At 45.6% G+C, this 144,179-nt stretch overlaps 1 long non-coding RNA gene across 1 annotated transcript; it reads left to right on the forward strand.

Annotated features, from left to right (window-relative positions):
* Window positions 1–1,397: 1,397 nt before the first annotated feature.
* Window positions 1,398–106,733, forward strand: LOC142308023 (uncharacterized). The gene is made up of 3 exons (XR_012753984.1): window positions 1,398–1,484; window positions 98,782–98,915; window positions 106,679–106,733. It is a non-coding gene; the product is annotated as an uncharacterized LOC142308023 (long non-coding RNA).
* Window positions 106,734–144,179: the final 37,446 nt, after the last annotated feature.

The following is a 144,179-nucleotide window of genomic DNA, read 5'->3' on the forward strand; positions in this document are numbered from 1 at the left end:
CCCATTCTTACCCGGGATGGGATACCACACCTCTGGCTTAGGTTCAATATCTCTGTGGCGACGGAAGCCTCAGGGGCGCCACAGTATCACTCCCTTTAAAGGCAGATTCTCAGTGAGATCTATGTCCAGCCCATAGATCTTAACAGGACAGCATGCTGCAGGAGTTAAGAAACAAAAAAACGTGTGTTTCTCATCTGTGTGCATTGTTTACTCCTACTAAAGGGTTTATTGCTCTGTGATTAACATTGGTGTGACTCCTCTGCACACCCCTTGCTGTGATTGACACCTCACAGCTAGTGCACAATCTCTGAGAGCCTGGTGTGGGTGGGGACAGCTCCCAGCTCTGCTACACTCAATTCTGGGATAGTGAGAAGAGCTACACCCTCTAATCTAAGTAAAACATGGTTAGTTTCATAATCTCTCTGCCTACATTATGCTGCTCTGAGATGAAGTAGCAAAAAACCTGGTGACTGATTCCCTTTAATTGATTGGATCATGTCTAGCATATGTGGAATCAGAATAGATGGAGAACGGCTTGTGCAACCTAAATTCCAAAAAAGTTGGGATCCTGTGTAAAATGTAAAGAAAGCAAGAATGCAATGATTGGAAATCTTAGTCATATTTTAGATCTAGCAGTTATACAGAGCTCATGAATATGCTGGACTACATGGCAGCACACCAAGTAGTCCTGTAATGATAATCTACTGCTGATTAAACATATGTTTTATCAAAACTACACTAAGCAGCCCAATAAGCGACATATCGCTGGAATCAGGATCTCTGTCTACATTATGCTGCGCTCAGATTAGGTGGCAAAAATCTGGTGACAAATTCCCTTTAATTGTGCTGCTTCGGCTGGTGTACAAACTGATTAGCTTGGTGCCTATAGTCTAAGCATAGCCTGCCTGGGAGGGTCCAATGTTTTTCTTAGTGGCAGCAGCCTACATCCAACATCCATGGTTTCATGTGTTCTCCAATGAAACTACAAGGTGATACGGTATGTACAAATACGGGTGACACTAATCTAATACAGGGGGCCACGGTCAATTGTAAAGCGCACTTTATTACATGGCTACATAAAGCTACAGATATGGCTACGGATATACAGTATATCGCTACTTTTATTGTTTGTACTTTATTGTATATCAGTTTTGTAGCACACTGCACAGTGCCATGGAAGATGATGGTGCGGTATAAATAAATGATAAGCTCTTAGTTGGATATGACGGACACATAAAATGTATGAGAGTAGGACAGCGCACATTACCTCCCTCTCCCCCAGGAGACACATAAGAGGACAGTGATGCTGGTCCCTGGGTAGGCTGGCTGTGTGTGCCGGCTGGAGCATGTGACTGCTCTTCTTACATTGCCATGGTGTGGCAGCAAGCATCAGCTGTAAGGAGAGCAGCCATGGAGGCTGCCTGACAGACACAGCCAGGGACTATCGCTGACAGGAGCAGACATCTCCCGCACATCTCCACAAGGTAGGCTTGCTTTGTTCTCTATTATGTCCCCATGGCTATTAATACAGAGACCTGCATTGTCTGCCCATGTATATAGCCCCTTGCTGTATATGACTGGGCGACGCTTTGCTATAATCAGGTGGAAATGAAGCAATTGATTTTGCAGTATTCCTCTGAAGCTGATTCATTGATACATCGCTTCTCCATTAATAATGCACCCTTTTCTAATCACCCTTCTATTCTTTGTATTGTGCATTAGATATAGCCATGCACATACCACAAGGGTCTGTAATATTTCATGTGATTGAATGGGTTACGGGTTTTTGTGTGTATTCCAGGCCAGGGCCCTCCTTCCCTGGGGTGAGCATTGTAGTAGATCCAGCTGTGGTCCTGGGGCAGTGACAGCTGCAGATGACAGCAGTGGTTTGTGTCCCTTATATATGGGTGGTCTGGTCATTGCCCGGCTAACCTTGGATCCTGACACACTCCTTTGTGTCTATAGCTTTGTTGTAGTACCCCGGCTCTATTATCCCCCAGCAGCTTTGCTATGTTTGTTCTTTGCATCTTTGGTATACTCAGCAGTATTCCTGCATTGTCAAGGCTAGATCCTTATGCCTTTGTCCTCAGACTAGGGAAACACTACCCGGCACTTGTCCTCTAAATGTACCTACAGCAGCCATTTCTCATCCTATGCAAATCGCACAATTTTCAATTTTGTAGCTAGCTATTGCCTGTAAATGTTCCTTTATATTTCCATTTTCTGTCCCCTCTTCTTACCCATACCGGTCTCAGTAGGTGTCACATCTAGTATTTGGTGTTTGTCATTAGGCCAGATGTTAGGTGCCATCCACTATAAACAAAGATACATTCCATTACATAAGGTTTCTTTCTCGTTACTACTGACTTGTGAAGGATATAACCCATTGGCAACAAACGGTGTAGGGTCTCCTCTACATTGCCATTGCTATGCTGTTTTTTTCATTTTTGCTATTTTGTAAAATATTAATCGCTTCTTAAAGGGGTCTTCCTCACTAAAACATAGAGGTGAATGAGTAATTAATAGGTGTCAAAACTTTTCTATGTAAGCCATACAATGGTTTGCTACTTGATCTTGGGTACCACAAAAGATAGGGCATGGTTTTGGCGGCACAGTGGCTCTCTGGTTTTGGCAGCACAGTGGCTCTCTGGTTTTGGCGGCACAGTGGCTCTCTGGTTTTGGCGGCACAGTGGCTCTCTGGTTTTGGCGGCACAGTGGCTCTCTGGTTTTGGCGGCACAATGGCTCTCTGGTTTTGGCGACACAGTGGCTCTCTGGTTTTGGCAGCACAGTGGCACTCTGGTTTTGGCAGCACTGTGGCTCTCTGGTTTTGGCAGCACAGTGGCTCTCTTGCTTTGGCAGCACAGTGGCTCTCTGGCTTTGGCAGCACAGTGGCTCTCTTGTTTTGGCAGCACAGTGGCTCTCTTGCTTTGGCAGCACAGTGGCTCTCTTGCTTTGGCAGCACAGTGGCTCTCTTGCTTTGGCAGCACAGTGGCTCTCTGGCTTTGGCAGCACAGTGGCTCTCTGGTTTTGGCAGCACAGTGGCTCTCTGGCTTTGGCAGCACAGTGGCTCTCTGGTTTTGGCAGCACAGTGGCTCTCTGGTTTTGGCAGCACAGTGGCTCTCTGGTTTTGGCAGCACAGTGGCTCTCTGGTTTTGGCAGAAGAGTGGCTCCCTGGTTCTGTGCCTTGTGGCTCTGATCAAAGAAATCACCTGCATGGAGACTATAGCCTTCCCGTGTTCGCATGGGCTCCTCCGGTTACTGCAATGATCCAAAACGTGCTGATAGATCCATTTGGATTTGTATTGTGCAACCAATGGGGGCAGGGATTCATGTGCACGATCCCTGTACTGCGCTGGAGAACAGGTTGGCACAATATAAAAGAATAAAGTAAATACATATTTACATATGAATCGCCCATAGTGGGTCTTTTTAGCTCTGTATGGACAAATGGTGCATTTCGATGAGTGGATAAATGGCAAATGACTATCCGTAGGAAAGCTCGTACCCGGTTATCGGCTAGTGAAACCATGACTCTGATCAACCGACAAATGAGTAAAACGGTGATTGGGTGATTAATGCCGGCAAATAAGCAAAGAAGGTGCCGCCAATAATAATTTTATTTGTATAGTGCCATCATATTCTCCAGCACTTTACAATACCAGTGCCATGTACCGGCGTCACAATTAGCGACCTCACTCTCCCCATCATTGCTTGTCAGCCTGTGGACGACTATACTGGCGATCGTTGCTCGTTATGACGCATTTAATTAGCACGTATATCTGCACCGTAGCTATGTATGCACTTGCTGCATGTAAACAAAGTACACCCCTTCTACACCGTCCGTTACCGGAGATCAGTAGTCGGGGACCACATTTAGGAAATGACTCTTCTATTGTAAACCTTTCTGTATTCTCTATAGAACAGAATATATTTTACTATTTTGGTTAAAGAGGCCTCCATTAAAGAAAAGCAAGATATTCAGTCCACCCCTGAGCTGTCTTGTACCTTGAAGATGTGTTGTATACCTATGTCCATACAAAGAGTTAAAAGAAACCCAGTATCAGCCTCCTTGCTTTGTGAAAATTTAATGCCTCCTCAATAATGGTTAGGAAACTGATCTGCAAGTGGGAGTGCTGACGGGGGAAGGGCAGATTATAGAAAGGGTAAGTGCTGTTTATGGCTGCAAGGCGCCTAGTAAATATTCCTCAGCTAATTTTCAATTCATTAACCTGTCAGCCTGATCTGTGTCCCCATAAATGCCGATAAATAGGGGTTACTGTGCGCCAAATATGTGGCTGGTGTTTTGTGCTCATAATCTGCTTCACATTGCCATACGTTGGATAGTATCATCACTATGGCATATTCTGCAGATAGTTAATAAGTATGTATTATATGTATTAAACACTCTTATTCTATTAGAAGCTGCAGAAATCTGCTATAATCCCAGTTATATGTGGATCTGATCGCCTAACATACAGCAGCACAATCATGCCATCTGTCAGCAGTGAAAATACATTGTGTAGGCTCTTTTCTCTTCATGGATCCCTTTGTACGTGTGAGTATATAGGTTATTTGAAATAATGTACCATATGATAAGAGCAGGGATAAGACTGTCAGAGGTCAGGCATCAAAGACACAATGTAAACTCACCCCTCCTCTACCATGTGTAATAATTCTGCCCTCTTATAAAGCAAAGGATCATTTAGTCCCCCTCAGTACCCTGTGCCTGCATCCGACTACCCCCTCTATACTTTATAGCCACGCCCCCCTTCCAAGCCTACCTGTTTTCACTGGTGTTCCAGGGACTTGCTGGATGTTCCAGTGTCTGGTGCCTTCATCACACAACGCCTGGGACTACTAGACACATCAACACCATCAAACTCAACACCTAAATCTGTTGGGGAACGTTCATACACAGTTTATGTGGATTTTGAGGCAGCTCTACTTCATAATCCCGCTCAAAAACCCCCTTAGATCTACTTCATAACTGCGCTCAAAAAAACACTTAAAAATTTCTTTTTAATTTTCCTTGACTTGGATTTTAAAGTGAGTCCGCCGTAAAAATCCAAGTCAAAAACTCTGTGAACCTAGCCTTACAGGAGCAGAAAGTAAGTTGTTCAATTTTCAGTTGACGGTGAAGTCCATTTCTTTTTAGGACTTGCAAAAAGTCGAAGATGGCAGTATCTTGACGTTTCTGGGCCCATAGCCATTAGTGAGGCTGCTATAGAAGCATTTCATCTTTGTTTTGCCCATACTGTCTGGACTTTAAAGAATTGCTTGATTGAAAAATGGATATGTTAGGCGGGAAATTGGCAGTTATGTAAACTGTACAAGACATTCTACTATAGTCCTGTGTTTTGTGGGTTTCTCTTGGCTGCTCTAGTCTAAAATGTTCTTATAATGTTGTCTAATATAGTAATATGACTATTAATTTAGGGCTCTACACACAATTCTGGGTATTTCAGTTGATATCATTCACGGTATAACACTGCACTGCACACTTCATTGGAAGTCTTAGGCGGGCTTTGCACGTTGCAACATCGCACGTGCGATGTCGGTGGGGTCAAATCGAAAGTGATGCACATCCGGCGTCACTTTCGACATCGTAGTGTGTAAATCCTAGATGATACGATGAACGAGCGCAAAAGCGTCGTTATCGTATCATCGGTGTATTCTCCGACATTTCCATAATTTCGCTGCCGCGACAGTTATGATGTTGTTCCTCATTCCTGCGGCAGCACACATCGCTGTGTGTGAAGCCGCAGGAGCGAGGAACATCACCTTACCTGCCGCCGGCGGCTATACGGAAGGAAGGAGGTGGGCGGGATGTTTACATCCTGCTCATCTCCGCCCCTCCACCGCCATTGGCCGCCTGCCGTGTGACGTCGCTATGACGCCGCACGACCTGCCCCCTTAGGAAGGAGGCGGGTCACCGGCCAGAGCGACGGTCGTAGGGCAGGTGAGTGTATGTTAAGCTGGCGTAGCGATAATTTTCGCTACGCCAGCTATCACAAGATATCGTACCTGCGACGGGGGCGAGGACTATCGCACTCGACATCGCAGCATTGGCTTGCGATGTCGTAATGTGCAAAGCCCGCCTTAGAATGAGTAGCTGGAGATAGCTACCCATAAGGAGAGGTAAGGAAAGAAGAAAGGTGCACGCTAGGTATGAATGGGAAAGCAAGTGGCAAAGCAGCACTGCCCACCCTTTCTGGTTGTGCTAATGATGGGTACAATGCTACTATACGTTTGTGTGGGGTATAGGAGTCTGTTTTCATCCTACTGTGTCCTTCCTAGTGGAACCTGGGAAAAGTAGAGGATGGCCTGAAGAATGGTAGTTTTTTTTTGCCAAAACGTGTAGCCTTTGTTGTTTCTATAAAATCCAGCCTGTACTCATTACATTCAGGGTAATACACTTCTTCAGATACCGACGATAAGCATGGGGTATAGCTGCAGCAGCAAGGTGTTCTCTTCACAGTTGATTTTTACACAATTCTTTGTGAATGGCACCCTTAAAATATATTGCATCTTACTTGGGATCCATGCGATACAGATTTCTTAGTCATGGACTGTGTGTGATGTATGGACTATGTAAGAGTAGATCTCAGGGGTTACTTTTGTGAGAGGGAGGGTGGATTAGTCATAATCGTTTTATTTCTTGACTATTCTGGTATACATTGAAATACATTTAAACCTGTTATACCAAATTCTTTGCTGCTACAGAGGTGACTGTTGTATAATCACATGGGATTAAGGTTTGAGATCAAGTTGGTACTTTATGGGTGCTTTAAAGAGAACCTGTCAGGTGCAATATGCACCCAGAACCACAAGCAGTTCTGGGTGCATATTGTTAATCTCTGCGTAGCAGTCCTAGCATCTAGTAGCATAGATAAAGAGATATTTAGAAAAAGTATTTCTAAAGATTCTTCATTATATGCTAATAAGGCCAGCGACTAGTCTCAAGGGCATTAGCTCACTTGGCTAGTCGGCCCCCTTAAGCATGTAAGCACGCCCCTGTGGACGTGATAACATGCTAATGAATGCGCAGCCTCAGAGGAATGGTTGCGCTTACCTTTGCTGCCACCGCACCAAACGCTGCAGACTTCCGGTAACACTATGAAGCCAGGTGTACACGTATCGGCTTCAAACTGGTGTAGTGCCGGGGACATCTGAACATGCGCACTGACCATATGCTCAGCGTTCTGAGGCGGTGCAGTGGACACAGATACGCGCCTCACTGCCGATGATGACGCTGAGCAGTGGGCATTGAAAAGCATGTTAGCACACCCTTGTGGGTGTGCTAACATGCTAAGAGGTTGGAATTAGCACAGGAACGAACGCCCTTGCGACTAGTCCATGCGCTCAGTAACATATTATAAAGGATCTCTAGAAATACTTTTTCTAAAGATACCTTTATCTATGCTACTAAATGCAGGAACTGTTAGGCAGAGATTAGCCATATGCACCCAGAACTCTTGGTTCTGGCTCCATATTTGACCTGACAGGTTCCCTTTAATCTCCGTTACAGAAAGGTTTGCTAGGATACGAGTAGCCAGCAGTAAACTGCAATCGGATTGTAATTCTTCATTGCTAATAGTGGTTAACAATCATGCTTCCACGTATCATTGGCATTGCTGCCAGCATTTCGTTATCTAATCCCTACTCTGAAGGTGCAGATGATCTGCCACAATCTAAGACCTTAGGAGATGACCGTGTGGAGACGAGCAGCATGACCAGCAAAAATACTGTTCTTTGTTCAATTAATTCAGTTATTCCTCCAATGAAATATCACTCCTGACACCTTACTGGAGTAAAGGGTACTTTACACGCTGCGATATCGGTACCGATATCGGTACCGATATCGCTAGCGAGCGTACCCGCCCCCGTTGGTTTTGTGTCATGAGCAAATCGCTGCCCGTGGCGCACAACATCGCTCGGACCCGTCACACTACTTACCTGCCTAGCAACGTCGCTGTGACCGGCGAACCGCCTTCTTTCTAAGGGGGCGGTTCGTTCAGCGTCACAGCGACGTCACTAAGCGGCCGCCCAATAGAAGCGGAGGGGCGGAGATGAGCGGGACGAACATCCCGCCCACCTCCTTCCTTCCTCATTGCGGGCGGCCGCAGGTACGTTGAGGTTCCTCGTTCCTGCAGTGTCACACATAGCGATGTGGCGATGTGTGCTGCCGCAAGAACGACGAACAACCTGCGTCCTGCAACAGCAACGATATTTGGGAAATGGACAGCGTGTCAACGATCAATGATAACGTGAGTATTTTTGATCAATAGCGGTCGCTCGTATGTGTTACACGCAACAACATCGCTCACGAGAACGGATGTGTGTCACGAATTCCGTGACCCCAACAACATCTCCTTAGCGATGTCGTTGCGTGTAAAGCGACCTTAAGTCTAAGAAAATATGGTGGACTTATATTGGCATGTTTGTGAACATATTATTATATTGACTTGAAATACACACGTTGTAATGTGCAGTGCCTTGAAAAGTATTCATACTGTTCTTTTTCACATTTTTTTCATGTTACACTTACAAACTTTAATGTATTTTATTGGGATTTTATTTGAAATACAAACACTAGATAACAAGTATTTGTGAACTATAAATGAAATGATTCATGGTTTTCTAACTATTGTAACAATATAAATCTGAAAATTGTGACAAACACTTATGTTCAGCTCCCCAGAATCAATACTTTTGTAGGACCACCTTCCGCTGCAATTACTGCAGCAAGTCTTTTGGGGAATGTCTCCACCAGCTTTGCACATCTAGAGGCTGACATTTTTGCCCATTCTTACTTGCAAAATATCTTATCTCTAGCTCAGTGAGATTGGATGGAGGCCTCTGAGCAACAATTTTCAAGTCTTGCCACAGGTTCTGAATGGGATTTTGGTCTGCACTGACTGGGTCATTCCCACACATGAATATGCTTTGATCTAAACCATTCCATTGTAGCTCTGGAAGTATATTTAGGGGTATTGACCTGCTGGAAGGTTAACTTTGCCACTGTCTCAAGTCTTTTGCAGCCTCTAACAGGTTTTCTCCAGGATTGCCTTGTATTTAGCTCCATTTATCTTCAACTTTGACCAGATTCGCTGTCCCTGCTAAAGAAAAATCCCCACAGGATGATACAGCCACCACCATGTGTGATGGTGGAGATGGTGTTTTCAGGATGATGCGCAGTGTTAGATTTCTACCACACATAATGTTTTGCATTTTGCCAAAAAGTTCTACTTTGAGCACTTTTTTCCACATGTTCCCCCTATATGACATGTGGAAAAAAGTTCTCTTATCATATGAGACCAAAGTAGAACTTTTTGGGCAAAATACTATTATGTGGCAGAAATATACTTGCTACTTAGTATTGGTATATCTTATAAAATCCCAATCAAATAAAATTGACTTTGTGGATGTAGCATGAAAAATGTGGAAAATTTCCCAGGGTATGAATAATTTTTCAAATCACTGTATATTGGATATATCCTATTTAATGATCACAAGTACAAATTGCAGATTCAAGAATGATACAAATTAAGCATGAGTGCAGTTGATACATCACGTTTGATACAAGAGTGTGTCCAGTTGCCAACAAGTGTACTAGGTTAAATCATGATGTGACAATTATGAGCTGATACATGCTTGTGACTTAATTACCTGTATTACTTATTGGTCCTGATCACAGTAGTATCATGACTTCTGTTATAAAAGGAAGCCATAATGCTATGTAGGATCCAACAATTATGTCGAACCCCAAAAACTTTTTCAAGAACATCTGGTTTTCCAACAGTTTAGAATAGTCACTGTACAAAACATGGCTATGGGAGAACCCACAAATTTTACCTGTCATTGCAGTACGTTTCCCATATTTAAATGTCATATTATCACAAACTTTGAGAAAAGTTTCTAAGGGAAGAGAAGCAGTTGCCTTGTGGATTGTTAAAGTGAACCTGCCAGGTGCAATATGCACCCAGAGCCACGAGCAGTTCTGGGTGCATATTACTAATCCCTAACAGTCCCTGCATACACTAGCATAGTTAAAGAGATCTTTAGAAAAAGTATTTCTAAAGATCATTTATCATATGCTAATGAGCGAGGGCACTAACCCACTGGGCGTTAGTTCCCCTGGCTAGTTGGCTCCATTAGTATGTTAGTACGCCCTTGTCGGTGTGCTAACATGCTAATGAATGTGCAGCGTCAGAGGATGATCTCACTCATCTCTCCGCTGCCACCGCATCTGACGGGGGATTTCGGCTCAGTGCGAATGACCCCGGAGTTTGGGTCATGCGCACTATAAAGCCAGGTGTATGCGTCCCGGCTTCAAACTAAAGTAGTGCGCATGACCCAAACTCCGAAATCTTGCCCACTGAGCCGAAATCCCCAGTCGGACGCGGTGGCAGCGGAAAGGTGAGATCATCCTGTGACGCTGCGTATTTATTAGCATGATGGCACGCCCACAGGGGCGTACTAACATGCTAATTGGGGCGAGTGGCCGGAGAACTAACGCCCAGGGGAGTAGTGCCCTTGCTTATTAGCATACGGTAAAAGATCTTTAGAAATACTTTTTCTAAAGATCTCTTTATCTATGCTAGTGTATACAGGTACGGTTAGGCAGGGATTCGCAATATGCACCCAGAACTGTTCATGGTACTGGGTACATATTGGACCTGACTGGTTCCCTTTAATCCTTAAACGGAACCTTCATCTGGGTCTTGGTGCTTGAGCCACAAACATCATGAATCGGACCCCGGTTGCATTGTTGCAGCCCTGTATGTTTTAAGCCCACTTTACACACTACAATACATCTTACAATGTGTCGGCGGGGTCACGTCGTAAGTGACGCACATCCGGCATCGTAAGGTACATTGTAGTGTGTAACAGCTACATGCGATTGCGGATGAACGGTAAAACGTTCATCGCACGCACGTCGTTCATTCCTCATGAATTGAACGTCAGGTTGTTCATCGTACCCGGGGTAGCATACATCGCAGTGCTTGACACCACGGGAACGATGAACAGATCTTACCTGCGTCCTGCGGCTCCCGGCCAGCAATGCGGAAGGAAGGAGGTGGGCGGGATGTCTCCGCTTCTATTGGCCGGCTGCCGTGTGACGTCGCTGTGACGCCGAACGTCTCTCCCACTCCAGGAAGTGAACGTTCGCCGCCAGATCCTGGGAAGGTGGCGTGCAGAAGGAAAATATCCACCCCACCAATGTCTAAAACCTCCTCCTCCACATGAGAGAAGTCGGCAGGAGCCTTTATCAGATGGTGTTTATATACATGTTCTCTTACAACCACCCAAACGTCTATGTGATCCACATGAATATATAAAGATAAAAGCTGGAAATCTCTTCCATTGGAATACATGTACACTAATTCCTTCCAGCCAAAGGAAATCTAACCTGCTTCTAGACTTCATACTCTGGAAAATCTTGTATCATAAACTATTCTTGGTGGTACTCCTTCCATCCTGCTCCATTATTTTCTCCTCTCCTGAAACAGCCCTCTTGTGGAGCGACTATACATGATAAAGGCCGTTGGGCCGAAACGTCCACCATCTTTTGTCGCCATCAAATAATCACTTTTTTGCAAAGAAAAAAACTTTTTGTCTTCATTTTATCAACAAGAGAGTGCAGCGTCTATTATATAATACCATGTTGATATGACATAAATGTCCCAGATAAGACAGCTCCTTCAATCATAGTCAAGCAAAGATTTGCATGCCCCTGGTTCTGTGTCCACAGGGATACGTCCTGGCAGCTGTAGCAGGGCACTGCAAACGTCCTCAGCTGGCACTTAGGTGCCATCCCATCTACAGGGTTCAGCAATCCCTATAAGTATTTTTTCTATAGAGGAAAGTCACTGAATATCATGGTGAGTAATGAATAATGGGAAATGTAGATTATGAGCAATCTGTTATTTTATGGCTATGGACGCAACTGCAGAAATATAACGGAAGACCATTCATAAAGTGCAAATGATAATCCTGACTGATCTATAGTGGGTTAACAGTTTTCTATAAGATTACCAAATTCTGCAAATACACTGCTGTGTAAAGCGAAGTCATGCTGACTCTGTAACTGGTGTAACCTTTCCATCAGGATATGATCAATACTTCCTGGCCTGCACCTGAACTAATGAAAGCCACGTGAGACTGTTGGACATAAAGTGGCAGCTTCTAATGTGGCACGTACATCACCAAGCTTCCGTAGTCCGATCAGAGGGACAACAACCCATCAGATATGTCACTTGTCTGTTATCCGCTAATGTGTTAATACAAAAGGAAATGTGTTTTATTCTACACAAATCTATCACTCACTGATTTGCATTGTGTAGTCTCCTTGTCCTGGAGCCGGTGAATGACAGGGGTGGGAAATATCCATCACGGCTTTTTTAGATGGGCTGATAATTAAAAAACAAGAATTGATGAAATCATCAGATCCTGAGGAGTCACAGAGAAATGGGTCAGGAAGACCTGAAGACATTAGTTGTCCACTGTATTAAAGTTTGCACTTATTTGTTGTGGATGTGAAAGGTTTTTCAAATCCTTGGACTTTTCTACAAGATCCAGGTGAAACTTTTATGATACCCAGGACAACCCCTTAGGTTAAGTTACTACCATGAGTTTTTACTGCAGCTTTTTACAGTTCCACAAAGTGGATGGGATTTATATAAGTAAGCTGAACTAGCCAACATCAGTGGGATCGGGCAACAGTCTAATCCTATCCTACTGTATCCTCACCTATCCTTTGTAGACTGTGAGCTCTCGCGGGCAGGGTCCTCTCTCCTCCTGTACCTGTCTGTGTCTTGTATTGTTTGATTATTGTACTTGTCCCTATTATGTATAGCCCTTTCACATGTAAAGCGCCATGGAATTGATGGCGCTATAATAATAAATAATAATAATGTGTATGGCGACCTCCTGACTCTTCCATGACAGATCATGTCTTTGGATAGAAGGATCCAGCCTGCTGGATTTCTGGGGTTTTTTTAACCAAAATTTTTTTATTGTAAATTTCAAAATATAATTAACACACAAATATGGAGTTAACAAACCCCAAAACTTGTATCCCACCCACCCAGCAAACATTCAATAAGTACTTAAAGAAGTGGTTCACCCATATTTAATATTTGCTAGATCGATATTATGTTGAGAAACTATGTTTCTCTCAAATACCTTATGTTGGCAATAGTGCCTGTGAGCGGCGCTATTGCAGTCCGCTGTCCCCAATCATTTGACCCCTGGGCTCCATGACATCGAGGATCCGGTGATGTCACGTCAACTTCAATTTGAGAGAAACATTGTTTCTAAACATAATATCGATCTTAAATCTGGGTGAACCACCCCTTTAAGACATGTATTGAAGAGTCACAGCTCTTTTGAAAGAGAAGAGATATATTAAGTATACAAGCAAATGGAGGTTATTATAATTCCTAGTAACGATGGATCTTCAAGCAAATCATTCACTGTAAAATTTTGTGAGTACATTCAACAGGGTTCAATTCCCAGCTTCCGTTTAGAACAGGCCAAGGCAAAATCTGAACAGGTCCTAGACGCTGAACCTGAATCATCAATCCACGGGGCTATATTTTGTCAAATTTAAAATACAATTCCTTTTCAAGTATATCTCGTTTTCTAAGTTTATCAAACCGGTTTATTTTGTTAATAAATTCTGAAATAGTTGGAGTTTGGTCTGAGATCCAGTGTTGAGCGTTCAGTTTTCTAGCCATGAATAACATACGGGATACAGCTCGCTTTCCTTCCTCATCTACAGTCAGATGTTCAATATATCCCAATATACACACGAAGGGTGTGAGATGTAGGTCAGTCAGATATACTCTGTTAATAATTCCAACTACCCCTCTCCAGAAAACATCCAGGTTAGGGCATGACCACAACATATGGAGCATGGCAGCATAGTCTGCCTTAGGCCCCCTTCACACGCACGTGCCTCTGGTATGTGCTAGGTCCGTGCCCGCATGTACCGGAGACACGGGCACACTTATACCCATTAACCCCTTCACCCCCGGCCACTAAAACACCCTAATGACTGGGCCATTTTTTGCAATTCTGACCAGTGTCACTTTGACAGGTTATAACTCTGGAACGCTTCAACGGATCCTGGCGATTCTGAGATTGTTTTTTCGTGACATATTGTACTTCATGTCAGTGGTAAATTTAGGCCGATATTTTTTGCGTTTATTTGTGAAAATTTAGGAAATTTTGCAAAAATTTTGAAAATTTCGCAATTTTCAAATTTTGAAAATTTATGCCTATAAATCTGAGAAATATGTCACACAAAATAGTTACTAAATAACATTTCCCACATGTCTACTTTACATCAGCGCAATTTTTGAAACAAAATTTTTTTTTCGTTAGAAGGGGTCAAAGTTCATCAGCAATTTCTCATTTTTCCAACAAAATTTACAAACGAATTTTTTTTAGGGACCACATCACATTTGAGGTGACTTTGAGAGGCCGAGGTGACAGAAAATACCCAAAAGTGACCCCATTCTAAAATCTGCACCCCTCACTCTGCTCAAAACCACATCCAAGAAGTTTATTAACCCTTTAGGTGCTTCACAGCAACCAAAGCAATGTGGAAGGAAAAAATGAAAATTTTACTTTTTAACACAAAAATGTTACTTTAGCCATAAAATTTTAAATTTTCACAAGGGAGAAAAGAGAAAGTGCACCCTACAATTTATTGTGCATTTTCTCCTGAGTACGCTGATACCCCATATGTGGTAAAAATCAATTGTTTGGGCGTACGGCAGAGTTCGAAAGGGAAGGAGCGCCATTTGAATTTTTGAACACAAAATTAGCTGCACTCTTTAGCAGACGCCATCTCTGGTTTGAAGACCCCCTGAGGTGCCTAAACAATTGAGCTACCCCACAAGTGACCCCATTTTGGAAACTAGAGCCCTCAATTAATTTTTCTAGATGTTTGGTGACTACTTTGAACCTCTGGGGGCTTCACAGAAGTTTATAACGTTGAGCCGTGAAAAGGAAAAAAAAATTTTTTACCACAAAACTGTTGCTTCAACTAGGTAGCTTTTTTTTTCACACGGGTATCAGGAAAAAATGCACCATAAAATGTATTGTGCATTTTCTCCTGAGTACGCAGATACCTCATATGTGGTGGAAATCAAATGTTTGGGCACATGGCAGGACTCAGAAGGCAAAGAGCGCTATTTGAATTTTTGAGTGCAAAATTAGCTGCACTCATTAGCGGACGCCATGTCGGGTTTGAAGACCCCATGAGGTACCTAAACAATGGAGCTCCCCCAAAAGTGACAGCATTTTGGAAACTAGAGCCCTCAAATAATTTTTCTAGATGTTTGGTGTGCACTTTGAACACCTGGGGGCTTCACAGAAGTTTATAACGTTGAGCCGTGAAAAGAAAAAAATAAAATTATCACTAAACTGTTGCTTCAACTAGGTAGCTTTTTTTTCACAAGGGTATCAGTAAAAAATGCACCATGAAATTTATAGTGCATTTTTTCCTGAGTACGACGATACCTCATGTGGTGGAAAGTAATTGTTTGGGCGCATGGCGGGGCTCAGAAGAGAAAGAGCACCATTTGACAGCAAAATTGGTTGGAATCATTAGCTGACGTAATGTTGCATTTGGAGACCCCCCTGAGGTGCCTAAACAATGGAGCTCCCCCACAAGTGACCCCATTTTGGAAACTAGACCCCTCAAGGAATTTATCTAGATGTTTAGCGAGCCCCAAGGGGCTCCACACAAGTTGATAATGTTGAGCCATGAATACAATTTATTTTTTTTTCACCACAAAACTGTTACTTGAACCACGTAGCTTTTTTTTTCACAAGGGTATCAGGAAAAAATGTACCATAAAACGTATTGTGCAATTTCTCCTGAGTACGACGATACCTCATATGTGGTGGAAAGTAATTGTTTGGGCGCATGGCAGGGCTCAGAAGAGAAAGCGTACCATTTGACAGCAAAATTGGTTGGAATCATTAGCGGACGCCATGTCATGTTTGGAGACCCCCTATGGTGCCTAAACAGTGGAGCTCCCTCACAAGTGACCCCATCCCCTCAAGGAAATTATCTAGATGTTTGGTGAGCCCCTTGCACCCCCAGGGGCTCCACAGAAGTTGATAACGTTGAACCGTGAAAATTTTTTTTTTTTTTTTTTTTTACCACAAAATTTTTGCATCAACCAGGTAGCTTTTTTTTTTTAAACAACGGTATCAGGAAAAACTGCACCATAAAACGTATTGTGCAATTTTTCCTGAGTACGCAGATACATCATATGTGGTGGAAATAAATTGTTTGGGCGTATGGTGGGGCTCAGAAGAGAAGGAACACCATTTGACTTTTTAAACGCACAGACGCGGTGCGCTGATCGACCGCTGCAGGACGCACATTCGGATGGGATACAAAAAGCGTCGGTGATACGGAAAAAAAAGAAAAAGGCACGCCAAAAATTGAGCAGGGATGCCGATCCGTTATGTGCATCCCTGATCAGCGCTCGGCGGGACGCACGGACAGATGCGATACAAAAAGCTTCGGGGATACGGAAAAGAGTCACGCCAAAAATTGAACAGGGATGCAGATCCGCTATCTGCATCCCTGATCAGCGCTCGGCGAGACGCACGGATGGATGCGATACAAAAAGCGTCGCGGATACGGAAAAAGTCACGCCAAAAATTGAGCAGGGATGCAGATCCGCTATCTGCATCCCTGATCAGCGCTCGGCGGGACGCACGGACAGATGCGATACAAAAAGCGTCGGGGATACGGAAAAGAGTCACGCCAAAAATTGAGCAGGGATGCAGATCCGTTATCTGCATCCCTGATCAGCGCTCGGCGGGACGCACGGACAGATGCGATACAAAACGCGTTGGGGATACGGAAAAAAAAAAAAGTCACGCCAAAAATTGACCACGGATGCAGATCCGTTATCTGCATCCGTGATCAGTGCTCGGCGGGACGCACGGACAGATGAGGTGTAAAAATGGACAGGATACAGGGAAAAAAAAAAAAAAAAAAGTTATACTCACAGTACCCAGAGGAGTAGCAGGAGGAACAGAAGGCAAGCGAGATAGACAGCTGTACAGGAGCAGCAGGCAGGACGTTGGACAGATCAGCATAAGACCCAGAGATGGAGGCAGATGTGATCGGGCCAGTGAAGAAATCGGACGACCCGGTGAAGGCAGGTAAGAGGACGTCAAGAGGGGAGGGGGAGAGCAGAGGGGAGGGGGAGAGCAGAGGGGGTGGAGAGCAGAGGGGGAGGGAGAGCAGAGGGGGGGGAGAGCAGAGGGGGGGGCGGGAGAGCAGAGGGGGATACCGGAGAAGCAAGGAAAGAAGGAAGGAAGCAGAATAGAGATGACAGAGGAGGCAGGCAGATCGCAGGGGGAGCAGATCGGGATGTCGGGGGGCAGATCGGGGCGTGGGGGGGCAGATCGGGGGGGGCACGGGCAGGGGCCATAACGGGAGCGTGCAGGGGCCATAACGGGAGCGCGCAGGGACCATAATGAGAGCGCGCACGGGCTGGAAGAAGAGTGCAATACTCACGTGGAGCAGGCAAGAAGACGGTGACATTAGCGGCGGCAGCGGTGGCGTGGTACCACAAGTACCAGCCACTCCACGCTGCAGACATGTTGGGGGAGGCTCCCCAGACCAGCACAGGCCTGGGGAGGGCGGCCACCTGCAGATCAGACCGCCCCACTGCACACTGATTGGAGCGATTGCGCGTCATAGCACGATCGCTCCAATCAGTGCTGCAGGGGCTGGGGGCGGCATGTTTGAGATCCACCTATGATCTGCTGTAGCTGTTACAATAGATCATAGCAGGATCTCATAGTATCTCACTAATTCGGGCATTATTTTTGCCGAAATCAGTGCGAATGTTGTGGTTGGCGGTTCAGATTTGAACAGCCAATCACAACGATCGTCGATGGGGGGTTGCGATGCCACCCCCCCTGGGGTCAAGCAAAGGTCCCCTGCTGTAAGAAACAGCAGGGGACATCATTTGAAAGCCGTTGCTATGGCCACGGCAATCAAATGAAGTTTAGGCAGTAAAATTACGTCCCTGGTCGTTAAGTCACGTTAAAATAGGACGGAATTTTTCTGTCCGCGGTCGTGAAGGGGTTAAAATCTATGGGTATATGTGCACGCACGTGTTCAGCCATTGGCCCGTGTCTCTGTGTGGCGCAGACGGGTGCCTGTGTGCTCCATACGGAGGCATGTCCGTTTTTCTCTGGCAGCACAGGTGTCACGCGGCCCGCACCCGTACCACACGGATGTAGTGTGGATGCGGTCCCACGTGACATGCGCCGGAGAAACACACGTGTTATTGTAAAAATAAAAAAAACACATACTCATCTCCACCAGCCCTGCAGTCTCTGACACGGCTGTCACCTGCATCTGTTCCCCCGTTGAATTTGAACAACGCATATTCTTCACTGGGGGCCGGAAGCAGCGTCAGCGGGGTGTGGCCTGTGCCGGACACTGTCATTCAGCACCACAGACAGCTCCGGAAGAATCAGGTAAGGCGGGATTTTCCATGGCACATGGGGAGCAAACCACCCCTTTAATACGTCCGTGAAAAACGGTTCATTTTTTCACATGCGTGTGAAGGGAGCCTTACAGGGAGGGCAGGAGGTCTGGTCTGGCTCCAATCATAAAAATGTAGGTGTTCAATATACTTGATGTATTACAGACAGCTGTGGTAGTCTGTGAGCTTCTCCCAAGGATAGGCCAGGGACTCCTAGTATTTCGGCCCATTGATTATCTTCAACTTTAGCTTGAGTGCATTGTGTGTTTCACTAGTATTCTATCTAATATATCACTATACAGTGCTGATATTAATCCAGATGAGCCACTTGAAAGTGCTATTCTCTGTACTATCCTGTTATGTTGTATCCTCTGACCCGCAACAGTACTTTCCGCTAGGTATGCATACCTTAATTGTAAGTATTTATAGAATTCTTTATTATGTAACCCAAATTCAGTTTGTTGTTGAGAGAATGTTTTAATCCATTCTCCATCTAGCATTTGTATAAGTCCCGTCAGCCCCCTCATGATAAATGTATCAAACCCCTCCAATTTGTTTAGACTAGGAAGCCAGGGGGTCTTCCAAACAGAGGTGAACTGGGAAGCCTGCTGAATGTTCTGTGCCTTTTTAATCTTTTCCCATGGCTTATGAGTCTGTTGGATTTCTAATGAGTGATCCTTTTGTTCTCCAAGAAATAAGTCACGACCAGAGGAGTCTCACAACACTTCTTATGTAGAGAACACAGAAGCGCTTGGCCAAGCTCAGTCATCCTGTATATAAGGGAGTTGGTCAAGATAGCTGTCGGCCAATGATAGTCCTATCTAATGTGTATGGGGGCCTCAACTTGTGAATCCACGTTTCACTTGCATGGAATTCCCATTGATAACCTTTAAGGGTACTTCTCACATAGCAAGATCGCTAGCGAGATTGCTGCTGAGTCACGGTTTTTGTGACGTACCAGTGACCTCATCAGCGATCTCGCTATGTGTGACACTAAGCAGCGACCTGGCCCCTGCTGTGAAATCGCTGATCGTTACACACAGTTCTGGTTCATTTTTTCCTCGTTGCTCTCCCGCTGTGAAGCACCCATTGCTGTGTTTGACAGCAAGAGAGCAACGATCTGAATGTGCAGGGAGCCGGCGTCTGGAAGTTGCGGACGCTGGTAACCAAGGTACACATTGGGTAACCAAGCGAAGCGCTTTGCTTGGTTACCCGATATTTACCTTGGTTACTAGCGTACGCAGCTCTCAGGCTGCCAGTGCTGGCTCCCTGCACTCGTAGCCAGAGTACACATCGGATAACTAAGTGAAGTGCTTTGCTTAGTAACCCGATGTGTACCCTGGCTACGAGTGCAGGGAGCCAGCGCTAAGCGGTGTGCGCTGGTAACCAGGGTAAATATCGGGTAACCAAGCAAAGCATTTTGCTTAGTTACCCGATATTTATCTGGAGGAATTCTGGACTTACACCTCCTGAATATGTACCAGAATACCAAAACCTTGCAATAAATGTCCAGTACTCGGCTTCTTATGGTTTTAATTAAATTTATTTTCCGCTTTTTGGCAATAACTTTATAAATACTCAATTGAATTTTTTTCTATAGTACTGGGGATTCTTAGCTCTCACTACCTCCCTTTCTGCAAAGGTTGCTTGATTAGAGAAGCTTTCATCCCAGGAGGGCTAAAATGGAGTAGCGATTGTAAGTAAAGGCCACGTCTCACTAAACAACATCGCTAGCAACATCGCTGCTGAGGCATGACTTTTGTGACGTTGCTAGCGATGTTGCTGTGTGTGACATCCAGCAACAACCTGGCCCCTGCTGTGAGGTCGCTGGTTGTTGCTGAATGTCCTGGACCATTTTTTAGTTGTTGCTCTCCCGCTGTGAAGCGCACATCGCTGTGTGTGACAGCGAGAGAGCAACAACTGAATGTGCAGTGAGCAGGGAGCCGGCTTCTGCGGACGCTGGTAACCAATGTAAATATCGGGTAACCAAGGAGCCCTTTCCTTGGTTACCCGATATTTACCTTCGTTACCAGCGTCCGCTGCTCTCACGCTGCCAGTGCCGGCTCCCTGCACACATAGCCAGACTACACATCGGGTAATTAACCCTATGTATACTTTGGCTAGGAGTGCAGGGAGCCAGCGCTAAGCGGTGTGCGCTGGTAACCAAGGTAAATATCGGGTTGGTTACCCGATATTTACCTTAGTTACCAAGCGCAGCATCGCTTCCACGCGTCGCTGCTGGCTGGGGGCTGGTCACTGGTTGCTGGTGAGATCTGCCTGTTTGACAGTTCACCAGCAACCCGTGTAGTGACGCTCCAGCGATCCCTGCCAGGTCAGGTTGCTGGTGGGATCGCTGGAGCGTCGCTTAGTGTGACGGTATTTTAAGAAGTGTCAAGGACGTCTAGGTTACAATGGTCATCTGTTGTGTTTCTCTACAAGGTGTGATGTGTCAACCGGCTGTAGTACAAAGGGCCGGTATGTTTTGCAGAAGCGTGGGTGCTCTGCAATGTGAAATTGGCTGGGACCTGTGGTTCCACAGGATTGCATTACATGCAGAGCCATGGAAGGGTGTGTGATGCTGATTACACACTCCTTACCACCTGTGGGTGTGGCTCCAGGGGTTAAAATAATCTTGTCTCTGAACCTGGGTGGAGTGTGTCTAGGGCAGTCTAGAGAGAGACTGGCTCTAGACTTCCAGTCTGTGTGCTGGAGATGAGAGAGAGTCAGCTTTTGTAAGCTGCAGAACAGGAAGCTGAGAGGAGTTCAGACCTGTGTGGAGCGATAACACAGGTCTGTGGCCCACCTGAAATAGCAGGGCGAGGTATAGTAAGACCGTCTTCTACGGCAACCGGTACCTGTGTGACGTGGTATCCTATGGACTGTGTATAGCCTGGCTGTGTCCCGGAGGACGTTTACCTGTTCAGCGATGACAATAAACCTGTGTTGATCAGACTTTTTGGGTCACTGCCTCTTTGTCGCTCTGGGGGACCCCCACCCCGCTACATTATGGTGGAGAATGTGGGCATGCGGTCTGGTTGATAGGGGCAACGCAGCCTTGTTGTTAAGGGCAACGGCCTAGGAAGTATTGCTGTGGATCGGTGGGTCCACGAAAATTTTGTCTGCGCACTCAAGCAGCTGGCGGTGGATCGGCGGGTCCACGAACAGGGACAGCGTGCTCCAGCTGCTGGCGGTGAATCAGCGGGTCTGCGGGGTTCTGTGCTGCAGTGGTGAGAGACCAGTAACTGGAGGTTCCAGGTCAGCCGGAATTGCGAGGCCCTGCTTGGTGAGCAGTGATACACCACAGGCTGGAGATCCTGGTTGTACGGGCGGTACAACCCAGAAAGGTTAGTGGTTCTCCAACCCCCCCCCCTGTCTTTGACCACCGGGTATTACCCATTGGAGCGCCCCTCCTGTTCCTCTTCTCGTTACAGCATGGAGGGGCTCCTGAACCAGCTGCTGCAGAGCCAGCAGCACCAACAGCATGTGCCAGGAGGTCCAGTGACAGCAGTGGGGGCTGAAAGCCAAAAAGAGGGAATGGTCCCTGCGGACGTTGTGGAGGAGCTGTACCAGTTCCTGGTCCGGGGACAGCAGGAGCTGTCGGTGTGTAGCGATGTCGCAGCCATGGACCAGTTTGAGCGTTCCCTTTGGGGGCCAGTATGGACACTGGGTGCCCAGGGAGATAAGGGCGAACGGTGTGAACTGGGGGCTAAGGACATTGCATGGAAACCGCAAAATGGGGCGGAGTCCCAGAAGGGAATGGTTACTCAAAATGGGGCGGAGTCCCGAAAGGGAATGGTTACCCAAAAGGGGGCGGAGTCCCAGAAGGGGGTGGTTACCCAACAGGGGGCGGCGCCTCAGAAAGCGCTGATAACCCACAAGGGGGTGGAGCTTTCACAAGCCGAACAGGTGGACTATAGCAAGGGGCAATGGGGTTCGCCTTACCTATGTCCTACCTGCGGTATAGGCTATCCATCAGATGTGAGGCCACAGAAGTGCTCCGTGGACTTGAATGGGCTACGTGTGTCTGGTCTGTTAGACCCGGGGAGCCGGCTGACCTTAGTGAGACCCATGCCCAATCTCCATTTTATGGATGGTAGGACAATAGAAGGAAGCTGTGTGCATGGGACCACTAAAGAATATCCTCTGGCCAGAGTGATGATTCAGACGCCCGACCGTATGGGGCGCCCAGATGTGGGTGTGGTTCGGGATTTGATCTATCCAGTTATTATAGGACAGGACTTTGAGTTGTTTACGGACTTATGGAAGACAGAGGCCAGGACCGATTGCACAGGAATGAGTCGGCCCCCGCCTAAGACTGCCTGTTTACCGTATGAGGGTATACCGATCCCCTGTGGTATATTGAGGTGCAAAGAGGAGATGGCACCTCCAAATAAGGACTGTCCAGAGTTAGGGGTGACCAAGGGACATGGAGGGTCTCCCCAAGTTAGTGACGTGACGTCTCCAAAGGGAAGTGACAGTCTGACCATTAAAACCCAAGTAGTTCCAGGGGAGGAGATTGACACCTGGTTAAGCGGGGACATGTTAGTCCAGGACACTAGGGGGAGTGACGATGACTCCAGTAAAGACACTGACTCTAGAAAGGGGACAAACGAGTACAGTGTGGTACAGATGGGCGAGAAGGGTAAAACATCCTCTCGAAGACGTAATAAGCGCCGAGAGGGGGCACAGTGTATTCCGTCTGAGGGTGCAGAGAAAGTGACATGCCTGGGTAATGAAGACATGGTGCCAGTAACAACTGCTACGGTAGAGTCAGACGGTGATATCCTACAAAAGAAAGAGGAATCAGAGACGGAACTGATACATTGTAACGACAGAAATCAGCAGGGTGAAAATGCAGAAAAGGAGCCAACCAAGGACGTAATGGGGGTGGGCCCTATGATTTCCCAGTGTGAAGCTGATAGTCTGTCAAGCGAGAGTGGTATTGGAAATGTAATCCTGGAGAGTGAGGGGGAAGGAATAATCCCCAACAGTCATGGTGAGCAGACTGGTGAACTACCTGGTGCTGGGGTGGATGACAGTGAATTCAGCCCCAAATCTCTAAAATGAACAGCGTACCATGTTGAAGGGTGTGACACCCGGGCTGAGGGTGACACTGCAGAGACCCCAGAGGAGGTTGAAGGTAATGCAGTGAAAACCCAAGAAACAGCTGGCGCTGAAGGGAAGAGAGCCTCTGAGGAGGTGAAAGCTGGACCAGAGGTCTCATCCAGGACTGAGAGGCTGCCTGACCTGCTTGGTAAAACCAAGATGGAGGATATAGAGAAGGTCGTGAGTAAGAAGAGTAAGAAACCCAAAGGTTCTGAAGCTGAGGCGGGTACACTGGCGAGCGGTGACGTGCTGCCAGAGAAACTGATAAATCGGGACAACAGTGGTTCGTGCGATGAAGCCATGGAGAAGGAGCCGACCCTAGTGTTGAAAGCTGAATCCTCTCACGCTTCTGAGCGAGCCGACGAGCCACCTATCTGTGAGGCGGCTGAAGGTGAAGCAGCTGAGACCCAAGAGAGGGGTGACTATGACAAATTTGCACCCCATGGAAAGGCCGGAGGGGTAAAGGTGGAAGAAGCCTCGGAAAAAGTGTGTCGTAGACCAGAGAGGTCCGCAAGTGAAGACTCATTCAAGAGCATGAGCAAAGACCATCTGCAACAAGAGATACTTCTTAGGCAGGCTACTAAGAGTCGAGTAAGGGAGCTGGAGAAAGAAGTGGCAGAGCTCTGAAGTCGCTTGGCAGAGTACCAGTCCAGGTCCCAGGTAGCCTTGGAGCAGATGGAGCAGCGAGTGTCGATCCTGACCAAACTTCTTGAAGCAGGGGAGGCCCAAAGAGAGCTGACTCTGGAAGCTAAACTGGACAAGCATGTGGAAGCAGCAGGGAGGAATGAGACTTCTGTCGTCAAGTGCATGATAGATATACCTGAGGACTTAAGAGAAGCGTGTGCCACCGAATGCATGCATGACGAATTTAAGAGAGCTGTGGAAGCGTGTGAGGTCTACTGTACCCCAGAGGCTGAACAGTTAGTGATATTGTCCAGCACTGAAATTACTGGGCAGCGGGTGGCTATTCTAAAGGACATGCACTTCAGATGTGTTCGTATGAAGTGGCAGGTCCAACTGCAAAATGAAGAAGCCACTAGACAGCTAGAGTATAAAAGGAAAGTGCAGAGTCTGGCGGAAGATATCGTCCAAGTACCCTGGGCTCTGGTGGGGAGAGTCCTTGGAAAAACTGGACGAGTCATGCAAGACATGGTGAATAAGTCGGGATTGGTGAGATTAAGAATCCCTGCTGCTAACGAGAGCAAGATACCCAGGGAAGCTGGTATGGTTCCGTTCATCTGTGTCGGGACTGTAGAGAGTCTTGGAAACATTCGAAGCCTTCTTGAATATCGGGTACACCATGTACGTGACATGGAGCGGTTGAGGCAAGAAAACCTGAAAATTGAGGAGCAGCTTCGCCAACTGTGTGGGGGACGGCAGCCGTCTTCCACCCGTTGTTCAGGGGAAAGAAGTGGAAGATGGCGTGTCGGTCCAGTAGTTAAGGCACGCGATAAAAGGAATCGCCGACAGTGAAGTAACCTACGATGTACTGTAGATAGTGGCCGCTATGAGCTTAGAGTTCCCGACAGTAGCCCTGGGGGTGCACGAGTAAGCCTAGGTTCGGACAAGACTGTAGGTTTGACTGGGGATGTGTCTCTCCCTGACCCCCTCCCAGGGTCACCGTAGTAGAGAGAATGGTCCGGAAATGGGACGTCCTTTAACCCTTGGTTGACAAGACAGGGTTTGGTGACAGTGTCGGGCGATGTCTCAGGGACTAATGCTCTTGGGCACCTTGGACGGCCCTCTCGACTGGTGGGGCATGGCAGCAGAGATGCCCTGTCTCGCGGCCCCAGGTCGTTGGCAAGTGTTCTCCCCTACGGGTTTGAACAGAGGGGGAGGGTATGTGATGTGTCAACCGGCTGTAGTACAAAGGGCCGGTATGTTTTGCAGAAGCGTGGGTGCTCTGCAATGTGAAGTTGGCTGGGACCTGTGGTTCCACAGGATTGCATTACATGCAGAGCCATGGAAGAGTGTGTGATGCTGATTACACACTCCTTACCACCTGTGGGTGTGGCTCCAGGGGTTAAAGCAATCTTGTCTCTGAACCTGGGTGGAGTGTGTCTAGGGCAGTCTAGAGAGAGACTGGCTCTAGACTTCCAGTCTGTGTGCTGGAGACGAGAGAGAGTCGGCTTTTGTAAGCTGCAGAGCAGGAAGCTGAGAGGAGTTCAGACCTGTGTGGAGCGATAACACAGGTCTGTGGGCCCACCTGAAATAGCAGGGCGAGGTATAGTAAGACCGTCTTCTACGGCAACCGGTACCTGTGTGACGTGGTATCCTATGGACTGTGTATAGCCTGGCTGTATCACGGAGGACGTTTACCTGTTCAGCGATGGCAATAAACCTATGTTGATCAGACTTTTTGGGTCACTGCCTCTTTGTCGCCCTGGGGGACCCCCACTCCGCTACAAAGGGTACAAGGAAAACTGCAAACAGTAGATATGGAGGAGCTCAACCCTCTGGAGTCAATATGTCTCTTGACATTTACGGCATTTCCTCAACCGATGCTACAAATGTCTGATTGATGTGGATTCAAGGACCTGCATCAATCTGCAGAATGGGGCTCAATCTTCCATCTCCACCAGGAATGACTTCGGGGAGTCGAGTCGAGTTTCAAGAAATGTTTGAGCAAACGCACAATGTCCGATGCTCTATGTCTAGAAATTTGTGCGGAAAGTCAATTCTGCAAATGTTAAAACCACATTTCTAGAACTGTTTGCTCACAAGTGAGGTCTCATGTATTCACCACAAACATCTTTTCTCAGCAGGAGTTCTTTTATTTTAACTTGCTAATTGGATTAGATGTATTTAACAGGTAAATTGTAGTTAGGAGTATAGCCCCCATCACATTTAAAGACTTAAGGTCCAGTCACACTAAGCAACTTACCAGCGATCCCAACAACGATAGGGATCGCTGGTAAGTTGCTAGGAGGTTGCTGGTGAGATGTCACTCTGCGACGCTCCAGCGATCCCACCAGGAACCTGACCTGGCAGGGATCGCTGGAGCGTGGCTACACGAGTTGCTGGTGAGCTCACCAGCAACCAGTGACCAGCCCCCAGCGCCGCGTGGAAGATGCTGCGCTTGGTAACTAAGGTAAATATCGGGTAACCAACCCGATATTTACCTTGGTTACCAGCGCACGGAGCTACACGTGCAGAGAGCAGGGAGCAGCGCACACTGAGCGCTGGCTCCCTGCTCTCCTAGTTACAGCACACATCGGGTTAATTACCCGATGTGTGCTGCAGCTAAATGTGCACACAGCAGGGAGCAGCGCACACTGCTTAGCTCTGGCTCCTTGCTCTCCTAGCTACAGCACACATCGGGTTAATTAACCCGATGTGTCCTGCAGCTACATGTGCACAGAGCAGGAGCCGGCAGCACAGGCAGTGAGAGCGGCGGAGGCTGGTAACAAAGGTAAATATCGGGTAACCAAGGACAGGGCTTCTTGGTTACCCGATGTTTACTGTGGTTACCAGCCTCCGCAGAAGCCGGCTCCTGCTGCCTGCACATTTAGTTGTTGCTGTCTCGCTGTCACACACAGCGATCTGTGCTTCACAGCGGGAGAGCAACAACTAAAAAATGGCCCAGGACATTCAGCAACAACCAACGACCTCCCAGCAGGGGCCAGGTTGTTGCTGGATGTCACACACAGCAACATCGCTAGCAACGTCACAAAAGTTGTTCGTTAGCAGCGATGTTGCTAGCGATGTTCCTTAGTGTGACGGGGCCTTTACCAGCAATCCCGAAAACGATGCGACCTGATAAGGGTCGCTGGGAGATCTCTGCTGAGATGTCACACAGTCAGACATTACCAACGACTCAGTAATGATACAGGTCGCAGTAGCGACCTGTATAACGATCTCTGCTGTCAGTGGGACCCTGTCACACAGTGTCAAACACAGCGATGCGTCCTGCCCAGCAGGACATCACCTTTGAAGAAAATGGTCCAGGACATTCAGCAATGACCGGCGACCTCACAGCAGAGGCTAGGCCGTTGCTGGATGTTACACACAGCGACATCGCTAGCAAGATCGCTGTTGCGTCACGAAAAACCGTGACTCAGCAGCGATGTCGCTTAGTGAGATGTGGTCTTATGTTCAGACCTTTACTTACTAACAGGATTCGTAGATAGTTGGTAACAGCCCTGAATCTTCGCACTTTTTGAAAGACTTAATGTCCTTCTTCATTGGACAGATGAGATGATGCCACTTCCTTTTCATACAGGTCAAAACAATTGAATTGTAGTAAATTTGTGTATTCAATGTGATAAAGGGATCTCAGCTCTTCCATTTATTTTCAGAGACATATCAGTTGTATCTACTGTATCAGTGTGGCTGCTGAAGTAGCATATTTATGCCTTGTTGTCCTTCATTGCTGAGGTCGAAAAGTAAAGAAGACTCTGCTATATGGAAAACCAGTCCGGGGTGTGGGCTGTATCCATGTATTCTATGGCAGGTAGTATCAAGGCTTAAGTGTTGCCATCTCCAGGAGGAATGGTAGGGACTGTTTGATGTTTTCAAGGTGCTGAGCGCTACACTTAGTATGTCTGATAGACATGGAAACAATATGTCATGTTCAGTTTGTAGGCCAACAGTCAAGGAGGTTCTCTAAAGGCCCCGTCACACTAAGCAACATCGCTAGCAACATCGCTGCTAACGAACAACTTTTGTGACGTTGCTAGCGATGTTGCTGTGTGTGACATCCAGCAACAACCTGGCCCCTGCTGTGAGGTCGTTGGTTGTTGCTGAATGTCCTGGACCATTTTTTAGTTGTTGCTGTCCTGCTGTGAAGCACAGATCGCTGTGTGTGACAGCGAGACAGCAACAACTAAATGTGCAGGCAGCAGGAGCCGGCTTCTGCGGAGGCTGGTAACCAATGTAAACATCGGGTAACCAAGAAGCCCTGTCCTTGGTTACCCGATATTTACCTTTGTTACCAGCCTCCTCCGCTCTCACTGTCAGTGCCGGCTCCTGCTCTGTGCACATGTAGCTGCAGCACACATCGGGTTAATTAACCCGATGTGTGCTGTAACTAGGAGAGCAGGGAGCCAGCGCTAAGCATTGTGCGCTGCTCCCTGCTCTGTGCACATGTCGCGGGCGGGGAGGAGGGTGTCGGCACACTACGCTCACCCCTTCTACTCGGGTCCGGCAGCTGCTCAGTGGTGGCTCGAGCTGTAGGCCGGATCCCGGGGTTCCTCGAGCGACACTCCTCGCCCGTGAGTGAAAGGGGGGTTTGTTGGGTGCGGGGATTGGTATAGTTCGTGACGCCACCCACGGTTGTGGTGATTTCACCACCGCTGCTCACTTCGGGGGTCCCGGGGATGGTGATGCGGAGCAGCCAGGTGTTGTGTTGCCCCTCCGTGGGTAGGGGTTGGTGATCCCGGTGATGGGTTGTGAGGTGCGGGGCCTGGTGGGCGCAGGGACGCGGGGGCAGCGCTGTGCCTTGCGGCACTGTGGTACTCACTCAGCCTGAGACTTGGACACAGTTTGTACGGTAAACCAAACGGCTGGTAGGACGGTCCCACAGACGGCTGCACCTGCACTCCCGGTAGGTGACGGTGATGTCCCTCTTCCTTGCACCTATGTTTGACTGATGGTAGCGGTGGATTCCCTCTGGTTACCCGCTCCCCGGCTGCAATCTGGGCCGGAGGAGCTCTACACTTTGCCCGCAGGCGCTGGCCCTGAGAAACTGGTGCCTTGGCGGTGGCGGTGTCTCTCTGCTTCAGGTTGGGCTGTTGCCGTCAATCGGGACTTGGTTGCTGGGGGATCTACGTCCCCTTCACTGACGGATTCGGCAAATTTGGCGACTCCTAGCCTTGCCGGGGTCCGAGAGGCCCCTGCCCTGGTGCTGACTGTCCTTCGGAACACTGCTCCAGACCACCGGGCACACAGCCAACGGGGTCCTTCCAGGAACTTCCAAACGGTCCCCCTCCAGACAGTCACCGCCGTCGCTGACCTTGCTGTTCTGGCCCTCCACAAACCTGGGCCCTCAGGCTTTGCACACTCTCTGCTCTGTCACCACTTCTTGCTTTCCTCCTTTACTACTCTTCTTTCCTCCACTTTCACTTCTCTGTTGTTTACTCAAGCCCTGCCTGGGCTACTCCTCCACTCCTTCCACTTCCTCCTCCCTGACTCATCTGCCTGGTACTTCCTGCCTCCAGAGCTGTGATCTCCTTGGTGGGCGGAGCCAACCGCCTGGCCCACCCCCTGGTGTGAATCATCAGCCTCTGGAGGAAGGCAACAAGGATTTCTGGTTAGCTGTGATGTGCCTACCTGGAGTGTGGGGTGTGGTGGTGTTGTGACCTGTGTCCCCTGGCTTGCCTAGGGAGGGCGACACACACATTTAGCTGCAGCACACATCGGGTTAATTAACCCGATGTGTGCTGTAACTAGGAGAGCAGGGAGCCAGAGCTAAGCATTGTGCGCTGCTCCCTGCTCTGTGCACATTTAGCTGCAGCACACATCGGGTAATTAACCCGATGTGTTCTGTAACTAGGAGAGCAGGGAGCCAGCGCTCAGTGTGCGCTGCTCCCTGCTCTCTGCACGTGTAGCTCCGTGCGGTGTTAACCAAGGTAAATATCGGGTTGGTTACCCGATATTTACCTTAGTTACCAAGCGCAGCATCTTCCACGCGGCGCTGGGGGCTGGTCACTGGTTGCTGGTGAGCTCACCAGCAACTTGTGTAGCGACGCTCCAGCGATCCCTGCCAGGTCAGGTTGCTGGTGGGATCGCTGGAGCGTCGCAGTGTGACATCTCACCAGCAACCTCCTAGCAACTTACCAGCGATCCCTATCGTTGTTGGGATCGCTGGTAAGTTGCTTAGTGTGACTGGACCGTAACACTGTCATGTAGTTGACTAGCCTTGTAGAAAGATAAAAAGCTGCTTTTGAACAGTAAATCCATAGTGATGAAGTGAAGGTCCTTTCCCAGAAGATAGCAGTCCTGAGAGTGGATTGTCCTCCATGTTGTCACCCTGCATATAGCGCACACAGATGATAGATCCTGGTGATATGATGTCCTGCAAGCATGATAAACTCTTGTTAATAATTAGATTCATGATATTTCTTGTATCTAAACCGAAACATCACTAAATTTGTTTATGAGGCTCGTCTGATACTTTTCTGGTCCCCTGCGATACAAGTGTCAGAGATGGAGCTGATGAAAGCTCCCCTGAGATGCTTTTCTGCTGCTTCACTTATACAACAAGATTTTTGCTGCCCTGACACAAACCTTATAATTATCTAGTGATTACTTTCAAGTGTATTTTTTTTTTACTGTAAAAAAAAAATCAAGGGAGGAGCGATGAGCTTTATCCAAGTTTAGTGCGTAAATATTGAGATTCTATAGTATATGACAATTTAGTGCCACGGAAGAAGCATTTCATCAAATATCCATGCTGTAGTCCTTTTTACCTTTATTGTTCTTTTTAAGTAGCCATATCAGGGCAGATCTAAAGGACCCTGTTCACATTAAAGTCAGCCGAATCTGCTGCTTTCGGTGGAACCTGCCAACTATCTAATGTGTATTAAAGCCTCCTGGCTCTTCCTAACAGATGAGGTCTGGGGAAAAAAGTTTTGGATATATGGATTTACAATGCTCAATCGTTTTGTTTTCCAAGGAGATAAGCTGCCGCCAAAGGAGTCTGGCAGTGGCTTAATGTGCATTTACACTGCAAGATTATTGTGTCCTAGGCTGTTGACCACCCAAATAATAACCAAAACACATATTTGTCAGGTAAAGAGATTTTTAAGCAAGATTCAAGCAAACATATCTAAGAATATTAGTAATAATAATCTTTATTTCTATAGTGCCAACATATTCTGCAGCGCTTTACAATTCAGTGGTTTATAATACAGTAAAAACAAGTAACAGTTATAAAAGATACAATAATTAGGGCAAAAATAAAGACAACATAGATATGTTTTTAGGAAATGTCTGAAGCTGAGTAAGTTGTGGTTTGTCCTAGTTTCTTGGGGTAAAGCATTCCAGAGGATTGGTGCAGCTCAGGAGAAGTCTTGAAGCCGGGAGTGGGAGGTTCGGATTAGTGCGGATGCTTGTCAAAAGTCGTTTGCCGAGCGCAGAGAGTGGGTAGAGTGATAGACAGAGATGAGGGAGCAGATGTAGGGGGGTGCTACACTGTGGAGAGCCTTGTGGATGAGAACAAGCAGTTTGAATTGGATCCTGTGATATATGGGCAGCCAGTGCAATGATTGGTACCGGCGGAAGCATCCAAGTAACAATTAGCCAGATAGGTGACCCTGGCTGCTGAATTAAGGATGGACTGTGGAGGAGAGAGTCTAGTTAGGGGAGGTCAATTAATAGAGAATTGCAGTAGTCAAGGTGGGAGTGGATCAGGGCCACGGTGAGGGTTTTTGTTTCCATGGTTCCATGTTTCCATGGTGAGAAAGGTGCGGATTCTAGAGATGTTCTTGAGGTGCAAGATATCAACCACTTTTGTATGCATTAAAGTTAATCTGTTACCTGTTTTTTGCCATCTAATCTGAGAGCAGTATAATGTAGAGACAGAGACCCTGATTCCAGCGATGTGTCATTTAGTGTAGTTTTGATAATTGTTTTGTTTTATCAGCAGGAGTTTATCACTTACAGGTATTCATATTTACAAGCTCTGAATAACCCGTCCCACAGTACTGAGGGGCAGCTTTAGGTGTACACTGTGTATAGGTAGAAAGCTGCCAATCAGTGGTGTGGACGGGGTTATACAGAGCTCAACATTCAGAGAACTGGCAGATCTGTAACAGATAAAGCACTATTCTCAAGATGACAGCAAACAGCCAAGTAAGTGACACATCACTGGAATCAGGGTCTCTGTCTCTACATTATGCTGCTGTCAGATAGGGCAACAAAAACCTGATGACAGATTCCCTTTAAAGGATGTTTATTTCATATGAGTCTCCTTTATATGAGAGTATAAAACTAACAGTTCTGATATATGTATGCTGTTTGCGGCAGCTTTCTTTTTTGAGAAATAAAATGTAGTTTTCCATAGATAGAATGCTAGACTATCCATCCGTATGTTATAGCTCCGCCAAAACTGGGTCATGCACAATAACTGTGATTAACACTGAAGCAAAGCAGAAATGCTAAAGAACTACAAGCTCAGTGTTTGGCTTTTAATAGAAAAGTCAAATTTACAAAGTATTCCAGTAATCCCATAGATGATAATAAATTTACTAATTAGCAATTATTAATTTATAAAATAATCCTATAGATCATAAAAAAGAAGCTAAATGATCACTATTATTAGGGTCTGATCATACAAATAACGTATCAAAGCAAAAACCCATGAAGAATATCTTCTCTTTATTTTGTCTTGCTACCATACTTCAATTCATAGGTCCTATCCCATTTAACAGCTGAGCCAGAATTCTGGCAGAAAACTGCTTCAGATGTTGCAATTTTTGGCGCTACTCCATATGTAAAAATGTAGCAACTTTTGGCGTTTTTATGCAATGTCCGACCACCAGCTCCACCAATCTTTGCATGGTTGATTCCTGCTATTTAACTACTTAAATGCAGCTGTCCATTTCCAACAGAAGCATTTGAAGGGGTTATTCAGGATTATTTATTTTACAATGTGCCTAAGCAGGAGCGTACATAGTATTTATGGCGCTTCATAGCAGAATTTCTAATTGGGCCACCCCCCCAAAAAAAATAAAAATAAATAATATTTGGCTGGGTCACAGAAGAGCCTACTTCACAACTTTCCAGCTCTTACAAAGTAATTTTCCACCTGTTGAAGCCTCTAGATTCCCATTTTAATGCAGCCATAAAGTATGATGGCAACAAAAGTGCCCCACAAACACTATGATAACCCACAGTACCCTCCACATGAACAGGATGACGACCCTACTGTATCCCCCTTCAACTACCTTGACAATGAATGGTGAACCCGGCCGACACAGCAAGATCCCCAACTATGACCCCCCCCCCACACATCCTTCCACGCAGTTTAATACATATAGTATAATGGCCCCTACTTTCCCTCCAAATTGTATAATGGCTCCTACACAGCCCTCCGCACAGTATAAATAGACCCCACACAAACCTTCATACTGTATAATTACTTGCAAACAGTATAATGGCCCTCAAATAACTGTAGATAAAGATTCCCTCATAGCCCTCCAAAAAATATAACGGCCCCAGAAAGCCTTCATATAGTTAGTATAATGGCCCAGGCCCACACAGTCTTCCATGTAGTAATGGGCCCCATATAGTACTCCATATAGTATAATGCTTCCCAATAGTCCTCTATAAAGTATAATAGGCCCCGCATAGTCCTTCATATTGTCTAATGCGGCCCATAGTCCTCCATATTGTATAATGTACCCCATAGTCCTTCATATATTATAATGCACTCCCCATAGATATCCATATATTATAATGCATTCCCCATAGTCCTTCATTTTTTAAAATGCACCATCAATATTCCTTCATATCGTATAATGCGCCCATTAGTCCTCCATATATTATAATACACTTCCCATAGTCCTCCATGTATTATAATGCACCCTATATTACTCCATATAGTAGTATGCAGCCCCCATATTCCTCCATATAGTGTTATGAAGCCTCCTTATGTGTTATGCAGCCCCCATATTCCTCCATATAGTATTATGCAGCCCCATATTCCACCATATAGTATTATGCACCCCCCCATATAGTATAATACAGAACCCATATAGCATTATGCTGCCCCATATAGTAGCAACAGTCCCCATATTGTTTAATACACCCCCTTAGTGATCTGGCAACCGTGATTAAATACATACTTCTCCTCGTTCCCCCGATGCTACGGTCTCCTCAGCATGTGTCCACTGTTCTCATACCCTGTACATCTCAGCACAGCGGCGCACAGTATTGATGTCATCATGCTCCACTGTGCTGACACATCAAAGCGCCTCAGACACAGTGGGAGAATGATGATAGAGGAAGCACTCCACTCCCTCTCTCATCATTGCTTTCAATTGTATCGGCATCTTGACAGAACAGTGGCTTCTCTTCCGCTCTGCTGACAGGCAGTGACTGCTGACCATTGTCTAACTGCAGGAATCTGGCTGTCAATCAGCATCACACCGTGGTTATGCTCCATCAACGGAGCAGCCCAGAAGAGGAAGATCTGCTATGTGGAGCAAGTGAATCACCAGCAGTCAGTGAATCACCATTTTTTCCCCAACAAAATAAAAACTAACATCTGTGGTATCACCACATTCTTAAAAGTCCAATCTATAAAAATATAAAATCAATGTAACCCAAAAAAAGCGCAGTGTGCAGCGAGTGGCGTATTAGGACAGCATGCACCCATTCAAGTCTATGGATACTTGGAAATCTTGGGGACTGCACTCTCATCCAAATGCAGTGTGACTTTCGTACACTCATAGAATGGAGAAGATAGATAAATTGTGTTCTCCATCTTTTCCTGACAGTGTGCTCCATTTCTCAGGCACGAAAGAATTGAATCACACTCGGATATAACTATTATAGTTTGATGTAAGTGTCATTTTCATAATTGGCCCGATTCTCATGACAGAATCTACGGCCGTCTGACCGAAGCCTAAAGGTGAAACCCGAAAAACATGTCAGAATTGTATTTTGTTTATCTCAATTGGATTCTTTTTCAGGTTTTTCGACATTATATGGTCAACTACATGGAATTATACAAAATTACAACTCGTCTTGTAAAAGAAAAACAAGCTCTCATCTGGCTATGCAGATGGAAAATAAAAAAAGCTATGGCTCTTGACAGAAGGAGGAAAAAAAGCACAAAAGGGAAGTTATTAATAGATAAATAAATTAGGTTTTTGTATAATTTTTTTTTAATTTTTATTTTATGGCAATATTTTTTATTTATATTATGATCTTTATAAGAAAAAAAAGAAGCAATCCTCAAATGTCCACACTGGCCAGAGGGGCTTTCTTAAGCAGGCTTTATACACTACGATATTTCTAGCAATTGCTAGCGATGTCTTACGCAAAAGCACCCGCCCCCGTCGTGCATGCGATATCGTTTGATCGCTGCCGCAGCGAACATTATCGCTACGGCAGCGTCACACGCGCTTACTTACCTGGTCGGCGGTGCTGTGACTGCCGAACAATCCCTCCCTCACTCAAGGGGAAGGTGCGTTTGGCGTCACAGTGACGTCACCGCGACATCACTAAGCGGCCGACCAATCAAAGCTGAGGGGCGGAGATGAGCGGGACGAACATCCCGCCCACCTACTCCCTTCCTCATTGCGGGCGGGACGCAGGTAAGGTGAGGTTCCACGCTCCTGCGGTGTCACATGGAGCGATGTGTGCTGCCGCGGGAACGAGGAACAACATCTTTGAACAACTATTAACAATTTTTGGTTTTAGGACGACCTCTCCATGGTGAACGATTTTCACCACTTTGGAGGACGTTTAAGGTCGCTGGTAAGTGTCACACGCTGCGATACCGTTAATGACGCCGCATGTGCGTCACTAACAACGTGACCCCGACGACAAAACATTAACGATATCGTAGCGTGTAAAGCCCCCTTTAGACCCATACTTCCTGTATACTTGAGAAATATATCTATATTTAACACAAAAGATTACGGTAAATATTTCTTTAAGGAATTGGTAGGTGCAACAATATTGTGAGAGTAAACCACAGTATTTATGCCCATATCATCTGATCAATGTAGAAGATATCTTCTAGTGAGTCCTGTCTTCCTAAAGAAACAGAAGATCTGACCTGCGTTCCTTTGCACTGAGATTATGGAATTTACCAGCATCCTGAAGATGACATCATGATCACAACATCAGGTGGTGCTATCCTTGTTCGCCAGGAAAGACATTATTTGTTTTTCTCATCCTCTTTAAATATACACATTAGGCCTAAGCCACACGGCGAGAAAATCGGTGCGAGTGGAGTGCGATAAAACATCGCATTCCCCTCGGACCAATTCTAGCCTGTGTGACAGCACACATGAGCGATTATTTTCTCAGCCCTAATCGGACCGAGAAAACAATCGCAGCATGCTGCGATTGTAATCCGAGACTCTTTCTCTCGCACCCATTCAAGTGAATGGGGCGAGAGAAAAATCGCACTGCACTCGCGGTACACCGGTGTACCGTGCGTGCAGAGCGAGAATGTCTATAGCCGGCTACACAGGCGAGAGGGAGAGAAATCCCTCCCTCCCCTCCTGAGTGCCGGCCCGCCCCCCGCAGCTGAGGTCTGCTCGCACGAACGGACCTCAGTTGCAAGGACACAAGCATGAGACTCGGCTCTGCTGTACTGCCAGCACGAGCCGAGTCTCATGCAAGGGGATCGCAGTAGTCCCCGTGTGGCCCCAGCCTTACTGTAACTTTCAAGCATGTTGGCATAAATATGTAAAGTCTCCTAGTCTCTTTTACCTAATCTTCACAAATGTACTTAAAGTCCAACTCTACCATATTTTATTTCCTTTCTAAAGTGGTGCATTAAATCTAAGTCCTCAGTCCCCTGTCTAAGGCCGGGGCCACACGGGGCACTAGTGCGATGCTCGCATGATACGTGGCTCGCGCTGGCAGCACAGCAGGAGCCGAGTGTCATGCTAGTGTCCCTGCGACTGCGGTCCGACTGTGCGAGCGGACCTCAACTGCGGAGGGCGGGCCGGCACTGAGGAGGGGAGGGAGGGATTTCTCTCCCTCTCTCCTCTGTAGCCGGCTATTGCGATTCTCGCTCTGCACACGTGGTACACTGGTGTACCGCGAAAACAGTGCGATTTTTTTTCTCGCCCCATTCACTTGAATGGGTGCGAGAGAAAAGAGTCTCGCATTACAACTGCAGCATGCTGCGATTGTTTTCTCGGTCCGAGTGTGCTGACACACAGGCTAAAGTTGGTCAGCTATCAGCTTGAAAATTATCCAGCTATATTTGGTCACATAATTAATTAACTCACCCCTATTGTGGTGGCCGGAGCTGCTTCTCTTTGATGCGGCTGTGATGTTCGGTGATATTGATGTAATTGTTTCTCACAACTGCTTTTCCAGGTTTGTCTCGGTCTGGAGCGCAGTCAACTCTTTGTAATAATAAGATTGGTAAATCATATACATCACATAGGAGATGCTAGGACTTCTGTATATACATCACAGAAGACATGGGGCACATACTGTATATATCACAGGAGGTGCTGGGGTTATATACAGCACAGGAGGGTCTGGAGCATCTACAGTGAGGGAAATAAGTATGTGACCCCATGCTGATTTTGTAAGTTTCCCACTTGAATTGCAATGGAAATACAGTATCATTGGTTATTGCCTTTATATCACAATATGCTACAGTAGCTATTTACATGATAACTTAAGACATATAAGCTTTGTGCCCAAGATGGGTTTTTGTGTTTTTGATGCTTCATCAAAAACACAGCATTTTACAGTTCCAGCAAAGTGGATGGGATTTAAAGAAGTCTCCTTCCCGCTGTCCTTCTTTTTACTCAGCGTAAACTGACCTGCGGTGCGTGTTTCAAATCTGCAACATGTCAATGTCTCTTGTGGGTACACACTGAGTTTTCTGTGTGGAATTTCCCCATGGACTTGCATTAGATGCGGACAATCTACAGATCAAAAAAGTACATGCAGTTTTAGCACCTAAGAATGTGAATACCAGGAAGTTTCAAAAACAAAGCCGCTTTATTTAAAGCATGAGACACCAAACGGAGACAAAAAACACAGCATCAAAAATACAATAAAAACAGCGTCAAACCGCAGACAAAAATGCAATGAAAAAAACACAAGTAAACTAGTGTGAACAAATTCTGCAGCGCCAAAAACACAACACTGATAGTGATAATGTAGCCTTATATCGTCATCATGTCAAAGAGCTATACGCTGCTGCGGAGACTTTGACCAGAGGAAAGGAAGCATGATGTAGACAATGAGTACAATTCACATGTGAGTGACTTACAACCCTTGGTGACGCACGTTTCTTCATTGGATTGCTACGTACACATACTTATCTAGTGGAATATGTTCATAGATTACTTTCTGCTTCTGTCATTTTTCTTATAAAAAACTATTTACATCACAAGAAATGATAATGTAAAAAAAAAACCTTAAAGGGAATCTTTGGGCAGGTTTTTGCTATGTCAGCTGAAGACAGCATGCTGCAAGGGTTAAAAGAGAGAATTCAGGAATGTCTGTCTTGTCAAGATCAAATCTGTAGTTTATTTGTTATGTTTGTTTGAGCCTGGTGTGGGCGGAGACAGCTCTCAGCTCTGCTACATGGCTAAATCTAAAAATTCTGATTGTGTGAGAACGGCTGCAGCCAGTAATCTAAGTAATACATTGCTACAGTCAGGATCTCTTTGCCTACATTATACTGCTCTCAGATGAGGTTGCAAAAACCTACTGACAGATTCCCTTTAAAGGCGTTTTCCAGTTTTGGAAAACACCTGTCCCCTGGCTGAAGTTTGTCTTAAAGAAACAAGCAGTGCCTTACTTACCATCCCCATGTCCTGCACTGAGTCTCCACTGCTGCTCCTCATATCCATTATCTGTAGCACTGATGTCAAGTCCCCAGCGCTGCAGACAATATCTGAGCCCAGTGGCTCAAACCAAGAAGACAGGAAAAGCTGCTGAGTTCACTGATTGCCCGCAGCGCTGTCAACCTAATGTTAGTGCTGCAGACAATAACCGATATAGGGAACAATGCCGGAGACTCGGGTAAACCTGGGGAGGATGAGTAAAGCTCTGTTTAAAAGTGGTTGTGTCTTTCATAATCTGTAGGACATACTGATGTCAAAACTGGTCACCTGCTGTGCAGTCCTCTTTATCCCTTATATAGATTTCATAGCAATTACATTAATTACACAAATGACAATTACTTTCTTAGGAGATCTGCATATCAGTTGTGATAATCGTCTAGTAAGGGTGCAATGTTTTAGGCACAGAACTCTGTGTTTCCTGTGAGCCCATGTACTTTGCTTATTTCCAGATTCATTTTTGCGATTTTCCTATTTTGCTAGCTATAAATGTACAGAAAGTTGAATCAGTGCCATGATGGAGGCTGGAATTCTACATATAGTTGTGGATGATTGAGAGACGTTTGCAGCTTTTTATAGGAGGCTATTCACTACTAGGAAGCCGGAAGTCATGTAAAAGGAAAGGAACTTTCTAGAGATAAGCAAATACTTTTAAATTCTAATTTACCAGTTTTGCTGAATTTTCTTGGAAAGTTTGGTTTGCTACCAATCAAAAGTATACAAAAGCCTCCTATTGTCCTGAAAATGTGTATTACACTCCTCAGACTGTATCTAATCTCTTTTAAGCTCTTTAACACAAATACAGCCTTAATAATATCAAAGTGACTGTCCTTAACTGATTTGGCTATAAGTAAATTGATGATAATCGGTAGTAACCAACAACCTGTTTCTCAAACACTAATCTTCACTGCTGTATTATCACACATCTGTATAGTCATTATTTTATTGCTTTCTCTATGGTAAGTTGTGAGCTATGATGTCCTCTCATTATCCAGATTCACCACAATCAGTGATTGGAAGCAAAGGGTGGTACACGCGGACTGGGCCATAGTTAACAGTGGGGTCAGTACTGGGCCCTTTTCTTTTTAACATATTTAGAAATGACCTTGTAGGGGGGCATCCAGAGTGGAATTTCAATATTTGCAGATGAAACTAAACTACAATATAATCAATACAAAGATGTGGCGCCCTGGACAAGTCAGGGGCCACAGGTAACAACACACACACACTCCCACCCCCAGCAGTTCACAGCAGTCATCCCCAGTGAGACCTGATTTCTTCCTCGGGTTCAGACAGACACACCAGGTGGGCGGAGTCAGGCAGATGGGCACACCCACCGAGGAGTTTAGCTGGCCTGAGGCAGGAAACAAGCCCAGACAAGTCCAGGCAGAGGAAGAGAGAGGAGGTCTGCAGAGAGGCAGACGCAGACTGGGGCCTAGGTTGGAGCCTAGGGCCCTCGTGTAGCAGTCAGACAGATGGTAGTGGCCGCCTGCAAGAGCCGGGAAGACAGTCTGGTAGAACCGTAGGTAGCCGGGGCTGGGCGGTGGCCCACCGGTACTGAACCGGGGAGCCAGCTGGAAACCAGAGCGCAGGAGGAGCGTACGGAAGGTGCAGTAAAGGACTTACATTACCAACCTGGGGTCAGGGGAAAAACACCGCAGCCGTCTGTGGGACCCGTCCATCCAGCCGTTTGTTTCATCAGAGACTCCGTGTGTGTTACTGGCTGAGTGAATACCACCGTGCCATGCGGCACAGCACTGCCCCCGCGACCCTGCACCTGGCCAGGCCCCGTAACCCGCCTGCCATCCATCCCTACTCCCTCACCGGGCCCCGGGACAACCAATCCCCCTACCCAAGGAGGGGAGGACTAACATCCAAGCTGCTCCCTGTCATCGCTCCCGGGATCCCCGTCCAGAGCAGCGGTGGTGTCACCAATCTCACCACAACCGTGGGTGGCGTCACGGACAATATCTAATCCCCACAATCAAACTCCCGTTTTCACTCACGGGCGAGGAACGCCGCTCGAGTCCCCGGGATCCGGCCCACCGCTCGAGCCACCACCGAGCAGCAGCAGCCGCAGCAGCGGCCGGACCCGAGCAGTGGGAGAGCGCAGCATTCCCTGCTCCGCCCGCGACAAAGACATAGGAGGATAATTTAATATTACAAAAGGATTTATGTAAGATGATGTCTTGGGCTGAGTAATGGCAACTCAAGTTTAATATTCATAAATGTAAGGTTATGCAATTGACAGAGGAAATAAAATTTAGAATTATGTCATTCATTTTAAAACAATGGATAAAACTGTCAATAAAAAGACTTGAGTGTATGGGTGGGTGGCAAACTCAACTTTACTGACCAGTATCACGCAGCTGTTGCCAAGGCTAATAAAATAATGGCATGCATTAAAAAAGGCATAGATGCTCATGAGAAGAACAGAGTTGTGCCCCTAAACAAGTCACTAGTGCGACCACACTTAGTTTACTGTGTACAATTTTGGTCTTTGGTGTATAAGAAGGACATTGCTCAACTAAAGAGGGTGCAGATATCAGCAACCAAATTTATTAAAGGAATTGGTGGAATGTAATACCAACACAAGCTATTAAACTTGGGGTTATTCAGTTTGGAAAAACTAAGCTTAGGGGCGATCTTATTACAATGTACAAATACTTTATATAAGGGGACAGAGACCTGTCTAATGGTCTATATACACCTAGGCTGGCATTGGGGACAAGGGGCATCCACTATGTCTAGAGGAAAGAAGGTTTAATCATAATCACAGCCGCAGATTCTTTACTGTAAGAACAGTGATACTATGGGAATCTCTGCCACATGATGTTGTCACGGCTGATTCATTTCTAACATTCAAGTGAGGCCTGGATGCCATTCTTGAAAAATATAATATTACCAGTTATGTGCTCTAGATTTTGTGATTGAGCATTTGTCCTTGGTACTAGTCTGATTGCCGAATATGGAGTCGGAAAGGAATTTTTCCCCTAATATGGAGCTTACTTTCTGCCCCATGAGGTTTTTGCCTTCCTCTGGATCAACATGTTAGAATATAGGTTGTACTCAGTGAACTTAAGCCTACCTTCAACCATAAAACAAACAATATGGCTGCTGCATTCCCTGCTTCTGCTTATTTACAGGCTATGATAGTCCCCCCCTTAGTGTCTGTGCTATACCATGTGAAAGCTAAAAGTTATTATGGAAAAGTCCCAAGGTCTTGAAATTCTTCGTTTGCAGACATGGTATTCTGCAGTTTTTGAACTGGTAGTGAACATCTTAGGATTTTCGCATGAAGAAAATCGTAAATTGTTTGAACTCCTAAAAATCGGACATCATTTTGATTTTGCAATGAATCTATTTATTGATTCAAAGAATGTTCTGATTTCCGCAAATGCAAAAAATGTTCTTAGACTAAACATTACTATTTGTTAAAAATGATTCAATTGAAGTTAATCGTCTCCACATTCCCACATTAACAAAAAAGCCAATTGACTACTGGGTCCATTTGGTTAGTGCCTGAAACTTAATAAGGTTTAGATTAACCTTCATTAAACCTCCAGTGTTACTTCACGGAATTGTATAATTTCCAAAGAACTTTTATATTCTTTATTGTCCTAATATCGGAATCACTGTATTTAAAGGGAACCAGGCACCAGAAAAAAGCAGTCTAATCTGAAGGCACCATGTTATAGAGCAAGAAAAGTGGAACAGATTGATAAAAAGATTGTGAGAAAAAAATGGTTTTTTATAATTTAAACCTCTGTTCTTTCAGTGATTTTCATTCCAATAGGCAGTTTTATCAGTGACTGACATAAGAAACATACAAAAAAAGCGAGAGCAGAGGTTTAAATGATTGAAACAAGGGTTATACGGACTCTTTCCCTAAAAAACTATATATCAATCCGCTCAGCTCCTCCTGCTCTATAAAATGATGCCTGAAGACTAGACTGCATTTTCTTGGTGACAGGTTCCCTTTAACACCTTTGCCCCAAAACCTGTTTTCACCTTCCTGACCAGACCAAACTGTACCATTTTCACCAGTGTCACTTTATGAGGTAATAACTCTAGAACGCTTGAATATATCCCAGCTAGTCTGAGATATTTTTTTTTATGACATATTGTACTTCGTGTTAGTGGTAAATTTTGGTCACTGTGATTTGTGTTTATTTATTAAAATATTGATAATTTGACAAAATATTTGAAAATTTCACAATTTTTAAACTTTGGATTTTTATGCCCTTAAAACATATAACGTTTCTGTGTGATATAATTAATAACATTTACCATGTGTGTACGTTATCTACTTTACATCATCGTAAATTTTGTAAAAAAAAAAAAATTGGTTAGGAAGTTAGAAGTGTTAAAATTTTCGGAGCAACTTCTCATTCCCCAACCCCCCAAAAAAAAATAAAAATTTCAAAACAAAAGTTTTAGTGACCACATCAAATATGAAGTGAATTTGAGAGGGTTATGTGACTGAAAATACCCAAAATTGACACCATTTTAAATATTGCACCCCTACCTTTTATTAACCCTTTAGTTGTTTCACAGAAATTAAAGCAGTGTTGTGCATTTTTTTTCTGAGTACACCGATACCGCATATGTGGTGGAAAACTACTGTTTGAGCGCACGGCAAGACTTGCAAAGGAAGGAGCATTTGTTTTTTTGGAGTGCAACATTGACTAGAATAGTTAGTGGACACCCTTCACGTTTGAAGAGCCGCTGACATGCCAAAACACGAAATCCCCATAATTGACCCCACTTTACAAACTACACCCCTCAATGAATTCATCTATGGGTGCCGAGAGCATGTTGACACCACAGGTGTGCCAAACTGAATTTTATACCATTGGGTGAAGAAAGAATAAGTACAATTTAACCACTAATGTTGCTTTAGCCTGAAGTTTTTAACATTTAAAAGGGGTAATATCAAAAACTTGACCCCAAAGTTTGTTGTGTAATTTTTACTCCGTACGCGAATACCATACAAGCAATCAGGAGCTACTTTTAGCACAGTGGAAAGGTCAGAAGAGGGGGAACACCATTTTATTGTTCAGACTTTTGCTGTCATGGTTTGCGGTTGGCATGTCACATTGGCAGAGCCCCTGAGGTGCCAGAGCAGCAGAATTCTCCCATAAATAATCCTATTTAACAAACTAAACCTCTCAATGAATGAATCTAGGGTTACAGGGATCATATTGAAACGACAGGCGCATCACCTAATTTTATACAATTGGGCCGTGAAGAAAAAAAATAATTTTTACCACAAAAATTTGTTTTAACCCCAAATTTTACATTTTCACACATGGAAATGGGTAAAAATTACACCAAAAATTGTCACACAATTTCTGATAAATGTTGCAATACTCACATGTTGTTGTACAGTACTGCTTAGCCGCACGGCAAGACTTTGGAGGGCAGGAGTGCAATTTAACTAGAGTACAGATTTTCCTAGAATAGTTGCAAACTCCATATACAGATCCCCTAATTACCAGAAGAATAGAATTCCACTCAAATGACCTCATTTTGGAAAATATATCTCTATGGGAATTTATCTACAGGTGTAGTGATGATTTTGACTCCATGGGTGTTTTCCAAACACCAATGGATTTTGCTGAGTTAAAGTTGCTAATCTGCCATTGTATTTCCTGTTCATTGTAGTGCCCAGTACATTTTAGTGCCGGTACATTGTGCCCAACACATGCTTCTGGTGAAACACACCCTGTAAATTTATTACCTAGTTTCTTCAAAGCGTGCTGATATACCCCGCATGTGTTCAGAAACCTTTGTTTGGACAAACGGCCAGGCAAGGGAGGGAAGGAGAACTATTTGAATTTTGGAACAAAAATTTGGCTGAAATAGAATGCTGGCACCTTGTCGCATTTACAGGGCCCCTAAGGTACCTAAACTGTAGAAACCCCCCACAAGTGACCTTAGTTTAGAAACTACATCCCTCAAGGATTTTATCCAGGGGTATAGTGAGCAATTTGAACCCACTCGTACTTCACAGAATTTGATCACAATAGGTGTTATATTGATAATTTTAATTTTTTTGCACAAAAATGTTGCTTTAGGACCAAATGTCTCACTTTTGCAAGAGGTAACACCAAAAATGTGACCACACAGTTTGTTTCCCACTTTTTTATGAGCGTGGGCAAAAAGTCAAAAAGTTCTGTTTGGACAAAGAGAAGGGCTTGGAAGGGAAGGGGCACTATTTGAATTTTGTATTTCAAATCTGTTTTATTGATGAAACTGTTGTCAACATACAAACATATCATTTGTGCAATTACAATACATAAGCATCATTTTCTCAATGCCGGGATAACATCCAGAAATTGTTACATTACTAAATTTCTTGGAATTCTTCAAATTATCTTTGTGCTATTACCATACAACCACTTGTAAATTATAGGTCAGAATTTTACTTCTTTTGACTTCCCGTATCCTAATATACTCATTCTCCTTGTGTGTCTATTGTCTTATGAATTATTGATAAATCTTTTCATATAAAAAATGAAACTAGAAAAATGCAGATTAATGTTCAGAAAAGAAAGAAAGAAGAGGAAAGATATAAGCATAAAGAAGAGGAAATTAGAGAAAAGGGGGGAGGGGGGGGAAGCAAGAAAAGCAAAGAAAAAAGGGGGGGGGAAGGAATGAGACTCCCCACCGTTTCTCAGCTCAAAAAGCTCGCCAAACTCTCCACAAACTCTGGGGACTCCATGAACATAATCCATGGTCTCCAAACTGTAGTAAATTTTTCTGTGTTCCCATTTAGTTCTGCTGTCAGCTCCTCCATTCTCTGGAGGTTTGTCATCTCCTCCAACCAATCCAGCACCGTAGGGCATCTAGTCTGTTTCCAAAATCGTGGGATAATCATACGGGCAGCCGCCAGGCAAAATCGCAACATGTCCCTTTTTTGTGTTTTAATAGCTCCTGGGAGCATAGAAAGAAGGGCAACCTGGGGGGATTTTTCTATTTCACCTCCGCTCATCTTTTTGTACAGGTAGAACACTGAGTCCCAAAAGGGTTGCAGCTTAGTACAGCTCCACCATATGTGTAGCATTGTACCTGTGTCTGTGCCACACCTCCAGCACACATCAGACACAGAGGGAAATATAGCATGTAATTTAGTCGGGTAATGGTACCACCTTGTGAGAATTTTATAACTTTTCTCTTGAGCGGCGCACGCCAAGGAAAGCTTGTGGGTCCACAGGTACGCTCTGCTCCAATCGTCCTCTGCAATATCCTCTCCCAGTTCCTCTCCCCACCTACAGACAAAGTGAGGTTTATCCACCCTATTTCTCTGGTTCAGCATTTTATAGATGAGTGAGATGCCATGTCCAGGTGATGACCCCTGTAAAAATATTTTCTCAAAAGGAGTAGGGGGTGTCCTCATCCTTCTCTCCCTGTCCTGGTACGAGAGGAAAGATTTCAACTGCATATATTCCATCCAGGAAATCTCTCTCCCTGTGGCCTGCATGGAAGTATAAGTTGGTAGGGTGTGTCCCTGGAGCACGTGACAAAAACGGGTATCATCCGCCCGAGTAAATCCCCCGAATCTATGGGAGTGGAGTCCTGGGGGGAACTTCTTATTACCGAATACGGGGGTAAGTGGGCCCTGCTCCTGAGAGAGAGATCCCTTTTTTATCTCTCCATCCCACATCCCCATCGCTGTCCGCGTGAACTCCATTCCTTTCGCTATCTGGATCCTACTTTCTTTCTCTAACCATGGAAGTAAATGTAAGGGAGTTCCCAGTACATCCTGTTCAATCACCACCCATTGTTTCGAATTACCATGAAAATGCCAGTCCAGTAATCTCGTTAGGATAGCTGCCTTGTAATATAACTGAAAATTTGGGAGCCCCGCCCCCCCCGTCACTTTTGTGTCTGGTCAGAGTTTTAATTCCTGTTCGGGGTCTCCTGTTCCCCCAGACAAACCCAGACAAGGCTGTCCGGATCTTGGAGAAGTAACTTAGCGGTAGCTGTATGGGTATTGTCTGAAACAGGAACAGGAACCTCGGTAACACATCCATTTTTATCGCGTTTATACGCCCAAACCACGTCAATCTCTTTTTGTCATATTTCTTTAAGTCCCTGATTGTCCTTTCTAATAAGGGGAAAAAATTGTGATGTACAATTTTTGCTGGATCCCTAGGTACTATAACTCCCAGATATTTTAAAACTGACGGTTGCCACTTAAAAGGGAAGTTTTGTGATACTCTCGCAAGGTCTTCTGCCGATAAAGTCACGTTCATGGCCTCTGATTTGGAAAAATTTACTTTGAAGTTGCTTAAGTTGCCAAACTGTTCGAACTCCTTAAGCAAGGACGGGAAGGATATGTGTGGTTGGGAAATGAACATGAGAAGGTCATCCGCGAATAGAGCCAGCTTACGGCTCTCCCCCCCCGCCTCTATCCCGTGGATGCTTGTGTTGTTTCTCAGGGCGACCGCAAGGTGCTCCATGACTATGACGTATAAGAGGGGCGACAGTGGACATCCCTGTCTCGTTCCATTGTGGACCAGAAAGGATGATGATAGAAACCCATTTGTCCTGACTTTTGCTGAGGGTCTCGTATACAGGGACGCAATTCTACCCAAAAATTTCTGACCCAAACCCACCTGTCTCAAGGCTGCCATCATAAAGCTCCAACTGACCCGGTCGAAGGCCTTCTCCGCGTCCACTGAAAGTAAACACATGGGGAGAGACTGAGCCCTCGACCGAGCCATCAGGAGGAACAATTTGTTGGTGTTGTCCCGTGCCTCCCGGCCTTTTACAAATCCCACCTGGTCTGTATGTATTATCCCAGGCAGGGACAGGGCAAGTCTGTTGGCAAGTGCTTTAGAGAAAAATTTCAAATCTAAATTAATCAGTGAGATGGGTCTGTAATTTGTAACCAGCAAGTGGTCCTTTCCCGGTTTGGGGATAACACATATGTGTGCTTCAAGAGACTGCGCTACCCACTGGGAGTTTTCAGATATGGAGTTAAATACTTTGGTCATGAACGGGGATAACTGAGTCTGAAAAATTTTATAGAACTTGGGGGTAAACCCGTCCGGACCTGGGCTTTTGCCTGAAGGAGAATCCCTGATAATAGATGCCATTTCTGTCTCTGTAAAGTCTGCTTCTAGGTTTTCAACCTCAGTATTGGGTATAGTCGGCAGGGCTGTTTTAAGTATGTAATCATTTATTTTAGTCTCCAAAGCTTCTTGTGGCATATCCCCAAATTTGCCCCTTATGTTGTAAAGGTCACTATAATATTTTTGAAACTGCTCCGCTATGTGGATTGGGTTCTGAGTCAAAAGGCCGTCCGATTTTTTGATCGTAGGGATGTGACTGGGGTCCCCCCTCGGATGTAATAACCTAGCTAGTGGTCTGCCACATTTGTCCGCATATTCATACATAAATCTTTTTAGTCTATTCCTGTGGCGCTCGTATTGTCGGTCCAGAATGGATTTAAGTTCCTCTCTGTTTTTAACTAGCTCTGTCAGTGTCACCGGGGATAATGTCTGCTTATGGATCTTCTCTAGGTCTGAAATATTCTGAAGTAGAGACAGAATGGTTTGGGCTCTCTCCCTCTTAATCCTAGCCCCATGTTTGATCAGAATCCCTCTCAACACACACTTTAGTGTCTCCCATTGAACAGGTAGGGTAGTAGTGTCTCCTGAGTGTATCTCCAAGAATTCATCTATTGTGTTCTGCAGGTCTTTCAAGCATCCCTGGTCCCTCAGCAGACTATCATTCAACCGCCAAGACCACGGCCTCCCAGGCCCATCCGGCATAGTGAGGCTCAAAAATATGGGGGCATGATCTGACCAAGAGATACTGCCTATAGAGGCCTGTATCTGCCATGTCAGGGCCTTCTGACTTACAAGGAATAGGTCTATGCGGGTGTATGAAGAGTGAGCCGGGGAAAAATATGTGTAGTCACGGTCTACTGGGTGTAGTGTTCTCCATACATCCACTAATCTGAGTTCCTGTATACAACGTTTAACCTTCGTTAGTTTCCTTATTGAGAGAAAGTTATGTCCCGACGTTGTGTCTACCTTAGGGTCCAAAGTGAAGTTTAAATCACCGCCCACGATCACGGTCCCTTCTGCGAATTCATCCAGTGATGACAGGAGAGAGGAGCAGGTCGTCGCCGGATCTCTATTCGGTAGATACCAATTGACAATGGTAAAGATGGATGAGTTAACATTAATTTTCAGGAATATAAATCTTCCCTCCGTGTCCACCCGTGTATCTAGAACTGTGTGCACTAGGGACTTATGGATGCCTATGGACACTCCCTTGGATTTTGACTCTGGGTTGGAACTGTGGACCCAGTTAGTGTAATATCTGTCTCTAAAGATGGGGAGGTGGCCCGTTTTAAAATGTGTTTCTTGGATCAATAGTATATGGACTCTTTTTTTGTGCATGTCAAAAAATATCTGGGAGCGTTTTTGCGGGACATTAAGTCCCCTCACATTTAGTGAACCCCAATTAATCTGCGTCATTTCAATGCGGAGGAACGGTGGGGACTCTAGGGATAGGTTCGGGGATTAGGGAGAGAGAGAGAGATGTGCAGGCAAGTAGGATAGGAAGAGCAGGGAAAAAGAAGAGGAAATAAAAGAGAAGAGGTAAGAAGGTCGAGAATACAAAAGAAACTACCAACAAAGCAGTAGAAACCAAAGGCAAGGAGGTCAGAGTGCCTCCCGCCTGCAAGGTTACAGCAAGACCCTAACGTCGGGTCTAAAAAGACTAAAAGTAACTGTATAGGTATAAGAGAATACCAAACTGTCTAACCTAGGGATGGTGAGACTACGCCACTCCTTTATGGCGTGTTATCCCAATCAGGGAGGGAACTTTCTACAAAGGAGCCCCCTGCCCCGGACTAACAATAAGCAATTATTCAACTTAGTTTGTCAGCCAGAGCCCTATATAATGTGAGGACACAAGGTCTAGAGAGAATATTGTGCTATACACCGTCAGGGGGTGCCCCCCCGCCCCCTCTTCCAGGAAGGCGGGAGGGAACCCCCCCCCCCTCATAATCAGAAAGACTTAATCCCCCTGGCAAAAAAATTATAGCAAAACTGGGAGGTACATTCTATTGAGAAACAACCCAATGAATTTTTGTTTATGAACCAATAACTCCTTAAACATCAGACTGGTCTTCCTCTTCGAGGGCCACGCATCCGATCACCATCTGGGGCAGCACCCCATACCCCCATTGGAAACACCGGCCATTCCTCTATAGGCACCAACGGAATGTCCAGGGCTGCAGCAAACGATGGCATATCAGTCGGGTTCCTAAGAACATGCATTCTTCCCGCATGTCGGACCTGCAGGCGGAAACTATTTGAATTTTGGAACACAAATTTGTCTCTATTTGGAATAGATTGTTACAGTGGTACCTCGCTTAACGAGTAACCCACTTAACAAGAATTTCGCTTAACAAGCAAAGCTTTCTGTAAATTTGTAACCCGCTTTATGAGAAAGATTTGCTGTACGAGCGAAATCCTCACTGCACACATTTCCGGTTTCATACATCCACCGCACTCTGACCCGCACTTGCAGTCCACAAACACACACATGTACGCACAAACACACAAACACACACGCACGCACACACATACAGTATTATGCTCACCTTACCTTCCGTTCCACCGCCGGCCTCATGGTTCTTGTAGTTCCCGGGTACATCACGACGTCCTCGCGCCGAACTACAAGACCCAGGAGGCCGGCGATGGAATGGAAGGTAAGGTGAGCATATAATATAACATAATATGTGTACCTTTCGTTTCATCGCCGGCCTCCTGGGTCCTGTATTTCGCCGCTGCGCTCCAGTCTACGCTGTGTATCGGCATCCATAGCAACGAGGGAGGAACTTCCTGTCGCCGCTACTGAAAGGCAGCGCGCTGGCCAATCAGAGGCAAGTGGCTCTGCCTTTGACGTCAGCGCTCTGGCCGGGAAGTTCCTCCCTCGTTGTTATGGTAACGCGATACACAGCCCGGCCCCGTACCAGAGAACAGCAAGTCCCAGGACACCGGCGATGGAACGGAAGGTAAGGTGAGCATATAATATGTGCATGTGCGTGCTTGTGTGTTTATGTGAGTTTATGTGTGTTTGTGTGTGTTTGCACGTGTGTGGAATCACAGAATAGGGGACCAGGATGGGAAATTTAACGCATTGTGGAACGAATCGTTTGCATTGCAATGATTTCCTATGGGAAATCTTGTTTTGCCAAACGAGTAACTTGGTTAACAAGCACAGTCCCAGAATGGATTGTTCTCGTTAAGCAAGGTTCCACTGTATTTGCGAAGCCTGTGTGGTTTAAGTACAATAGAAATTCCCCCAAAAATATATTATTGGTAAATTATACAATATAATGTTTTTATGTATGGAGGTAGTGAGCAGTTTAATTTCACAATTTTTCTGCATCTTTTGGCAAAAAAAAAATCACACAAAAACGGTTTTGACGCTGTTTCGGTGCGGTTTTCTGCCAGGAGATGTAAATTTGGTTCTGAAATGTCTGCCCCAGAGTTTTGCACCAAATTTGAATGTCCTGGCAGAAAATCAAACCGAAATGGTACAAAAAAGTTTTTGTGCGTTTTTTTGCCAAGAGATGCAGATTTGGTGCTGACATTTATACATCATATTCCTGCACTAAATATGCATTTCTTGGCAAAAAAATTGCATCAATAATGCATCAAAATGGCATCATGTTTTGATGGATTTTTTTGACAGAAGATGCAGATTTAGTGCAGGAATATGGTGAATACATTTCAGCACCAAATCTGCATCTTTTGGCAAAAAAACACAGTTTTCTGCCGGGAGATGCAGGTATGTGAACTCCGTTCACCTTACGTAAGGTTACTGAGATCAATGAGGTCACCTTAGGTCAGTTTACCTGTGGTCACAGATGGTGTACCATGAGAACCTCCAGCTATGACCGCAAATAAACTGACTGATGTCACCACTCACAGGTGCGGATAAGTCAGTCTCTTCCTCAAGCTACAGCATGTGGACATGATCTGTGCTCGTATGCTGTGACTTCAGTATGTAGCAGAGCTGGAAACGTTATGGAACCTCGTGTGGATTACGTTGGAACTGGGTGTTTGTGGTTAATAAAGGGGTGAAAGAGGGTGTGATTTTTAGTATTTTATTTCAAATAAAGGATTTTTTCGGTGTTTGTGTTTATTTCTTTTCACTTATGGATTAGTAATGGGGGGAGTCTCATAGATGCCTCTCATTACTAATCTAGGGCTTAGTGGCAGCTGTGAGCTGTCATTAACCCCTTATATTACCCTGATTGCCAACATACCAGGGCAATCAGGATCAGCCGGGTAAAGTGCCGGGATTGTCTCAACTAATGGATGTGACAATTCTGGGTGGCTGCAGGCTTTTTTAGGCTGGGGGGCCCAATAACCAGCCTGAGAATACCAGGGTGAAAGAAGTTAAAAGACTTTATCATGGATGGGTATCAAAATTGAGAGGGACCACACACCGTTTTTTTAATTATTTATTTAAATATTTGTTTAAAAAGCCACATGAGGTCCCTCTATTTTGATACACAGCCAAGATAAGCACAAGGCTGGGGGCTGCAACCTGTAGCCATATGCTTCATCTGTGCTGGGTAAGTATAACGCACCTGCTCTCATCCCTCTAGCCCTTTCTAGCACCATTTTAAAGCTCATGATGTGGGTCCCCATAGACTTAGATGGGGATCGACGTTCGGGCAGATATCCAGAATTCTTTCTGGTCTGGATCCGTTTTTTTTTTGTTTTTTTTAATGTAATTAAATAATAGTACACTCGCCTAGAACAGTAGCTGAGAAGTTTATCTAATATAAAGGAGTAATCAAATGTATGTCAAGGATTGCCTATTGTTGGTGCAGCACAGCAGTTCACAAATTATACAAAACTCTAAATCTCCCTTTTCGATGTTTGATATAGCATTGTGTACACTTTTCTACAGCTATAGTCCCATTCAAATACTGTTAGCTCAGAGAGATGAGTCTTTTGAGCACTGATACAATCCAGTGTCTATATCTGCTGGACAAAGTTCGGCGTGAAACTAACTACATTTATGTGCACACTCCCATCATGATCACTGTGATGGGACCTGAGTTCAGGACTTACTGACCTGGGTGGGGTCATTGTAATGAAGCGAAATTATGTCACTGTAGCTGACAGCTGCATGGTCGAGAGGAAAGTAGAAATTCACCAACCGATGCATTATACCATCTTCGACTTACAGGAGGGCCTTCCAAATGCGTCACTGATACCACCTCCCAGGGCTTTCGTCTCCTCACCCTGTAGTAAACGTTGCCGAGACAACAATCTCCCTTGCTGGAGTAACTGGATTGGGACCATGTCTTTTGTTATCTGGAGTGATTTTCGTGTCACCAGCTCACATGGACCCCATGGATTTTGCTGGATGAAGATTTACATTTCCTCTCCCTTGAATCTCTCACTCTCCTGTCCCAAGATGGCTGTTCACACATTTCTTGACAGGCAGCTTTGAAAAAAGGGCTGGATGATTTCCTTTGTATACATAACATTGTCAGTTATAGATGATTTAGTGACAAAATTGTTTAATTGGTGGAAGAAGTTTGAATTTGATGGACCTGGGTCTTGGTTTCAAACCATGTAATTATGTATCTTCCAACTAGGTGCTGGCATCGCAGCCCTGAGGGTCGCCATCTGATTTTGTCAAAATCCAGTCTAAATCAGCAGAACATAGTCCATTTACAATAACACAAGTTTCTGTCAACAAAAGACCGTTTTTGTTTCTCCTCTCCATATGTTCCAAACAAGAGCGTGTATATAAGGGTAAAAAAGGAGACCGGAACCTTTTGTGGCCAGTGGTTAGTACTGCAGGCCACAATGTTCTCAATGTCCAAGCAGTACACTGCCATATACATTGGTATGAAAACATACCACCTGCTGTAAAAAGATTGTTAACATAAATGGTGCATCCAATTCCCAATCATCTCACATAGGTGATATTGACAATTTTCTCCTCTTACTGATGGAAAGTACTCGCTCCTTGGATCTTTTTGTATAGGACGAAGCTGTTATACGTAGAAATCTGGATTAAGTAGATTGCTACCGTTTTATACCAGGCCCTGGTCTTTTGCGTCACCAGATACCGTTGAAGCATCTGGTCTGACAGGTTAATGCCTCCCATGAATTTATTATAATCTGTTACACAGACCAGATTTTGCTTTTCTCTGGAGGTGCCGCTGTCTCTGACCGTCACGGTTGTGTCGCATACAGGGTGGTCAGCATGTAGACGTCTTTCCTGTCATTCCATTTCACTGCAAGAAGCTGGTCACTAGCCAATGAGCATGACGCCCCCTTCTCCAAACGTCTGGACACCAACTGTGAGGGAAAGTCTGTATTTTTCAGATTGTCCCACAGGCCCTGTATTTGCAGTGTGAAGGGATTTATAAAGGGGGATACTAGTAATATAATCTGTGTAAACATGGTACCCTTGATGTAAAAATGGAGTCATTAGCTTCCAGACAATTCTATCTGGGATGCCAATTGTCTGGGGGCAGTTTGGTGGGCTTATTTGGCTATCCCTACCTTTGTATATTAATTTGATACCATTTTTGCTCTCTTGGAGGAGATGAATTGGTGGAATGACAGACAGCCCTTGAAACCCATGAAGGACTTGCCAACTGTAACTTCTTTTCGGGATAAAGAAATTCAAAATGAACTTTTAGGAGGGAATCTATCTTGGGGAATTTGGAAATTGTAACGAGCTTTATATTGTGCTTGGGACATGACAGCTACAAATACAGGGGTACTATGGACAAATATTGTTGCCCAATAGGAGCGGAGAGTGTTTTGTATTATTTTTTACTAATCTCATTTTCGGGGTAATACTAAAAAATTGGGGGAATGTACGCCAGCTGCATAGTAAATATTCTGCAAGCCATTATTATATTTTTTCTATGCGTAACAAAAAAAAACAACAAAATCTAATCTAATACTAGTAAACCTAAACCTATACTAGCATTTTCTTTAGATTATTGTTATTTTATATACATTTTTTGTAACTTTTGAAAAAACCCTATCCCTAACGGCAAAGCTTGAAAGAAATAGAAATTCCAAAATTATGATAATCTAACTAGGGGGATGACATGGGAGGGGCAAGAATGATCAAGGGGGTGATAAGGAAATTGGAGAGGGATTTATTGGAATTAATCTAGAAATTAGATTTTTTTTCTTCACTTGACAGGACAGCAGCACTTGTAGTGTATCTCTCTTTTCTCCCAGATCTGCTAGAAGGGTAGAAGAGGGAGAGGTACAGCCCAAGTGATGTCTTTTATTTTTAAAATATTGAGGTTTTGATCACTTTGAGGGTCTATCAATGATCAAATGTCAGGAATCTATGCAGATTTTGGCATACACCCACCATTTTCCTTTGTTGACAAGGAGGAGGGAGGCTGAGGATGATGTTTCCGGTACCGAGATACGGCAGGCGGGGGGGGGGGGGGGGGTTGGGGACACCATTTCTCTTTCCTCCACTTATTTCTTTTTTTTTGTATATATATGATTGACGTTATTTGTTGAATAATGGCAATCACATGTAAAAACCGACACAGATACCCCCAGCAGCTGACACCCCGTTGATTTTCCAGCACTGAAGGACACTATACCCTTATTCCAGCTTGCTGTTTTAAAATGAGGATGAGGGAATAAGGCTCGTTAGTGGCAGCCATTTTTATGTGTATTGTTGCTCATTAAGGGGTTAATATCAAGCAGACTTTGAAAAATCATTCTGTCATGGAAAGTAAGTACGCAAGCATCACCAAGTAACAAATCTACTATAAGCATCATGTTGAATTTTGTTTCGCCACGATTTTTCCAATATGCAATTTCACTGTGATTTTAGAAAATGGCGTCAAAAACGGCATTACAAATCTATAGAATGTACATATCTAAAGAGGTTTTCCCATCTAAAGTAATGGAAGATACATCACCACTTCATGATTATGGGAAGTCCAACCTTTGGACCCCAATATTCCTTAGAAATTTAGGATGTGGACTGGTGTAGAGCAGCGCTGTGCTGCCTTTACTCTAAGCATTGGAGGAGGTCCTAGAGGTCGGACCCCCAGCAATTATGCAGTGATGGCCTATCCAAACAATATGGTACTATTTTGTCACAGGAGAAGACCCTCTTAATATCAGATCACTACTAATGGAACTGCTGTGATAATCTTAATATATTTGCTATTTTTTGGTTTCTTTACTTATAACCTTCAGTGTGAACACTATACCATGACATACCGTATTGCACCATATGGACCAGATTTTTCCATCCGAGTACACTACAGTTCAAAAATTTGGGGTCACCCAGACAATTTTGTCTTTTCCATGAAAAATCATACTTTTATTTATCAATGAGTTGCATAATGAATAGAAAATATAGTCCAGACATTGACGAGGTTAGAAATAATGATTTTTACTTGAAATAATAATATTCTCATTCAAACTTTGCTTTCGGCACAGAATGCTCCTTTTCAGCAATTCCAGCTTTGCAGACCTTTGGCATTCTAGCTGTTAATTTGCTGAGGTAATCTGGAGATATTTCCCCCCATACTTCCAGAAGCGCCCACACAAGTCGGATTGACTTGATGGGCACTTTTTGCGCACCATACGGTCAAGCTGCTCCCACAACAGCTCAATAGGGTTGAGATCTGGTGACTGGGCTGGCCACTCCATTACAGATAGAATACCAGCTCCTGCTTCTTCCTTAAATAGTTAATGCATAATTTGGAAGTGTGCTTTGGGTCATTGTCCTGTTGTAGGATGAAATTGGCTCCAATCAAGCGCTGTCTACAAGGTGTGGCATGGCATTCCAAAATGGAGTGATAGCCTTCCTTATTCAAAATTCCTTTTACCTTGTACAAATCTCCGACTTTACGAGCACCAAAGCAACCCAAGACCATCAAGTTACCTCCACCATGCTTGAGAGATGGCTTCAGGCACTCTTCCAGCATCTTTTCAGTTTTTCTGTGTTTCACAAATGTTCTTCTGTGTGATCCAAACACCACAAACTACGATTCATCTGTCCGTAACACTTTTTTCTAATCTTCCGCTGTCCAATGCCTGTGTTCTTTTGCCCATATTAATCTTTTCCTTTTATTAGCCAGTCTCAGATATGGCTTTTTCTTTGCCACTCTGCCCTGAAGGCCAGCATCCCGAAGTTGGCTCTTCACTGTAGACGTTGACACTGGCGTTTTGCTGTTACTATTTAAAGAAGCTGCCAGTTGAGGACCTGTGAGGCATCGATTTCTCAAAGTAGAGACTCTAATGTACTTGTATTGTTGCTCAGTTGTGCAGTGGGGCCTCCCACTTCTCTTTCTACTCTGGTTAGAGCCTGTTTGTGCTCTCTTCTGAAGGGAGTAGTACACACCATTGTAGGAAATCTTCAGTTTCTTGGCAATTTCTCGCATGGAATATTCTTCATTTCTAAGAATGAAATTAGACTGTCGAGTTTCACATGAAAGTTCTCTTTGTCTGGTCATTTTTAGAGTTTAATGGAACCAACAAATGTAATGCTCCAGATTCTCAACTAGCTCAAAGGAAGGTCAGTTTTATAGCTTCTCTAATCAGCAAAACTATTTTCAGCTGTGCTACCATACTTGCACAAGGGTTTTCAAGGGATTTCTAAACATCCTTTAGCCTTCTAACACAGTTAGCAAACACAATGTTACCATTTGAACACTGGAGTGGTGGTTGTTGGAAATGGGCCTCTATACACCTATGTAGATATTGCATTCAAAACCAGACATTTGCAGCTAGAATAGTCATTTACCACATTAATAATGTATAGAGTGTATTTCTGTTTAATTTAATGTTAGCTTCATTGAAAAAAATAATGTGCTTTTCTTTCAAAAATAAGGAAATATCTAAGTGATCCTAAACTTTTGAACTGCAGTGTATATCTATGTAGATATTACTGAATCTCTACAGTCCATCAGTGTACTGCCATCTGTTGTAACAATTGTGCCGTAAGATGTATAAATACGTGTTTAGATTGATATGAATTATGCCATGATAGCTGCAGTATCGGAGTACATTACGCCGTATCAGGTGCACAAAGGTCATTCAGTTTTCATTAATTTGCCCTTTGAGATAGTGAAGACTCATGAGCAGATAATCGCCATGGTAACGCAGGATATCGTTCGGGTTGTCAACACGTCTTGCAGCTCTCATTGATGCTATCTGACTGATAGGGGAAATAATTAGCTGATATTAAGAGCACATAAATTGCCTTGATTGCTAGAAAATTGGTGTAACAACATAAAGCCCTGTGTTTATGAGGCCTGTGTTGTTTACTACACGTAAAACATAAAGGTTACGAACATCTGTAATCTTCAAAAAGACGTTCACTTTTTACACAACATTGGGTACATTGATTTTTTTATGATTCCATGAAAAGTTTTCATCAATGTGAGAAATGAAAAAAGTTGTACCATTCATGCCTCACTTCCCATGATCAACAAAGGCTTCCATACTTTGGCCTGGAACCACTATACTGGCTTCACCCGAATAGGAAATCGTGTTTCTAAATATTTTAGGCCAAATAAAGAAAAGTTCCATTAAACAGCCCACAAGACTGACCTGTTCTCATTATTTCTGTAAATGGTAAAAAAAGTTTGGGGGTAGATCATGCATCATAATGGCAGCTTATAGAGTGTCAAGAAGGGATTATTCCCACAGTATTTTATTAGGTCTTTTTGGTCAATATCTACCATACCATATTTTTCGTTTTATAAGACGCATCGGATTATAATACGCACCCCAAATATAGAGGAGGAAATACGAAAAATAATTTTTAATGTTAAAATGAGGGTCCGTCTTATAATCCTAGTGCATCTTAATCCTAAGGCTCTCCAGGGGGGAACGGCGGTGGTGGAGCGGCTCAGGAAGGTCACAGGAGGCAGAGCAATGTTGTGGGCTCAGAGTGGGAGGTGGAGCGGCTCAGGCGGGTCAAAGATATTGCAGGCTCGGTTGTGTTGTGGTAGCGGATGCCATTAATCTGCCGGCAGGCTGTGGGAATGTCGTAGCAGCGGGCACCATTGATCTGCTAGCGAGCTGTAGAGGTGACACTGCAGTGGAGCGACTCAGGAGGGCCATAGGACAGAGGGCCACAGGACAGGATGTCTTGGCGGCAGGTGCCATTGATCTGACAGTGTGGTCTGTTGAATCGCCCACAGTTGATGAGCTGGACTTCAAGAAAATAGCTGCGGAGGCAGTGGGTGCGCAGATAAAACTCTGAGGCCATTTTCTTCAAGTCCATCACATCAATCTGCACATGCGTTGCCTCCTCGGCCAGTCCATCGTGTCAAAAGCGGGCGATTGAATGGAGCCCACAGTCAGCTCAATGCACCCGCTGCCAAGACACCCCAACCTGTGACCTTCTTGAGTTGCTCTACTGCAGTGACACCCCCGATCCTGTCCTGTGACACTGCCTCCTATGACCCTGCTCCACCACAGCGGCCACAGTAAGCCATATCCAGTTTGGAAGACCATTTTCATAGATTAGACACAAGCAGATAAGCAAGCCGAGCGTCCCACAGGCCAAGAAAAGCAGCTACAGATCCAGAATAAGCAGTAGTGAAGTTAAAAAGGGGTATTATCCTCTCCAAGATCCCAATATGTAATGGGTATAATAATATTAGCAAATACCTCCAATTAGAAATGTAGTATAGTTCTCCTGATATATCATCATAGTATCATAGTATCATAGTTTTAAGGTTGAAGGGAGACTCTAAGTCCATCTAGTTCAACCCGTAGCCTAACATGTTGATCCAGAGGAAGGCAAAAAACCCCAATGTGGCAAACAAGTTCCAATGGGGAAAAAATTTCCTTCCTGACTCCACATCCGGCAATCAGACTAGTTCCCTGGATCAATACCCTGTCATAAAATCTAATATACATAACTGGTTATATTAAATTTTTCAAGAAAGGCATCCAGGCTCTGCTTAAATGTTAGTAGTGAATCACTCATTACAACATCATGCGGCAGAGAGTTCCATAGTCTCACTGCTCGTACAGTAAAGAATCCTCGTCTGTGATTATGATTAAACCTTCTTTCCTCAAGACGTAGCGGATGCCCCCGTGTTCCAGTCGCAGGCCTAGGTGTAAATAGATCTTTGGAAAGGTCTCTGTACTGTCCCCTCATATATTTATACATTGTGATTAGATCTCCCCTAAGCCTTCGTTTTTCCAGACTAAATAACCCCAAGTTTAATAACCTGTCTTCGTATTGCAGCCCCCCCATTCCTCTAATAATCTTGGTCGCTCTTCTTTGCACCCTCTCCAGTTCAGCTATGTCCTTCTTATATATCGGTGACCAGAATTGTACACAGTATTCTAAGTGCGGTCGCACTAGTGACTTGTACAGAGGTAGAACTATATTTTTTTCATGAACACTTATACCTCTTTTAATACATCCCATTATTTTATTAGCCCTGGCAGCAGCTGCCTGACACTGTCCACTAAAGTGAAGTTTACCATCCACCCATACACCCAAGTCTTTTTCTGTGTCTGTTTTACCCAGTGTTCTACAATTAAGTACATAATCATAAATGTTATTTCCTCTACCCAAGTGCATGACCTTACATTTATCTACATTAAACTTCAATTGCCACTTCTCAGCCCAATCCTCCAATTTACATAAATCTCCCTGTAATATAAAATTATCCTCCTCTGTATTGATTACCCTGCAGAGTTTAGTATCATCTGCAAATATTGAAATTCTACTCCGCATGCCCCCAACAAGGTTATTTATAAATATGTTGAAAAGAAGCGGGCCCAATACTGACCCCTGTGGTACCCCACTATGAACTGAGACCCAGTCCGAGTACGTACCATTAATAACCACCCTTTGTTTCCTATCACTGAGCCAGTTTTTAACCCAGTTACACATATTTTCCCCTATCCCCATTATTCTCATTTTATGTACCAACCTTTTGTGTGGCACCATATCAAAAGCTTTTGAAAAGTCCATATACACAACATCCACTGCATTTCCCTGGTCCAGGCTTGAACTTACCTCTTCATAGAAGCTGATCAAATTAGTTTGACAGGATCGATCCCTCATAAACCCATGTTGATACTCTGTCATAGGCCCCCTTCACACGTCCGTGAAAAACACGCACGTGTGTTACGGGCCGTTTTTCGGGTCCGTGTCCCGTTTTTGTGTCCGTTTTTATGGTCCGTGTGGCACCTGTGTGAATTGCGTATGCTAGCCGTGTTTGTGTGCAGAACGTCCGTGTGTGCGTGTGGAATTAACGTGTATGTGTACGTGTAATGTCCGTGTGTAATGTCCGTGTGTGTGATGCACAATGTCGTTTATAAATGTCGGCTGACAGCAGACAGAGTTGCGCGATGAGAATGAACTCGGGTGAACTTCACCCGACTTCATCCTCATACCGCGGCTCTGTCTGTGTCGAGTACTGATTAGCGGTCACCTGTGAAGGATTCACCGGTGACCGCTAATCCCCCGATTGACTGAAGTGTCCCCCCTCTCTCATACTCACCGATCCCAGATCCCCGGCGCTGCACGGCATTCACACGGCTGCGGCGGCTTTTACTATTTTGAAAAAGCCGGCCGCTCATTAAACAATCTCCTATTCCCTGCTTTCCCCGCCCACCGGCGCCTATGATTGGTTACAGTGAGACACGCCCCCACGCTGAGTGACAGGTGTCACACTGCACCCAATCACAGCAGCCGGTGGGCGTGTCTATACTGTGCAGTAAAATAAATAAATAAATAATTAAAAAAAAACGGTGTGCGGTTCCCCCCAATTTTAATGCCAGCCAGATAAAGCCATACGGCTGAAGGCTGGTATTCTCAGGATGGGGAGCTCCACGTTATGGGGAGCCCCCCACCCTAACAATATCAGTCAGCAGCCGCCCAGAATTGCCGCATACATTATATGCGACAGTTCTGGGGCTGTACCCGGCTCTTCCCGATTTGCCCTGGTGCCGTTGGCAAATCGGGGTAATAAGGAGTTATTGGCAGCCCATAGCTGCCAATAAGTCCTAGATTAATCATGTCAGGCGTCTATGAGACACCATCCATGATTAATCTGTAAGTTACAGTAAAAAAACACACACACCCGAAAAAATCCTTTATTAGAAATAAAAAACACACACAAATTCCCTCATTACCAATTTATTAACCCCGACAAACCCTCCATGTCCGGCGTACTCCACGGACCTCCAGCGTCGCGTCCAGCTCTGCTGCATGCAGGTGACAGGAGCAGCAGAAGACACCGCCGCTCCGGTCACCTCCACACAGCAAATGAGATGAGTAGCGCGATCAGCTGCTGTCACTGAGGTTACCTGGATCCAGCGGTGGCCGCGGGTAACCTCAGTGACAGCAGCTGATCGCGCTACTCACCTCATTTGCTGTGTGGAGGTGACCGGAGCGGCGGTGTCTTCTGCTGCTCCTGTCACCTGCATGCAGCAGAGCTGGACGCGACGCTGGAGGTCCGTGGAGTACGCCGGACATGGAGGGTTTGTCGGGGTTAATAAATTGGTAATGAGGGAATTTGTGTGTGTTTTTTATTTCAAATAAAGGATTTTTTCGGGTGTGTGTGTTTTTTTACTGTAACTTACAGATTAATCATGGAAGGTGTCTCATAGACGCCTGACATGATTAATCTAGGACTTATTGGCAGCTATGGGCTGCCAATAACTCCTTATTACCCCGATTTGCCAACGGCACCAGGGCAAATCGGGAAGAGCCGGGTACAGCCCCAGAACTGTCGCATATAATGTATGCGGCAATTCTGGGCGGCTGCTGACTGATATTGTTAGGGTGGGGGGCTCCCCATAACGTGGAGCTCCCCATCCTGAGAATACCAGCCTTCAGCCGTATGGCTTTATCTGGCTGGCATTAAAATTGGGGGGAACCGCACGCCGTTTTTTTTTAATTATTTATTTATTTATTTTACTGCACAGTATAGACACGCCCACCGGCTGCTGTGATTGGGTGCAGTGTGACACCTGTCACTCAGCGTGGGGGCGTGTCTCACTGTAACCAATCATAGGCGCCGGTGGGCGGGGAAAGCAGGGAATACGAGATTGTTTAATGGGCGGCCGGCTTTTTCAAAATAGTAAAAGCCGCCGCAGCAGTGTGAACGCCGTGCAGCGCTGCGCCGGAGATCGGGGAACGGTAAGTATGAGAGAGGGGGGGAAACTGACCGACAGACTGTGAGAGAGGGACAGACAGACAGAGAGACCGACAGAGAGACTGACCGACGGACTCAGGGAGATTGACCGACATACACAGAAATAGAAAGAATAGCCGACATCACTAGAAATAAAAACACCAAACGGACACGGACTATAGGTATATGCATACGTGTTTACTAACGTGTGTGCACATACCCATAGACTTTCATTGTGTCCACGTGTGCGTGCTCCGTGCAGATAACGGACATGCATCCGTGCCAAACGCAAACACATACGGATCACGGACACGCACACACGGACATAATGAAATAACGGACGTGTGACCACAATCATAGATTAACATTGGTGCACGTTTGGCCGTGTCTCCGGTATATACGGAAACGGACCAAACACGCACGTGTATCACGGACGTGTGAAGGGGGCCATAAGGTTATTTTTCTTGAGATACTCCAGTATAGCATCTCTCAAGAAACCCTCAAGGATTTTACCAACCGTAGAGGTTAAACTTACCGGCCTATAATTTCCCGGCTCAGTTTTTGTCCCCTTTTTGAATATTGGCACCACATTTGCTATGCGCCAGTCCTGCGGTACCGACCCTGTTATTAAGGAATCTGAGAAGATTAAAAATAATGGTCTATCTATCACAGAACTCAATTCCTGTAGTACTCTGGGGTGTATGCCATATCTGTTACCTCATGTGCAGGCCATTGCAGGACCTTAGGTATCCATGGTTACAACCACGAGCAACTAACTACATAACTAACTCTCACCATCTGAATGGACATAACTATGGATGCCTAAACTGCACATGAGGTAACAGATATGACTATATCTGGGTAATTACACTACATTTCTAATTGGAAGTATTTGCTAACATTATTATTATTATTATTATTATTACACCTACTATATACTGGGATAGGATCTTGGAGAGGGGAATACCCCTGTAAAGACTGTAGACACATAAAAAAAATGTTTTTTTTTACTAGAGGTGTGCAAAAATATTTGCAGGACCATGATCCAGCAGTTACAGTGGGTATGGAAAGTATTCAGATCACTTTAAATTTTTCGCTCTTTGTTTCACTGCAGTCAATTGGTAAATTCAAAAAAAGTAAAGGTAAAGATAAAGAAAAAAAGTTCATTGTTTTCTCATTAATGTACACTCTGCACCCCATTTTGACAGAAAGAAACCCAAAAACAGATACAGTGCCTACAAGTAGTATTCAACCCCCTGCAGATTTAGCAGGTTTACACATTCAGAATTAACTTGGCATTGTGACATTTGGACTGTAGATCAGCCTGGAAGTGTGAAATGCACTGCAGCAAAAAAGAATGTTCTTTCTTTTTTTTTTTTTTTTAAATTGTGAAAAGTTTATTCAGAGGGTCATTTATTATTCAACCCCTCAAACCACCAGAATTCTGTTTGGTTCCCCTAAAGTATTAAGAAGTATTTCAGGCACAAAGAACAATGAGCTTCACATGTTTGGATTAATTATCTCTTTTTCCAGCCTTTTCTGACTAATTAAGACCCTCCCCAAACTTGTGAACAGCACTCATACTTGGTCAACATGGGAAAGACAAAGGAGCATTCCAAGGCCATCAGAGACAAGATCGTGGAGGGGCACAAGGCTGGCAAGGGGTACAAAACCCTTTCCAAGGAGTTGGGCCTACCTGTCTCCACTGTTGGGAGTATCATCCGGAAGTGGAAGGCTTATGGAACTACTATTAGCCTTCCACGGCCTGGACAGCCTTTGAAAGTTTCCACCCGTGTCGAGGCCAGGCTTGTCCGAAGAGTCAAGGCTAACCCAAAGACAACAAGGAAGGAGCTCCGGGAAGATCTCATGGCAGTGGGGACATTGGTTTCAGTCAATACCATAAGTAACAAACTCCACCGCAATGGTCTCCATTCCAGATGAGCCCGTAAGGTACCTTTACTTTCAAAGCGTCATGTCAAGGCTCGTCTACAGTTTGCTCATGATCACTTGGAGGACTCTGAGACAGACTGGTTCAAGGTTCTCTGGTCTGATGAGACCAAGATCGAGATCTTTGGTGCCAACCACACACGTGACGTTTGAAGACTGGATGGCACTGCATACGACCCCAAGAATACCATCCCTACAGTCAAGCATGGTGGTGGCAGCATCATGCTGTGGGGCTGTTTCTCAGCCAAGGGGCCTGGCCATCTGGTCCGCATCCATGGGAAGATGGATAGCACGGCCTACCTGGAGATTTTTGCCAAGAACCTCCGCTCCTCCATCAAGGATCTTAAGATGGGTCGTCATTTCATCTTCCAACAAGACAACGACCCAAAGCACACAGCCATGAAAACCAAGGCCTGGTTCAAGAGGGAAAAAATCAAGGTGTTGCAGTGGCCTAGTCAGTCTCCTGACCTTAACCCAATTGAAAACTTGTGGAAGGAGCTCAAGATTAAAGTCCACATGAGACACCCAAAGAACCTAGATAACTTGGAGAAGATCTGCATGGAGGAGTGGGCCAAGATAACTCTAGCGACCTGTGCCGGCCTGATCAGGTCTTATATAAGACGATTATTAGCTGTAATCGCAAACAAGGGTTATTCCACAAAATATTAAACCTAGGGGTTGAATAACAATTGACCCACACTTTTATGTTGAAAATTTATTAAAATTTAACTGAGCAACATAACTTGTTGGTTTGTAAGATTTATGCATCTGTTAATAAATCCTGCTCTTGTTTGAAGTTTGCAGGCTCTAACTTATTTGCATCTTATCAAACCTGCTAAATCTGCAGGGGGTTGAATACTACTTGTAGGCACTGTATGTAGAAATTTGTACAAATTTATTAAACAAGAAAAACTGAAACATCACATGGTCATAAATATTCAGACCCTTTGCCCAGTATTGAGTAGAAGCATCCTTTTGAGCTAGTACAGACATGAGTCTTCTTGGGAATGATGCAACAAGTTTTTCACAGCTGGATTTGGGAATCCTCTGCCATTCTTCCTTGCAGATCCTATCCAGTGCCGTCAGGTTGGATGGTGAATATTGGTAGACAGCCATTTTCAGGTCTCTTCAGAGATGCTCAATTGGGTTTGGATCAGGGCTCTGTCTGGGCCAGTCAAGAATGGTCACAGAGTTGTTGTGAAGCCACTCCTTTGTTATTTTAGCTGTGTGCTTAGGATCATTGTCTTGTTGGAAGGTGAACCTTCGACCAAGTCTGAGGTCCAGAACACTCTGGAAGAGGTTGTCTTCCAGGATATCTCTGTACTTGGCTGCAGTCATTCTTCCTTCAATCGCAACCAGTCATCCTGTCCCTCCAGCTGAAAAACATTCCCATAGCATGATGCTGCCACCACCATGTTTCACTGTTGGGATTGTATTGGGCAGGTGATGAGCAATGCCTAGTTTTGTCCACACATACTGCTTAGAATTATCACCAAAAAGTTCTATCTTCGTCTCATCAGACCAAAGAATCTTATTTCTCATAGACTAGGAGTCCTTATTGTGTTTCTTTGCAAACTCTATGCAGGTTTTTATATGTCTTGTACTAATGAGAGGCTTCTGTTGGGCCACACTGCCATAAATGCCCGATTGGTGGTGGGCTGCAGTTATAGTTGACTTTGTGGAACTTTCTCCCATCTCCCTACTGCATCTCTGGAGCTCAGCCACAGTGATCTTGGGGTTCTTCTTTACCTCTCTCACCAAGGCACTTCTCTCATGATTGCTCATTTTGACTGGATGGCAGATCTAGGAAGAGTTCTGGGGGTCCCAAACTTCTTCCATTTAAGGATTATGGAGGCCACTGTGCTCTTAGGAACCTAGAGTACAACAGAAATTCTTTTGTAACCTTGGCTAGATCTGTGCCTTGTCACAATTCTGTCTCTGAGCTTCTTGGGCAGTTCCTTTGACTTCATGATTCTCATTTGGTCTGACATGCACTGTGAGCTGAGAGGTCTTATATAGACAGGTGTGCGCCTTTCCAAATCAAGTCCTATCACACAGCTGGACTGCAATGAAGGAGTAGAACCATTTCAAGGAGGATCACAAGGAAATGGACAGCATGTGACTTAAATATGAGTGTCTGAGCAAAGTGTGTCTGAATTCTTCTGAACACATGATATTTCAGTTTTTCTTGTTTAATAAATGTGCTAAAATTTCTGGGGGGGGGGTTTCTGTCAACATGTGGTGCAGAGTGTACATTAATGAGAAAAAAAATGAACTTTTTTGAACCTACCATATGGCGGTAATGAAACAAAGAGTGAAAAATGTAAAGGGGTCTGAATACTTTCCGTACCCACTATACATTGTTACTCCACTGCCAGACCAGAGCTCTGTAAACCTCCTTCTACCTGCCGGCATCACCGTTGTCTCACCTGATAAGATTGCCCAGAGTGACTTCATTGTTGTGACTCATGCATGATGTTGCAAAGGACCTACCAACCCAAAGAGGAGAAGGAGATGCCAGCGTATAAAAGGAGATTTACAGGACTCTGAGCTTGTAGCCTTGGACTACCAAGATGGCAGCTGGACTAGGACCCTACAAATGTTTTTGGTAAACTCTAATGTTTACATATGTTACTGGTTACCTATAGTTAATAAAATTGCACTCAGTCAGAAAACATCATTCCTTGATTCCTTTTCAGACTACCTAAAATGCAGTTTGCAGTCTGATCAAAATGTGAGATTTTGTTCTTGTGGGAGTGTCTCTCCCAGTAATATAGGCTGGATGTGAGGTCTGTCTGTATCCGAAGTGATGCTGTCTTCCTTGTATCCAGCCCGTATTCTCTCCACCCTCCCTGAGATACTTTCTTCCTTTTCCGCTGTATATCTGTGTACAAGCCCTTCTCCTCTTTCCTGCTGTCAGTAACAACGGGAGAACCGGGCGCGGAGCAGCCAGAATCATAACAGCTAAGAGCAGCTATGATGGATTTGTAACATTTTCTTTCAAAAGTGCTCAGCTACATAAAGCACTAACAGGCACTGCGACTGCAAAATGGTAGATAACAATGAATGAAATCTATTTGTGAAGTTGCTTATCTTTTCATGTAGAAATAAAATAAGCAATAAAAATGTGTCCGAGGTGTACATATACTTTCATGTCTCACACTTTTTGAATCCAGATATTAGGACGTGTGGTTGTTGCTTCAAACATCTCTACTTATTTCCAGATGGATAAGTTGATAGTAAAGTTGGAGAATCTGTAAATGTCACCAGACTATACATTGCACGTTGCCTATTTTAACTGGAAAATAAAGTGTCTGGTTCATACTTAGGGAATGAAAAATCTTTGCAATATCCCCAGGGGCTCTTGATTTTCCATTTGCCTGGTAATTATTACATTAGAAGTATGAAATATCTCATATACATGTACTTTACATATTAGAGTTTATTACGGTCTCACCAGAATGTAGTGGAGGTTAGCGAACAAGTCCCTGGATAGTTATTGTAGTAAAGACCTTGTCCTTTCTTTCTAGTAATAATGTCAGATTCCAATTAAATAGAAGTGCCATCTGCTAAACTAGAATCTCTCCGTGGTCTTTGTACCAAACATTTTATTGGCCTTTGTATTGTGTTCTATTTATTGGGCAGACTTCTTTATAGGCTTTACACAATTTACTGTGCAGTTCACAATACGAGTACCCAGTCTTTTATGTCAATGATAAACTATATTTGTTTTATGGACACATAAAAGATGGAGTCTGGTAGGAATTCAGAATAACTAGAATTATTCAGCACAGGAGAATCTAAAAACACAGCGGTTCTTATGTCTCTGGTTGGATGAAGAACTTCCATTCCTCTGGATTATGACTCATCTTCAGAGTTTCTATTAAATTGTTTGTGTTGCTGCATGCCACAAGATCGCCCTTCATGAAGAAGTATTGGACAAGATATTTATCAATGTTGCAGAACAAAGAAATCTGCCCATCGTCCACTAGGAGATTCCACTGCTGGAGTCGGGAACCTAAGAGCTCAGCCTTACTTTTGGGCAGATCCAAATCTCTAACAAGATTGTTCAAACGGTACTTGAAAACTCATCTGTTTAGAACTGCCTATAATCTCCAATGACCCCACTGCGTCACCACCGCCTCACCACCGTGCCGGAACTGCCGCCCGACCAACACCCCACCTACTGTCTCCTCCTCAAAATCCTATAGAATGTAAGCCCGCAAGGGCAGGGTCCTCTTCCCTCTGTACCAGTCTGTCTATTGTAATTTGCATATGTATTCTGTAAGTAACCTCTACTCTTGTACAGAACCATGGAATCAATGATGCTGTATAAATAAATAATAATAATAATAATAACGCGTGGTCCAGTTGAGGTTGCTGAGAGAAAGTCTGGTTCGTGAGAAGATGCTTCATGACACCAAGCACCTTCTTCTTCCTCACTTGACTCAACTGAAAATGTTTCTGGTGCTTTTGGAACCTCTGGTTCTGTATGTGGTACTGGGCATACTGAAGATGGACGGTTTGGATACTGTAAAGTACACGTATTCTTCCTTGAAACTCCTTTCCTAATGGAGGCACCATGCAGAAATAGCAATTGGTAGTGTGATTGGTTGGCTCTCTCCACATCACTGGGGCTGCAAAAGGCATAGATTGCCTCTTCCCATTTAACCAATGATATGATACACATCTATTGAAGCAGGTGTGTGGAGACCAGCTCTTGTCCTACAGTATTCTGCAGCCACAATACAAGTTGTAGGCTTTCCTTATTTATCATGGTAGTCAAGTTTCACCTTTGTGACACAAAAGTGACTTCTCCGCATATGTAGCAAAACCCAACCGCTTTGTCAAGGCAATAACAAAGCATATCTGAAAAGAAAATATAGAAATATGTCAATATGCTAAGAAACTTAGCTAAGAAATCCTAAAACTGTATACTTTACACAGAGAGCATTTATAAAATTAGGTGATGCAACTGAAATTAGGATTACGTCATTGGAACAGAGTTGGTGTTTTTTTGATTTGTCATCCTAAAATTACAGAATACTGAAGGCTCAATAGACTAAATAGAGGATCTAATAGACTAGCTACTAACAATGCAATAATGATTACGAAATAATGAAGACTCAATTTTGTTTTAATAATTCTGCCTGAATGGTGTCATATGTAATTACGACCTCCTCTGGATCTTGAAAATTACAGGCAATCAGTAAATTTAAGCATCATATTAGTTTACAGCACCACAAAATTAGTTAAGTTCAACTGTTTTCGTCTCTGAACCAATTTAGCTGTAGAATAGTGTAAATGGATTCTCCAGGTATCCTTCATGGTGTCTGTCATTTTACAGGGAGTAATAGCGCAGTATGCTGTGCTGACAGAATCTGTTACAGAGGCCCTGATGCCTAGGGGACAAAAGCCTAAAGCATCACATCACAAGGGCTGATGACGTCCGACCTTTCCAAATTCACTGCCATTTTTATGACCTATTTAAAAGTTTTCAGCCACCTCATAAAAACGTTGCTTTTACATACTGTACTAGGGCTCAGTGTTTTTTTATTTCGTCTTTTCAATCTGTACTTAGAAAGAAATACAATAAAACTATTGTTACTGTTGGTACGTATAGACGTTTTTTTGATGGATTTCATAAATTATGTGAGGATCTTGTATCAGATTATTAATGGTAAAAAAACAAAATCAAAAGGAATAACAGTCTGTTTACACAAGAAATGTAATTTCATATATAAGACGTAAGAAGACGATATCAATGCATATATTGCTATAGCGTGCAGTATCTCTTTACTGAGGTTAATAAAAGATGTGCTGAGCTGACACACTTAGGCCAGCACTTTGACCTTGCAGCCTTTATGAGAAATCGAGCATCAACCATAAGTGGCATGTTCACGTCTTACCTAAAAGGACGGCTCAGCAATGCTGCGGGATCTGCCGCTGTAGACAGATTCAAGCTTTGGAGGATGAACAGTTTTATTCTGCAAGAGTGAATCAATATCTGGACACATTTATTTCACTTAGTTTCTACAACTCTGCTTCAGTAAAGAGACAACTTTATGAACTCTTCACCAGCTTCATCATTTGAGAACATCATTGAACGTGTTCATCAACCATTTGCTGTTTTCCAGAAGTTTTCGTCTTGGTCTCGTCATCTCGAGCTCATGTGAAGCTCTTAAGAAAAACTACAGTTGAGAGAGAAGACCCATTTAAAGCTGCCCATTAGGGTTGGAATGTGTGTTCTCTGGGTTCTATGGACTGAAGGAGGCTAGTCCTTTTCATTTCTATGATGAATCTTGCAAACTGTCTTTTCATTGAGGAAGTAAACAAACTCTAGTGCCATATATTGGAGGTAGCAATCCGAAAAGTCAAAAGTGACACTTTATGATGAATCTTCAAAGTGGGTTTGTTTGTTTTTTTAATCCATGATCGTATTTTTGACAGCTTTATTGGTTGCTCTTTGCAAGGCAGGGGATATTGAGGCTGCTGTTAGGTTCCCACTCCATACAGAGGTGAGGTGCACCTATGGCTTCCATACACATTTGATAGCTATCATTCAGCCAACAGCTATGTCTCCAGACTTCCCCATGTACAGCAATGCTTTTCTTGGTCGAACGTTCTTGTGTTCTCGATCAGACAGATGCTACCAGACTCCTTTGGCCCTGGCTTATCTCCGGGGATAACAAAAGTATCTGACATTGGAAAACAAACTTGTCAATCTTCTCTTCTTTCTGACATCATCTGTCGGGAAGAATCAGGAGGCCCCCTATTACATATGAGACTATTGACCGATACTGCCAGGTTTGGATGCCTTTAGTCTAATGTGCATTGGGGCGATAAGTGATACTTGGGAATGTTAGATGCTTATGTGACGCCCTGGGCAAGCCAGGGGTCACAGGTCACAACATCATATGCACCCCACATTCCCGGCAGGTACATCTAAGCTAACCAAAAATCCTTGTTTCCTTCCTCCAGGGGCTGATGTCCACACCAGGGGGTGGGCCAGGCGGTTGGCTCCGCCCACCGAGGAGTTCACAGCCCTGGAGGCGGGAAAACCAGGCAGTTGAAGCCTAGCTGAGGTCTAGAGTGGAGAACAGCTAGGGTAGTGAAGGAGTAAACAGTGAAGTGGTAAAGGAGGACAGTAAGAGTGGCAACAGAAAAGAAACAGTTAAGGAAGTCTGAAGTTGGTCCGGGTGTGTGCCCCGGACTGAGACAGCAAGGTCAGCAGACGGCGGTGATAGTCTGCAGGGGGACTGCTTGGAGGTTGCTGGAAGGACCGCGGACGGGTGGTGACCCGGCGGTACCGGAGCAGTATACGAAGAACAGTCAGCACCAGGGCAGTGGCCTTTCGGATCCCGGCAAGGCTAGGAGTCGCCCTAATTTGCCAAATCCGTCAGTGAAGGGGACCTCTGTCTCCTAACAACCAAGTCCCGATTGAAGGCAACAGTCCGACCGTGAAGGGGAGACACCGCCACCGCCAAGGCACCAGTTTCCCAGGGCCAGCGCCTGCGGGCAAAGTAGGGCTCCTTCGGGCCAGATTGAAGCCGAGGAGTGGGTAACCGGTGGGGACCCATCGCAACCAAGAGACTTTACATAGGTGCAGGGAAGAGACCGTGACCGCTAACTGCAGGGAACAGCAGCACCGTAACCGTCCGAGGGACCCGTCCAACCAGCCGTTTGTTTACCGAGAACTGTGTCGTGTTTACTGGCTGAGTGAGTACCTCCGTGCCGTACGGCACAGCGCTGCCCCTGCGCCCCTGCACCTCCACAGGCCCCATACCCGCCTGTCCACCATACCAACCCCATCACTGGGCCCCGGGACAACCACCCCCTACCCACAGAGGGGAGAACCAACAACTTTGCTGCTCCCTGTCACCGCTCCCGGGATCCTCTTACAGAGCAGCGGTGGTGTCCATACAATCACCACAACCGTGGGTGGCGTCACGGACAATAAACTATCCCAAAAGCAGTCCCCTTTCACTCACGGGCGAGGAGTGCCGCTCGAGTCCCCGGGATCCGGCCCATCGCTCGAGCCACCGAGCAGCAGCAGCAGCAGGCCGCAGCAGCCGCAGCCGGACCCGAGCAGAGAGAGAGCGCGGCGTCCCCTCCTCCGCCCGCGACACTAAGAGTGGGAAATTCAAGTAAAAAAGAGAGAAAGAAGAGAATAAGGCACATTAGACAGAGCAGAAAGCCAAATATTCAGCTTAGCTACCTATAGGCAAAACAGAACTGCTCTTATACAGGACCCTGAGGGAAAATTAGCATATGAACTGAAAAATGGATAGATACAATCTACAGTCAAAAAGCAGAGGACACCACTCACTTCTTGCGTAGACAGTTTAATAATCCTTTCTCCCTTTATGTTGTGCTCCTGGCCCCTGTATAACAGCACCAATAATACTCACATCTACACTAATATTTTGATTGGGAATAGTGAGTAGTATTATCAGGTCCTGTTCACATTACAATAGTCATGTACCTTTAACATTTACATTGTGAAATCACCTGCCATATGGGTTGGGCATATCAAAATGGCTACATTAATTCAATGAAGGCTAAAATAGTGTTCTGTTGGCCTCCATTGAGCCAATCTGTGTCAGTATACTGCAAAATAATGTATGATTAGCATAGAAGACCATTTCATACAGTGGTATCTAGTAAGAAAAATATTTATATGTGTTTTTTTTACAATGAGATCCTCTGAGTGATGTTTCCCACTGAAGTCCTATATTGTCGGATATGCTGCAACCTTTAAGGAAAACCTTTACATATTGAGATCCATTCAACTTGTACCAAGAAAGATATGAGGGGAAGGAAGTACTGGAGTGCTGGCGTAAAAAGTTAACCACACACAATACGGGGATATAAGATGGGGTAAAATGATGCAGTGAGATGAAATGAGACTCCCTGTACCTCCCTCCCTGTAGTGTCAGAACCGATGGGGACACTGTGCCCACATTTATTAGATCTGTACAATCTATACGGAAATACACAGCGCACACAGAGAGGTTGGGGAATGGGTTACAAGACTCATCAACATCACCAACCATGGTAACTGGGCTAATGAGACATAGAATGAACGTAAGGAAGGGCTACAAGTCACATGTTAGCCATTTAAAGATTGTTGTGGAGAGACAGTGGCCAGGCTTCCTGATAGACCACTCTTGTGAAACTTGTATGGAGCCATGTCCTGTATCCTGTCCTGCTGTGTGACTAAATATTGCTTTCTTGCTATGAGTACAGTGGAGGTGGACTGTATATTACGTCCAAGCAGTATACAGCATGTGTTTTAATCTATGGTGTGAAGGAAGAACATAGGTAAATATAAACCCAAGATTCCATAAGATACTGTGTAAGAAAACATGTGCCCTGGAGGCGTGTCGTTGCTCAGGGGCATAACTTGCAGCGCATGGGCCCCAATGCTGGATCCTGGAAAAGTTGAGTAACAAACATCTAATAATTGTCAATGATCCGGCTTTTTTTCTGCAATTGCTACAGGCGACCTGCTTGTTCTTCCTGTGATGTGGTAGTGTACAATATTAAGTGCTACCCTTGGAGCCAGCAGACAGCTTTGTATCGGCACACGCTGCTGGCATTCCTGTATTGCCGCTACCATTGTTGTATATCATTGTTATGTGTCTTTTAGTGTGTAGCTTATTGATATCTTTTACTGTTTTAGATATCCATGTTTGGTTGTTTGCAGGTGATCACATTACCTGCTGGATAATACCATTCCTCAGCACCCACAATTAGAAACAGAGATTTCTTTAGAAGGCACTTAACAAAGCAAAAGATCTGGTTACAAACTTCTTATTCATGTGCAACTACTAAAAATAAATTATAGGAGGCAACCCTCATTTATAATGTGTGGAAACGCAAACACAACATAAATAAAATAAAGCCTAGATATGTAATACAAAACGATTGTGTGTCATTCACGGTTTACTGATAAGATTGTAATGATAATATAATCATACCTAGTGTCGCTACGAAGAGTCCAGTTGAGGTGCTCATACTCTTCAATTGAAAATCTGCCAAAGTGGCAGATTTCCGCAGAACCAGCCCACAATATGTTGTACATGTGGGATAATGTACAGTTGGATTTATGCTTAATCCATCTTTTTGCTGTTAAAGGATATACCCTGCCACCTGACATGAGTGGCAGTGACATACACATTTTACTATCTCGGCCAAACGTTTAATCTGTATGGAGGCCTCCAGACTCACCTTCTAGATGGAGATAAGGATCCAGCATGTCCAATTTTGAATGGCTCATCCTTTTTGTTCTTGGCAAGATAAGGCTAGTTTCACACTTGCGGCATCCGTCGCATTGTGTTGTGTGACGGAAGTAACGGATGCGTTGCATATAGTGGCACAACTGATGTGACGGATCCTGCAAAACAACGGAATACGTTGTAGCTTTTTTTTCAGCAATTTACTCAACTGAGCATGCGCAGTTGTGTAAAGATGGATCCGTCACAGGAATCCGTCAAATGATGGATTCTGCCGGATTCACCACCATAGGCTTCCATTATAAAAATGATGGACGCCGACGGAATCCAGCACATTGCGTTTTTTTGACGCTCTGGGAAGCGCAGGAAAACGCTTAATGCTGCGTACTTTCCTCCCGGCGGATGCAACGCAGCATCGGCCGGCGGATGCAACGCAGGACCATCATTCGCAATGCGTCGTCGATACAACTCTATAGGAAGCAGCGAAATCCGTTAACGGATTGCGCTGTTTTCCAAAACGACGGATTGCGACTGAAGGAAAAAAACGCAAGTGTGAAAGTACCCTGAGCCACCAAATCAGTTTGGCACCAGCTCTCTCAAAGAAAGCACAGAAATGCTCAGCTGAGGTAGCACTCCCGTGTATGGAGGAGTAGTAATAGCTGCTGGCCAAATGATCATTTACCCAGCAGCTATTGTGTATGGAGCCCCTTACTCCCATCTCCCAGTTCAGAACACATGCACGCACGTCTGAGCTAAGTGTACATATGAGGGTTTTTCAGTAAGGTGAGTTACTTTTTTGTTACCTTTTTGTGCATGCTGAAACAAGTCTGGACATGCAATAGTAGAGGTTCAGTCTGATAAAAGCACTGGAAGTGACAGGATGGTAGGTGCAGTACAGCGCGGCTCTACAAAGAAAGTGAGGGATTTGCAGCTTTGTTCCATGATTACATTTCTTAGAAAATAAGTCTTAAGAAATCTATGAAAGGATATCTGCTGTATATAGTAATGATGCACCTTCCTAGTACAAGGTAAAGTATTGGGCCAAGCAGTTTAAATGGGGTAGGGAGATCATTTGAGGACGGCCCCGTTCAGGTCGACCTGTCGATGCATCTTCAAAGAATATGGCCCATAAAGTGGAGGCCATAATTTTGGAAAATGTTTAGGTCAATATCACAGGATAATTAATTGTGTTTTGATAATGTCAATGGTCAGTTCCCGGTAGGTGACTTGAATGTCAATGACTGAGCAAAAAATATGTCGGAAGAGTGAGTGAACCCTCAGATGTCCAGATTAGCAGAGTCTGGACAGTCTTTAAATAAACCTTCGGTTTGGGACCAGACACCGAACTCCAAATGTCTAAGCGACCCAAACTTAAGTGTGATAAAATGGTGTTAATAAGGAATAGGGGGCTGCAAAAGGAGGCAAAGTTGGAATTAAAGCAGGACAATTATACTTACCGAGTTTCTGTGCAGCTGTCATACTGTTTCTGGGTTCGCTCATTAAATCTTATGAATATTCACTGCTTCTCTTGCTCACCCTCTGTGACAGAGTCTGTGATTGGTTGTAGTCAGACTGCCAGTGTGCCGGCATCTGTGATTGGTTGCGCTCACATTAGCTGTCTGGGTTCCCGAAATGGAGTGAATTTTTTTTTTTTAGAAAAAATGTCGTAGGGTTCCCTGTATTTTGATATCAAGTGCAGATAAAACAGTCATCTGGGGGCTGCAGCCCCAAGCTGTGTGCATCATCTTGGCTGTGTGTGTGAAAATACAAGAGACTCCATGAGGGATTTTTTATATAATTAAATTATTTTAAAAAATTACGTGGGCCCCCCCCCCAAAATTTTGATGCCCAGCCAAAATTAAATAGATGGCTGGGGGCTGATATTCTCAGTCTGTGGAGGTCTGTGGTTATTGGGCCCTCCCCAACCCATATTATTCCTGATTCTGCTACCTTCTAAGGTCACAGCGCGCGGTCACATTAGAAAACGCGACCTAACACTGCAGCGTCCGTGACATACTGACGGAGATGGAGCTGTAAGAGGGGTGATGAGTTAATCTGAGGTTACAGCTGTCGGTTCCCTTGGTACCTCAGGTGTGACCTCAAGTTAACTTATTTCAGGTGAACTCAAATCCGGTAATCCAGCATTGAGTTCAATGGTCTTTGATTTCTTGATTATTGACTTCAATGGTGCTGAATTAACTGTTCAACTGCCTGATTACCAGATTATTGACTTCAATGGTGTTGGGTAATCAGGTAATCCAGGACCATTGAACTCAATGCAGGATTACCGGATTGAGTTCACCTGAAGTCACAGCCGGGGTACCATGGGAACCGCCAGTTGTAACCTCAGGTGAACTTGTTGATATCACCATTCTTACAGCTGCAACTGCGTCTGTGTGTCCCAGACGTTGCAGTGCTTGGTCGCATTTTCTAATGATACCACACACTGCAACTTCAGATGTAGCAAAGCGAGATCGTCGTGAGAGGTCATGGTGTGAGTTACATCAGACCTGCAAAAGTGGTTTTTTTGGGTTCCTAAATTGGAGAAAGAGGGGTTTTTTATAAAATAAAAGATTTTTCTCTATTTTGTGTTTATTTCTTTTTACTTACACAATTAGTAATGAGGGGTGTCATAGACCCAGTGTCATTGTGCCAGTGCTCTGTGGCAGCTCTGATTTTTTGACAAATCACATCTAACATCAACCCTATATATTACCCCGATCACCACTGCTTCAGTACAATCGGGATGAGCTGTGTAAGCGTCAGAATTGGAGTATCTAATAAATGCGTCAGTTCTGGGGTAGCTGTGGGCTAATATTTTTAGACTGGGGAGGGCCCAATAACCAGCCTGAGAATACCAGCCTCCAGCTGTCTGCTTTATCTTGGCTGGGTATAAAAATTGGGGGGACCGCACACTTTTTTTTTTAAGTATTAATTTATTTTTACACTCCACTTCTGGGAGTCTGAGGGCAACCAATCACAGATGCTGTCACAGAGGGTGGGCGGGGGAACAAGTGATTATTCATGAAATTTAATGAGTGGACCCGGACGCAGTGTGACATCCGTGCAGAAACTCATAAGCATAATTGTCCTGCTTTAATCCCCAATTTGCTTCCTTTTTCCTTTAATTTCTATCTGGGAAGCCGAACCCAAATAGTCGTGTTCAGGGTCTGTGCACGGACCCCGAACTTTACAGTTTGGGTTTGCCCTTCACTAGTTGCCAGTAATTTAGCCAAAATTTAGACATGCTTAGAGGAATCCAGTAGACTGCTATTCTCGAATTGTTACAGGTGATGAAACACAGGTCCACCATTATAATCCTGAGACCAATTAAGAGCCCATGCATTGGAAGCACAAGGGGTCACCAACTCCAAATAAATTTCATGTCCAGCAGTCAGCTGGAAATATCATGGCAATAGCATTTTGGAATACAGAAGGCATTTTATTACTAAAATTCATGCCACACAAGACAACAATTAATAGAGACACCTATTTTTGAACAATGAAGGCTTTATGCAAATAAAAAAGAGAAATGCTGTGGGAAGTAGTTGGCAAATGTGTTGTTGCTTCACGATAGTGAATCAGCTTACAAATCTCGTAAATCACAAGATGCTACAGTGAATGCGGCTTCATGGAGCTTAAAGACAACCTGTTATCACAATTTAATGTTAAACTAAGGATATGGCCATAATGGGGCTGTTATTCTGAATTATTAGAAACCTATAGTGAAGAAATCTGCAGCCTGGTTTTTGTTTAATTCATGATAGAAGTTTTGTGCAATATCCTTTTCATGCATCGGGGTGGGACTGTGGGTAGGGTCTTCGACTCTGATGCGTCTTCTCCTCGTGTGTTCAAGCCTCTTTTTTTAAATTTCGCACTAGCACCATAGCAAGGGCGGTGGTTGTGCACATTCATCTCCCAATGGTTTTCACCAAAATGGCACTGCAGGTGGCGCATGTGCACACTGACATCCAACGATCTTCAGCAAAATGGTGTAAGCGTAGCACCCACGTGGCAGGGGTGAAATGTACTCTTCCCTGGGCCGGTGATGTCGGGTCCGGGATGTCACGGGTTGCTCTGCCTGGCTTCGTGGAACCAAGGTGTACAAAAAAAGGGGATGAGGATGGGTAGAGGAGGTAGTTGGGAGTTGTCTCATGACGCCATCTGTGGTACAGGGATTAGCTGCCGCTGCGGTCGCTGTCCTCTGGGGTGGGTGGTGTCACAACTAGGATAGTTCAGCTTCCCGCAGGTGAAGCTAGGCCCCAGGGAGGATGATGGAGGTAGTAGTGGCCGTTGGCGCTGAAGCTGGGGCGATGGCGCTGGCAATGAAGGGCGGACACAGTAGTTGCGGTTCCAGGTCTTTACTCACTGTCTGTCGGTTGCCCGGAAGGTGCCAGTCTCCACCGTGATGGGCTCCTGTTGATCCCGGATAAGTTAGAGGTAGCCACCGGTGTTTGAAAGTGTCCTTTCCTAAGGCATACCCCTTCAGAAGTGAGGAACCTGGGCTGAGCTTCCCGCTCCAAGCCTCTGGCCCCATGAATAAGAAAGAAGAAAGTGGTGTCATGTTGCCAGAACTGTAGTCCCGACTTGACTGAAAATTGTGTCCAGGTTGCTCCTCTTCTACCCCAAGTGGTGCTCGCCCCCCAGGTGGTTGTCCTGTTGACTGGGAAAGTCCAATGCTTTGTGATGGCCACCCCCATCCTACCCTAGTCTAGTGAGAAGGCACCTAAGCTGTATGTGAGGTGGAAATGTGGAAACACCGGTGATTAACCCCCTCCTTACCCGAGTTGAATACTGCACCTTAAGTGAGGTGTAGTACCCTGTGGCGACTGAAGCTGCAGGGTCACCACATCAGTATCGGTGCATGCGCAGGTTGAAATTTCGGCTAGTCACTGAGCAGAGGTCTGAATCTGTGTATGTATTGCAGATGGTGCAATTTTGCAGAAGACTGTTGGATGTCAGTGTGCACATGTGCCGCCCATGGCGCTACTTTCCTGAAGACTGCCTAGAGATGAATGTACACAGGGGCTGCCCTTACTTATAGGCAGTGCTAGCACACAGTTTAAAAAAAGAGCCTTGTACAAACACGGAGGGGTCTTGGCAGAGCCAAAGACTTTACTCACAGTTCTGTTCCACAGCCCCCACCCCCCACCAACGCATGAAAAGTATATTGCACCAAAATTTCTATCATGAATTAAACAAAAACTAGGCAGGGGATTTCTTCACTACAGGCATCTACAGTATTAAATACGTATAACAGTGGCATTATGGCCACATCTTTACATGTTAAATCATGATGACAGGTTCCCTTTAAGCATTCACTCTTCATTCCAGACCTGACTTCCAAAGATTACTTTCTGTTTTGGAATCTTAAGAAATTTCTGCATGGGCAATGATTTCCTACTGTAATGATACTGCAGTCAAAGAGGCAGAAACAGAGTTCTTGCTGTAGCGAGAAGCCTCCTTCTATTCTGAGCACATCCGATCACTGGAGACGAAGTGGAACAAGCGTGTTGAAGTTAAGGGGATTTACATTGAATAGTATTAAGTTCAATTTTCTCAGAAAACTTTGTTTTCATGTTTAGGTAGATAAATTATATTGAACACCCCTCGTATGTACAGAGGGTAAGGAGAGTTAGACGCTAACCAATTCCTTGTCTGATAGCTATCTAATGTGTATAGACAGCTTTAGAGAAGATGGTCATGAATGGAATACAGTGACAAGAAATGTAGCTGCGGCCTCACAGAATTAGTTAATTTCTAAGACCATCATGACATCAAAACTGCAATATTATAACTAAAGAAGAAATTAGAGATGAGTTAATTTTTTTCACATACCATGGTCAAGCAGCCATGTTGGTAGTTTGTGGCTGCCAGATGGGTGCCCTGCAAACTGCCTCCTAAATGCCAGCACCCCCAGCACATTTTCTATTTAGTAGACTTTGCACTATGTCACACTGCAATAATTATATCCCTCTGAGCCTACAAATCAAAAAAGATACTCGTAACAGTTATTTTTCAGGGCTCCCATGCAGTAGCCACGGACTACTGACGTGGCCACTGCACCAGGGTGCTGAGAAATTTTTTGTTCATCTCTAGTAGAAATAGTATGATACTCTGGGCTGGCGTCAGCACCTAGGCAAGTGTTGGGGCCCTGGACGACCAGGGGGACCCATTTGCCGTCTGCTGGGGCAGTGATATATTTTGTGGCCCTCGTGCTGAGTTCCGGGGGCTGCAGTGCTCTGGCCAGTAGCACACTGTGCGTGGTTACATCCTATCACACTATGCACCTGTCTGCAGAGGATTCCCAGTTGTTCCTCCAGGACCTGTGCGGGGATCAATGCTGGCTCCGCCTCCCTCTTCCTCTGCTGCACAAGGAGCTCTGGGCTGCTGGTAAGGTGCAGATGGCATTTAATATTGTGTACAGTGAGGGAGGTTAGGCTAAGTTCACATTTCCGCTAAAATCTATCAGTCACAATCCGCTGCTCTTGTAAACAGCGGAATCCGTTTAGCGGATTCCGCTGCTCCCATAGACTTGTATGAGCAGCGGATTGTGACTGATGATGCTGCGTTGCACCCTCCGCCCGACTGATCAGTCGTGGAACGACTGACCGCCGGGCGGGAGGAACGCAGCATGTAACGTTTTTTGAGCAGCGAGATCCGTCGGATTTCGCTGCGCATGCTCTCTGGCTTCCTGCACACGTCACCAGCTTTGGTTGGTTACCCGATATTTACCCTGGTTACGGTGCAAGGAGCCAGCGCTAAGCGGTGTAGGCCCGTAACCAAGGTAAATATCGGGTAACCAAGGTAAACATCGGGTGCTTTGCTGTTACCCGATATTTAGGCTGGTTACGTGTGCAGGGAGGCCGACACCTCCCCGCTCGGCCCCGCCCCCTCCCGCACTCCGCACATGTATGTACACACACACACACACACACCTGTCCCCAGCCATGCAGACAAGCACTGACACCCTCGTCTGGCCCCGCCCCCTGCTCGGCTCCGCCCCCTCCCGCACTTTGCATGTGCACACACACACATACATACATACATACATACATGCACATACACACACTCACTCACACATACACTTACCTGTCCCCAGCCATGCAGACCGCAGCACTTCTACTGACATCCTCAGCGCCTGGCCCCGCCCCCCGCTCGGCTCCGCCCCCTCCCGCACTCCGCACATGTATGTACACACACACACACACACACACCTGTCCCCAGCCATGCAGACAAGCACTGACACCCTCGTCTGGCCCCGCCCCCTGCTCGGCTCCGCCCCCTCCCGCACTTTGCATGTGCACACACACACATACATACATACATACATACATGCACATACACACACTCACTCACACATACACTCACCTGTCCCCAGCCATGCAGACCGCAGCACTTCTACTGACATCCTCAGCGCCTGGCCCCGCCCCCCGCTCGGCTCCGCCCCCTCCCGCACTTTGCATGTGCACACACATACATACATACATACATACATACATACATACATACATACATGCACATACACACACTCACTCACTCACAGATACACTCACCTGTCCCCAGCCATGCAGACCGCAGCACTTCCACTGACATCCTCAGCGCCTGGCCCCGCCCCCCGCTCGGCTCTGCCCCAGAACTCCGCCCCCCGCACACAACGGAATCCGACAAAGAATTCTGTTCTTTGTCATCCGTTGTACAGCGTTGAACAGCGCATCAGTCACATGCGTCAAGCGACGCATGTGACTGATACAAATCAACGGAAATGTGAACTTAGCCTTACTGTGATGGCAGGTGGCAGTTATACAGTCAGGGAGGGAATTTTTAATTAAAGTACATTTAGAAAAGTTATTTAAATATTAAAGAGATGCAAATTAAATATGAAATTAAAGATGAAATACAAATGTGATTTTTGGACCACCCCTGTAATCTGAGAGGTCCAGCATCAGTCTTCTGTAAGCCCATCATACCGTCATACTCTGTATAGATGTACAGGTGAGTTTTGGGCTCAGCATACTGTCTATAGGGGAGCTGTGGGGACATCATACTGTGTATAGGGGAGGTGTGGGGTCATGATATTGTGTATAATATAGCTGTAGGCCCATCATATTCTGTATAAGGGAGCTGTATCTGAGAGACTCAGAAGAATTGTTAATTGTTAAGTGAACATTTAAAGTGGACCTGTCAGGTCCCCTATGCACACATTTGCTAATCCCATGCTAATGCTAATCCCTCCCTGTATCTAGTAGCATAGATAAAGAGATCTTTAGAAAAAGTATTTCTAAATATCCTTTATGATATGCTAATGATAGTCAGCCCTCTTAGCATGTTAGTATTTCCACAGGGGCGTGCTAATGTGGCACCCCAGTGGTTCTGGGAGCCACAGTGGCGTTGTTCTCATCACTGGGGGCAATGCCATGCTTGAAAGCAGTGGGGAAATCTCTGCCAGGTACATTAACATGCAACACCAATTCCTCTTCCGGACCAATAGGGGGAGCTCATAACCTGTGTTGAAGGGAGCCTATCTGGACACACTGACCTGGAGAAGGGATTAGGGAGCAACAGGAAGTGAGACCTCAGAACAGTAGTACATAGCAAAGAGAACGGTCTTTGTCTGAGAGATGCTACCCAGCTCTCTAGGACCTAGCGCATCGAGCGGGACACCAGCGTCCCAGGCTACTGGGTGCTAACGGTCCAGTAGTAACGCCGGAGGGCAGAAGAGTTCACCTCCTCTGGCCCACCTAAAATCCGGAAGCGAAGTGGCAAGAAAGAGCCAGGAGTCACTGCCAAGAGGACATAAACACACATAGAAGAGGGACGCTGTGTGGCTTTAGGCCTCAGCAACCTACACATGTGCACAAAAGGAGGCTTACAAGTACCAGGCAGAGAGAAATTCCCCTGCTGCTTCCAAGCTGACCTGACCACTATCTCCTGGACTACACCAAATACCAGTAAAAGGTAAAAATAAACTCCAACCTGTGTCATCCAATGCTTGCCGTCGCCCTCAGCCCTGCACCCCCAACGTACTGTTCCATTCAACCATCAGCATATCCCTGGGGCCTAGCTTCTCCTGCGGGAAGCAAGACCATACTAACTGAAGTGACATCTGCCCCAGAGGACATCAACAGCAGCGGTGGCTATTACCTGGCCGCTTACCGCAGGTGGCATCACAATCCTAATAGACTTTCCTAACCTCCAACTACTACCTCCATCCTCCCTACCACCCTTCAATCATCCTTCCTGTACGCCTCAGGGCAACGGGACCGGGCCAGGTCACCCCGTGACAACGCAGAGGATCTACACCGTGGCCCGGCAACGAGTAGGTTAAAACACCTGCCCCATGGGGCGCTACACTAACATGCTCATCAATGCCCATTGCCCATTGCCATCAGCAGTGACGTGTGTACCTGTGTCCGTTGTCGCTGCCTCAGATGCCGGGTTTAGGCTCAGTGCACATGGTCAAAATTCATCCCACTTCCAGCCATGAGCACCAGACCTCTATGAAGCCGGGATGCATACTCTCAGCTTCATAGTGCGCATGACCAGAAGTGCTGGGACTTCTGATGTGCACTGCCCAGCGTCTGATGTGGTGTCGATGGACACAGGTACGTGCGTCCCCATAACGCTAGGCAGTGGGTATTGAATAGCATGTTAGCATACTAACATGCTAAGAGGGCAGACTAGTTGCGGGGAAATAATGCTCTTGCGACTAGTCCCTGTGCTCATTAGCATATAATAAAGGATGTTTAGAAATACTTTATCTATGCTATTAAATACAGGGACGGTTAACCAGGGATTAGCAATATGCATCCAGAACTACTCGTGCTTCTGGGTGCATATTGCACAAGACAGGTTCACTTTAAGGCTGGAGTCACACTTGTGAATGACTCACGTGTAATACGTGCGAGTCTCGCATTGCATCACCCAGCAAGGCCGCACACTCTCCGGACAGGAGCTGGTAGGCTGCATGTATTTCTATGCAGCTGAGACGCTCCTGCCCCGAGAGCAGCAGGCTGTGCCTGGTGATGCAATGCTAGACTCGTTCGTATTACACGTGAGGCACTCGCAAAAGTGTGACTCCAGCCTAAGAAGCATTATTGTTTTAGGTGCACTCAGTATTGTGACTGCTAAAGGTTCACAGGCGGCAATATTACTTTCTAAGGACAAAATGTGGACACTTTTCTAGGGCACTTGCCAAGGGCAATAATACTTTCCTGGGGACAATTTTGCCATTTAGAGGGCACAATGGAGGCATTATTACCATGTAAGGGGCATCTTAGTGAGCAATATTATGTGAGGCGGTAGGATGAACCCTGTTATTGTAGCACACAGCAGATGCAGTAATAGGGACACAAACGCCTGCCGCGGCTCAGTATTGGGGTATCAGTATGATGTGGAGTTTGTGCGGGTTGGGAATAGACGAGGATGGGGCTGTAAATGTGAGAAGTCAGATGTGTCTGTGTTGTAATCTCCGCAGATGAGTCCTGACTGGAGAAGTCATGTTGGGCTGGGCCAGATGAAAAAGACGAGAAAAGTGAACGGGTCCATTAGAAAGAACATTAGCTGCAAGCCACGATCTGTAACTGTAGTTATCTCTTATATGTACTGCAGGACTGATATCTACCACTATATGGTCACCGTATGGCGGTAATATCGCTGTTACCTGTTACTTTATACCTGGTTAGGGGCCCATTCAGATGTTTTTTTCCCCCCTGAGCTCAACCACTAGCAATGCCTCTATTCACTGCTGAACGCTGCAAGTGTGGCACCCCTATGGCTTAGTCGCCACAGAATATTGCATCTCACTTAAGATGCAGTACTCATCTCGGGTAAGGAAGAGGTTAACCACTCGTTTTCACTTACACAACACACACAGTTTAGGTACTTTCCCAGCTTAGCAGCCAATACTGAAATTGGGCTAAAGGTGGTCACCATAACAACTGTTTTTTTCCCAGCCACCAGTGAGTCATCAAGAAGGTGGGGGCAGCACAGGGGAAATGAGAGAGCACACAGCTTTTACCTTAGAATAGTCTGAGACTCAGAACAACACGGTCGCTGTGGAGAGTACTTGAGAGCTTCCACAGTTAGGAGCGGGCAGACTGGAAGGAGCAGGGGATGAATGTGGAGGAGCTGGCTGACCAGTAGCTCCTTCGAGTACCATTGTACCCCTGCCCTGTGGGTGCTACACAAGCACGGGCATTGAAATTCATCAGTGCGCGAAGCTAGCGTGCGTTGTGCTCCTGTCCCACAGATGAAGAGATGCCGCAGCACCAACCTCCTGCGAAGTGTATGCCCCCCATTGCTGTATACCCCACATTGCTGTATGCCCCCTAGTAACGTGTATGTTCCCAGCCCCTCCTGTGATGTATATACAGCAGTGTTATTCTGCATTGAGTGTGGCCATGCCTGTTAGTGATGGCCACAAATCAGTGCGACACAGCCACATGCCCAGTAGATGCTGGACAGGAGACAAGCGGAGGAGGTGAGTAAGGCTGCTGCTGACTTCCCCTATTAATAATATCTATATTGTGTCTGTGTGCATGTACAATGTGTATCTGTATGTCAGTGTATATGATTGTGTATAGATATATGTCTATTAATATGTAGATTTGTGAATTTGCCTTTAAATATGTATCTGTACGTATGCCTATGTGGCGCCCTGGACTAGCCAGGTCGTCACAGGTAAAATACATACACCCCCACCCCCACTAGACAGTAACATTAGCCAAACACAAAATCCTTGTTGCCTCCCTCCAGGGTCTGATGTCCACACCAGGTGGGGCGGAGCCAAGCGGTTGGCCCTGCCCACCGAGGAGTTCACAGGCCTGTAGGCAGGAAAAGGAACAGTTCAGTTGAGGAGGTTGAAGTGAGAGGAGTAAAGTGGAGAGTGTCTAGGTTTGTGGCCCAGGCACTGACAACAAGGTTAGCAGACGGTGGTGGCCGTCTGCAGGAGTGGTGGATCGACGCGGAACCGTAGGACCGGGGTCGGGCGGTGGCCCGCCGGTACCGACCGGGGAGCGAAGTGAAGCCAGCACACACAGGCAGGGCCATCGGACCCCGACTAGGCTTGGAGTCGCCGTCAACAGTCAAATCCGAGTGTGACAGGAACCCCAGGGGTTTCCTAACAACCAAAGACCCGTTAGAAGGCAACCGTCCGCACCGTGAGGGTATACAGCTACCGGCAAAGGCTAGAGACCCAAGGGCTAGCGCCTGCGGGCAAACGGGCTCCTCCGGCATCCATACACCGGGGAGCGGACTACCGTTGGGGACCCATCGTAGTCAAGATAGTACACAAAGGTGCAGGGAGAGACAGCCACCATCACCTGTCCGGGGAAAGACACTGCAGCCGGCTGCGGGACCCGTCCATCCAGCTGTTTGGTTTACCCGAGACCTTGTGCATCTCTTGCTGAGTGAGTACACCCGTGCCATCCGGCACCGCGCCGCGCTGTCCCTGCAACCCTGCACCTCACCTACCCTGCCTCCCCGTCACACCACCGGGCCCCGGGACCACCAACCCCTACCCACGGAGGGGGAAAACAACATCCCAGCTGCTCCCTACCATCGCTCCCGGGATCCCCGTCACCAGCAGCGGTGGTGCCCATCTTCACCACAACCCGTGGGTGGCGTCACGGACTAAATCCCCAAAACAAACTAACCCCCTTTTCACTCACGGGCGAGAAGCGCCGCTCGAGTCCTCGCATCTGGCCCACCGCTCGAGCCATCGAGCAGCAGCCGAGCATTAGCGAGCGCAGCGCCCCGCCGCCCGCGACACCTGTATGTGTATCTGTGTAGGCGTGTCTGTGTGTGCATGGGGCCCACTGAGACTCTTTCGCCAGGGGCCCACAAAAACCTGGAGCCAGCCCTGATGATATTAATGCAATATTAGTTTTGTGGTGAAGAGTCCATGACATTGCTATGTAGCTCCAAATTAAACTCGTATAGTGCTGCTGGCTGCAGCGTACCACTAATAACGGCAAACCACTTGGCCACTATGGGGCCTCAGCCCACATTTGTCATCACACTTTCAATGGTATCTGCATGATGCACAGATACAGTTGAAGGCAACAATGGAACAGGGGGATGTCAGCTCCCTGCTTCATTATTCACTCTGTGCATCTCAGTTATGAGTCTCAGCGGCCGTGATGATGTTACTACATTGTGTCTGCTATGCAAAGCTTGAGACCAGATACTGCAGAGACAGTGGGGGAACGGGAAGAGGTGAGTAGTTGATTTTTATATTATATTAGAAATGGCTACTTGTATGGGGCTATCATTCTGGGTGTGGGGATATATTGTGTTGAAGTGACATACTGTAGGACCCTCATGCTGTATTTAGTTTCATATGGGGCCATCAGAAAGTTTTGGGAGCTTTGTGGGTCATCAACTACGGTATAAGTTGGGGGGACTGTGAGTGTGAGGGCGATCATACTATGTGTGGGGGTGCTATAGGTGCCATTATACTGTATGGAGTGTTATATGCGGTTATTATACTGTGTGAAGAGCTTTATAGGAGCCATTATACAATATGGAGGGCTGTGGGGGCTATTATACTTTGCATTGAACCATTATACTGTGCAAAGGCAATTATACTGTTTGGAGGGCAATGTGGTGGGCATTATACTGTGTGGAGGACTTTGTGAAGCTATTATACTGTGTGTGGGCAATTGTACTTTGTTGAGGGCTGTGTGAGCGCTTTTGTATTGCGTGGAGAGCCATTATACTTTGTGAAGGCAACCATGCTGTCTGGGAGATATTATAGTGTGTGGAGGGCTGTATGGAATCCATTACAGTGTGTGGAGGCCTGTGGGCTGTTATACTGTGTGGGATTCTATTATACTGTTCAGAGGCCAGTATACTGTGTGGATGGCTATGTATGGGGTAATTATACCTTGTTGAGGTCTGTGGGGGACATTATACAACGTGAGAGCCATTGTACCGTTTAAATGGCTGTGTGGGGATCATTATACTGTGGAGAGCTGTGTAGGTGACATTATCCTGTGTGGAGATCTGTGGGGGCCTCATACTTTATACGGGTCCACCATACTAGGCCACGTACTTTATACGGGTCCATCATACTAGTCCTCATACTTTATATGGGTCTATCATACTAGACTGTGTGTGCCATTATATTGTGGTGTTGGACTGTGGGTGCTATCATACTGTGTCACGGGACTGTTGGGGAAATCATACAGTATTGGGAGCATTTTTGTTGGTGGAGCACCCCACAGGGCCTGAGGGGTTACTCATCGCCGGGCTGGTAAAGGGTCAGGGAGATGTCACGGGTGGCCTGCCTGTTTCGTGACCCCAAGGTGTCCACAGAAAGGGGAAGTGGGGATGGATGGGATGATTTTGTGATGCCACCTGCGGTACACGGCCAGGGATTAGCCGTCGCTACTGTCGCTGTCCTCCGGGGCGGATGGTAATAGGTAATAGCAGCAAAGATGGTTTCTGCTCCCCACAGGTGGAGCGGGCCCCGGGGAGGATGATGAGGGGAGTAGCAATGGCCGTTGGCACTGCAGCGCTGGGCGCCGGCGCCGCAGTAACAGGCTGTCCAGGTGTCTTTAATCACTGTTACGGTGCTGTCCCAGAGTACCGGTCACCAGCCATGATGGGCCCTGGTCAGTTCCGGATCCTGTCAAAGGGCGGACCCGGTGCAGTGGTCGGTGGACCCTTCCTGCTTGCGCCTGGGTTGTTAGATCCCCGTGGCCTGAAGTTACTAGTTCTTGACTTGTTGTCTCCCGTCCCATATGCAGGTGCCGCGGGTTTGCTGTCGGGCCGGACTGGTATCTCAACTCTGGACCCTATGTAGCACTGTGCTCCGGGAACTTTAGTGGCAAGAGGGACGTACAGTCCCCTTGTCCCACAGATTCTGGTGATCCAACCTAAAGAATGGTTCACCCTAGGGTTCTGCACCCTGTGCTGCGCTGGTCCTGACGGAGCAATTAAGCTCTCCCCTCGGCGACCGTCTTGACTCCTGTGTCCAACTAGAGCCACCGGTAAACCCGTGTGCTCTCTCCTGCTGGAGAACTGCTCAACTGTCATGTCGGCTCCTAATTCCCCCTGGTGGCCGCTCCTCTCCCGAGTCCGTGTCACTAGTGGGTGGCTGCACCGCCTACTTAGCCAATTTAGGGGTTGAGGTTTTGAATGTGGGAACCCAATTAAGATTTTTGCTATGGAACCCCATGGTTTTTATGCGGGTGGCCCTGCTAACAGAAAAACATCTGTTCCAAACCTATTTTCAAAACATCATATGCAGGTGGAATATATTTACCTGTTGTCACTAGACCCCATGATTGTGTCGGAAGATCTTCTTGTTCTTTGATCAATCCCATAAAGAAAGTTAATACAGATATATAGTCAACAATGTTCACATCTTCCGACCCCACAACCCATTTGCTGTGTAACCTAAAGGACAACAGCTTTACCACATCTTCTAGACTCCGTCAGTGCAACGTACTAATCTTAAAAGGACCAGTGAGGGGTCGGTGCCTGGAACCGCAATTATTTATTTTGGTCTCCAGGTGTTTACTTAAAAGATCACAATAAATTTAATAAGTGCAGCATTTCTATGGCAGCGCCAGCCGTGGTTATTACAATGCAGTACAGCGGGGTAGAGATCTGCTCAGAGATTACCTATTGAATATTTCTCCGGATACGCAGCTTGTGACCACCAGTCAATTATTTCTCTTTTTAGGCAAAACTATACATAGACCGGCAATAATTTAACCCAATGCATTGTAAGGTACTAAGCAGTACAACTATTTCAGGATATGGAAATCAATAAATCTAAGAATTATAAGACATGGCATCAATTCAGCTTTTACCACCCACTTACAGAAAGCCCTGATCCTGCATCTCAACAATTACTGCTGTTACATTTATTACAAAATCAACAACTGAATGTCTTCTGGGCTATTTTATTTTCTGTAAAAGATGGAGATTTTCATGCTGTGTTTCATTGTAAGAACAATTAATGTCCACTTTGATTTTCAATTTTTAGGGGGTCGCTTAATTAGGACGTCACTGCTGAGAGCTATGGCAGACAAAAGCTCCCACTCTGGACTCAGTTTACTGGTTTTGTGTTCCAGCTCACTAATTTTCACAGACACTGTGATGAAATTGGACTCAAAATATAATGAGGCTATTGATTTAATTTTTATTTAAAAGAAAAAAAAATCAATGCTACACATAAAAATAATAAAATTTGTACCCAGTGTAACAAAGAAATATACTTCAATCAGGTATCCTTTATGTCAGAAATGGAGAAGGAAGCCAGTTTCTTTGATGAGGTATATTACAAAGTTTCTTATTTTCAAATATGTGCCCAGACTAGGAGATAATTGTGGTTCAAGAGCTTTTCCCATTTACTTACTAAAAAATATAACCATTATGGAAATAAACAAATAATACATGTGAAAATTCCTAATAACATTTTACTAATCTTTTTAATAGTCGACAGAGGAAAATAATTCTCCAGGTAAAGAATTTTTCGGACTATAATGTGCGCACTAGAAAAGTGATTTTTCTCAAGAAAATTTCTTGAGAAACTTCTGGGAGTTGCAGATTACCGCACCTGCGGTAAAAAATCGCACCAAAACCGCGGGAAAAACGTATGCGTTTTTTCCACGGTTTTACTGCGGTTTTGCTGCGGTTTTTCCGCAGGGTGGTCCCTGCGTTTTTTTTATGCTGTAACTGCAATAAATAATATAGATAATAGATAATCGATAGACAGACAGATAATGGATAGAGGGAAAGATGGATAGATGAATAGATAGAGAGATAGATAGATAGATAGATAGATGAGAAAGACCTATATAATGTCCCACCCCCCTGCACATTCTAAGCTGGCACCCTTTAGTGACTTTCATTTGGCACTAAAGAGTGCCTAGCCTTGTATTTAGCCATAAAATAAATAAATTATTTTAAAAAAACGACGTGAGGTCCCCCCATCTTTTGTAGCCAGCTAGGGTAAAACAGACGGCTGCAGCCTGCAAACCACAGCTGGCAGCTTCACCTTGGCTGGTAATCCAAAACAGAGGGCACCCCACGCTGTTATTTTACATTAAATAAATAATTTAAAACAAAAAACGTGGGGTCCCCCCCAAATTGGATCACCAGCCAAGGTAAAGCGGATAGCTGTGGTCTGGTATTCTCAGACTAGGGAGGTTCACTGTTATTGGACACTCCCCAACCTAAAAATAGCAGGCTACAGCCGCCCCAGAAGTGGCGCATCCATTAGATGTGCCAATCCTGGCGCTTCGCCGCAACTCATCCCGTTGCCCTGGTGCGTTGGCAAACGAGGTAATATATGGGGTTGATGCCAGATGTGTAATGTCACCTGGCATCAAGCCCTGGGGTTCGTGATGTCACGCGTCTATCAGATACCTGACATCACCAACCCAGTCAGTAAGAAATAAAAAATAGACAACAAAAAAAGTTTTATTTGAAAAAACACTGCCCAAAACAGTTCCTCTTTCACCAATTTATTGAAAAGAACAATCAATTCCACGTCCGGCGTAATCCAATAAGGGAGGGGGGGTCCCACGGCGATCCATACCATAGTCACTGTCCCAGTCAATGAAGAACACAATGTTCCCCATTGGCTAGGAGAGCAATGCAGTGACCTGAGCTAACATCAATAGCCCAGGTCCTGCAGGGGATGACGAGCGCTGCTGTCAGGAGGATAGATGAGATTATTACCTGCTGTGATCATCTCCTGTACTGCTGACGTCAGCGCTGTGACTGACTTCTATGCCCGCCACGTTGTCAGCAGTATCGCGAGAGCCCGTGACGTCACCGCTAGTGACAGTCTCGGGCCGCTCACAAGACGGGTATAGACAGCAGTGACTGCGCTGACATCAGGAGGCAGGAGATGGTCACAGCAGGTAATGATCTCATCTCATCTCCTGACAGCGCTTGTCATCCCCGCGGCTGCACGCACTGCAGCGTGACAATCAGCTGATACTGCGGGCAGACACTGACACAAAGCAGTGCAGGCAGCGGCGGGGCTGGAGCGGGACACAGACTGCACGGGCACCTGGAGGTCACACAGAAGTGCTTCCGTGCGGCGTCCATGGAGTGTGACGTGTGTGTTTACTCTGTTCTGCTTCCTCTTCCTGGCATAATGACATCACTCCCTGCAAAACCGCTGGCAGTGATGAGCATTACCGCAAGTAAATCGCGGCTATACCGGGAGTATACCGCACATCATTTGCTACCTGCGGTATACCCCCGGTATTTCACGATTACATTACAGTGAATGGAGTGAAATACCGGGGGTATACCGCAGGTACCTGCGAAAAAGAAGTGACATGCACATTTTCTCAATAAATTTTTTCAAGAAATTCTTCATAAAGAATTTTCTTGAGAAAAAAACGCAGTGTGCGCACAGCTATTTTTTTTTCCCATAGGTCTTGCTAGGAAATGTCTGCACAAAGATTGCAAACATTTCTCAAGAAATTTCTGCAGCAAAACCGCGGGTAAAACCGCGGGTAAAAATGCCTAGTGCGCACATGGCCTAAAAACACACTTTTTATCCCCTAAATGTGGGGGGAAAGTGGGGGATGCGTCTTAAAGTCTGAATGTAGGGCATGGCTGCGGTGAATGAGGGTGCTGCGGTGGAGCGGGTCATCGGTGGCACGAGCAGGCTGTAGCAGCGTCTGCTGTGACCACGTGGGCCCGCTCATTTCATATGCATTCATCCTCTCGCCCATCATCTCTCAGCGATGAAGCCAGCGCTGACAGGTGGCCGGATGATGGGCGGGGGAGCCAGCCAGCGTGATCACCCATGGCAACTACAGCCTGGAGTGATCATGTGCGGCTATATTCACTGCCCACCACGCATCATCATCAGCGCGGGGGGCAGTGAATAAGTACGGTATACTCACCATTCCCTGCAGCATCACGATGTCCTCCTTTTTGCCGTCCAGCTGATGTGTGTGGAGAGCGCGCACAGCGATGACATCATCCCTGTATGCACTGCTCTCCACACACATCAGCAGGCAGGCAGACAGGAGGAGAACACGATGCTGCAGGGAACGGTGATCAGCTCCACACAGGTCAGCGACGCTGCTACTGACACAGACAGGAAGACGAATGATGCTGCAGAAGTGAGGAAAGGTGAGTATTTTTTTTGTGTGCCACAGGATGCAGGCCATATACCAGGATGGGGGTATATATCAGGATGGGGGTATATATCAGGATGGGGGTATATAGCAGGATGGGGGTATATACAGTTAGGTCCAGAAATATTTGGACAGTGACACAAGTTTTGTTAATTTAGCTGTTTACAAAAACATGTTCAGAAATACAATTATATATATAATATGGGCTGAAAGTGCACACTCCCAGCTGCAATATGAGAGTTGTCACATCCAAATCGGAGAAAGGGTTTAGGAATCATAGCTCTGTAATGCATAGCCTCCTCTTTTTCAAGGGACCAAAAGTAATTGGACAAGGGACTCTAAGGGCTGCAATTAACTCTGAAGGCGTCTCCCTCGTTAACCTGTAATAAATGAAGTAGTTAAAAGGTCTGGGGTTGATTACAGGTGTGTGGTTTTGCATTTGGAAGCTGTTGCTGTGACCAGACAACATGCGGTCTAAGGAACTCTCAATTGAGGTGAAGCAGAACATCCTGAGGCTGAAAAAAAAGAAAAAATCCATCAGAGAGATAGCAGACATGCTTGGAGTAGCAAAATCAACAGTCGGGTACATTCTGAGAAAAAAGGAATTGACTGGTGAGCTTGGGAACTCAAAAAGGCCTGGGCGTCCACGGATGACAACAGTGGTGGATGATCGCCGCATACTTTCTTTGGTGAAGAAGAACCCGTTCACAACATCAACTGAAGTCCAGAACACTCTCAGTGAAGTAGGTGTATCTGTCTCTAAGTCAACAGTAAAGAGAAGACTCCATGAAAGTAAATACAAAGGGTTCACATCTAGATGCAAACCATTCATCAATTCCAAAAATAGACAGGCCAGAGTTAAATTTGCTGAAAAACACCTCATGAAGCCAGCTCAGTTCTGGAAAAGTATTCTATGGACAGATGAGACAAAGATCAACCTGTACCAGAATGATGGGAAGAAAAAAGTTTGGAGAAGAAAGGGAACGGCACATGATCCAAGGCACACCACATCCTCTGTAAAACATGGTGGAGGCAACGTGATGGCATGGGCATCCATGGCTTTCAATGGCACTGGGTCACTTGTGTTTATTGATGACATAACAGCAGACAAGAGTAGCCGGATGAATTCTGAAGTGTACCGGGATATACTTTCAGCCCAGATTCAGCCAAATGCCGCAAAGTTGATCGAACGGCGCTTCATAGTACAGATGGACAATGACCCCAAGCATACAGCCAAAGCTACCCAGGAGTTCATGAGTGCAAAAAAGTGGAACATTCTGCAATGGCCAAGTCAATCACCAGATCTTAACCCAATTGAGCATGCATTTCACTTGCTCAACTCCAGACTTAAGACGGAAAGACCTACAAACAAGCAAAACCTGAAGGCTGCGGCTGTAAAGGCCTGGCAAAGCATTAAGAAGGAGGAAACCCAGCGTTTGGTGATGTCCATGGGTTCCAGACTTAAGGCAGTGATTGCCTCCAAAAGATTCGCAACAAAATATTGAAAATACAAATATTTTGTTTGGGTTTGGTTTATTTGTCCAATTACTTTTGACCTCCTAAAATGTGGAGTGTTTGTAAAGACGTTACAATCTGCACTTGAATTCTGTTGTAGAGGTTTCATTTCAAATCCAATGTGGTGGCATGCAGAGCCCAACTCGCGAAAATTGTGTCTGTAGCAGGATGGGGGTATTTATCAGGATGGGGGTATATAGCAGGATAGAGGTATTTATCAGGATGGGGGTATATAGCAGGATGGGGGTATTTATCAGGCTGGCGGTATTTATTAGGATGGGGGTATATAGCAGGATGGGGGCTATACCAGGATGGGGGTATTTATCAGGATGGGGGTATATAGCAGGATGGGGTATTAATCAGGCTGGGGGTATTTATAAGGATGTGGGTATATAGTAGGATGTGGGCTATACCAGGATGGGGTATTTATCAGGATGGGGGTATATAGCAGGATGGGGGTATATAGCAGGATGAGGGTATATAGCATAATGGGGGTATGAAGCAGGATGGGGGCTATACCAGGATGGGGGTATTTATCAGGATGGGGGTATTTATCAGGAGGATGAACAAATATACAAGGCAGAAGGATCATTACCAGGATGGGGTACCTTAGTAGAGAATTTGGGGACATTACCTCCATAACAGTGTCAATAGCAGATCCTCGCCCCATAACAGTGTGTCATGACCACATTTTTTGCTTAAAATTTTATTTTCCTATTTTCCTCCTCTAAAACCAGGGTGCGTCTTATGGTCCAGTGCGTCTTATAGTCTGAAAAATACAATTTCAAAATCAAACAAACGTTCCTCCTTACAAGATAATAGTATTACTGTTAGTCATTGTGATTTATGCTGGGGTCAAACAATCATAAATTCTCTTGTCCAGGAGAATCAGTTTGATTATGCTAATGACACTCCGATTGGAGCTTGATCAGAGTGTCAGCTTAGTGTAATCGGATTCTCTCGGATGCAAGAATCGGAGCACACTGTCAAGAGAAAATGAAGAACAATGTTTCTCCATTTTCTCCCTTCTGTGAGTGCATGGAATATTGATATCAACCAAGTGCAGTCCAATGATTTCCATGCACCCATAGACTTGAATGGGTGAGTCTCACCACATTTTAGAGTGAAATTGCAGCATGTTGCAATTTTTTTCACTGACAGACTGTTATTAAAAAATTGATCATCAGCACAAACCCAATGAATATCAATGATCTGATTGCTATGTGTGCCGCCCCGTGACCCCGTTACCTTCAGGTCGTCTCAGGGTCTTCAGGGACGGCGCGTCCTGGGTCCTTTTGGTAACAGGTAGGTTGACTTCTATAGGATTTGTGACGCTACTCTCGGTATTGCGGTCAGGGCGACCGCCACTGCAGATTAGGGGACGCCTGGGGCTGATGTTGAGTGCAGTTAGATGTGGTGGCCTCCCGAGAGTGAGGCTGGCCCCAGGGCCCAGTGTAGGTGTGTGGCACCACAGGTCGTAGAAGAACTCACACGCACAGCAAGAATGCCTTTCAGGGTTTTTACTCACTTCGGATGGCAGGGGTGAATAACGCGGACGATACTATGATGTCCCAAGAGGGGAACCAGGCTCCTCCAGGCTGACTTAGGGGGTGGCTGCTAACTCGCCTTCCTAGCCCTCTTGTTTTTGTGGTGACCCAGACTTGTTGTCCTACGGGGTCACCCAGGGAAGTTGCTTATGCCTGTTCTCCCCTTTTTCGGCCCGTTTGCTTGTAGCCTGGACCTGGTATATACCAGGAGGGGTCCAGGAAAGGGACAGTATATACCAGTATGGGGGGCATAAATACCAGGATGAGAGCATATATACCAGGATGGGGGACATATTTACCAGGAAGTAGCCCAAGATAGTGGACATTTACCAAGATGGCAGACAAATTTACCAGGAAGGAGCACAGAATGGGGTATGTTAGAGAAACATGGGAACATTTACTAAATAATGGTGGTGAAGGCATCTTATATGTCTTTATAGGATTTAGAACGCTAAATGTATACATACATCTGATCAACATGTGGGGGTAGGCAAGTCCAAATTTTGCACCGGGGCCCATCGAACTCTAGTTACGCTATTGATAAGAATGGTACTTTTTCTTAAAAATGGCAGATTTGATTTAATATTAATAACTTTAAAAAGGAGTGTGTCACCCCATACTGACTGTTCATACCAAACACAGTCACTCGGGGAACGATTGGCGTGGCCAATTTGTTTAGTCTGCCTTCCCACTTACTTGTTTTCCATCCAGAGAGATGGAAATTATGTAGAAAGGTACCCTACACTGCTCGGCAATGGCAAGGGTGCACCACACATCTGTGCTTGGTTTGAACAGTCGATTTTAGCAAACATACATTGCAATCACTTTAGCTTGTTTATAAGTTTGTAACAGGTGGCAAATAGGAAAATTGTATTTTTATTTTTAAAAGTGATATAATCTTGGCTTCTGCATACAATAAATATAATTTTTCAATCTTTTAGGAAATGTAATGGTTACATAATATGTTTTATTTTTCTCATTATATGACTAATGCTACGCAGTTGTATGTATTACTGTACGGTGAGAATCATACAGCAGGCGGACCCCTGACTAATATCCTGTATTTTTATCTAGATCGTTGACAGAAGGAGGTGATGTGGATCGGTTCATGCATCTATCGGAGGATATATGTCCATCAATGTCACTGACCCACAGCCTCTGAGAGCGCTGTACAAGGCTTCAGACAAGTTTCCAATATTCTGTGGCAGGTAAATTATTATTATGGGATTACAGGATAGCAGAGCGGCAGATACAAACGTGACGGTTATCACTGTCTTGGTGCCATCTGGTGCTGTGACTGAGCTGTTGATTGTTGCCTTGGTCATATTTTAGCATTGGTTCCATTATGTGTTCATGAAAAGAAGCTTGTGTAGGCAATGTACAGAATGGAAATGACAGTAGCAGATCCAGCCCCGCAAGTTTTTGTTACCTGAAATACACTTGTATGTCTTAAGGTCACTTCACACATAACGAGATCGCTAACGACATTGTTGCTACGTCACAGTTTCTGTGGCGAAACAACGACTTCACCAGCGATCTCGTTATGTTTGACACGTACCAACGATCCGCCCCCTACTGTGAGATCGTTGGTCGTTGCTGAATGTCCTGGGCCATTTTTGGCTCGTTGGAGTCCTGCTGGGCAGGATGGATCTGTATGTTTGCCACCTACCAACGATCTCGTTAACGACCTAGATGAGAACTTAAAGTGTGACACGTAGGCGTGTAGTTGTGTCACCTTTTCAGCGCCCCCTCTGCACCGATTGGTTGGCGCTGAGAACAGTAAGCAAACACTCGGGAACGAAGGGGGATGAATCTGAGTTCAGATACAGCTTCGATCAGAAAAGCAAGCAAGCAACCGGGAACAAAGTACGAATGAATCCAGGTGGAGTCGCAGGTTCTATCCTCAAAGCAAGGCTCAAAAAGGGACAAAGGATGAAGCGGTACATAGTTGCCTTCTAGGCCGGCTGCCTAAGCAGAACGCAGTATTGGCCACCAATCGGAGCGGAGGGGTGTGGAAAAGGCGACGCATATGCACGCCTACGTGGCTTACAGCGTCAAACACTATGCCCCTATTCGAGGTCGGAATCGTTACATAGTTGCTGTGTGACAGGGTCCCAACGACCAACGAGATCGTTATACAGGTCGCTGCATCGTTACTAAAGTCGTTGGGAAAATAACTGTGTGACATCTCACCAATGATCTCAACAAAGACTTAACAATGATCCGGAAACTGTGACGTAGTAACGATTTCGTTAACGATCTCGTTATGTGTGACTGGACCTTTAGTCCTTGTAGACAACCTGTACGTGATTGTTGACCTGGAACTAAGGCGGGCTTTAGACGCTGCAACATCGCTAGCATTGGCTAGCGATGTCCAGCGCGATAGCACACGCCCCCATCGTACATGCGATATATGGTGTTTGCTGCCGTAGCGAACATTATCGCTACGGCAGCTTCACGCGCACATACCTGGTCGGCGACGTCGCTGTGACTGCCGAACATTCCGTCCTTCAAGGGGGAGGTGCGTTGAGTGTCACCGTGACGTCACCAAACAGCCGGCCAATAGCAGCGGAGGGGCGGAGATGAGCGGGACATAACATCCCGCCCACCTCCTTCCTTCCGCATAGCTGGTGGACACAGGTAAGGAGATGTTTGTCGTTCCTGCGGCTTCACACACAGCGATGTGTGGTGCTGCAGGAACGACAAACAACATCGTATCTGCAGCAGGAGCGACATTATGAAAATGAACGACGTGACACAAATCAGCGTTTTTTGTCACTTTTGCGCTCGTTCATCGTCGTACCTAGGCTTTACACATTGCGATGTCGCTACCGGCGCCGGATGTGCTTCACTAACGACGTGACCCCGACGATATATCAGTAGCGATGTCGCAACGTGTAAAGCCCCCCTAAAGGTGATCAAATATATCTCTTTGACTTTTGCTCATTCTACTCATTAATTACACTCACTCCATTGTTTGGATGTGTGACTTCTCCTGTCCATTGTGCTTGTATTATCCATGGGCATGACGATCCACATATAGTATTGCCTACTGCTGGTTAATAGGTTTATTTTAGGATATCCTGGTATTTCAGCTCCATTTTCTGCAGCACAGAGCTCATCAGACCCTGTTATTTAGGAAAAGCCTGTAGTATGGCTAATCTATTAAAGGGAAAATGCTTTGGAGCCCTTCAGGCAGGGTGACTGATATAAACTAATTGAAGGTGGGGGTCATGGATAATTCATTGTACTGTAGATTAGGTAAAGAGAACGTGTTATCAGCTCCAAAGTGTCCAGTTTTTACTCTTTTTATATTCCCATTGCTCTTCTGAGTATTTTGATTTGTTCTGTGGCACACAATTCAAGTGATATGGGCTTTTTATCTGATACTAATTTAAACTGTCTTCACGAAAGGGGTGTGGCTCATAGGATTCTGTGAGGGGCGTGTCTTTAGGCTGTTTTCCATAATTAGCCTGTAAGCCATGCCCCCTTGGCAAAAAAAGAATAACAATTAGTACTAAATAAAAACTTGTATCTCTGAATCTGTAAAAAAGAGAAAAGCAGAATTCTCAGGGGAGCAGCGGGAATAGAAAAAGAGCAAAAACTGTCCACATCTCACCTGTTGGTAGGTCCTCTTTAAATGACGTGGTCCTGAACTTTGCTGCTGAAGATGTTCATGAGGAGAGGGGTACCACTGGCTATAGTAAGGTCCACATACCTCCCAAAAATTGCTAAAAAAGACTCTCAGACGTCTATTTCAGTCATAGTCATTTCCAAGTCCCTACCTTCTCAGACTCAGGAGAGAAGATGCATTGCTGTAGGGGTAAGGGTTGTCATTCAGGACTGTAGGAAACCTGACTGAGCAGCCGGAGATAGCGGTAATGGCTTATTGATCCGTTTCTAAAGGGAACTCGCTGTTTATTGTACATAATCAGAAGATGACTGAATGCTTCTTGTAGAAATTGCCGGCTCATGTGACTTATACACATACATTAGAGATAAGGACTTACCTGAATCATCTTTCTGACATTATCAGGGAAAGGTGAGTAAATGACCCCAGTAATAGGAGAATAGCACACTGCTACATATAATAACATGGCCGTACAGTTGGAAAACCATCTCCTTAGAACACTTTTGTTATTCTCCTTCCGTTTGCTCGTCTAGTGAGATACCTTAAAAGCCTCCGCTGAATAGATGTAATCTAAGAATTAGGATCTTGGAAGCAAATGGTGTTTTTTTCTTAGATTGTTTTGTCTCATTCCTGCTGTATTCAGCGGCCACTTCTATTGTCTTCGCCTAGCAATAAAAAAAAGTTAATTAACAGGAAAATAAAAGATTAGAATAAATAGGATTTTGAAATAAAGGTATAGAAATTAATGATGTAAACACAAAATGTTGTATAAACCTTTTTTTTAAGAATTGGAAGCCAAAACCCGTTTTCTAAGTTCAAGATGGAAATTTTATGATTCACAAGTAAATAAGAAAAGTAGAAATGTAAGATCAAGGAGTTTTCCCAATGATAAAGGCTTCGTAGCTACAGCTCTCACCTTTGGGAATGGTCCGGTGGCCTCTCCTTCAAGACTATGGTAGTTAGAGGCACAGGTTTCTTTGCTTTTAGGTAGTAAGAACATATCGCTAAAAGAAGTGCAGTGTTATCAAAAAGTTTTTCTATGTTTCACGGAAAGAAGATGGGAAGTGAACACCACATAAGAAACTGGATGGCAAAATTCAGCCCAAAAATATGTGGCCCAGTTTAATTTTTCATATTGGTCTCTATCTCTTTTATACAGCAATATAGCAACTGATGCTATGTCACAATTAATGGGGTTGTCCACTACTTGGACAACCCCTACTCATTCCCCTTGATTGCCCCCATAAAAATAAATAACCCTATACTCTTGTCCAGTGCAGCCACGATTCTAGTGATGCCTGAAGTCGCGTTCCGGGACCCATATGACAATGTTATGACACGCGAGCTCCATGATCAATCAGTGCTTCTTTCTCTCCGCCTTCGGATGTTTGAGCAGGAATTCAAGGCAGCACTCACATGCTGCTCAAATATCCCGAAGGTGGGGAGACAGGCGCTGGGTGCTGATTGGTCAAGGGGCTTGCGTGCCATGACAGTGTCATGTGGGCCCCGGAAACACGGCGTCAGACATCACTGGAACTGCTGCCGCACTGGAAGGGAGTATAGGCTTATTTATTTTTATGGGGGCGAACAAGGGGAACAAGAAGGGGTTGTCCAATGTAGTGGACATCCTCTTTTAAAGGGAACCTGTCACCACTTTTTTGGCATATAAGCTGCAGCCACCACCACCGGGCTCTTATATACAGTATTCTAACATGCTGTACATAAGAGCCCAGGCCGCTGTGAGAACATGAAACACTTTATAATACTTACCTAACAGTCACATGGTTGGCCATATGGGCGTCTCCATTGTCCGGTGCCGGCGCTGCCTCTTTTGGCCATCTTTGTTCTCCTTCTCTAGCCGTGGTGTATGATGCATTCAGGTCCTGAGCAGGCGCACTTTGATCTGCTCTGAGCAGGGCAGATCAAAGTATTGTAGTGCGCCTGCGCAGGACCGGCGAGTGTGTATGACGTAGACACATCATGCACACAGGCTTCAGAGAGAGGACGAAAATGGCCGAAAGAGGCGGTGCCGGCACTGGACAACGGAGACGCCCATATGGCCAACCGCGCGACCGTTAGGTAAGTATTCTAAAGTGTTTTTATGTGTTCCCTGCGGCCTGGGCTCTTATATACAGCATGTTAGAATGCTGTATATAAGAGCCCGGTGGTGGCCGCAGCTTATATGCTAAATAAGTGGTGACAGGTTCCCTTTAATATCACTCCTCCCCACACACACAAAAATCTCTCTATACATTAGAAAAAGACTCATTTATCTGTTTTACCAAGCAAAACACATTTCCAAACAAATTACCAGACTTCATATTTACTGATACATGTAGCAATATATATTTTATAATGCAGGTATTTTGCAGACTATTAACACTCCTGGAGTCCCTTACACCATTCTGGTATTTGAACCCCTTACTCCCAAGCACATGTATGGTATTTTATGAAAATAGTAATGTATAGTAAGGCTGAGGCGTATGTATAGTAATGTATAGTAAGGCGTATAGTAAGGCTGAGTTCACATTTCCGTACACATTCTATTTTGCTATTCTGTTTAGAGGAACCAATGTAATTCATGTACAAAAGTAACCATTTGCATCCAATTAAAAGAAGAGGGGTCCCATTGATTATTATGGGGTCTGTATGGGTTCTGTTTTGTGCTATTTTTTAGAACAGAAGAAATATTTGTAAGTGCAGAACTTTTTTTTTCCACTCTACAAATTGTCACAGAATCAAACCCACATACACTCCATAATAATCAGTGGGGGCCATGTGTTTTCGTTTGCTCCAGCAATGCAATAGATCCTTTATGCACATGAACCATGTTTATCTGTTCCGCTAAGAACATAAAATTGGAATGTGGCTCCGACTCGGCCTAAAGGAGGCTTTACACGCAACGGCATCGCTAACTAGATGTCATTGGGGGTCACGGAATTCATGACGCACATCCGGCCTCGTTAGCGACGTCGTTGCGTGTGAAACGCAGGAACGACCGGTAACGATCAAAATGACTTACCTAATCGTTGATCGTTGACACGTCATTCTAATCCCAATTATTGTTGCTGTTGTAGGACACAGGTTGTTCGTCGTTCCTGCGGCAGCACACATCGCTACATGTGACACCACAGGAACGATGAACATCACCTTACCTGCAGCCGCCCGCAATGAGCAAGGAAGGAGGTGGGCAGGATGTTTGTCCCGTTCATCTCCGCCCCTCCGCTTTTATTGGGCGGCCTCTTAGTGACACCGCTGTGACGCCGCACGAACCGCCCCCTTAGAAAGGAGGCCGTTCACCAGCAACAGCGACGTCGCTAGGCAGGTACGTATGTGTGACGGTTGTAAGCGATGTTGTGCGCCACGGGCAGCCATTTTCCCGTGACGCACAACTGGTGGGGGCGGGTACGCTCGCTAGCGATATCGATAGCAATATCTCTGCGTGTAAAGTGCCCTTAACACCTCCCTACTCACATTGCTAATCATCTGAGTCCTCCTGCCCTGAAGCCGGCCTGTAGAGCCGCATCTCACACCATCCTGACCCACATTGGCAGAGTTACCTGAAACTATTTCAAAAACCTCAAAAGTTGCACAATGTTTTCAACATTTCAAAACGTTTTACCAAAGAATGTCGGCAAAAATAGTTTGATGAATCCGTTCCTTATTCTGTCAAACAATATCTACCATGCTTCCAGTGCGGCAGCGTAGCAGTTGAGATGACTGACATGCTGCTGCGCTCCGCTTCGCAGCAGCAGCTGAGGTTACTCATTGTAATCATTATGCTCCACTGTTGCACTCTGGTGACCTAGGTACTACAACTGGCTGCAAAGAGGGCTGCCATACTTTGAATCTAGCAATTCCTTAATGGGCGCTGTGGTTTGCTGCCCACTCAGGGAAGATTCTTGAGTCCTGCCGCCCTCATAATTATCGTGGGGGAGTTGTTTAAACTTGGCACTCCCATGGAAATTGGTAAACTAGAGAAATCTAGAGGTGTAGTTTTGCTCTTATACAAGTGACATGGGAGGAAGCTATTTTCTTCATAAAATTTACTGTGTAAATATTATAGCAATTTTGCGCACTTGATATGTACCGTACTCTACGCAGGTTGATAGAGTGTGTGATGTGGGGCTGTGGCCAATTCCCTGGGGTCCACTGTCACTGGGATTTTTGTAGCAGTTTTCTGTTCAGATCTTTACATTGTAGATATTATAAATTTAGGAATGTGACTAAATAACAGATTTATTGAGCCAAAAAACAAGTACCATACTCCCCATTGGCTTTGCCCTGCCATTCCTACAGCAGACATATGGCCTCTTCCAGCAAGCCGATACTGGAGATATGGCAGAGTCATCAATTCTGCTGCAGCCTAAACTGAAAGGACCACAATGATGGTCATCCCAATGTCACCAGCCTTATCGCCGCTGGAGTTAAAGTGGTGGTCTGAAGGTCAAAGAAATTTTAATCTAAACCTCTATATATTCAGTGCTGTATTCTAAACTGATTTCCAATATGCTTGCATCAGTGGCGAACACAAACAAGGGTACATGGCGTTTGGAGACCAGCACCGCTCCCGTAAGTGACATCATTTTCAGGGACGGTGCTGGTCTCTGAACTCCTGGTATTCTGACAGTGCGCTCTGCTCTGTTAGTGCCTAATAACTACTGAGCTGAGCTGGCAACACAGAGCGCACTGTCATTGTGCACAGTGCATAGCGTGCAGGGAGTTACCCACCCACTGATACAAGCCTCACTGATGACTCTTTGTTTCAGGGAGGGTCAGAGGCTCCCCAGTGACAGCAGCCTTTACCTCCTGGTGACACTTCATTTTAGTATACCAGAATGCCCTGGGATTTTCAAACAAAGCGTCATCACACAGGAAGCAGGGAAAAAAAATATATCAGATTGCGTAGTTAGGGAACAGCAAGGAATTTTTAACCTTTTCCTATCCAATAAAATTTCCTGCTCTGCCCATTGAAATCCTATTATAATTGGGAAAAAACGTCAAAACAGAATTTTGCAAAATGAATGAATTTTGTAAAATAAATCAACAGGAAATCAATTTTTTTCACATGTGAATGATAAACAAGGCAGTGGCCCGACAAAGCAGCGTAACGGAATTTTTGGAATGTCCCCCCCGGAGGGACTCAGGATAGGAAAAGGTTAATAAAAATGTATAATAAATTAGTTTAGATAAATAAATAGATAGGAATTTAGATTAAAATTTCTTTGGCCTTTGGACCACCCTTTTAAGGAAAGATGAATTTGTTTGTGCCTGTATAATATTTTGTCTTTTTAGTCAGTCTGTATGTACTGTATGTGCAATTTTACATTTTTATTTCAGTAATCCCTAGGAAAAACATGGCAGATGAAATAGAAGCAATACAAGAGATTAAGGAGGAATTGCTGAGTGCTAAGATTTCAGGTAAAATCTCCCAAGGCTTTTGGGTTGCAAATAAAGAGACAGAATCCATGGTAATTAGCCCATGTGCAGATGCATTATATCATGAACGATTTGTACCTTTGGTGAGGGTCAGACTGAAAGCTCTCTTCATACAAAGAGTATTAAATGTATCGATCTGAAATAGAAAAGCACTCCGGTAGAACAACCGAATGGGTGGCTGATAACCCTTCAACATACCATTATCACACCGATACTATAAGAAATAGAAAAACAAAGTGCACACTCCACATCTGGCAACTATAGGCCATCTCTAGCTTGCTGGGATCCATGATGTAGACCAGTCCATCCAGTAGTTTTATGGTTATCACCCTGGAATCACTGCAAAATCTGAAATGAAGTGCAATGGTAAAATACCAAAATCACCAAGACTAAGGGGTACTTTGCACACTACGACATCGCAAGCCGATGGTAGTGATACCGGGCGCAATAGTCCCCGCCCCCGTCGCAGCAGCGATATCTTTTGATTGCTGCCATAGCGAACATTATCGCTACGGCAGCTTCACATGCACTCACCTGCCCTGCGACGTCTCTCTGGCAGCGACCCCGCCTCCTTCCTAAGGGGGCGGGTCGTGCGGCGTCACAGCGACGTCACACGGCAGGCGGCCAATAGAAGCAGGGGGGCGGAGATGAGCGGGACGTAAAAATCCCGCCCACCTCCTTCCTACCTCATTGCACCGGGACGCAGATAAGGAGATGTTCCTCGCTCCTGCGGCTTCACACACAGTGATGTGTGCTGCCGCAGGAACGAGGAACAACATCGTACCGTCGCTGCTGCAAAATTATGGAAATGTCGGACCCTACACCGATCATACGATAACGACGCTTTTGCGCTCGTTAATCATATGTAAAAGGATTCACATACTGCGATGTCGACAGTGACGCCGGATGTGCATCACTTTCGATTTGACCCCACCGGCATCGCACTTGCGGTGTCGTAGTGTGCAAAGTACCCCTAAGATCAAGTTCTTGATTGAAATGTGTCTGGTATCCAGTGCTGGTTGTCACTCCTGTCTTTTTCTTGTGAGATCCACTATTATGTACGATTTTAAAGAATCCAATAAAGAAGAGGATTTTATTGACATTTTCCTGGAAGCTGGTTCCTTTCCTTCACTTACAACCACTTCTAGGTAGTGTTCACACTAATATGTTTCTTTCCTTTATTCCGATATGTTAGAGGAGCAGAAGAACAGAAGCAAAAAGCTTAATTAAATAGGAGCCATTTGAACTGAACCAAATTTGTAATTTAAAAGTGTTACCTGTTTACATCAATTCCATTTTCTATCTCTTTTTTTGGATAGTTTAAAAAACATAATCTGCAGAACTTTACATTTTTGGAAAGCAGAGGGAATGGACCCTCCATATTTTTTTTACATTATGATTATAACACATGGTCATCCATTATGCTTACTGTGTATCAGATCCATACTAAACACCGTGGATTAAAAAACAGAGATATTCAGAGACACCTCTGGTAGAAATGGTTTCGTTTAAAATAAAACCTAAACAGATGTCAAATGGAAGATCAAGCTTCTCTGTATTATTATTATTTATTATTATAGCGCCATTTATTCCATGGCGTTTTACAAGTGAAAGAGGGTATACGTACAACAATCATTAACAGTACAAAACAGACTGGTACAGGAGGAGAGAGGACCCTGTCCGCGAGGGCTCACAGTCTACAGGGGATGGGTGATGATACAATAGGTGAGGACAGAGCTGGTTGTGCAGTGGTGTACTGGACTCAGGGTTATTGTAGGTTGTAGGCTTGTTGGAAGAGATGGGTCTTCAGGTTCCAACTTTGGCTTCAGTTGCTGTCAGTTTGGGATCCATTTCTGTTCACTTTTGTTTGTATCTTTATCTAGATCCATTAGGCTAGGTTCACACTTCCATTAAATTGTATCAGTCACAATCCGCTGCTCTGGTAAACAACGGAATCCGTTTGGCGGATTCCGTTGTTCCCATAGACTTGAATGAGCGTCAGATTGTGACTGATGATGCTGCATTGCACCCTCCGCCCGACTAATCAGTCGTGGAACGACTGACCGCGGGGCAGAAGGAACGCAGCTTGTAACGTTTTTTGAGCAGCGCAATCCGTAGGATTTCGCTGCGCATGCTCTCTCTGGCTCCCTGCACACGTAACCAGGATACACATCGAGTTACCAAGCAATGCGCTTTTTCGAGTTACCCGATATTTACCCTGGTTACGTGTGCAAGGAGCCAGCGCTAAGCGGTGTACGCTGGTAACCAAGGTAAATATCGGGTAACCAAGCAAAGTGCTTTGCTTAGTTTTTACCCGATATTTATCCTGGCTACGTGTGCAGGGAGCCCGACACTTCCCCGCTCGGCTCCGCCCCCTCCCGCACTCCGCATGTATATGTCGCGGGCGGAGGAGGGCACGCTGCGCTCACTCACTGCTCGGGTCCGGCTGCTGCTGCTCGGTGGTGGCTCGAGCGGTGGGCCGGATCCCGGGGACTCGAGTGGCGTTCCTCGCCCGTGAGTGAAAGGGGGTGGTTTGGGTTTAGGGATATTGTCCGTGACGTCACCCACGGTTGTGGTGAAATTGGTGACACCACCGCTGCTCTGGACGGGGATCCCGGGAGCGATGACAGGGAGCAGCTTGGATGTTGGTTCTCCCCTCCGTGGGTAGTGGGGTTGATTGTCCCGGTGCCCGGTGAGGGAGGTAGGGATGGATGGCAGGCGGGTTACTCACTCAGCCAGTAATTCACACAGAGTCTCTGGTCAAACAAACGGCTGGATGCACGGGTCCCACAGGCGGCTGCGGTGTTTCTCCTCCTGGCAGGTTGATGGTGACTGCCTTTCCCTGCACCTGTGTTGTGTTTACGGTTCCAATGGCTTCCCACCGGTAACCGGCTCCCCAGCTTGGATGGATGCTGAAGGAGCCCCTTTTGCCCGCAGGCTCTGGCCCTGGGAACTGTAGCCTTGGCGGTGACTGTGTTTCCCTCTACAGTGTGAGCTGTTGCCATCAATCGGGTCTTGACTGCTGGGAAACTCCAGAAGTTCCCTTCGCTAATGGATTTGACCAGTTTTACGGCGACTCCTACCTGGTCGGGGTCCGTAAGCCCTGCCGGATGGTGCTGGCTTCTCTTTGCCCTCCGATCCGGTACCGCCGGGCCACCGCCCGTCCACGGTCCTTATGGTTTGCTCAAATTAGTCACCACCGTCTGCCAACCTTGCTGTACCGTCCGGGCCACACACCCGGACGCCGTCCGACTGCCCCTCTACCACTTTACTCCTCTCTCCTCAAACTTCAAACTCTATCTCCTTCCTTTTCCCGCCTCCAGGACTGTGAACTCCTTGGTGGGTGGGACCAATCGCCTGGCCCAGCCCCTGGTGTGGACATTAGCCCCTGGAGGAAGGCAACAAGGATTTTTGTGTTTTGGCTTCGGTGTGCCTAACCGGGGTGTGGGGTGTGTTGGTGTAGTTCTGTGACGACCTGGCTTGTCCAGGGCGCCACATATACACACACACACACACCTGTCCCTAGCCATGCAGACCGCGGCACTGACGTTCTCAGCGCCACGGCCCCGCTCGGCTCCACCCACCTCGCACTCCGCCCCCCGCACACAACGGAGTCCGACAATGAATTCTGTTCTTTGTCATACGTTGTACAACGCATCAGTCACATGCGTCAAGCAACGCATGTGAATGATGCAAAACAACGGAAATGTGAACCTAGCCTTATGGATCCCAAATACTAGTATGAACCTATCATAACTTTGCCTTTTAGTTGTATAGAGGAGATTTTTGAGCCCCTGCAGGACAGACACTGAGGTGGCACCCTCCTGCAGCTGAGGGGAGAAGTGCCAGGACCGGCACTAGGCAGAGCCCTGGGCACTCCGACACTCCGAGAAATGCTAAGGAAGCCGCCTCAATGTGAAGCTTTTACTGTAATCAGTAGGAGTTTTGCTGCAGAATTCCTGCTGGATATGGAGGAGACAGCACAGCGCACACTGTCTGCTGCTGGAGCTGTACTGTCAGTTACAGGAGTGTGCAGCTGAGCCTCTATACATCTCAAGCTCAGAAAGGAGGATTATGCTACCAATAAAACAAAGGTAAAGGATTATTGCCCTCTTCATGAATACGTATTATTCTCAGTGCTTGTAAATTAAAAAAAAAAACAACAAAATAATTTAATGTGTATTAAAATGTTCTTGCGATATTCACACTCTTGTTTTGTTTACAGCTGGTTGCCTTGGTGACCGACCATTGCTGTTAGACAGCTGAACATGCACAGTATTCACAAGCTCTTTTCTATTGAGCTTGTAATCACTGTTGTGAAGCTGACCTTGATCGCTGGAGTGTGCCTCCTAATTAACTCCTAATTACCTCCTAATCCCGAACAGCATCTTTGTACTGTCCACAAATTAGACAGCAATGAATTATTTGTCTGTGGAAGAGAAAGCGCACATAGGGTCTTACCAGGTATAAGATTTCGCAAATATGGAGCCCAAGGCACACTCACCTCTTGAAGTTGTGTCAGGCACAACTCCTTGATGCACATGTGGCGCCCTGGACAAGCCAGGTCGTCACAGAACTACACCAACACACCCCACACACCCCTGTTAGGCACACCGAAGCCAAACACAAAATCCTTGTTGCCTTCCTCCAGGGGCTGATGTCCACACCAGGGGGTGGGCCAGGCGGTTGGTCCCGCCCACCGAGGAGTTCACAGTCCTGGAGGTGGTAAAAGTTTCCAGATAAGTTTTAGGAAGTGAAGTGGTAGCAGAGGAGACTGACCGTGTCCGGGTGTGTGGCCCGGGCACTCAGCAAGGTTGGCAGACGGTGGTGACCGTCTGCAGGAGAGGCTAATTGGAGCAAACCGTATGGACCATGGACGGGCGGTGGCCCGGCGGTACCGGATCGGAGAGTAAAGAGAAGCCAGCACCATCCGGCAGGGCTTACGGACCCCGACAAGGCTAGGAGTCGCCGTTAAATTTGTCAAATCCGTTAGCGAAGGGAACCTCCGGGGTTTCCCAGCAGTCAAGACCCGATTGAAGGCAACCGCTCAAACCGTAGAGGGAAACACAGTCACCGCCAAGGCTACAGTTCCCAGGGCCAGAGCCTGCGGGCAAAAGGGGCTCCTTCAGCACCCATCCAAGCTGGGGAGCGGGTTACCGGTGGGAAGCCATTGGAACCATAACACAACACAGGTGCAGGGAAAGGCAGTCACCATCAACTTGCCGGGAGGAGAAACACTGCAGCCGTCTGTGGGACCCGTCCATCCAGCCGTTTGTTTACCGGAGACTTTGCATTCGTCATTGGCTGAGTGAGTACTACCGTGCCGTGCGGCACAGCGCTGCCCCCCGCGACCCTGCACCTCACCAGGCCCCGTAACCCGCCTGCCATCCATCCCTACCCACTTTACCGGGCCCCGGGACAACCAACCCCCTACCCACGGAGGGGAGAACCAATATCCAAGCTGCTCCCTGTCATCGCTCCCGGGATCCCCGTCCAGAGCAGCGGTGGTGTCACCAATCTCACCACAACCGTGGGTGGCGTCACGGACAATATCCCTAAACCCAAAACCATTCCCACTTTTCACTCACGGGCGAGGAACGCCGCTCGAGTCCCCGGGATCCGTCTCACTGCTCGAGCCACCACCGAGCAGCAGCAGCAGCAGCCGGACCCGAGCAGTGGGTGAGCGCAGCGTCCCCTCCTCCGCCCGCGACACACATATATCAAAAAGTGGTCAGCAGCAGCCCCAAAGCGAGAGATAAAACAATGTGGATAAAAGAAATCCGGGTTTAATGCTGCGCTAGGAACCACATTAATCCAGGAGTATGTGATGAAATCCTTTTTCTTTTTTTCTGCAGGTCAACGCGTTTCAAAGACATATCAGACTTCTTCATCAGGACAAAAGAACAGTATACTGTTTTTTTCTTGTCCTGAAGAAAAAGACGGATATGTCTTTGAAACGCGTTGACCAGCAGAAAAAAAGAAACAGGATTTCATCACATACTCCTGGATTCATGTGGTTTCTAGCGCAGCATTAAACCCGCATTTCTTGTATCTATATTGTTTCACAAATTAGACAGCAGCAGTGGTCGGTCTCCTAGGCAACTAGCTTTAAACAAAAGGAAAAAGTGTTAATATCTCAAAATTTTAATAAACAGCAAATTGCAAAAGTGCCTATATTTACAAACACAAATGGCAATGTCCATTTATGAGGCTGGGAATAACCCATTAATCTGATAGTAAGCACTGCAATATGTGATTCTTCATTTCTAGATTTGTTTAAACTCACTGACCTTCCTGGTACATATTCATGAATGTAACTGTGCAGATGGCAAAGGTGGCTGGCTGTCAACTGCATGATAGTCATAGAGATAATAGTCATAAAAGCAGGTGCGGACACAGACAGAAGAGGCCCGTGTGCAGGAACAATATATGGGCCCTTGTCAGTCCAATAGCTCATCCTAATGCCCAATTCCACCTGCTTTGGAAGGTGATGGACCCCCTTACCTCTTGGGGCTGCACCAATGGTTTGTTCAACCCTTGCAAGAGAAATGGAAGAAATCTGAGCAAGTACAGATGTATACAAGCAAATTAATGAGAATTAGGCTACAATAAGTGAGTAATAAAGATAAAGGCAAATACAATAGATACAGCACAACATAGTCATCAGACACAGAGATAGCAGGGCGCATGAATATTTTATTATTTCTTTCTGTATATATATATATATATATATATATATATACATTCAGTCTAACTTACTAAACATTATAGTCCTGGCTATTATAGTCTGACTCCTGGACATTTATAATGTATATGATTTATTAATTGTAGGACGTAGAGATGAAGCAGACAATGTAATGGGTCTTATGGTAGATGAGCTAGGGTATTATATTGGATACTTATAGACAATGCCGCCAGCTTTGTGGATTCATTTACTTGAATGTTGTAACTCCTAAAATCTGCCCAGATCGATAACATCATAGATGACTTGGTTCTCATTTTAGAACCTTTTTAAAAAGACGAATACAAACTGTATGGAGACTAACAATACATCTGTCCCCATACACGCTTATGTGGCGCCCCTGAGGCTTCAGTCGCCACAGGATATTGCACCTCATTTAAGGTGCAGAACTCCTCCCGGGTAAGGAAGCGGTTAATCACTGGTGTTTCTCACATTCACAAACCACACACACAGTTAGGTGCTTTCCCACTGGGATTGGCCTAGGGTAGATAGGGGGTGGCCATCACGAGGCATGGGAATGACCCAGGCGCTAGGACAACCACCTGGGGGGCGGGCACCAATTGGGGAAAAGTAAGGAGCATCTTTACACTTGAGGAGTGATCCTGGGCACAGCTTGGGGTGAGAAGCACAGACAGGACCTCGGTCCAGGCATCACCTTACACTTCTGAAGCACTACAAGGCCCGGGGTTTTGGAGCTAGCAGCTCAGCCCAGGCTCGCTACAGCTATCGGGGATTCCAGGGTCTGTGGAGAGTGCAGGAAACACTCGCAGCCCATTCCATATTCCACCCACCGGGATTGGAAGGACCCCAACCAGAAAGCACACACAGTGGGAACATCGGTGGTGACCTCCAAATTATCCGGGATCGGCTGAGGCCCATCACGACAGAAACGTGGGTTAATGGACAGTGAGTAAAAACCTTGAACCACAAAGACTGTGTCAGCCCGTCCTTGCCGGCGCCCCGCGCTTCAGCGCCAATGGCCACTGCAACCACCATCATTCTCCTCTGGGGCCAGGCTCTACCCGTGGGGAGCCGAACCATCCGAGCTGCGACACCATCCGTCCCAGAGGACAGCACCCACAGCGGCAGCTAATCCCTGGCCGCACACCACAGGTGGCGTCATGAGATAACAACCCCTTTCATCCTCATCTCCCCACCATCATCCCATTCATCCATCCTTACGTGGACACCTCGGGGTCACGAAACCAGGCAGGGACACCCGTGACATCCCCTGACCTTCACCGGCCCGGTGACGAGTATCCCCAAGACCCCGTGGGGTGCTCCACTTACATATCGGGGTGGATATTCTGACAAAAGTGATTATTTTTTAAGGCCTTCTAAAAGATGTAGTCAGCCGACAAACAAGGCTTTGCGCATTTGTCTGCTGATCGCTGCCATGTTTATACGGGGCCAATGATCGGAAATTAATGTTCATTCAACTGATAATCGGCCCATGTAATAAGGCCTTAAGGCTACAATACGGTATAATCAGGAAATCATATACTTATAAAACTGCATTAAAATTACTACTAAGGCTATTTAGTACATGCAAGAATAAGGAAAAAGCAAGGGAATTATAAGAGGGGAGAAATAAAAGATGCTAATACATGTTTTACAGAGGTTTCAGATATGTGAGAATAAATGGGCTGACACTTTTTTTTCTCTAAAGGGGGCTTTACACACTACGACATCGCTAATGCAAACTCGTTGGGGTCACGGAATTGGTGACGCACATCCGGCCGCATTAGCGATGCCGTTGCGTGTGACACTGATGAGCGATTTTGCATCGTTGCAAAAACGTGCAAAATCGCTCATCGGTAACATGGGGGTGCATTCTCAAAAATCGTTACTGCAGCAGTAACAAGGTTGTTCCTCGTTCCTGCGGCAGCACAAATCGCTCCGTGTGACACCGCAGGAACGAGGAAGCTCTCCTTACCTGCCTCCCGGCCGCTATGCGGAAGGAAGGAGGTGGGCGGGATGTTACGTCACGCTGAGCTCCGCCCCTCCGCTGCTATTGGGCGGTCGCTCAGTGACGTCGCTGTGACGCCGCACGGACCGCCCCCTTAGAAAGGAGGCGGTTCGCCGGTCACAGCGACGTCGCCGGGCAGGTAAGTACGTGTGACGGGTCTGGGCGATGTTGTGCGACACGGGCAGCGATTTGCCCGTGTCGCGCAACAGATGGGGGCGGGTACCCAAACTAGCGATATCTGGACCGATATCGCAGTGTGTAAAGCCCGCTTAACAGCAGCCCCAAAGCCATTGCAAAACCAAGAATTTAAAAGATAATATATTGGCTACCTGAAGCCACCGCTATTGGAAGCTTTATGTGAGATCTAAAAAAAATATTACCCAAAGGGAGTAAATGTTATTCTGCAAATTTTTCATCCATTGGGCATTTTTTTTTTTTTGCAGTCTTGGAAAATCCCTTTAAAGGAAATCTGACAGCAAGATTTTCGCCCCAAACTATTTATATATGGATGTAATGCCTTCAAGTCCAGCAATATTTGTACATGGCCAGTCTGTTTCTACATTACTGAGAAATCAGTGTTTTAATTTATATGCAGCTAAAGCTATAGATTTAAAGCTTCTGTCACTCCATCTCTTTTCCCCACCCAGCGCCGCCTCCAGCTGCTTGACTGACGGCTCCTTTGCCTGAAATCACATAGCACAGCGGCTGTCAATTCACACACTGATTTCTCAGTAATGAAGGATCGGACTGGCCATGTAAAGATATTGCTGGATTTGTCTGTGAAAGAGCTAGATGTGAATACAAATAGTTTGGGTGTGAAATCCTGCTGACAGATCGCCTTTAATTCCTTGTTTTGTTGAGAATTTGTTCTATAGCAGAAAAACACAGCTCCAACCACTATAAGGATATATGAGAAAATTATTTTGGGACTTTTCTTATCCAAGAGAATAGAAGCTAAGCTGAAGTTCTCAGCAGTGATGGAGCGGTGCTCTGCAGCACAGTGCACTGCTTATATCCAGACACCGCCGAAGCTAATAACAGCTGATCTGCAGGTGCCGGGTGTCAGACAGAAACTCCTCTGATATAGGGGTCATCAATAGCTCAGACAACCCCTTTAAAATAATCTAAGGCTGTATCTCATATAGACTATTCCACATTGCCAAAAGTAGAAAGGCTTCCTCCCTTTGAGTGTATTCAGATACTAGTATCACAGGTACACTAAGTAAGAAGAACAGGAAGAACGGGATTGAATTCCAATAGGACATAGCAGGGAACTTTCCCAAAGTGTTCACTTTAGAAAAAAATGTATCTGCGGGTTCTGAATGGTATACAATTGTGTCCGAGGTACACAGTATACACCTGAACTATACTGTGGCCTTATGAATACAGCTCCAGGGGAAGAATGTGTGTCGCGGGCGGGGAGGACGCCGCCGCTGCTGGTCGCTCGCCAACGCTCAGGTCCGGCGCTGCTGCGGCTGCTCGGTGGCTAGAGCGGTGGGCCAGATCCGGGGACTCGAGCGGCGCTCCTCGCCCGTGAGTGAAAGGGGTGGTTGGTTTGGGGGAATTTAGTCGGTGACGCCACCCAAGGTGAAGGTGGGTACCACCGCTGCTGGTGACGGGGATCCCGGGAGCGATGGTAGGGAGCAGCTGGGATGTTGTTTTCCCCCTCCGTGGGTAGGGGTCGGTGGTCCTGGGGCCCGGTGGTGTGACGGGGAGGCAGGGTTGGTGAGGTGCAGGGTTGCAGGGACAGCGCGGCGCGGTGCCGGATGGCACGGGTGTACTCACTCAGTAAGAAATGCACAAAGTCCTCGGTAAACCAAACGGCTGGATGGACGGGTCCCGCAGCCGGCTGCAGTGTCTCTCCCCGGACAGGTGATGGTGGCTGTCTTTCCCTGCACCTTGAAGTACTTGTTTGACTACTATGGATCCCCAACGGTAGTCCGCTCCCCGGTGTATGGATGCCGGAGGAGCCCGTTTGCCCGCAGGCGCTGGCCCTTGGGTCTCTAGCCTTAGGCGGTAGCTGTATACCCTCACGGTGTGGGCGGTTGCCTTCTATCTGGTCTTTGGTTGTTAGGAAACCCCTGGGGTTCCGGTCACACTCGGATTTGACTATTGTCGGTGGCTCCAAGCCTGGTCGGGGTCCGATGGCCCTGCCTGTGTGTGCTGGCTTCACTTCGCTCGACCCCGGTCTTACGATTCCGCGTTGCTTCACCACTCCTGCAGACGGCCACCACCGTCTGCCAACCTTGCTGTCAGTGCCTGGGCCACAAACCCAGACAACCAAGTGTTTACTCCTCACTCTTCAAACTCCAAAACTACTCTCCGACACTTTTCCCGCCTCCAGGCCTGTGAACTCCTCCGTGGGTGGGGCCAACCGCTTGGCTCCGCCCCACCTGGTGTGGACATCAGACACTGGAGGGAGGCAACAAGGGTTTTATGTTTGGCTAATGTTACTGTCTAATGGAGGTGGGGGTGTTTGTGTGTTATCTGTGACGACCTGGCTAGTCCAGGGTGCCACATGTGCACAACTGACAAAACAGGAACTGAACCGGAACGGAAATTCTGCAGCAAAGTTCACAGCGGGAAAATCTATACCACATTATACAGGTTGTGTAAATTTGTATATCTGCATTACACAGCGTAATGTGTAGTGAAAATATTCATAATATAATCAAATGCTGCAGATTTTCATTCTCAAACCTCAGATCAATTTCTGCTGCAGTTTTCTTGTGCAGCGATTGGATGCTATTTCATAAAATATTATTTGTCACACTGCTGCTATCAAAATGTACAACAGATTTACATAGGATAAGACAAGCCCTCCGTCCATCTAGTTGAACCGTCCTCCACCAATTATACATTTTTTCACTAAATAATTTATAACTGACCATGTTGTGTACTGAGGAAATCATCCAGTAGTAGTAGTATTTACCATTCCTACCTCTTGTGGTAGGGCCTTCCACAGTCTGACTGCTCTAATTGTAAAGAACCCTTTCATATTTAGCTGTCGGAATCGCTTTTCTTCCACTCGCAGTGAATGCCCCCTGGTCTTTAGTATTGTCTTCGGAAGGAATAAGTCATGTGCTTCCAAAAATCCACACTGCCTATTCAGGCCAAGTATACATACCCTTTGAGTTAGATTCCACCTTTGCATCTACTAATAACATATACTGACATGTAAGATTTCTTGTATCGCTTTCTGTGACTGAAACATTAATTTTTTTCATGTGACAAGGGTTCTTTCTGCTGCTTGTACATGAATTTTTGTAAGTCTCACTCACATGAAAGGGACAGTCACAGCAATTATGCAATAAATCTGTCCAGTGTTAGCATGACCTTAAAGATGGATGGGTCTGAAGAACAATCACAAGTGTCTGACAGCTGTAGGTGCAATATTAAATGGATTGTCCAGGATTGTCATATTAATAGGTTCAGACAGGTCATTAATCAGATTGGTGGGAGTCTGACATGCATCGCCCCACCGTCCAGCTGTTATGAGCGCTGGCTGCAGTGGGTGTAAACACTGTACAAAGCTGGAACAGCACAGCGCCATACACTATGTAATCTATATGAAGTGAAAGCTGCACACCAAATTCAGAGAAATATGAACAAGCATAACTGCTTTATAATACATAAGGAATGAAAAACACAATTAGCCATATAAAAATTTGAAAAAATTGAAATGTGACATTTATAACTGCTGAGGATTATTTGAAGAAAAAAAAGATATTTAGCTAATGTATTGATCAATTCATTACTGCCCCATAACCACTTCACGGTAATCTCTTATTTATGAGGTTCCTAACCAAATGTTACCTCTATATGCGGTTGAAACCTGCTTTTGTATGGGAAGCCAGGGACCTGGCTATATAGGAAATTGAATAAACATGGCTAAAGGGCGGGACTGGGTTCTCAGACAGAAAAAAACTGTATATAGAGGTACCATTTGGTTAGGGACCCCATAAATAAGAGATTACCTTGAAGTGGTATGGGGCAGTAATGAATTGATCAATACATTAGCTAAATATATCTTTTTTTCAAATAATCCTCAGCAGTCATGCAATGTCACATTTCAGTTTTTCAATTTTTCATATGGCTAATTGTATTTTTCATTCCCTATGTATTATAAAGCAGTTATGCTTGTTCATATTTTTCTGAATTTGGTGTGCAGCTTTCACTTCATATAGATTGTATAAATTTTAGCTAGCACCGTGTTCACATTTACAATGGTGTTCCAGCAGTCTTTTTGATTGTTATACACTATGTAATGGCTGTTCCCAGATACTGTAGCGCAGCTTAGAGAGCTTAGATGCAGTAATGGAGAATTCCCACTACACGTTGTATGGAGATGGGCTGTTCAAGGGACGAATACTATTTCCATGGGAGCTGAGTGATGGGGGTGCCATGCGTTGGATTGGACAAGCCCTCGAATAGAAAGTCTCAAATACAAAATGTTTTCTTTTGCTTCATCTTTATTGGGTACCAGATCCCCTTCCACCTCTCTCCAGGCAGATTATCACTATTCAGATCCAAAGTGATCAGTTAGAAATTAGAACAAGAGTCAATATAATGATAGGTTCCCACTCTGCGGCTGCCGCGTGTCAGAGGGCCGAGCGTCTTGTGGGACCCTCCCCGAAAACTGAGCATATTAGCATTACCCTACACCTAGGAATAGGGAACGCTGGGATTGTACAAACTTAGATTGCAATTCATGAAATGCTAATGCACCTTACACTATATTAGCTAATATTCTCATATATTATAATCTGCCATAATGGATTCTGTCTCTGTAGCCTGAAATGTGTGTGTGCCGTGTTTCACGCAGTGGTGAACAGACATGAATTATTCACATGAGCTGGATAATTTCATGGTAGTTTGAGGTGTGCTGTGACCTTAATCCGAGAGTGCCGCTATGTAGGATATGTCTATAGGATTGTGAGCATACCCCCACTAATAAAGACGAGGGGGTCCTGCAATTGTGCGGTGCACTATGCCCTAGGTTATCCTGCATGCCGTGTTACAGAGCCACATAACGTGTGTAATACGTCTCAGTGGAAGATGGGATTTGCACTTCGCTTTGTTCTGAATATAGAAACAATTGGAGACATATTAACACTCGCACTGGAGAAGACACAGCCAAGTGACTGACGCCTGTCAGCGCTCCTCTCCCGCATGCGGTGTGAGTGGGTGTAACGCTGCCGCTGGTTTTTGGATTTAATTCTCCTTCTCATGCTACAATATGCTCAGCTTTTTCCAGGGGGCCATTTACAAAAAGGGGGTGACCACACAGACAAAAGAAGCTGCCAGGAGGCAAAATACTAGTGATCTACAGGGGTGACAGTGGTGGTACCTCTCTAGGGATATAAGCAATATAGTAGATGGATAGAATCTCAGGAAACACATACATATGCAAATTATTGCTGAATATGTCACCAATGAAGTGTCTGCAAAACATTTTATAGAAATGAATGCGACCACCAGGTTCTGATGACTGTTCTCAAGCTTCTAAATTTCTGACTGAGTGTTAGGCCTCTTTCACACGTCCGTGTCTCCGGTACGTGTATGGTCAGTTTCCTCACATACCGGAGACACGGGCACACGTAGACCCATTAAAATTAATGGGTCTGCGCTCACGTGCATGTTCTGCCATGGACCGTGTGTACGTGTGGAGCATACGTGTGCCCGTGTGCTCCACACGTCAACATGTTCATTTTTCTCCGGCATCACGGGTGTTACACGGAACACAAACGGACCACACGGAGGTGTTCCATGTGACACGCGCCGGAGAAAACACACGTGTTTGAGAAAAAAAAAAAACTTTACTCACCTTCTCCTGCCCTCCTGTCTCTGCCGCTGCTGTCACTTGCTTCCGACCTCCGCTCATTATGCTCATTGAATATTCACTTCACTGCGGCCGGAAGCTTCAGCAGCGGGGAGTCAGCAGGACCGGAGACCGAAGATCAGCACCACGGACAGCGATGCCAGGGACAGGTGAGCAGAAAGTTCCCGTTCTCCGTGTGTTATCATGGATAACACACAGAGAACACACGTGTGCCATAAACACGGCTCACGGAGGGCAAAACGCACCTCTGACACGTCCGTGAAAACGTGCGTGGTTTTTCACGGATGTGTGAAAGAGGCTTTAGTGAACTCATCTGTGCAGTGTTACTTAGGTTGGATGGATTTTATCCTATATGAAAACTCGTGCATAAACTGTTTGTTCGGGTTCTGTCACTCTAGGTTTGGACGGAGGAAATAGGAAAAGGCAGCAATTTTTTATTTGCCTAACCATCAATACAAGATGGAAAATATAAGGGAAATAGTTAATGACACAGTAAGTGACAGATTTTCAGTCAAGCACAAGTTTACAATATTACTATAAAAAGACTAATATGGCCAAGAATACCACCATACACGTTCAGGGGCGAACATATTGTCTGTGCAGCGACATTGGGGTCCCAGAGGTGCAGTGGGATCCCCCGACACCAGCGTATATTTCAGCTAGATGTGCATCCGAGAACGCATATTCAACTGAAATTTATAGCCGTGCAGGGAATCCGCTGCCTCCCGCAACTGCAATAAATGCCTTCAGTCAATCAGAGTCTGGCACCTGACAGCTGTGCACCCATAGTTATTGGGGACGAGTGACTGTGACATCATGTGCCATGGTGCACCCACCAAAATCAGATGCCGGCTCCTGCACTGCCTGTAGAAGAGGTTGCAGCCCAGTGTGGGAGTGTAGGACGGGGAGTAAAATCGTTTAATTTTTTAATGTGGTAGAGAAGAACAGAACAGCGCACATTATCCTATGAAGGAAACCAAGATTGGGCACATTATCCCAGTATGGGGGAAATTATTTCAGGAAGGGAACCAGGATGGGGCACTTTATCCCAGTATGGGGACATTATTCTAGGAAGGGGACCAGGATGGAACATATTATCCCAGGATGGGGAACATCACTTGAGGAAGAGGATCAGGATGGGCCATATTATCCCAGGATAGGGGACATTATTCAAGGAAGGGCGTCATGATGGGGCATATTATCCCAGGATGGGAATATTGTTCTAGTATGGGGCACTTTATTCTATAAAGGGGACAAGAATGGCACATTATCCCAGTATGGGGCACATTATTCCAGGAAGGTGACCAGGGTGGGCCATATTATCCCAGGATGGGGGACATTATTCAACGAAGGGCATCAGGATGGGGCATATTATCACAGGATGAGGACATTGTTCTAGTATGGGGCACATTATTCTATAAAGGGGACCAGAATGGCACATAATCCCACTATGGGGCACATTATTCTAGGAAGGGGACCAGGAAGGGGCATATTATCCCATGATGGTGGACATTATTCCAGGTAGGGAACCAGGATGGGACATATTATCCCAGTATAGGGCACATTATTCTAGGAAGGGGACCAGGATGAGGAATATTATCCCAGGATGGGGGACATTATTCCAGGATGGGGCATATAATTCCAGGAAGCGACCAGGATGGGACACATTAATCCAGGAAAGAGACAAGGATGGGGGACATTAATCCAGGAAGGGGATCAGGATGGGACATATTATCCCAGCATGGGGGACATTGTTCCAGTATGGGGGACATTATTCCAGGTAGGGAACCAGGATGGCGCATATTATCCCAGCATGGGGCACATTATCCCAGGAAGGGACCCATGATGGGACACATTATCCCAGGAAGGATCCCAGAATGGAGCAGAGTATTCCAGGAAGGGGACCAGGATAGAGCACATTAATCTAGGAAAGAGACCAAGATGGAGACATCATTATATGGGGTTCAAACACATTTTTTTATAGGAACACTACAATGGAAGGGAGGGGGGAGAGAGGACAGGGACTAAAAGCCCTGTCACACACAGAGATAAATCTGCAGCAGATCTGTGGCTGCAGTGAAATTGTGGACAATCAGTGCCAGGTTTGTGGCTGTGTACAAATGGAACAATATGTCCATGATTTCACTGCAACCACAGATCTGCCAAAGATTTATCTCTGTGTGTGACAGGGCCTTAAGGCTAGGTGCACATGTTCAGAATTTGCAGCTAAAAATTCTACTGGAATGTTTTTGCAGGACGAGTTGTTCTTTTGAATAACACTATTCATTTTACCATGGGGAAAAAAATCCAAGTGCGGTGAAATTGCAAAAAACAGTGTAAGTGCACAATTTTTTTAGATTTTTTGTTTACCATGTTAAATATATGATAAAACTGACCTGGCAGTATGATTCTCCAGGTCATTGCAAGTATGTAGATACAAACATGTATAGTTTGTTGTTTTTTTAAGTGGTGAAAAAAATTCTGAATTTTGTAAAAAGAATTTGCTTGTGGTGCTATTTTTTGAGAATCGTCACATTTTTATCTTTTAGACTATGGTGCTGTATGAGGGCTTGTTTTTTTGCACCCTGAGCTGATGTTTTTACTCATACCATTTTTGGGTAGAGACAAGGTTTGTTCGGCTCTTATCGGATTTTATTGCAACGTTGCAGTCAACAAAAACTGTAAGGCTATGTGCGCACTTACCGGATTTTGCCGCGGATTTTTCGCGGATTTGCTGCATGTTTCGCTGCAGAAAATGTTCATAACATCTCTGCAGTGAATCACCAGCAAATCCTATGGAGAAAAAAAATCCTGTGCGCACTGGGCGGAATTTGACAGCTGCATGTTTTGCTGCGGGAATCCCGCAGCAAAAACAAGTGCATGTCACTTCTTTTCCGCACATCGCTGCGGGATTTCACTCCATTAACTCCAATGTTAATCATGAAATCCCGCAGGGAATAACGCAGGCAGCAAATTCTGTGCGGTTCACTGCGTTTTCCTGCATTATTCCCTGCGGTATTTCGCGGTTTACCTCCGGTAATGTACATCGCTTGTCTGCGGTTTTGCAGGGAAGTGATGTCATTACAGGAAGAGGAAGCAAAGCAGAGAGTAAACACAAACACATCACAGACACACACACACCACAGACACAGATAGACATCACAGACACATAGAACACACATAGAAAGAAAACGGAAATATAGAAAACAAAGAACGTGGGCTCCGCTGCATATTTACCGTCCAGCCGAGGTAAGCACACAGAGCGGGCCGGTATTCTCAGGCTGGGGAGGGAGAGGGGCAGGGGTAATGTCCCCTGCCTCACTCCCCCTCCCGCAACCGAGAATATCAGCCGCAGCTGCCCCGGGACTGTCGCATGCATTATGCGGCAGCACCGGCGTGTCCCCGTCTCTTCTTGCTGCCGTGTAGCAGTGGCAGCAAGGTAATACAAGGGGTTAATGATGGTGGGGGATCACCGCCATTAACTCCAGGCTTGATCATGACAGCGTCTATGTGACAGCTGACATGATCAACCCGTAAGTAAAGTGAATAAAACACACACACAGAAAAATCCTTTATTTTAAAGAAAACAAACAAGCCTCGTTCACCATTTTATTAACCCCTCCCGCACCAAAGCTCCGGCGTAATCCACCGCTCCGGCGTAATCCACAGGTCCTGCGCTGCTTACATCCAGCCGCGACTGTCACAGACACAGCGCTGAATGAATGCAGCAGACAGCAGAGGTAATTACCGGTCATTTCCCACGGCCGGTAATGTGAACTCACTGCCGACCGTGGGAAATGCAGCGATCTGTCCTCTATCTATCTATCTATCCCTCTATCTGTCTGTCTGTCTATCTATCCCTCTATCTATTCTTCTGTCTATCTATCTACTATCTCAGAATTAAATGACTTTTTTTTTTTTTTTCCAATGTGCTTTATTGCATTGAATGCAATAAAGCACATCCCAACCCGCACGCGGCAAAACCGCGACAATACCGCGAACAATACCGCGGTAAAACCGCAGCAAACCGCGGCAAACCGCATGCGGTTTTCGGGTGCGGTTTCCCGCGTTTTTTTACCGCGGGGGTGGTAATCTTTGAGAGCATGCGGAATTTTCTCAAGAAAATTCCATTTCCCAGTGCGCACATAGCCTAATTCTGCTGTTTTAATTTTTTTTCATTACACTGTCAAGTGATCGGATTAATTTATTTTATATATTTTGATAGATCAGATGTTTCTAAATACAATTATACGAAATATGTGTCATTTTTTCCCATGTTTTTTCAATTTTTTTTTTACTTTTTACTGTTTTTACTAGTCCCTTACTTGACGCTGCAATGATCCAATCGCTTTTGCTATTTAGAGCAGGGCATCAGCTCTGCTCTGCATAGCAGAAATCATATTATCCTCTCAAAGTCGGCCGTCACAGGAATATCGTAAAGACAGACACTGGGATCATCAGCTGACCCCTGGCTGTCATGACAACCCATCGGCGCCCCGCAATCATGTCATGTGCACGTTGATGGGAGCGGAGAAAAGAACACACTGTACCTACAGTCAAATATGGTGGAGGTTCAAAGATGTTTTCGGTCATTTTGCTGCCTCTGGCGCTGAATGCCTTGTCTGTGTGCAAGACATCATGAAATCTTAAGATTACCAAAGGATTTTGGGTGGAATATGTAGTGCCCAGTATCAGAAAGCTGGGTTTGCGTTCCAGCAGGACAATGACCCCAAACATACAAGAAGCCCCCAGAACTGGATGGAAATGCACTAGAGAATTCTGAAGTGGCAACAATGAGTCCGGATCTAAATCCCATTGAACACCTGGGGAGAGATCTTAAAATTGCTATTGGGAGAAGACGCCTTCAAATGGGACAGACATGGAGAAGTTTGCAAAAGAAGAGTCCAAAATTCCAGTTCAGAGGTGTAAGAAGCTTGTTGATGGTTATAGGAAGTGATTGATTTCAGTTATTTATTCCAAAGGGTGTGCAACCAAATATTAAGTTGAGGGTGCCAACAATTTTGTCCAGCCCATTTTGGGGGTTTGTGTGAAATTATGTCCAATTTGTCTTCTTTTCTCTGTTTTTTTTATTGTGTATTTCCATTATACATAAAGGAAATATATGTCTATAACAAAAGATGTATAATGGCAATAATTTTCTGTGAGACATACTTAAAGGGGTTATCTGGCTTATTTTGCTTATTTTTTTATTATTTCACTATTGGGCTACATAGGGGCATGTAGGTAGATCACTACTACCTACCTGCGCTGCTGTCAGCCCCTCTCCCCAGGCCCAGAGCATCATGTGACCACTCCTACCGGGATTTTGCTACTTCCTGTGATGTCACGTTGACATGGGTAGGAGCTTCTCCTCACCTTGTTGTCGGGCATCACAGCTGACGTCATGTTGCCACCCTGCTGCTTAGTGGGGCAGAAACAGTGCATCAGAGCCCCTTCCTCCGCACCCTTCCACACATACTGTAGTGCAGTGGTCTCAAAGATGTGGCCCGCAGCCCCTGATGCTTCTTGTGGTTAGTTGTTGATCGCTGCCTGGGCCGGGGGCTCATGCAATCAGCGCTTTATTTCAGATGACAGATTTCCGGGTGCTGCGCAGATGCAAGCTCTTTATAAAGCCGCTGGCCAATTAGAGGCTAGCAGCTGATCTTTGGAGTAGATGTATAGAGAGCTGGTCCCTGTGCAGTGCCCGGAAATCAGTCATCTGATATAAAGCTCTGTCAGTGGCAGCCTTCTGCACTGGCAGCGTTCATCAAGGGGGCTGTGGGCTGCAAGGAACAGGAAACAGGACACTGAGGGAACGGAGGAGAGTTGAGAAGAATTTGTCTTTTTTTGTGTGTGTGAAGAATGGCACAATAGGGGACATTTCTACAGGATAGAGCATTGCTACAAGAAGAGGACCAGGAAAGGGGACATTACTACAGGCAGATCATAATGATAGGCACAATACTATAAAATGGGGAACATTATTACATGATGGACACAAGTGTGGGGCACATTACTATAGGATGGGGACAAGGATGGGCACATTACTATATTATATGTGCCCATATTGTCCTCTGTAGTAATGTGCCCATATTGTCCTCTGAAATAATGTGCCCATCTTGTCCCCTGTAGTAATGTTCCCATATTGTCTCCTGTAGTAATGTGCCCATATTATACCCTGTAGTAATGTGCCCATCCTTTAGTAATGTCCTCATTCCGGTCCCCTTCTTGTCCCCTATTATGCTGTTGTTCACATACACACACACACACAAACTATTCTCACGTGACCTCCGTTCCTGCGGTGTCCTCTTACCTGCTTCTTGAGGACCGTAGGCACATAGACCCCTTGGTGATTGCGGATGGTACACGGGGCCGCCGCTGTTGTTGTCAGTGCTTTACTTCAGTTGAATGCTTTGTGGCCCTGCAAATCATTCAAGTGAAGTAAAGCGCATACACATACACACACACCATACACACTTATCTACTATAGACTCACATTAGGTGCTATACAGTTAGGTCCAGAAATATTTGGACAGTGACACAAGTTTTGTTATTTTAGCTGTTTACAAAAACATGTTCAGAAATACAATTATATATATAATATGGGCTGAAAGTGCACACTCCCAGCTGCAATATGAGAGTTTTCACATCCAAATCGGAGAAAGGGTTTAGGAATCATAGCTCTGTAATGCATAGCCTCCTCTTTTTCAAGGGACCAAAAGTAATTGGACAAGGGACTCTAAGGGCCTCAATTAACTCTGAAGGCGTCTCCCTCGTTAACCTGTAATCAATGAAGTAGTTAAAAGGTCTGGGGTTGATTACAGGTGTGTGGTTTTGCATTTGAAGCTGTTGCTGTGACCAGACAACATGCGGTCTAAGGAACTCTCAATTGAGGTGAAGCAGAACATCCTGAGGCTGAAAAAAAAGAAAAAATCCATCAGAGAGATAGCAGACATGCTTGGAGTAGCAAAATCAACAGTCGGGTACATTCTGAGAAAAAAGGAATTGACTGGTGAGCTTGGGAACTCAAAAAGGCCTGGGCGTCCACGGATGACAACAGTGGTGGATGATCGCCGCATACTTTCTTTGGTGAAGAAGAACCCATTCACAACATCAACTGAAGTCCAGAACACTCTCAGTGAAGTAGGTGTATCTGTCTCTAAGTCAACTGTAAAGAGAAGACTCCATGAAAGTAAATACAAAGGGTTCACATCTAGATGCAAACCATTCATCAATTCCAAAAATAGACAGGCCAGAGTTAAATTTGCTGAAAAACACCTCATGAAGCCAGCTCAGTTCTGGAAAAGTATTCTATAGACAGATGAGACAAAGATCAACCTGTACCAGAATGATGGGAAGAAAAAAGTTTGGAGAAGAAAGGGAACGGCACATGATCCAAGGCACACCACATCCTCTGTAAAACATAGTGGAGGCAACGTGATGGCATGGGCATGCATGGCTTTCAATGGCACTGGGTCACTTGTGTTTATTGATGACATAACAGCAGACAAGAGTAGCCGGATGAATTCTGAAGTGTACAGGGATATACTTTCAGCCCAGATTCAGCCAAATGCCGCAAAGTTGATCGGACGGTGCTTCATAGTACAGATGGACAATGACCTCAAGCATACAGCCAAAGCTACCCAGTAGTTCATGAGTGCAAAAAAGTGGAACATTCTGCAATGGCCAAGTCAATCACCAGATCTTAACCCAATTGAGCATGCATTTCACTTGCTCAAATCCAGACTTAAGACGGAAAGACCCACAAACAAGCAAGACCTGAAGGCTGCGGCTGTAAAGGCCTGGCAAAGCATTAAGAAGGAGGAAACCCAGCGTTTGGTGATGTCCATGGGTTCCAGACTTAAGGCAGTGATTGCCTCCAAAGGATTCGCAACAAAATATTGAAAATAAAAATATTTTGTTTGGGTTTGGTTTATTTGTCCAATTACTTTTGACCTCCTAAAATGTGGAGTGTTTGTAAAGAAATGTGTACAATTCCTACAATTTCTATCAGATATTTTTGTTCAAACCTTCAAATTAAACGTTACAATCTGCACTTGAATTCTGTTGTAGAGGTTTCATTTCAAATCCAATGTGGTGGCATGCAGAGCCCAACTCGCCAAAATTGTGTCACTGTCCAAATATTTCTGGACCTAATTGTATATAGTTTTCATTACACAGTATTTATTTATTTATATGGGGTGCAGTATGAAACATGTAACAACCCTATCACCATTATGGATGAGTTGTGAGGTGATTGTGCTGTCACAGATGAGAGAAGCGGGATCTCCCATGTTTTTTCCAATGCTGGAGTGATGAGAGGTCAGTGCTGGGGCAAAATACTGACAGCCAATGAGTGTGCAGAGGGCAGGGCTGGACAATGAGGCTGGGCGGTGCCAGCTCTGACTGTGAAGTTTGGCAATTAAGCTCAGGAAGATGTCAAGTTTGCTTGAGCTGCAGGTAAATAAAGTGGGTGCAAAGACTAAAGTGATAATTCAAGAGGAATAAAAGTTTTAAAAAAAATAATGTAGGAGTGTTTTAGATGACAATACAGCATAGACTAGCTTAAAAAAATGTGAGTTTATGGTCGGACAACTTCTTTAATTTGTAGAAAAATTTTAAGGGTGCCAATACTTTTGGCCATGAATGTATAAATACAAAAGAGTCGGCTCAACTACATTTCTTGCACAGGGACCCCAAGCTGTCAGTGTCGCCCCTGCATAGGTCAGATAGTTATATGAGCTTTACACATGGTCTGCAGAGTTTTATCCCTCTGCAGACTATAGTGGTCAGTACATTTTAATAATGCCAAATCATCCAGCGACACAGTTCGTGATTTCTTTAATTTTAGTCATTCACTTGTAAGGTTGACTCGACTAAAGACTTTGGCACCCAGACATATTTGTTCCCGCTCTCCTGTAGTCTATTCTCACTCCAGTTGTTTGTCTTCCACCCCTTTAAACCACCATTTTACTGTTACTCCAGCAATATGTTCGATTTCAATATATTTGCCTGCTGCTCTTCTAGTTGACCCTATTGCTTTAATTGCTTTCTTTCCCAAGGACCTAAAATACTATACTGATTAAATAAAAGTCCCATGAATATAGATCTCCCAAAATAATAATAAAATAGCAACTTCTGAAAATTAAAAAAAAATTGCAAATTTTCAAATGCCATTTACATAATGCACCCCAAAGTATTTTCTAATTTTTTATTTTTTTTACTCACTGTTAGCCCATCACTGGTGTAACATTGTCCTGCTTTGGATGCGCTGCGCTGGGTGCTCTGCTCTAGTAGTCGTCTATAATAGGGCACCGTAATGGGGGGGCATGACTGGCACCGTTAGGAAAGCAATGTAGTTGACCCTTTTAAAGCACCAATCCAGCTAGGGGGAAGATCTTCTCTGGACTAGTGTTTTAGATCTACGTCCCCTGCCACTGGTCTAATACTCAACCACTGGTGTCTTTTTACCTTTTTCCAGTGTACAGTAGTTGTGGTCTCATGGCACCATTTTGTGCCCGTAACTTATGACTGACCAGAAGTCAAAAGTTATGTCACAAGCGCTCAATACAAATCTCAATACACAATACAGAGCTAGAGCGAGTCTCTCATAGACTTGTGTTGATAACTGACCTCTGATGCAATTTATGAAACACTGGAGCTGCTGGCAGGTCACTCATCACCGGAGACCTACCGGAGTGGCGGCAATAACAGAAGATGGCAGCAGGGTAGTATGAGACGGAGTTGGAGACATAGAATTTAAAGCACCATTCCAGTGGTGAAATAAAAAAAGAAATGCTGGAGTGATGCTTTAAATGTATATGGTTAGTGTTGTTACATAAGTTTTAAGTATCAGTGGTTTCCACTTTCTGCATCCTATTTTTGTCTAGTGTCTTTATTATCATGGAGCCATGAACACTGTCCTATGACAAGCCTTGAGAAGCCTGTAAGGATATATAGAGTGCATTGTGATGTATAATATGATAAGTGTAGATATAATAAGGATTACGCCATGCGTTGTTGTGTAATGTGAAATGTGTTATGCACTGTACTGTGCGGATCTGTGTTCTGCCCAGCAACAGACAGTAGGTAAAGTTAGAGTTAAGTGTTTGGACTAGACCATAATGGGAGGGGCTAGAGTGCAGATGTGCCAACCCCACATCAGCAGCCGGGCTGCTCGGATCCGGATCTACAGTGGCTTGAGGGATCTCCGGACCCGAGGGTCGTGCAGACACTCAAATAAAAAGGGGATGTAATATGTACAGGGGATTGTTGTAGATACTTCGTGACGCCACCCACGGTATGTGGTAATATGGAGTACCACTGCTGCTGTTGGGGAGCACCCGGGGGCGATGGAGCAGCAGCTAGGTGTTTGACCCCTCCGTGGGTAGGGGTGGATGCCCCGGGGCTCAGTCTCCAGAACACGGGAGGTCATGGCTGCTGGTTGTGGTGAGCCAAGCCGGACCGGAGGGTGTTGGTGTACTCACTATTAAATGACTGCACACAAGTCCGCTGGTAAACCAAGGTGTCAGTGGCCAGCTGCCGCTTCCAGGTGTATACGGTTCCCACACCCGGCTGGTGTACCAATGTCCCTTCCTCCGGCACTATGTACTTTTCTCCTCTTTTGGACAACCTCGTGTGGAACGGGGAAGTCCTCTCCCGCTACCCTATCCCACGCGGTGGGCTGCCGTTTTCCTCTATCTGGGTTAACACACTGGAACAACGTCTGGAATCTTATCCCCGGCCTGGTTAATTAGAGAAGGGGCTTGCAACCATATTCTAACTAGGGTCCAGGTACCCCGCCTGTGCACGATTTCCAGACTGGATCTCCGCTGTCGGTACCGGCGGGCTCCAACCCTGTCCCAGTCCACTTTGGATTTCCTGCAACCGGATTTCCGTCACCTTTGGAAACGGTCCACTGCTTGCCACCTTGCCAGTAGACCAGGGCCACTAACCGGGCTACCCTGCAATAGGCGCAGACTTCACTTCAACTCCGACTTGAACCTCCACTTTAACTGAACTCTCTCACTGACACTTCAACTTGAACTGACTGGTTCCCTCCCCTGTATCCTCAAGACCCCTAGGTGGGTGCTCCCAATCCACCTGGTCCTGCCCACTGGTGTGTCCTTCCTACCCTGAGGGGGGGTGGCTAGGGTTTTGTTGCAGATGGTACCTGATGTGGGATGGTGTTGTGTGGGGTGTACTGTTTCTCTGTGACCACCTGGCGGTGCCAGGGCGTCACACGGAGACTTCCTGTCAGAATATCAGATAGGGCCAGCATGTGACAGACCTTAGGTCTCAGCAGTCTACAGAGCTATATGACTTGTGTGTCTGAAGGGAGGGGAGACCAAAGTAGAGGTTAGCGAGATCCTAAGGCAAGAGAGAGAAAGAAAGCTGAATGAGATACAGAGCTCAGAGTGTCAGTGACCGAGTTACAGTGTGTCAGACTGGAGTCGGGTCAAAGGACTGATCGGAGGACTAAATGACGGAGTGAGATGGGTCCTGGTACAGGACAGATCAGTACATGGAATGAAGTGAGTGCTTCTGGTGGGATTTCCGTAAGTGTCAGAAAGCTTACATCTTAGCCTGGCCATATTGGCACTTTCCCTTTTAAGAGGGAGAAGAAGTAGAATCCTGTCACGGGTGTTTCACATTTGACACGCAGTTCTGTAGTTTCCGGATGTAGAAGGTCGCAACGTTTCACTACACAAGCTGCTCTCTGACTTTCCCTTTTTCCCTGCTTGGGGTTTATCATTTTCTTTTTAAGACCCTGCAGATTTCCTCAGATTTCCTCAACTTTTCAGCTGTTTTCATCAGCACTTCCCTTTGTGTCTTTAACTACCCTTATTCCCCTTTACTTTGTGCTGATAATTGGTCTAATACCCTTAACAAGTCTTCAGTGCAAACAGTCTAGTTGTATTCATCTGGAGAAACTTTGATGTTGTTGCAGTTCCTCTGTTCCTCTCTCTGAGTCATCTGGAGATAATTTATTTGTTTACTTTCCACTGTGTGTCTTCCCTAAATGTTATCTGGAGCTTAGTGGGGTTGACTTAAGCTGGTGTCACACTAAGCGACAGCGACAACGACGTCGCTGTTACGTCACCATTTTCGGTGACGTAACAGCGACCTTGTAAGTCGCTGTTATGATCGCTGCTTAGCTGTCAAACACAGCAGAAGCAGCGATCATAACGTCGCTGTGCTACATGTGCAGAGAGCAGGGAGCCGCGCTTAGCGCTGGCTCCTTGCTCTCCTAGGTACAGTACACATCGGGTTAATTAACCCGATGTGTGCTGCAGCTACATGTCACAGTGCAGAGAGCAGGGAGCCGCGCGCACTGCTTAGCGCTGGCTCCTTGCTCTCTTTGCTACAGTATACATCGGGTTAATTACCCGATGCATACTGCAGCCACATGTCACAGTGCAGGAGCCGGCACTGGCAGCAAGAGCGGAGGCTGGTAACCAGCGTAAACATCGGGTAACCAGGGAAAGGTCTTCCCTTGGTTACCCGATGTTTACGCTGGTTACAGCTTACCGCAGCTGCCAGTGCCGGCTCCTGATCGCTTCATTTCGTCGCTCTCTCGCTGTCACACACAGCGATGTGTGTGTCACAGCGGGAGAGTGACGACCAAAAAATGAAGCTGGACATTCAGCAACGACCGGCGACCTCACAGCAGGGGCCAGGTCGTTGCTGGATGTCACACACAGCGACAGCGACGGGACGTCGCTGCAACGTCACAGAAAATGGTGACGTAGCAGCGACGTCGTTGTCGTCGTCGTTATGTGTGACACCAGCTTAAGTGCTTACCCCATCCTTTCCCTACCTAGATCCTATTTCAGGGTCAGGTATCCGGCTTGGAACATAGGTGCGGTACCTACCTGAGGTGGTGAGGGAAGCCAGGAGCCAGCGGTAGGTTTGGTCAGGGGTCACCATCTCCCCCTTCCCTAGACACAGGGTTTCCCTTCCCTTTTACTGTTCGCTTGGTACTTCCCTGTACCTGGCGTGAACAAATCCTAGAGGTAAAATTAATTTCAAGGACTGTACTGTGGTGCTCGGCTGATTTGTTGTAGAGAAACAAGAAAAACTAATAAATGTTGGGACAAGTAGTAGAGGAAATGGGGATGACTTGTTTGGTGATGCTCTTTGATACGGAAACGTACAAGAATACATGTGCCCGCTATCTTATGTACATAGTTGTCATCAAACTTTTGGTCAGTAAAACTGTTTTTAAGAAATTGGTGGTCTACTTTAGTGAATGAGTTAACATCTGGTTCTGGCTAGCCGAAGCCATTGGTAACATGTGGCCTACCAGTGCGTATCGCCTCAGTATAAACAGCACACACCCAGCCATGACCCCCATCTTTATGTATGTAGCGTATTGAGAAGACGCAGACCTCATACATGACTCCCACCCTGTGCCAAGCTACAGACCTACACCAGATTGGATGTACTTCGAAAATGTTTTGTTACTGCACTGGGGAATGTTCATTAATGCGCTTTGCCTTCAGTCACATTGCATTCAGGCTCTCATTGTAATTTAGGGGTGTTTTTGAGCCTTCATTTGGTCATACAAATTTGATGTCATCTTATCCTACAACTCTTTACACACATCATCATCACTTTGCCCATTGGAGCTGAATTCCCAATCATGTCTTTGAAGTGTGGGAAGAAACCGGAGGAAATCCAGACAAACACAAGAAGAACCTACAAACTCTTTGTCCTTGGTGGGATTTGAAACCAGGACCCCAGTGCTGCAAAGTTGCAGAGCTAACCACTGAGCCACCATGCTGCCCATAAAGTTGGTTGAGCCAACAATATAATGTGTATGAGGTCCTCTTGATGTCCCACAACAGTAGATATTGGGGAAATGAGGGATCGGGCACGTTGCATTTCAAACTATTTGATCCTTGGTTCCCCGGCCACTCATTCTTCTTCTGGGGCCACTCATTATTGCTCATCCTAACTAATCTAGGTTTCCAGTTGAGCCTATTTCTCCTGTCACCATTAAAATATGTAATAAGCACACTCAGCTGGTGATATGCCATTCTCCTTTGATGGTGTCATAATTTTAGAAACTGTGAACTCACTATACAATCATTAAAACATATATATCATTAGATTTTTATTAAAAATTAAGTGGAAAAATTGAAATTCAATGATATCAAGTGATTGGTTGCCATTATTTCCAGTTAAACGAAAGGAGACGTATAGAAATGATTGGGGGGCACAGCTGCCGAACCCCATGTGAGTCATGGTATATTTGACTGATATAAGTCAACTTACCTCTTGTAACAGGGTTGGAGGGCTCACAGAATAGGTACACAGGGATAGGTGGGCTCACCATGTCCATGGGTTTTAGGCCTCAGAGCAGTAGGCACGCATGGCATGCCATATTTCACTGCTGCTCCCTATTTGTTCATAATGCCAGGCTGTGACGTATCATCCATTGTTCACAATAGATTCAGATACTGCCTAGAAAACTGTATTTTGTAACCTGCCCTTAGAACAATGTGTGCTCTGGTGTAATATAAAACTTAAACAGGACTTGATAACGACCTGATGTAGAAGCTTTATTGTAATTGAAATTCATCTGTAGTGTGAAATCTTGGCACGGAGTACATGCGGCACGGGTTATTCTAACAAAACTGTTTTATCTATTCATTGGTCTTATAAAAATAAATCTGCAGCTGAACTGATCCAGATGAACAACCCCTTAAGTGATTTATGAATCGAGTGGCTTTACATGAGACTCTGCCTGCATTGTATATTACTTATCCGCAACTCAAAAAATAGCATTCACATTGCAGATTTATGCAGTTTTTTGTATATTTGTCATATAAAGTTAGGAATGCTTATAAAATGCAGCTTTTAAATATATTTTCCCTTTTGTTATGTGGAATTGAAAAAATAAACTGTTAGATAAAAAAAAGATACAGTTCCATCAACCTTTCTCCACGAGTTATAAATTGTGTATTGCTTATTGCTTCCACATGGAACCTCCTTCCACATGTCTTGTGAAAGAAGGTGCTCTAGTCAGATAAGAACAAAGTATAATTTTTGGGGATAAATGTAAAACACTATGTGTAGTGTTTTAAAATAACACTGCACAGCAACCTGAAAACACCATTCCTACTATAAAACATAGTGGCGGCTGTATCATGCTTTGGGCAAGCTTTTCTTCAGCAGGTTCAGGGAAGCTAGTCAGAGTTGATAGATGGATGGTTGATGGATGGAAAACCTGACAGAGACTGTAAAAGACTTGAGGCTGGAGTATAGGTTCATCTTTCAGCAGGACAACAACCCTAAACATACTGCCAGAGCTACAATGGAATGGTTTAGATCAAATCATACTCATGTGTGTGAATGGCCCAGTCACAGTCCAAACCTAAGTTTTATTCAGAATCTGTGGCAAGACATACAAATTGTTGTTCACTGACGCTCTCCATCCAATGTCACTGAGCTACAGTTATTTTGCAAAGAAGACTTTGCCTCTAGATGTGCACAGCTGGTACAGACAGACATCAAAAGACTTGCAGCAGTAGTTGCAGCGAAAGGTGGTCCTACAAAGTATTCACCCAGGGAGACTGAATACAAATACATATCACAATTTTCAGAATTGTATTTTTGAAAAATTTAGAACACCGTGTATCATTTCCTTTACACTTTACAAATACTTGGTATGTCATAAAATCCAAACATAAGATTTGCACATCCTATTGGCATCTTTTGTAACATTCCGTAGTGTGTGGTCTTTTGTTTCAATGGACGAAATTATATATTGGTGTATTGGCGACAGGCAGTGATAAAAATTAGCAAAGGCAAAGAGCACTTTAATAAACACTCATATTTTGTGCACATTTAAATGTGCTTATCCCTCTGTACTATATGTAATGAACCTTTATCTCACAAGGAGATATCACTTGTCCTCCATATACACAGCTTAATATTACACCTTCCAAGGTCACATTCCTACATTATCCTCATAATTACTATACTAGTCTATTGAAACTTCATGGTGTAGCATTTACTGAGATTATTCATTATAGCAGGAGAGCATTACAATCCTGGTTTAAATACATGGACACAAATTATGTATCTGGAAACCAGGACCATGAAAGTATGACTTCCGGTACCATAGGCAACCATGTGCATGTATATATCTGGTGCAAATGCTCCTATAATGAGTCTGCAGCAAGAGTGGCAATCATCGCTGTCCCCATTGGGAATCAAAGTTCCCGATCAATATGTCTTGTGTGGGAGGAAACCTATGCAAACACGGGGAGAATATACAAACTCCTTTCAGATGTGTCTTTGGTGGCAGGGTCGGCTCCAGGTTTTTGTGGGCCCCGGGTGAAAAAGTCTCAGTGGGCCTAAGGCTATGTGCGCACGTTGCGTAAATACATGCAGTTACGCTGCGCTTTGTAGCGCAGCGTAACTGCATGCGTCCTGCGTCCCCTGCACAGTCTATGGAGATTGTGCAGGGGCCGTGCGCACGTGGCGTTTTAGACATGACATGACATGTCACTTCTTCCGTGCGCTTTGCTCTGTCTATGGCAGGAGCTGCAGGCAGAGCGCATGGAATCGGCTTTTTTTTTTTTTCACTATGGACATTTCTGCAGCGATTTAAAGCGCACATGTGCTCTTCAGATCGCTGCAGAAATTTCTGCAGTGACTGTACGCAACGTGCGCACATAGCCTAATGCACACATAGAAACGCACATACACAGATACATACACATACAGGCATACGTACAGTGGGGGGAATAAGTATTTGATCCCTTTCTGATTTTGTAAGTTTACCTACTGACAAAGGCATGAACAGTCTATAATTTTAAGGGTAGATTAATTTTAACAATGATAGATAGAATATCAAAAATAAAATCCAGAAAATTACATTGTATAAATTATATAAATTCATTTGCATTTTGCAGAGAGAAATGAGTATTTGATCCCCTACCAACCATTAAAAGTTCTGGCTCCTCTTACAGACACTTAGACACTCCTAATCAACCCATTACCTGCACTAAAGACACCTGTCTTAAATTGTTACCTGTATAAAAGACTCCTGTCCACAGACTCAATTAATCAGTCAGATTCTAACCTCCACAACATGGGCAAGACCAAAGAGCTTTCTAAGGATGTCAGGGACAAGATCATAACTTACACAAGGCTGGAATGGGCCACAAAACTATAAGTAAGATGCTGGGTGAGAAGGAGACAACTGTTGGTGCAATAGTAAGAAAATGGAAGAAATACAAAATGAGTGTCAATCGACATCGATCTGGGGCACCATGCAAAATCTCATCTCATGTGGTATCCAGGATCATGAGGAAGGTGAGAAATCGGCCTAAAACTATATGGGGGACACTTGCTAATGATCTCAAGGCAGCTGGGACCACTGTCTGCAAGAAAACCATTGGTAACTTATTACGCAGTAATGGATTAAAATTCTGCAGTGCCCGTAAAGTCCCACTGCTCAAGAAGGCACATCTGTAGCCGGCCCATATGAACTTTGCCATTGAACACCTGGATGATTCTGAGAGTGATTGGGAGAAGATGCTGTGGTCAGATGAGACAAAAATTGAGCTCTTTGGCATTATCTCAACTCGCCGTGTTTGGAGGAAGAGCACTGCTGACTATGACCCAAAGAACACCATCCCCACTGTCAAGCATGGAGGTGGAAACATTATGTTTTGGGGGTGTTTCTCTGCTAAGGACACAGAACTACTTCACTGCATCAATGGGACAATGGATGGAGCCATGTACCGTAAAATCCTGAATGACAACCTCCTTCCCTCCACCAGGACATTAAAAATGGGTCGTGGCTGGGTCTCCCAGCACGACAATGACCAAAAACATACAGACAAGGTAACAAAGGAGTGGCTCAAAAAGAGGCACATTAAGGTCATGTAGTGGCCTAGCTAGTCTCCAGACCTTAATCCCATAGAAAACTTATGGAGGAGCTGAATCTCCAAGTTAGCAAGCGACAGCCTCAAAATCTTAATAAGTTAGAGATGATCTGTAAAGAGGAGTGGTCCAAAATTCCTCCTGAGATGTGCGCAAACCTCATCATCAACTACAAAAAAATTCTAACTGCTGTGTATGCCAACAAGCGTTTTGCAACCAAGTATTAAAGGGGTTGTCCGACATAACAAACTTTTTCGAGTTTAAGCTAATCTGTGCTGTATTGTCATATAAAACACCCCTACATTGTTATTTTTTGTTTTCTGACTTTTGTTCCTCTTGAATTATCCCTTTATTCTCTGCAGCTCCTTGTTTACATTCAGCACAAACAAACTGACCACTTCCTGTGCTGAACCTCCCAGTCAGAGCTGGCACCGCCCGGTCTCACTGTCCAGCCCCACCCCAGTGTCCAGCCCGGCCCTCTGCCCGCCCCCTGCACACACATTCCCTGTCAGTATATTCTGCCCCAGCACCTGACCTGTTATCACTGCAGCATTGCAAATAACAGCCCCACATCAGGCTCTGCACCCCACACCACATCGGGCTCTGCACCGCACACGCACACACACACATATGGCTCTGCACCACACACACGCACATATTGCTCTGCACACCACACACACGCACATATGGTTCTGCACCACACACACGCACATCAGACTCTGCACCGCACACGCACATCGGGCTCTGCACCGCACACACACATCGGGCTCTGCACCGCATACGCACATCAGGCTCTGCACCGCATACACACATCGGGCTCTGCACCGCATACACACATCGGGCTCTGCACCGCATACACATCAGGCTCTGCACCGCATAAAGAAAAACAAAAAGCCAGCACTAAATGTGCACTTCAGCACTAAAATTCCAAACTGTACTTATTATAAAAAATTTTTAGATTTTTGGCACCGCATACACACATCAGGCTTTGCACCGCATACACATAGGGCTGTGCACCGCACACACACACACACATCAGGCTCTGCACCGCATACACACATCGGGCTCTGCACCGCATACACACATCGGGCTCTGCACCGCATACACACATCGGGCTCTGCACCACATACACACAGGCTCTGCACCGCATACACACATCAGGCTCTGCACCGCATACACACATCGGGCTCTGCACCGCATACACATATCGGGCTCTGCACCGCATACACACATCGGGCTCTGCACCGCATACACACATAGGGTTCTGCACCGCATACACCTCGGGCTCTGCACCGCATACACACATCAGGCTCTGCACCGAATACACACATCAGGCTCTGCACTGCATAAACACATCGGGCTCTGCACCGCATACACACATCGGGCTCTGCACCGCATACACATCAGGCTCTGCACCGCATACACACAGGCTCTGCACCGCATACACACATCGGGCTCTGCGCCGCATACACATCAGGCTCTGCACCGCATACACATCAGGCTCTGCACCGCATACACACATCAGGCTCTGCGCTGCACACACACACATCAGGCTCTGCACCGCATACACACATCGGGCTCTGCACCGCATACACACATCGGGCTCTGCACCGCATACACACATCGGGCTCTGCACCGCATACACACATCAGGCTCTGCGCTGCACACACACACATCAGGCTCTGCACCGCATACACACATCGGGCTCTGCACCGCATACACACATCAGGCTCTGCACCGCATACACACATCGGGCTCTGCACCGCATACACACAGGCTCTGCACCGCACACATCAGGCTCTGCACCGCATACACGAATCGGGCTCTGCACTGCACGCACACACGGCGCTCTGCACCGACCCCCCCATAGGGAACACATGTAGGGAGTACATACTCACCCGTCCTCGGTCCCCGCCGCTCCTGCACATTCGCACGCTGTCTGTGCTCTGGATATATCAGCACAGTAGTGACGTCACCGCTGTGCTGAAGAGAGCACAGACAGCGGGACAGTGATGAGAAGCTGCGCTCCTTCTCATCAGCACTTTCAAATATACCGGAATCTGTGATCTGCGATGCCGGTACATTTCAATATGCGATCCTGAGCAGGGGGTCCGGTGCTGGCGGTGACACCACGGCAGCCGTCGCCAGGCCCCGCCCCCAGGTCACGGGTCCCACAGAAGTGCAGGGGGAGGTTGTGGGGGAGAGTACGGGGTGTGGGGGAATATGTGGGAGGGTGCAGGGAAGGGGGCGGAGACTCCTCGCACTGTACCCGCCCAGCAGGGCGGCGACATGCTGTTTCCACATTTGCATGTCAACATGGTCCTGTCCTTGTTGACATGAAATGACCGGAAGCAGCAAAATCGCGGCAGGAGCGGTCACAGGACCACTCTGAGTCGGGGGAGAGGGGCTGACAGCAGGGCAGGTAAGTGGTCTCTATCTACTTACCTGCCCCAATGTAGCCCCATAGGGTAATAATGAAAAAAAAAACAAAATAAGCCGGATAACCCCTTTAAGTTTTGTTTGCCAGAGGGACCAAATACTTATTTCTCTCGGCAAAATGCAAATAAATGTATATAATTTATACAATGTAATTGTCTGGATTTTATTTTTGAGATTTATCTCTCACAGTTAAAATTAACTTACCCTTAAAACTATAGACTGTTCATGTCTTTGTCAGTGGGAAACCTTACAAAATCAGCTAGGGATCAAATACTTATTTCCCCCACTGTACATATACATATTTGAAGACAAATTCCCTAAAATACATATAAACAGACAAATATATACACACAGTCATATACACTGACATACATAGATATACACATCGTACATGCACACACCACAGACACATTAGAGTTGTTATTATTATGGGGAAGCCGACAACAGCCTCACTTACCTTCCCCGCTTCTCTCCATCCAGCTCCTCCTGGGCATGTGGCTGTGCAGGCCATGCTGCGTGATGGACATCACTAACAGACATGAACGCACACAGTGAGAGTGCTATATAAACATCACAGTGGAGGATGGGGCAACATTATATACATCACAGGAGAGGCTGGGGGCTACAGCATCTACAGTGAGGAAAAGTAGTATTTAGTCAGCCACCAATTGTGCAAGTTCTGCCATTTAAAAAAGATGAGAGAGGCCTGCAATTGATATGACAGGTAGACAACAACTATGAGATACAAAATTAGAAAACAAATCCAGAAAATCACCTTGTCTGATTTTGCAAGATTTTATTTGCAAATTATGGTGGAAAATAACTATTTGGTCAATAACAAAAGTTCATCTCAATATTTTATTATATATCCTTTGTTGGCAATGACAGAGGTCAAATATTTTCTGTAAGTCTTCATAAGGTTGGCACAAACTGTTGGTGGTATGTTTTCCCATTCCCCCATGCAGATCTCCTCTTGAGAGGCCTCTCTCATCATTTTAAGTGGGATAACTTGCACAATTGGTGGCTGACTAAATAAATACTTTTTTTACCCACTGTATATCACAGGAGGGGCTGGGGGCAACAATATATGCATCACATGAGGGGCTGGGACTACTATCCAAAGAAGTTCACGGTGCAAAAATCAGCCACTAAGGTGATGGCGTCTGTGTTCTGGGATAAGAAGGGTGTGCTGATAGTGGACTACCTTCAAAAGGGTTCCAACATCAATGCAAGGTATTACATTGAACTTTTGAACCAATTGAAGGCAGCTCTGAAATCCAAAAGGTGCGGCAAGCTGTCCAAAGGAATCTTGTTCCTGCAAGATATTGCCTGGGCTCACACTACACAAGTGATCATGGCAAAACTGGCAAAGCTGGGCTTCCAGCTGGTTGACCACCCACCTTATTCACTAGATCTAGCTCCCTCTGACTATCATCTGTTTCCAAACCTGAAGAAACACTTCAAGGGTACCAAATTTCACACAATTTCTGATGCCATGGTTGCTATGGATGCTTGTTTTGAGGCACAACCAAAATCCTTCTTTTTGCTAGGCTTACAGAACTTGGAATACAGATGTAAGAAATGTGTTAACATCAGTGGAGAGTATGTGGAATAAATGTAAAGTTTCATCATCCTATCTCGTTTCTTTCTGGGTGAAGCCAAAGACTTATCAGCAGCCCCTTGTACACATCACCATACTGTATACTGTAATACAGTGTGTCTGTATATAATGTGGAGCTGTGTACACAGTATGGTGCTGTGTATACACTATATACACCCGCAGCCTCTATTCTGTATACAGCCTCGATTGTGTAATACATCCCGCAGTAGACTCTATAATATATACAGCCTGTGTAATCACATATGCAGGAGTTTTTCCAAGAGTGGTGGTGGGACTGTGGAATGCTCGAGAGATGGAAGCGGAACTGGGGTGGAGCCTGGGCGGAGTCTCAAGGGGGCCCGAAAATTTTACCAGTAGGGGGCCCTGAAATTCCTAGTGGCAGCCCTGGCTATGTAGTATGTGAGGCTGGCTTAACACTAATGAGAATATCCAGGTAAACTGCAATGTTTCTCTACTCAGTGCTTTCTAAGTGTAGGGACTGTCAGAGGCTTCAACTCTCTTTAATTCCCCACTTTGTGTAAGGCCCCCTTCACACGTCTATGAAAAACACGCACGAGTGTTACGGGCCGTTTTTCGGGTCCGTGTCCCGTTTTTGTGTCAGTTTTTATGGTCCGTGTGGCATCTGTGTGAATTGCATATGGTAGCCGTGTTTGTGTGTAGAACGTCCGTGTGTGCGTGTGGAATGAACGTGTATGTGTACGTGGAATGTCCGTGTGGAATGTCCATGTGTGTGATGCACAATGTCGTTTATAAATGTCAGCTGACAGAGTTGCGCGATGAGAATGAACTCGGGTGAACTTCACCTGACTTCATCCTCATACCGCGGCTCTGTTTGTGTCGAGTACTGATTAGCGGTCACCTGTGAAGGATTCACTGGTGACCGCT

The sequence above is a fragment of the Anomaloglossus baeobatrachus genome, chromosome 1 (assembly GCF_048569485.1).
Source record: "Anomaloglossus baeobatrachus isolate aAnoBae1 chromosome 1, aAnoBae1.hap1, whole genome shotgun sequence".
NCBI classification, from domain to species: domain Eukaryota; kingdom Metazoa; phylum Chordata; class Amphibia; order Anura; family Aromobatidae; genus Anomaloglossus; species Anomaloglossus baeobatrachus.